The sequence below is a fragment of the Corvus hawaiiensis genome, chromosome 3 (assembly GCF_020740725.1).
Source record: "Corvus hawaiiensis isolate bCorHaw1 chromosome 3, bCorHaw1.pri.cur, whole genome shotgun sequence".
Lineage (NCBI taxonomy): Eukaryota > Metazoa > Chordata > Aves > Passeriformes > Corvidae > Corvus > Corvus hawaiiensis.
This window is the reverse complement of record NC_063215.1, coordinates 57,175,100-57,319,278: the sequence shown is the minus strand read 5'-3', so window position 1 is coordinate 57,319,278 and position 144,179 is coordinate 57,175,100. Positions and strand designations below refer to the sequence as shown.

Here is a 144,179-nt window from a genome sequence, read left to right as displayed (position 1 = left end):
CAAAATAACTTATCCTTAAAAAGATGAATAACCCCATGTGATGGCCCATGTTCTGTAGTGTGAAAGAACTGTGAAATTCTTCATGGGAGAGATGTTCTACACACAGCAGACTGTTTGTTTCCGGGCGGGTCTGCTATTGGTGGCAGTTTGGGAACCACGTGCAACTGAAGGAAAACCCTTTTTTCCTTAAGCATAAGAGAGAGACTTTTCAAGAACTGCAACACTGACTAACATCCCATGTTCTGTTATCCCTTGTGTGAGCTGGATAAAAGGAGAGAAGTGCTGGAAAGAGGGGGGGGGGGGGGGGAATTTACTTTAATTTTGTTTTGTTGTTTTCTCTTTACTTTTAATTCTGTTAGTAATAAAGCTCTTTCATTGTACTGCAACTGTTTAAGGTTTGTGCCTGCTTTGCTTTTCTCCTAATTCTTATCTCACAGAAGGAAAATAAGTAAATAATGAATATTTTGAATCAAAACCACTACATTTAATTAGTGTTTCCGCCCGGTTTCAAACTCAACCCGCTACAAAAACCTTACTATCACTGAGAGTCTTTAGCTACTTGGAAACACTTCAGATGTCTAGGTTAGGAAGACAAACAACTTGAAGGCATTCTGAGGGAAAAAACACAGTTCTCATCTATACTCCTCACATGAAGAAAGTCCTGGAGGAATGAAAAAGGCAGACTCAGTTTCCTAGAACAAGATACATGAGACAGAGTGAAAGTGCTTACAGTGGCACACACTTTAGCCAGAAAGGTGGTTTTTAATAAAATTGGGAAATGGTGTACTGCATTCCCACAGAAATGGTGGAAACACAGATGTTGTCCCAGTTTAGGAAAAAAAAATTGTCCACATTTTTGATGTTTGCACCAAAGGAAAAAATGCTGCTTTGAACATTTGAAGGAAGACTACTAGAGGATACCAATACTATCATGGCTGCCATCAGTGATACAGGAGGCCAGGATCTGTCAACATTTTCTTTATAAATCCATCTTTCAAGAGAGTCTAAATAGGCTTTAAATAACTATAGTTGGGACCAAAACCTGGATTGTGAGATCCCTGGAAACAAATCTGCATCTGGCTGTTTACAAAATTCTAGTCTAGAGAGACCATGAGAGCGGAAGAGGGATAACTTCTAGTGGTTGAAGGTATCTATCTTGTTTGTGCTGCTCATCAGTGATCAGCAACCAAAAAGGATGTTTGGAATCTGTGCTGATGAACACCCAGAAGTATGCATGCACATTTAGCCATCTCCTCCAGCATTTTCTTCTTAAACATAACACAGGCTGTCTTGTGATATATCTGGAGCTCACAGTTCCAGAGATATCCTGGACAAAACTCAGCAAGAACCACAGCAGGAAAAGAAAGATTCACAAACAATCTTGATTTTCAGAAAAGAATTATTTCATGCCCAGGCTTAAAACTAAGCTATGTCTAAACCACAATTATTATAATAGTTCAATGAACCAGCTCATTAGGCTTAAAGAGTAGCACTCAAACAAAATCTTATATGCAGTTTTCCTTGTCTGAGCCAGTCCCCCAAAAGTGCCTACCTACCTTAAAGCTGTACACTTTAATGAGAGACAGAAAGGAAGTAAAACGAAAAATGGAGTCATAGGACAGGTCTGATCTAGCAGATTTTTTATTTAATGGACTGAGTATACCAATTCCCATCCACCTCTCCTGCCTCACTGCACTGTTCAGTGGCCCTGGCCCTCTCACACACTTGTAGCACGTTCCAGCTATTAGCCTCTACAGCTTCCTTCAACTTACATAGCTGTAAAAATAAAAAAAGTCAATGGTGAAGTCCATTAATGTTTTGCTTTACCAGGCTAATTAGGTGTTGGGCAGAACAGCAACTGGTCCTGGTGCAAAACCCACCACGGTCTGCTCTTGCAGTAACTGCTCCACACGTTTTTCTGCTCTACAGTTTGTTGAACTTCCCCCTCAGCACTTTACTTTCTTGTTATTTCTGCTCCAGTTTATGCCACGCACCTCTTCTTCCTCAGTCTTCCTTTCAACAGCAACACCCCTAAAGTAAACCACCTTACCTGCACTCTGAGGAAATATCCATCCCAGGTTATTGGTTCTCCCCTATTTTACCAGATTTTACAAGCTCTTTTGCACAAACCTGCTCTTAATCTGTGTGGCACAATTGGCAAAATCTGGACCCAAGAATGGTCTCTTCACACAGAAGCTGTGTTTTACTGGGCATTCCTGCAACACTGCACACAACTGGTATCCTTTGCACATTAGTTTACTATTAAAAATGTCTTACCCCATCAATTATGCCTCAAACCTACTAGTTCAACAAATTATATAAATCCCTACATTTTAATTAGCTTATTAGCTAGATCTTTTAGGAAGATGCTCTCTTAAACTCTTAGGCTTACCACAGAATTCTTTTGTGAACCAAATCTATATAACAGTATCTGAGAGAAACTTTGAAACAATATATTACAAGAGAGAAACTGCAGTTAGTGAGAGACCAATAAACACACTGTAAATTCTGAGGGTTTTCACAAGAAACACTGAGTCGTGAATGACTATTCCAGAAATGGAAAAATAGAGAGTCTCTTGACATCCAAATAGGGTGAACAGGCAGCGGTCCAACAAACAAATCAGAAGTGGAAAGAGAAAAAAATTACTTTTTGGATCCAAATAGTTTCAAAAATGAAAACAGGGATTAAAAAACAAGAATTAAAACATGGGAAGCTGAAGTCTATTCCCATGTTTTATTGCGCCACTTGAAAGAAAGCTAAATGCTGGCTCTGTCCTGATGAGAAGCAACATCCTCTGTTTTTCTGCCAATTTTAGATAAGACTCACTGTCAAAAATGGGGTTTAAAATAGGATGGGATTTAAATCAGTGCACAGATAGAGAGGTCATGCTGCTTCTTCTTCTTTCATCAAATGCAGGGGTGGCTTTCCTAACCTGTGTACTCTGGAGGTAGCAGACCAGGTAGATAATACTCTCCCCTCAGCTCTTCCCCATGCCACTTTGCAAAGCAGGGAGTCCACAAGGGCAGCTGCTGGTGACACTGACAAGTGCTGAATGCTACTGCCCATGGCTGTGAAAGGCAGGAAAAACCCCTGAAGGAATAACCTGCAGCAGCCCTCTGCCCTGCAGGCACTAGCAACGCAGTCTACACTAGAGCCCTCTGAAAATGTCTCTGGCACATCACCCTTCTGGGCCATGCTTGAGGGCTTATGGCAGAAACCCAAATATTACTAGTTTGGAGAGATGTTCAGTGTTAGAACACTTAGATTAAACTCAAGAAACACAAAATGGTCCGGAAGCAGCTGTGAGGGGAGGTAAGGTCCTTGTGTGCGAGGGCCATCAGAAAACAGTTTGGTACCCTCGGGTCTCCAAAGAAGATCTTACCAGACTCAATCCCTGCAGCTGTGCCTCAGAAACTCCCCCTGCAACTCCAGCAGAGAAAAAGCACGACAAACAACTACTGTTTCTTTACAGGTAGCAAAGCTTCCACCCACACTCCTAACTAAACTGTACACTCAAGTACAGGACTCACGTGAAAGCACAGAAAATGCAGAATGATGGCTGAAGGTCTCCAAGGCAGCCATCAGTGATTGATCCCTACCTGCTGGACTCACTGGCCTGTACCCAACACTGACCCTTTGAACTGCCTAACCTAGGGCTCTGTACTGCAGACACTCACAGTGGGATTTGGTTTAGGAACAGCTACAGTGACAGAAAATGGTAAAACTGCATTACCAAATTTGCTTTTACATAATAGACTTTCATGAGTCTAAACAAATCCTTGAGTATTTTTAAGTGTTCCCTGATGTGGGCCAGAAAATGTTTTTTCTGCTCTTTGAAGAACACTGGCTTTCCAAACATGTCTGCAGCCCTACTTACAGTGATAGACATTAAAAAAATGTCACTCAAAGTGAAAATTTTAAAAGTGTTTTTGAAAAAAATCAAGACCAGTAGGTCATTAACACAAAGAGGATTTGAAATCAATTCCCCTAACATTTTTCCCTTCCAAAATCAAACCAAATCATTGACATGTTTCAAAACAAAAGAATTCCAATTTTTTTCTCAGCTTCATTTTGCTGAAAATCAACACAAGAAATGCACAGGGTCTATTTCATCAGGATTTCTCTTTCTAATGAAAACAAATTTCAACCAAAGCTCCCCAGTTGTCCTAGAAACTTAAGAAGAAAAGACTAGAAATGTTCCTGGTGTCTTTGTCTCTCAGTTGAGAAAATCATAGGCTCTATAAACTGCATAAGACAGATGAACAGATAGGCAAGCAGATGCTCACAATTTTGAAGACACATCAAAAAAATAGTCCTGGAATACTGAAGGGGATTTTCATAGCCTGTGTGTAGTTCTGACTGGTTTTCCAACTGGAAAACAAATATCTAATTGCCTTATACACTCTTAAAAAAAAAAAATGCCGTCATTATTTTAAAGTGTGTTGATCATAGTTTATTTTTAGATCTGACAAACCACAGAAACATCTCCAAAAATATTCTAAAGAAACACAGTGACCTTCCCAGCTTGGAAAGCAGAGTTGTTTTAACAACATCCTCCAAGCTATGGTACAGGCTAAACAAATCTGTAAGACCCTTTGATGGCCTTCCCAAAAGTCTTCCACATTCACCTATACACTGTTTTATGAAAACTTGTCACCTAGGCTAGCAAAGGTAGTCTTAATTATCAGCTCATACTCAGAAGCAGAGCAAGGAGTCACCGACTGAGGAGGAGAGCATTGCTCTGGAGACAGAAAAGGATGCTTGTGGGAACGTGGGCTGCAGTGGTGAAGAGCGACAGCCAGCTTTGCGTCTATGCTCGAGAGGATGCAGTTCACTGAACACACAGGCAAAATGAGGAAAGGTGGTGAAAAGGCACTGGAACTCAATCGGGGAAAATGATGGTCAGGAAAAGGAGAAAGTTTCCAAAATGAACGGGGATTTGATGCACAAATGATGCAAAAGTAAGTGAATACTTTGCAAGGTGCAAAGGGCAGAGGCAGGCAAGGAAGAAAGTTTTACCCCTCATGCTCTGGGGATGACATGTTACAGCTGGTCAGGCAGAGTGTCACTACTGCCCCATGGTCAATCTGCTGAAGCTATCTACAGCTGGGTGCTGTATTTTGTCTAACAATTATCTCCTCCCCTACACCTACTTACAAATTCAAAAGTTCCTTCCAAGCAAGTGCAGTCATCACGCAAGAGGATCACCCTAGGTCTATTTTCACCAGAAGTGTCCCAGTATCAACTCTTCACAAAAATTCTGGGCACTCTACTGTCTTAACCTGGGGAATTTTTTTCTCTCCAGCTTTCCTGTTATTCCCATCTTAATTCTCCCCAAAACTCTAATGCATTGGTTCACTTATTCTAGGATTATCAAATATGTTTTAACTCCTGCAACTATGTTCCTGCTTAGCTTTCTTGATAAATATCTGTAGAAGAGAACATCTTGTTACCTTGGTGCTTTTTTTTTGTTTTCATATTAAGATTATTTTTCTTTAATGATTAAATAATGAGAATGTACTGTTCTGTGTTTGCCTGAAGCAAAAGCAGGAAAAATTAAGGAATTTTGAGTGAAAACATAACTTTGGCAAGATTTGATCTGGTGGCCTTCAAGAAATAAAAATTAGACACCTCATCTATTCACCTAATTTGACTTGAAATACAGCATGTGTGTTTTTCTTGACACAATTATATAATAAAATGTCAAAAGTGCACAAGGAATCAGCTCTGGACACAATGTAAAATCAAGACTCTACAGGAACAAACCTGTCACCTCTAGCAGCAGAAACACACATCTATTCCTTTTCAACGAGAAGAATGATTCAATTACACTACAGCGACTATGCTGTCCATTCATCCTAAACCACAATCAAGAGTCAAAACAGAAGGGCTGACATATCAAGTAGAAGTGTTGGACTCAAAAAAGATTGCTGTAATTTCCCTCAAACTTACTTACTCTCTTTTTCTTTTCTCTCCTGAAAAGAATAAAGTGATGAAAATGGAAAACCCATAGAAACTGGAATTACAAAGCACCTAATGCTGGTTTTGCTCTTGGTTTTGTCTTTGTACATGTATTGATTCTTCAAATGTTACAAAACACATGCCATGTCCAGAATTAATATCTTGACACTGTGTTTTGTAAAAGCACTCTGACAGGGCCTAGGCTTTGTGACACTGTGACACTGACTCAGGTCAGTGTTCTCCAGGGTTTTATTACTGCAAGAGTCAGGGTGAGTGCAGTAAACTGTGGTACAAGCTTCACTGTGCTTCTGACTTTAATCCCTTCTATAACTAAGGGAAAAATTAAAAGTTGCTCTGAATTTATTTAATTTTATCATTTTCTGTTTGCATTTTTATGTTTGGTTAACTTTCCGAATTTGCAACAACCACCCTAATTAAAAACAAGAAACCTGAGGTTTAGGCATAAGTTTGGAAAATGTATATTTTTTTAATCTTGGATGTTTATTGTTGAGCAAAACCAGCCTTGCATTCCTTGAGAATTTCATTATACTTAACAAAGTTCCACTCAAACCTAGGCACATTACCTCCCAAAAGCATAAGCAAATTCCTTATGCCTTATTTGGAAATTGGACCAATAATTCTCTTTTTTGTGTCTGTTAAGAACAAGGTTGTGGAGCAGACACTGAATTTATCAATATGCTAAACACAAAGAACGTAGATTTCATTCAGGCTCCTTTTGATGATAGTTCAAAAGTCCAGGAATCACAGATATACAAAATGCACAAAAAAGTGTTACCCAAATAATGGTTTTTCTTCCCAACCTATTTTTGCCATTAAAACCAAAAGCAAAGACTTGCCTGCCATATTCTCCTCTGTATTCTAAAATAACACATTTAGCACGTGTTACTGTTATTTCTCAGGTTACAGAAGCATAAGTGTGTTTCTCCTTTAATTCTTCCTTCATTCTCACTTACCCTACCTTGTTACAGATCTGTGCACTCAGATCCTGAGGACTTATAAAAGAAAATGTGCCTGATCCACTCCTTTCAGTTGTTCTCCTGATCATTAACAAGTTCCTGAAAATTATTTCGTTCTTTCCCAAAAATTGTTGACTAGGTTGTGCAGTGATAAAACTCCCTAACACAGACCCAAAAAGCAAGAAACTTGTAGTGTCTCCACTGTACCCCTCAATGCGGCTTGGTCCTGAGTGCAGCAGGGCAAGAGAAAACAAGGACTGGCTTCCAAAGGTGTGGAAAACAGGAGCACCCAGACTTCACTGCAGACACCTCTCTCTTCTTCTGGAAAATGAGTTTTCCCGTGGTTGTACTGACCTGAGCACAGTTTCTTGGTGGTGAAATACTGTAAAGGCAGTGGGAAGGAAGCTGCCAAGCCCACCTCATCCTTGGCTGCTTCATCTACACCACTCTCCTCACACACCATTTTCTCCACTTCCTCCGTTCCGCCCCACTCCACCGCAACCCTTCCCACACAAACACGTGTGCACCTCTCTCTTCAGCCCTGTTTAGCCTTTCCCACTCAGCACCTTGGCTGGTTTTCTCTGGGGACATGCTCAAATACAGCACATGGGTGAGAAGCTAACAGGAGCGATAAGTCCCTTTCCACCCTCTTGTATTACTCCAAAATCCAAGCCCACTCCTTCAACTCCCGCTCTTACAACCCCATCTCTGGCCACATCCCTCCCCTGCAGAACTGTACCAAATCCACTGGCGGGGCAGGATGGTGGCTGACAGCTGCGCTAGTGCTTCAGACTGTGCATTGCAAGAGCAGTTGTGGTCACACAAGGGACAAGAGAGCAAGCCTGCAGCCAGGGCCGAGGCACGAGGAACACATCCCCCTTCCCCATCCTGGCTGCACAGGGCCCATAGAGAGTCCAGTTACTCATCATGAAGCAGACAGGGTGGATTTCACCAACACTAACAGTCCCACAAAAACAACCCTTTTCTATCAAGTTGGCAAAACTTTTCCTCACTGTGTCCTCTGCCTTGCCTCTGCCTAGCATTTTTTCTCCATTAGCCAAGAGCCCTAATGTGGGAAAAGCCTTTTGTCAGATGGGCAGGGATTTTGCAAGTACTTTACAACTCCCACATGTCATCTTCCCTCCTGAGGCAGGAAAACAATTCAGTCACATTCTCCTTACACCTGGACAGAAAAGCTGGTCGGAATGAATAAGAAAAACAGCGTGGTTTTGCAAAGCAGTGAACTATTCAGCTTATCCCAGCTCCTTTCTCCAACCAACCCTTTCATTCCTAGAACATCCACTCCTCTTTCGCCCCTGCTTTTCTCGCCGTGAGAGACTGGCCAGGGTACACACAAATACAGCACTTGCCTCGGTGGCTTCTTGGGCAGCACAGTCCTTTCCAAACTTCTACTCCCCCCTGTGGCAGCTTGATGGCAAAAAAGAAATAGCTCACTTCCCAAGTCTCATACTCCACTGTCACTCTTTGTAAGCCCTTGATCAAGAAAAATAAAGATATATGAAGGCCTAGGTGAGGTATCACTGAATTTAAGAAGGTAAAATAGGAAAACTGTTCCCAGGGAATTTGAAAATCAACCCTCTTTATCTTGTGAGTGACATAAGGAGGATGGTTCATATATGGTTTTAAAACTCACCTGAAATTTTTATTACAAAGTTTGTAACTCACAGAGGAACAATATTTAGGACAGATTTAAGATTTTCAAATACCTTGCAAAGCTTAGGCAATAAAGAAAGGCAGTTGATGAACTGTTTCTTCATCCCATGTCATAATTGAATCTTAAATAATCATACAGATCTGCCACGCTATTAAGGTTAGGCTTTTCCACAAGATCCACCCTGGATAGCTTCCTCACAAGAAATGCACCACAAATAACTTCTTAGGCTCAATCTTCACAATGACCCCATTGTCCAAAATGGCCAAAACAAACACCATACAGTAAAAATCTAACCTTGATTTCTATTTAAAACCCTTTAATAAAAGGGTTATAAATGGAGTAATATGCTCAGAAACACTTGCTGTTAGTGAGAGTCCTACCATTTTTACAACATCATGCTTATTACTTAAAAGCCACCCATCAATAAGACATCTGTAGCAACATGGTTGTAAACTCTAGACCTGGGACCATTGATGTTTAAAACAACTAGGTTTCCTCAATTAGTTCCTAAAGGAAATCAAAATATTTTAAACATGTCCCCACTTCCCTAACAATGCACATTTCTTGGAGTATCTGCTTTTCTCGTCTCCATGTGAAAAATGGTCTGACAGAGAATTTCCCACCAACACCAGAGGGATTAGCAGTCGAAGATGTTTTTCAGACCTGGCCCAGTAGTTGCTAAATTTCACACACATCCGTGGGTCAATAAGGAAGCCACCTTGGCTGTTGTAGGTTACATCCTAGTTTCCCTGCCTGCGTCACTTGTACAGATGTATTTACACAGGTCACATACCACACATCACTTGCTGAAAAAACAGACAGCCAAGCTGGCAGCTGAACCATGGGGAACCATTTTCCTGAAAAATCATCCAATCTCCAAAATCAGTGCCAATGCATTGAGGACATTATGTTCCTTTGCAGGTCAGCTGATGCAGTGTGCTTATGAAGTCCTGCGGAGGCATTACAGACCTACACAGTAAGCCAATTCCTCCATTTTCTCTGGAAGGAATGTGCTAACAGAAAAGCCCACTACACCAAAGTCAGTGAACTGAGGTTGCATCAAAAATGGGGGGGACATTTCTCTCTTTTCTTTTCTCCCCAAAGAAACCACTATTTGTCACCCATGCATGTACAAGTATTGACCCTATCCGATGAGACAACATGGAAAATGTATCCCACATGATTCTCCCCAGGCCTCTACTCCACAGCAGCTACAATATAAATTAAGAGATCACATAGTTTATGGCAAATCAAACTGCATTTGTTAAGGGAAGTCCCTAATTTGGTCAAATCTTTAATTAAACATCGATGGCTCAGCTTGGGGCAAAAAACCCACAAACCCTCGAAAGTTACACTGACATCTCCTGAAAAAAGCAGGTTGAAAAACTGAAAACAAGATCACATGCATTGTAGACTAAGCAGATCTGATTCATTCCTGCCCACATAATCCACCACAGAGTGGGAGGAAGTGTTCATCCAGCTGTTTTCCACGTGGTTCCTCTAAAAATCTCAAAAGGATTTCTGGTTCATGTTCTGAGTTAGTCCCTGGCCACATTTCCTCTCCAGCCAGCAACACTAACTTTTTATGAATTGTTAACCATTTATGGGACAATTGTCAAAGGAGTGGTTAGTGACTCACTGCAGTCCTACACCAGCTGACTTACTATAGCAAGAGCTTGCGAACCTCAGTCAAATCAGAGAAATAAACAAGTGAAAGCCTCCTCCCTCCATACTCACCTTCATGAGCTGAGGAAGGGCTCTACACTTCCCCACAAAAATCAGGACACAGCCAGCCTCCTCACAGATGCAGTGAATGCTGCTCCTACAGTGGTTTTAAGACCAGATCTATGGCAAATTTTTCAGAATAAAATCAGATAAACTGAATCTGAGGCTCAGTAGGTAAAGGACATTTGACTTCACACTACTTATAATCTCACCTTCATACAAATAGTAACTGTGCTTTGAATACCCGTTTAGATTATTCTACTTCCAGTAATCACTTTGCTGGTTTAAGACCACATACATTCACAAAACTCCAGTTACTTTTTAAGAATAAAGCCAAGTGCTTAAAGCAGCATTCTCAATGACTCTAGAAGTAACGAAATATTGCACGTTAACACATAAAGAATGACATTACAGAAAAAAACAAAACTCAGATCTGCAAATGGGAATTGCACCTGATGATTTTGCTTTAGCCCAATGGACTTGAACTTTTCAAGTCCCAGCATTTTGATGGCTAACAGTGCATTTAGTGAACTGCCCAACTGATGCTAGCAGAGAATCTGAACCAGTATCTTGAGGGATTTGGACTAGGTCCACCAGTTCAGCAGCAAATATTTCTATAGGCCCTAAGATATCCACTGCCTCTCCCCACCTTCTTATTCTGGTTCACTTTGGAGAAGAGCTAATGGCTGTCATTAGTAAGATTAGCTGACGTGAATTGTCACAGCTACAAGGTGAAAAGCTTTGTATCAGTCTAACCAAGCAGTAGAAATCACACAACATGGATAAGTTTCTTGACAGATCCTGGGAAATGTAGTCTTTGCTTTGCCTTTGTTGATTCATGAGCTCACGCATCTCCCCAGAAAAGGATGAGTAAAAGTCCAGCAAGTGGTCTACTTCAGAGCCCTTCCTATGCCTACAGATATGTAGAATAAGCTACCAGATAACTTCTAAGAAAGAGAAATACCAGGCAACCACATTAACGATGGAATAAATCTCTTTATTTTTATTCTGTGTCTATTTCTGAGCTAGCAGAGTAAGTCTTTCTTGGAATCTGCATTTTAAGCAAAAGCCTACTAACGTAACTTTAACCAGACCTCTCAGAATTTTGAGATATATTTATTACAATTTTAAAGCAATATCCTGGTGAGCGTTTTGGGAAAGGAACTAATTGGCACACTAAACCTGAGGCAAGACAGAAATGTCTGAGGCCAGCTACAAGCCTATCGTGATGATAAACAGCTCAGGGTCCAGATGTCCATATATGGCAAGACTTCCTATAAGACTGACAGTACTGTATGTGCATTGCGTATGGTTGTTGGATCAGATTCACATTCCTCGGGTATGTTTCTCTGGGAGCTTTTGATTTCCGCTTTGAGGCCTGGCTCAGACCTCCAATTGCTCTTATAAAAAAAATCTGTGACTGAAAGTTGAAAATGTGCAAGATTCTTTCTTTAAGTACACAAACACTCCAAGTCTAGCCACTTTCCTGTAGTCTTGCCAGGTTTTCACTATGTCTGATACCTGATCAAGTGACTTTTTGGGGGGAAGCAGGAAAAAAAAAAGAAGGAAAAACACAAGAGAGGAATGTAGTAATCCACACCTGTACATTTTACAAGACTTCACCAACTGAAGCTGATGTAGACACACACATACCATATATAGCTGTGTAAACAAGTCTGCAAGGCCGGTATAGTGAATTCCTAGTTTCAGCAGAAAAAATATACTATCTTAAAAGCATGTGCTATATAAATACCTGCATGGAAGTCAAAATTAGTGCATTTTAATCATTTTATGCATCAATGCCAAGATGTACTTCTCCAACCTGTGGCCTTCTCAAGAGACACCTGGATGTGGTATCCGGGGATATAGTTTAGGGGTGATTATGGTGGTGTCACATTGCCAGTTGGACTAAATGATCTTGAAGGTCTCTTCCAACCTTGAGGATTCTGGGATTGTCATCAGAAAGGATAAGCTGAAGACTGACTGGAGTCTGAAAGAACTGCCTTTGCTTCCAGGTTCCCTTCGCCCCCGTGAGTAAATACACACACATAAATGAGGTACCCATTGTGACACATCTAACAACACAGAAACCAAGATGACCAAAAGGCACTCCCATGGACTCTGATTCTTACCCCCCTGCGTGTGCTGGCACAACTTCTAATTTAGTGGGCTAATGCCTGATCCACAGTGGTGCAAGACCAGAATTAGTTCTGAATTCAAACACCTATTCAAGTAGTTTTTCTCAGGGCAGCAACTGTATGGGGCTTGCTGTACTTGGCCTGCAGTGGGAGGACTTAGGACAGATTTATCCTTTAATTTTGGATTTCCTGGCTTTCTGGTAATTTGTTACTTTTAAACATACTTTTTCTGTCAGTAAGATTCTTAGGTTTTGTTTAATAAAATTGTATCTCTGAAAAAACCTCTTACATGGAAAGTTATAAAACATGTCTAGAGCCTCTCTCTCTCTCTCTGATGTTCTCCTACCTTATTTAGGCATTTAAAAAAGGCATTCTGTTTACCTGGTTACATTTGCATTTTGGTATGCATGTCATACATAGTTTGGTACACATACTATTTACCCAGCACTGAGGCCACTGGAGTCCTTCAAGTAAATACAGATTTTAGGAGACCTCATGATTTTGGGAACATACATTATTCACCATAACTATTCCTCTGGGATTTATTTTTTCTTTCAGAGCCAATCTCATTTCTTTTAATGGAGAATTTCAAGTAGAAGAAATTACATCCAAATGACTTTTCCAGACACAGTACAATGCCGGCAGAATATAAGTAACAGTTTTACAGTACAATAGTTCTACTGGGGCATTACATAGAAGACCTTCTTTTCCCCTCATGAATCCTGTGCATACATATTGCTGCATCATAGCATGGAAGCATGCCTAGATATGGAGGGATGGGAAGAAGTGGGGGGCGAGGGGGAATGGTAGTGGGGGAAAGCCTACATACAAAAGATGAGATCTCTTAAGGTAACTACCAGATTTCAGATTGCTTAATGTGATGCATTAAGCTGGTCTCTCTTACTAAACACTAACATACTTCCACAGGTCAAAAGCCAAAACATTGGCATTCCTTGCGTTAAGCGGAGGTCAAACAACATGACATCACTGAATATTCAAATAATACACAGCAGGCAGGGGAAGAGCCATCCTCCTGGCTAAAAAAAAAACCAACAAGCATCATAGCAGTTATCTGCAATGACTTAATCCAAGCCACAATGCTTAGGTCTTGGGTTCAGTCAAATACAAACCACAGTGTTAAGGTTTTGGCTGAGTGCAGCGGCATGCCATTCTCTTCTTGTTGTAATCCTGGGGCGGACCATCAGCAAGGTTGGGAAGCAGGGATGTGCGAGGAACATGTTGCTCAGAAATGACAGCTGCACACACAGGCGGTGGGAAAATAATAGCCACTTCTTCCATGCTTCACACTCCACTCGCTGTGCCAAGTATTTCAGAGTAAATAGGCACTCTCTCTATTCATAGAGAGCATCTATTAGGGAAGGAACACATTACAAATATTCAGTATGATTCAGTGGTACACAGAGTCAATTTATACCCGGTAGTGTAATTATACCTTTCTTCGGTGGTACCAAAGCGCCGGGACCGTTCGCCGCCGGACACCGAGTACCCCGCGCCACCCCCGATCCACCCGCTCCGCGTCCCCTGTGCCCGAGGGAGGGACCGGGGGCGAGCGGGGAGCACAGGGGAAGGGAAATAGCGGATTCCCCCGAACGCCCCTGGCAACCGCCCCGCCGCCCCCCTCGCCCCTTCCCACCGGACCCGCCGCCCGCCTCGGAATAACGCGCTGCCGGGGGCAGGGAGCGGCCGGGAGCGCTGGCAGCGGCGCGGACTCACATTTAAAACACATCAAGACGAAAAATAAAAAACCGTAAAGGGGGGGGGGGGGGGGGGGGGGGTGGTGAGAGTGGCGCTGGGGGGGCGCAGCCGGAGGAATGCGGGAGTCAGGGGTCAGGGCCGCTCCGGGGCGGCGGCGGCGGCGCGGGGCGGGGCGGGCGGCGCGGCGCGGCGCGCAGGAATGCGCGGAATGTCGCTGTTTGTCCGCGGCCCCATTCAGCCCATTGGCGAGGCCGCGCCGCCGCCGCCTATAAAGGGGCGTCCGTACCGGCAGCACTTGGCAGTCACACAGCCACTCTCCCGCCGCACTCGGACAGAGCGGAGCGGAGGAGAGCGGAGCCGCGCAGCACTCAGCAGCCACCCTCCGGCACAGCGCCCGCCGCAGCCCCGTCCGCGCCGACGAGGAGATCCACCCTGCGGGAAGCTCTCGGCTCACCTCGGCTCACCTCGCTGCCCGGCAGCCCGACGCCGCTGCCTGCCCGACGCCGCCGCCTCGCCGCCCACAAGCCGCTGACCGCTGCAGGATGGTCCCCAGCACCTTCGCCCCGTTCGCCGTAGCCCTGCTGCTCGCTCTCCTCAGCCCGGTAAGTGCTGCCGCCCGCGGCGCCGCCGCGCCTGCCCCGTCCGGGCGGTCCCGGCGGCGGCTCTGACGCCTCCTTCTCTCTCTCTCTCTCTCCCCCCGGCACTTGCAGCAGGCTCAGGGCCAGGAGTGCAGCGGGCAGTGCCAGTGCGGCGCAGGGCCTGGCCCCACCTGCCCCGCCGGCGTCTCCCTGGTGCTCGACGGCTGCGGCTGCTGCCGCGTCTGCGCCAAGCAGCTAGGCGAGCTCTGCACCGAGCGCGACCCCTGCGACCACCACAAGGGGCTCTTCTGCGATTTCGGCTCCCCCGCCAACCGCAGAATCGGCGTCTGCACCGGTGAGTGGGGACCGGGGCTGCCGCCCGCCGCGGGGACAAGGACAGGGTCCCGCGGGGCAGGGAGTGGGGGTAGTGGGAACCTCCGAGACTCCCGCCCGCCCGACTCACGCTCTGCCTCCTGCCCCTCGCAGCTCGGGACGGCGCCCCGTGCGTGTTCAGCGGCATGGTGTACCGGAGCGGAGAGTCCTTCCAGAGCAGCTGCAAGTACCAGTGCACCTGCCTGGACGGCGCGGTGGGTTGCGTGCCTCTCTGCAGCATGGACGTCCGCCTGCCCAGCCCCGACTGCCCCTACCCGCGCCGGGTGAAGCTCCCTGGAAAGTGCTGCGAGGAGTGGGTCTGCGATGAGGCCAAAGAGCAGACTGCCGTGGGACCTGCACTCGCCGGTGAGTGGCTCTGTGCAGATGGCAGCCAGGGGAAAGGGGCACTCTGCTTGGAGGCTGAAGGCAGTGGGCTGGGTGGACACAGGGCAGACTCTGTAGGGCTGCAGTTAGTGGAATCACCCCACAAATTTAGTGTAGCTGCCTGAAATTCTCAGGAAAAAGAAGGAGCATTTAGAGGGCTGAGGTCACGCAGTGGTCTCACTTTGGTTTTCTGTCTCCTGCAGCTTACAGACTGGAAGACACTTATGGTCCAGACCCAACAATGATGCGTGCCAACTGCCTGGTGCAGACCACGGAATGGAGTGCTTGCTCCAAGACCTGTGGCATGGGTATCTCTACCAGGGTCACCAATGATAATGCCTTCTGCAGACTGGAGAAACAGAGTAGACTCTGCATGGTCAGACCTTGTGAAGCAGACCTGGAGGAGAACATCAAGGTAAATACGATTATCTTTATGTATGCTGTACTAGCATGCTTCCATCCACTAGCAAAAGGACAGGGACCAAAAGTGCAGTGCTGACAGGTAGTCAGTTTCAAGTGCTTTGCTTTGAGATTTGAGTTTTACCCTAGTGGTGATCACTATTTACAATTAAATGTCCTTAGTTTTCTCTCATGCTGTATTATGGCACTGTACAAGACAATCTTGCCTAGTGATAGTACAGTAAGGGTTATCATGTCTGCTCACCCTTAACCTGCAAGCTTAGTGTGCTGTGCGAAAGCCTACCTTCTAAACATGTTGTATTCACTTTCATCCTAACAGAAAGGCAAAAAGTGCATTCGCACCCCCAAAATCTCCAAGCCCATCAAGTTTGAGCTGTCTGGCTGCACCAGCGTGAAGACCTACAGAGCTAAGTTCTGTGGTGTCTGCACTGACGGGCGCTGCTGCACACCCCACAGAACAGCCACCCTCCCCGTGGAGTTCAAGTGCCCTGATGGGGAGATCATGAAAAGAAAAATGATGTTCATCAAGACCTGCGCGTGCCACTACAACTGCCCTGGAGACAATGACATCTTTGAGTCTCTGTACTACAGAAAGATGTATGGAGACATGGCATAAAGCCAGAAGGAGACGCTAAGTAGATTCTCAACTTGAACTGATTTGCATCTCATTTTGTAAACATGATTCAATAGCACAAGGTATTTAAATCAATTTTTTTTTTTAATTTCAACAAACTGCTCCATGTGACTTAAGACAATTTTTCTACTGACCCCAAATGGTGGTTTGAAGAAGAACGTAGAATGGACAGTGGGACCACAGCAAGACACAGCTTCAGAACATGTTGTTCCTGAGGCGGTGTGATGGGGTTAAGGGAAATAGACAGGAAAAGCAGATTCAAGCAAATGTTCCCTTAATGTGGTACAGCGTGCTTCATCTAGTAGTGCAATTGAGAAGAGACCATTAGCATGTTTGCTGGCGCTGGCTTAGAGACAGCAACAGCTGGAATGCAAACACCCAGCAAAGTGCTAAGTAGAAGGTGTTCTGTTAGTCAGGACAGTAATGTTTCAGCTCTGACATTCTGATTTGGATGGCTTGGCCAACAAGAGTCAGAATCATGTCAATTAGACTGGACAGCTTGTGGCAGTTAATTTACCTGCAACAAGCTACTTTTTATGAATATTGTAAATAATGTGTGTATATATATTTGTACAGTTATCTAAATTAATTTAAAGTTTTGTGCTTTTGTTTAATGCTTTGAAAGTTCAATGATAGCCTTCTTTTTTGGAACAAGATAGGTAAGATTTAAAGCTTGTTTGACAATGCATTCAAAGCATGAAATAGATACTCTAGTGGAAATTGTTCACATAAGGCCAAATGGTGAGTTGAGGTCAAGATGAAGTTGAGGTGCCTGTAATGTTACAAAGCATTCGTCTGGCAAAATATGCTTACTTACTATAAGACAAGTGGCTTTAAGAAAAATGACTGTTCTGTAGCTCATCAGTCTTTCCACTTGAGCATTTGTTTCTTTCTTTGACTATGGCTCTTTTTGGACAGTTTATTTGTTGAGAAGTGTGACCAAAAGTTACATGTTTGCACCTTTTTAGTTGAAAATAAAGTATTTATATTTTTTATATAAACGGCTTGGTATTTCATTTACCTTTAGTCTCCACTATTTCTTAACGTATTTCTAAAAGGGCTTTGCTTTGCACTAGGTGAAAATCAAGTAATGTGTGGTGAGTTCTTTGTCTAGAAGCACATACACTTAGGAATAAGCTAATGATTTACTTATTCTGTTACTAGTGAACCAACTGTAGTTTGTTACTCTTCTAAGTTTAGAATGAAGGGAAGGGCCAGGCTTGCTTTGCCAAGCCCAGTATGGCATTAGAAAGTACAGCAGGTCTCTCATGCATCACATGTGGTTTGAAGGGAGCTGGCTGGTCACCATGGTATTCAACTGCTACTGTAATACACCGCACAACATGCTTAATTTCATTGAGGTGTTCCACTGGTCAAGATTTGCTTTCAACTAAGGCAATGAAAATATTTTCAGTTACTAAAAGCATTGAAGTGGTTCTTGACTCTAGAGTCAAATCCAGAAGTCCAAAATTTGGTACAATTCTCAGGGAAGAGCTAATGGGTTGTATCATAAAAATCGCAGAATCCTACAGGTTGGAAGAGGCCTCTAATAAGCTTCTGATTTAATCTTCATGCAGAGTAGGGCTAATTTAGATGTAGCTTTACTTGAATTAACACCTAAGTGTGGTATGGTGGAGCACTGAACTCTGGTGGCAATTACCAGGATTATCTTCCTACTTGCTGACCAGGCTAAATAATTTTACGTGACAGTTCTGTGTAAAGTGTCCATAGGTTCATACTCTAGCAGGCCCACAGATGAGAAGTATTGTAAGAGCTACACATTTTGATGATGGTCCAAACATTCTTCTTAGATAAGCAAAAACTAGTGTAAGGACAGTTGTGAGTCACTTGCCTCATCCCCCTGAAGCTAAAAGAAAAGCTTCAGTCCTGTGCTGGGTCCTACATTAATAGCAGAATTTTTTTGTCCCTTTGTTAAGACAAGGAGATTCTTTGAATTCAAAATTAACCTTTGCACTAGAAGTATTAGTTCTTGTTTTCAGAAAAAAACATGCTCTCCAACAAGAATCCTTTTCAGGCAAACAAGTTCAATCTGGAATTTCCTGGTGCTGAAAGAGTGTTAGCTTACAAAAATGTCCATCCTTCCTGAGCACCTTCCAATCCTGTTGATTTCAGCTAGCATTAGCAGCAAATCAGTGTAACACCAGCTTTGACTAATGATGAACAACAGAGCCCTAAACTAATGGGAAGTCAATGGGAGCCTTGCCAATGGCTTCACCAGGCTTTGCTCAAGGCCGTAGAAGCATTTTCCCTTCCTCTGAAAACACAAGGAATTCTCCTGGCATGAGGGAGTGGTTTTCTATGTCCCATACTAAATACCTTTGGGTAGCCTCTGGCTCTTATGCTCCCTGAGACTCTCCAGTGTTTTTTCTCTATTTTTTTTTTCCAGGTTATGAATGTGATGCAGCCATTCAGTTCACCCTGGAAACACGTCAAACCCTCGTAAAAGAGCAAGGACTGGTTGCCCGACCGTGACTGTGGCTCCACCCCCAAATAACAAGAAAACTGTCATTTCTAGTTCCAGCAAGAACAGGATGTAAGTGGACTTCATAACCATCACTATAGAAGCTCTCAGGATCAGCAGAACAGAAAGAAGCACAATGCACCTGACAGGTTGGGATTAATTCCTCTAAGAGGTGGGGTGTTTACAGCATTGCTTAAGCCTGTTGAGGAACAACTCTGCCCTGCAGTCTTTTACAGATTGGTATCAGATATTATAATGAATGACGTTTCCTAGTAACATCATTCCCATGAGCCTTATGACCATGGGCCCATGAGATTCACTCAAGTTCTGCTCCCAGCTCTCTGCAATGTGGGCTGCATCACCAGCACCTAAGCCACAAAATGCTGTGGCCTCCCCTGGTACTGTCCTCGAGCCGTGCCTGGAAAAAAACACTAGAGGGTCAGAGAGCAGCAGCAGGGCTCTAGGTGAGAAAGGGCTGTCTGAAAGACACTCATGAAAGGGCTCCCCCAAAGCAGCCCAGGACCACTACCTATCCTCTCCCTGATTATACGATGATGAAACAGCGTTGCCTGCCATCTGACACATTGTTGCACTGTTTCACAGGCCAGCAGGGTACAGAAGAGGCCCGTCAGACTATTTTAATGGTGTTTTGCTGTTGCCACTGGGAATTAAAATAAGGGAGCATGCTACATATGAAAATCTTTTAAGCAAATTATTGCTCTCCCCTGAGCATATCAGGGACCATAAATCCCAAGCATGCATGATAATGAATTGCACTCCTTTTTCCAGGAATATGTGTAGTCTTCTGACAGAAGCATGCGTTTTACACCATTTCACAGGTGTCAGACCTCTGAAGGTTTTATCTCTGAAGGTAAAGAAATTTAAATATTTTGTTGTAAGCTCTCCTAGAGGTGTAGGTGGGCATCATACTCTTTGTAAGACTTTCTTTCAAAGGTATCCCAGGAAAACGGAGCCCTTGTGTGGAATTTATGGCATCTTAAATGATGGCTACAATGTGGGCCTTTCAGCCGTAAAGAAGTTTCCTGATTTCATTCTTTGTGCCTAAGATGCATAGATGGAAGAATAAAAACTTGAGTTCAAAAGTCCAAAGTCACTTACATGGGAAAGAACAGTGGTTCACATTCCTTTCAAAATACCTTGCTTTGGAAGTTTGCTTTTAGTTGTTTGCATCCTCAAAAAATCCTATTGTTCAGGTTTGCTACTTTAAAAATATTTTATTCATATATGAAAGTCTATTAATTCTGATTACTAGCTCCTTAAAATGGATCTCCAGCCATATTATAATACAGTTGGTAAAGAATCACTGTAAAGTCAATACTGATTTAATAAAAGATACTCAATTAAATATTAAACAGGAATTCAAGGTGGCTGGAGACCAGAGTATCAAATACTTTGAAACAGTTCTAAGCCATCGTATTTCAGATTTTTGTACCATAACACTTTTGCATGGATTTGCAGCTTAGCTTTCTAACACAATACAGATGTGAACAACAGACACGGATTATAGCCCTTTCATATGAAATAGGCTCTACTCTCCAGATGGAAATTTGTCAGATTCCTCAGAGCTAAGACACATCCAAAAGACACTAGTTAAAAAAGTCTTCAAAAATGAGCCACTTTTAATGATCCGCAGCCACACAGGAACAAATAAGTCTTTGAACAGCATCCAGTTGTTTGTCTCACAAAGACAGGGACTCAGCTGAGAAAACTGACATTTGGACACCACTGGAAATAGCATACTCTTTACTAGATCAGTTGTATTTTTTTCATGTAGCATAGCTTTTTCAGACCTCTCACTTGAAGAAAGCCCTCATTTCATTACACTGAAAAGGTCATTAAATGTAAGAAGGAACAGTAATATTCTTACCTGAACATATAATAATTCAACCATTCTGACTTTGTATCCTACCACCAAAAACCTAAGTTCTTTAAAAACAGTGCTTAAATGTGGCTTTAACTGATGTTATACTATGCCTTACATATGGAAGTAGTTAGCAAGGAGAATTTGGGATGAAATACCAGTGTAAGGCTTTGCCCAAAACCCAAGAAGAATCTGAGAGAGGAAGTAGTTCAGTTAACTTATTTTTCCTCTCATTTTCCACTTTTTTTCCTCCCTGCAGTTCCTTTGATTCATGTCCATAAATGGACATACCAAAAGCCATTACATTCTCACAGTGTTTTTCAGCCTGCCTGGAACCAGGAAATACCAGGAATTTCTTCAAGGAACCTGTTCCCAAACTGTACTAAAGCCTTCAACACATTTAGTGTTTGAACAGAGTTTAGAAGCATGACTAAGGTCCCATCTCCACTGCACGATTCAGAGTTGCTGCTGCATCAGAGAACAACTGCTTGCAGTTATTAGTGCCAGCCCTGGCTTTTTCAGCTCTTCTCTGTGCTAGTCCAAGCCCACATCCCCAGAGTAGTGAATTTGGGCCCATTCTGAAATGTCCCACCCTGAAACATCTGGCTGCATATTGTGGCAGCATTCCTCAGCTCCTGTCTGTTATTGGGGCAGTGCCAATTGCAGGACTATTTGCGTTTGCTTAGTGGTAAGTAAATTCAGCCTTGATAGTAGTATAATGGTGTTTATGTTGTGAGGAACAAAGCATTTTACAGCCTCCTGAGCAGGACCAAAAGGTTGCTAACATAGTACTGCAGTGCTAACACAATCCAGTGGTGTCTCCATTCATTAGTCAGCCCCATTAATTGAGCCACTGAAAGAAATGCGCAATCCAAATAAATGTTTGTTGGTTTAAATTAGACCTATTAAAAGCAGGTATTTAACAGCTTTCAGCAGCTAGGAAATACGTGTTCCTGCTCCTGAGCTGAATGCTAAGAACCAGCTTTTCAGCCAGTTTTCAGGACTCAGGTCAGCCTAGCTAACTGACATAACTGCAGTCAGACTGGTTTAGACCACCTGTGATACAAAACCCTAAGTCTGTGCAATTTTAGGGTAACTGCATGGAGCTGTGTGCCTTGGAGGGCTCCTGGGAGGACACAGGCTGGTCCTGTGGCATTTGCTGGGCAATAAGCTCTTTCAGGAGCACAAACTGCACAAGATAGTATTCTGTAAAGAGCTAAAATTAAAACCTAGTACAACCTACTAGAGAAGTGATAAGCCAGTGTATCTGGTAAATGAAAGTGAAGGACAAGGATTCAAAATTGATCTGAACTATTATTCAAACTTTAGACAATGTAACACCTGGGAAGGTATTGGATATAATCTTAATACACTGTGATATGGTGTTAAGTATGCTTTCTTAATTACATATTTTTAAATCGTGCAATTAAAAAACCCCAAAACTTTACTCTTGACCAAAGAAGAAGACATTTAATGTGTTTTGATGAGGTTCATCTCATCATGAGCTTTCTAATTTAGCATATTGTGCTCTGAAGGAACTTACTCTGCCCTAACTCTCAGGCTTTGGTTACATCACATGCACTGAGCCATTCACTGACCCAAGAACAGGTATGGCCCAGCTGACATCTGTAATACTGTGCTGTCACACAGCTTCATTCTCAGGTGGAGAGGCTGGCAAGTGGAGAGGAATGTAAAATGAGAGAAAACAGATGAGCTAAAGAGGTAACTGTACCTCTGGGGTTCAGCTTCACAGACAACAAGAGCAAAACAGAAAGATATTACTGTGCAAAGTTTGCACCTTCTTATCCATGAATCAAGAGCAAGAGAGAAATGTGTATTTGATGAAAAGCATGAGAATAGTTGAGGACCATTACATCCTGTAAAGCCAGAGAATAAAAGTACACTGTCTTGCTGAGACAATATCTGTTCCCACAACGTTTCAAATTCTTCCAACCTAAGGAAGGTCAGTGTTAAAGTTCACTGACCTCAGTAGAAAAAAGTATTTGTTTTGACTTAATTCTCACAAACACCACACATGCAAGAGAACAAGCATGCAGAGCAATGGAAATAAGTAAGAAGTCATATTTGACCTTTTCCATTTATATATACTGTTTTAATTCTAGGCTTGTTGTGAGGTTAAAAAGTCCAAGGTCAGTAAGTTGCTCAAGCTTCTGAAATCTAATGTGTTAGTGAAGAAAGCCAGCTCGTCTTATCTTGGGAACTGCCAGGAATGTCTCTCAGTGGGTTTCCCCATCAACCTTTTATCTGTAGCTGCCCATCTGGGGGAATCTGCTCAGGTTTTTTCTTCACCCGTGACTCAAACGATTTTCATATGATGGCATAGAAATGAAATATTTCTTTCCTTCCCTTGATCCTTCCAGCCACAGCTCCATAGCCAATAAGTAGTCACTTTGGAAAGAACTGCACAGATAAGAATATGCCCCAGCCAGTGATTTTGAATGGATCCCAGTATGGCTAATACCTGTGAGAAGTCACCTGGAATCGGTATATCAAGTAAAAGCAACCTTTGGCTTTTCTTTCTGTGTTAAAGGTACAGCATTGCCGCTTATCCTTATGATCCACAGGATTTCTAAAGAGCACTCTAGAAGTGCCATTTTATTTTACAGTCATTTGATTACTGACACCAGGAAATGCTGCTAGAGAAGAATTGGTAATGTTATCCCACTTCACGAGAGGATGCCTGACTTAGAACTAGTCAGCACGGAATACATCTTGAGTAAGGATGTTCTGTGAGGTCTGAGCTCACACATACACGCAAGCACTTGCGCACGCAGACATCCCCACTGTAGCTTTATTATGTAGCTATTCTCATGAAGATGTAGTTATAATCTAAATGTGTCACCTTAGACAATATTCTATTCTACAAATGTGAGTATGCTCATGTTACCCTTTGGATAACTGTATGCAATGGGGATTTTTAGTTCTGGCTTTTTTGACTGCTGCAAGAATATAATGAGTATGGCAAATCTTGGAAGTACAGCCAGCCTTAAGAGTGCAAGGACTATCTGGGTAAAAACTTGGTTTTTGTATGAAGAAATAGTGGACTTTCTACATGCAGAAATAAAGCAAGACTTCTGTCCTTAAGAGTGCTTTAATTTCATACAATTGAAAAGCAAATTAGAGACTATTTATGTAATGTTTTATTTGGCTTCTGCATGGCATTCTCCACAGACCTTATCATAAAACAATTTAGAAACAACATGTATTTGCTAACAACCACAGACAGACATATACAATGGCCCTTTCAACACAAATCAGAGACAAACAAGCAACTGGATGATAAAATCTCTTTGTGCTCTATGGTGACTGCTGGTTGCGAGAGGCAACAGGTTCTTCTTCCAAATAGTTTACAGTTAAGCCTAAAATCTCTCTAAGATTATTTATTAGACTTCATTAAACCAATCTTTGAATAATTTTTTGCTCTGTACATCCACACCAGGACAAGTTGTGGGCTAGTAGGTTTGCACAAAAACATCCTGTCCTTTAGACAGAAAATAAAGCAGCACTGGCCACCTGTATTTTGTCTGTCTGCTTTTCCAAAACAAGGAGGAGGCAAAAGTTGGTCTGTAATTTTATTTTATGAGTTCATTCAAATAAAAGTGGCTTCATTGATGAGGCAATTTTGGAGCATATAATTTCTGGTAGATTATGCTGGTTATAGATAGTGTAGGGAGTACACTAGTAAATTCTCGTATTTATCCTAGCTAGCACTTAATACCCCACTTGAACCCGTATCAGACTACCAACTCCTGAAACACCAAATTACTACAAAGACCCTGTCGGGCTCCAGTTGGCAAAGGTCCCTGCCAGACTTCACGACGGACCACAGGAATGAGGCCGGGCTCTTTCCCTGCATCACACTGACACCGTGTGGCTGCTCTGCAGCCGCCTTTTGCCTCCGTCCCTATGAAGCCAAACAAGCTCATTGTGCTCTTTTTGGCGGAAGGTGTTTGCTTACTCACTTGAAACAATTCATGCTGTTTTGTTACGAGGCATGATGTGAACTAAGCATAGACCTATTTGGAATATAGGAAATCTTTCTTATTTTCTCGAAGTGTATTAAAGTAACAGCTCTCCCTGATCACCATGCTTTACTTCGATATCATTGCATCATTGCTATCGATATTAAAGATACAGAAAATTAAACCCCCAAAGTGCTTGGCACCCACCCTGGAGGAACAAATCACCATAATAGTCACAATACATCACAACAGTTTTCACCAGAAGGTACCTGGAAAAATACTCTGAAAGAGGGGTTTATTTATTAAAGACAATATTAAAGGAGAGTATATTTTAATTGTCTTACTTTTTATCTTGCATGTTTCTTAAAAACTAATCAACACTCCAAGGTTCAAGTTTTACAACGAGCAGAACTCGCTTCTCCTCCTTAGGCAGATACAGATTCACATGTAGGCTTTGGGGATCTGTCAGAAATCCATAAAATTATCTTATGTAATTACACCTCCTTTTTTTACAGTTGATTAATTATGTTGCAATAAGCTTTCGAGTTAAACTGTTGAAAGGAACAAATTTCCTCCTGACTTCTTCAACATGCATAGACAATGAGTTACATCCATTCTGTGTAGGTTTGGTTCCTAAATAGGTCTTTGGCTCTGATGCTCTCTAGCTCTAACCCAAACCTACTGTAAAAAAACTCTGATCAAGCTCTCTGCTTGAGACCCATTAATGTGAAATGGATTTGGACATACAAATGGGCCAGAGGGCTGCTGTGCCTGGTTCTCTGGATTGTGTCTGCTGCAGCTGTCGACTGCCCAACGAAATTGTGGAGCAGGGTCTAGTACGTGGACTGCTACACTACTGAGACTCAAAAAAAGTGGTAAGAAATGCTGTGTGTTTGTACTTCCTTCATAAGTTTTCTACTACTCATTTGAATAACAACTTTATTCAATAGTAGCGATGATGGACTGACCATTCTTAGTCACTCAGAACCAGAGATTCACCCGAGATTTGCTTTCCTTACTCTGCTCCTTAACAGCACTCTGCATCTCATCTGCAAGAGCAAAGACCCAAGGCTTTTTAGAGACACATTTCGTCAGATCACCTTCCCCAGGTGAACAACTTTTAACATGGGGTCTTCTTCAGACCTTTGTCAATGCTTTGTTTAACTAACCTGGCTGGAAATGTTCAGTGAATCTCAGGCCTGGCACAGGACCCAGAGGCCTTGAGATATCAGTACCACTCAGGCAGATGTCAGAAAGAATATCTTCCATCTTCTAGTGCCACCCCCATCTTGGAAAGGAGGTAGTCTTGTGGATAGCTCAGCTTTGTGCTCACCATCAGCCTGGTCCTAACTGATCCATTTCTTCAGCTTCTAAATCCCTACCAAGAGACACATCCCATAACCTTTGCGTAAATACTGGTCTCACATTCCTGGTTTGAGAATCCAGGTTGAGCAAACATTTGCTTACACAGTTTGCTTTACACAGAAATCCTGCCTCTTATTTTATATAAAAGGTAGTGGCTCAGCCAAACAGGTCTAAGAAGATATTCAGGTTAACTTCTCTTTTGAGCACTATATTCCCCATATATGTATTTTGCATTGTGAGTCAGCCATTTTGCATTGTGAGTAGCTGTTTTCAGGGTGGCTTTGAAATTCTTATCATACACACACTCCAACAAAATCATTATCTACATGAAGTGTCACCTCTTATACCATCAGAATATGCTATATATTATGTTTCTAAAAAAAAAAAAAACTTCCAAGGAGAGGGCTAAAATCAATACAAGTTTTGTTTTTAAAGATGAGGCCTTAGGAAAGTGTTTGCCATTGACCAAGTCCTCAAAATTTCTCTTATTAGCAGTGGAAATTATTTCTTTGTCACATGTTTAGCCAAGTCCTTTGGGCCAAAACAGTCTTTTGGTTGTTGCTTTTTCTCTTTTAGGAAGCTGTGTGCTTGATCTCAACTGATAGACCTATTCCATCCAACACCCAAAGCACCGCCCTTTTTTGATGCCCTTTTAGTAATGCAGCATTTGCACTCTTGCAGAAATAACTACAGCTCTGTAATTTTCGTGGACTCTGATCCTAAATTCCACACGGCTTTTTCTTTCATTTAGGCCTTTTTCTTGTAATACTTCAGGTCCACCATCATGTTTTTCATAACAAAAATATTTCTCTTTCAGAAGCTTCATTTTGGTGTGGATGATTCTTTGGCAAATTATCATTGTGAAGGATTAATTGTGGATGTTGTGGGAATCTCTGCCCTTTCTGTATTTAAGGAAGCTACATGTCAAGGAGCTACATGAAATCTGGTGCTGAATCTGAACATATGTCAACATGTTCTGAGCTTGCAGCATATGGGGGCAGGGAGTCAGGGGTCATGCTTTACTCTTCTTGGGTTTGGTTTTTTTTTGAGACAAAGCTATGCACAACCTGGTTCATACCGTGTAATCTCTAAGATGACATCCATTTCTGCAAGACATCATAAGAATAATTGGGATTAACTAATTAAATGATTGATACAGAATCACACTGCATTTCTACTCTGTTGAAGCCAGCAGTGGGAGTTGGCAACGTGCATTTTAAGTGATTTTAGCTCCCTTGTACAAGAAAGTTCCACTGGCATGTTTCATGAACAGCCTATATAGTAATTTGTATGAAAACAAAAACTTCCTTGGTGATAGGAAATAATAGCATAACCTTCTTCTGCAGAATTTTGATTCTTTGCACCTCAGTAATTCAGGCTTCCCCATGCTCTCATCTCTAAAAATTCTGCTAGGTGTGTTAGGTAATTCCAGAAATGGAAAGTACCTCATAAGAAGCCTGGGAGAGCCCATTATTTTCAGGTGGTTTGCCTGGATTTCTGCCATCCTGGGGCCATGTTTCCTTAGAAAATGTACACTGAGCAAAACAGGTAATTTCCCCGTTATTCCAGATCAGGCCAGAAGAGGGCCAGATAGCACCAGCAAATGCAGCTGTGTTCACTATCCGTTCAAAGTATAATGTATCTATGCGTCTACAGACAATTTATTTTGAACACCAGAATCAAGTGCACATCATTTCCTTCTCCATGTAAAGGGACTAAATACAGCTTTAGACCTAGTTACAGGGCTGTAACAAAGAGCATAATTAATTTTTGTAGTGGACGGTGCCATATTCTGCAGCCAGCAGAAGACTTAGAAGCCAAGACACAAGATTTAAAAATTAATTATCGCCCTCAAGCAGCATACTTTCTGCCACAGAGAAATTCAAAGCTCTGGAACAGATGCAGGATGGCAAAGGTAAGGCCTCCAGAAGAGACATTTGAAAAGACCTAAAGAAATTCTCTGTCAAGTTTCAGACCAAGGCTGGTGCTAAAAGTGTGGCTTTGTCAGAGTGTCACAAATGCAGACTCATAACAACTAGATGAGAAGTTAACACACATCTATAAGAAAGGCTGGAAGGAGATCTGGGGAACTACATGGCTCTCAGCCTGACCTTGGTGCCAGGGAAGGTCATGCGGCTGATCATCTTGAGTGCAATCATACGGCATGTACAGGACAGCCAAGGGATCACCCCAGCCAGCATGGGCTTATGAAAGGCAGATCCTGATTCACCAACCTCCTTTTATGAAAGGTTGTGGACATTGTCTACCTGAACTTTAGTAAAGCCTCTGACATCATTTCCCATGGCATTCTCCTGGAGAAATCGGCTGCTTATGGCTTGGGTGGTTGCACAGTTTTCTGGGTAAAAAAAAGTGTGTGGATGGCTGAGTCCAGAGAAGGGTGGTGAATGGACTTACATCCAGCTGGTGGCTGGTCATGAATAGTGTTCCCCAAGACTCAGTACTGGGATCAGTCCTGTTTAACATCTTCACTGAAAACTTGCCTGAAGGGATCAAGTACACCCTCAGTTGGTTCACAGGTGACACCGAGTTAGGTGGGAATGTCGATGTGCTGTAGGGCAGGAAGGTTCTGCAGAGGGATATGAACAGTCTGGATTGATGGGCCAAGGCCAATTGCATGAGGCTAAATAAAGTGAAGTGCTGAGTCTGGCACCTGGGTCACAACAACCCCATGTAACCCTCCAGGTTTAGGGTAGGGTGTCTGGGAAGATGCCTGGCGGAAAAGGACCAAGGGGTGCTGGTCAACAGCAGCTGAACATGAGACAACTGTGCTCAGGTAGCCAAGAAGGCCAATGGCATCCTGGCCTGTATCAGCAATGGCGTGGCCAGCAGGACCAGGCCCGGGATCATTGCCACTGTGCTCAGAACTGACGAGGCCACAACTTGAATCCTGTGTTCAATTCTGGGCCCCTCACTACATGAAGGACATTAAGATGCAGGAGTGAGTTTACAGAAGGGTGAGGAAGCTGGTAAACTGTCTGGAGCACAAGTCCTGTGAGGAGTGGCTGAGGGAGCTGGGGTTGTTTAACCTGGAGAAAACGAGGCTCAGGGGTGATCTTATCACTCTCTACAACTACCTGAAAGAAGATTGTAGCCAGGTGGGGGTCAGCCTTTCCCCCCCCACTAACAAGTGAAAGATGAGAGGAAACAGTGCGAAGTTTCACCAGGGGATTTCTAGTTTGGGTATTAGAAAAATTTCCTCACCAAAAGGTTTGTGAAGCACCAGAACAGGCTGCCCAGAGAAGTGGTTACAATTCTTGGAGGCACTTAGAAGATGTGTGGATGCGGCACTTAGTGATGTGGTTTCATGGTGGACTTGGCAGTGCTGGGTTAATAGCTGGGGTCGATATCTTAGAGGACTTTTCCAACCAGAATGATTCTGATTCTGTGACTGTCAGCCATGTCTGTGTACCTTATGGACATGACCAAAAGGCAGTTCTGCTGTCTTCTGATCAGGAAATCAGTCCGGAGATTTGGGGTGACTCAAGATTCTTCCATTTCGCTGTATTTTGTTTTATTTCAGTAAATTAAAAATAGAAAGAACTAAACATGCAGTAAATGGCAACACAAATCTGACACGTTGTGGCTGAGGAGGAATACAATAATTTGCAATGGTATCCTCTAAAATCTGTTTCCAGGCTTCCATAATTATTCCAAGTTTGTCCGTGGTCTCCATAGCAGACTTTCCCGAGGCTCGAGGCTGGTGTGGTGACTCACAGTGGTTCAGCAAGGGACTCAACTCCTTTCCAGGGAGTCTGAGTCACAGGATGCCAAACCTGGACTAGTTTCCTGTAATATAGAGGTTCCTGAGCTGTGGTAGATGTACTGCTCATGGTACACAAGCCACCTCAGCGTAGTGCTCTAACACCTCCCAGACACTGCCACAAGGTATGCAAGGGTAAGCAGGAGATGTTGCTGCTGCTGCTAGCAAACGAACACAAATATTTGGAAACTTGTGTTTTAATAAGTTGTTGGACTCATACTGACTCTGCCCTGAACTCCTCAGAAGGGCAAAAACAGTTTACCACAGCCCAGCAGTAAAAGCGCTGAATATAGAGCTCACCATGAGCCCTGGACTGGTTTCCCAAACTCATTAGTGGTGCTGCTGTGGGTACAGAGAGTTACAGCAGCTGCCCTGTGACCCTGCAGCACTAGAAGTTCCTCACAGTGCTCTTATTCCTGAGCATCTACTCTGGAGTGGTAGGTTGGGCAACTCATTCTGGCACAGGTACCTCCTCAGCAACAAGCCTGAGCTTTGTAGTAGATTTTGAAAGAAGGGAGGTCAGAAATGAGATCTTTGCTCCTAGATGAGTATCCTAATCACAGAGTCACAGATTGAGGCTTCCTTTTATATTCCTTTTTGTCTTCTTGTCTCATTTTCCTGGAAAAGTGGATGCCCGCCCATGCAGCAGGAGGGTAGCTCCTCCCAGCTTGCTGAGTATGGTTTATAACCTTGTATTTAAAGGGATAATTTTGTACTTTGAATCTCCTCAGACCAAGGAAAGGCAGGAGCCCAGGCCACCCACTGGCAGGTGCTTTTAGCAGACGGCTGTTGTGCACTGGGCTGGACACAGTGGTTTAGTGTATTCTGGATGTGTTGAGAAGAGATTTGCCAGAACAGGCCTGTCTGAAATACAGACAGATATTTCTTCATTTTCTTTAAACATAGTAGATCCTGAGGTAAATAAGAGCAAGAAACCCCTAACATATCAATCAAGCAAATTACCTCAGTTACTGACAGTAGCAACCAGTGAAATAAGTCTATACCACCCGAATACCTCTGAAGGCACAACTCCACTTGTCTTGTGACACGTGACACTGCCAGACACACCCAGACCAATGACCTGCAGTCTGCTCTTCCTCTGCCTTTTTCACTTGAAAGAAGGCCACACTACACAGCAAAGAAGCAGTTATATTCAGTAGTGCTGACACCCATGTCACCTGTCACCTTTCAGATTCACCTACTGAAAATGCTTAGTGGAACTCTGTTATGGTTTAGGAATGGTATCCCCAATTTAGTGTTCCTACTGAAACACTCCAAACCGCATGCCACTGGTTCACTCCCCCATTCCTTCATCCCTGTGGTAGGATGGAGAGGAGAATTAGAGGCACAAAAGGTAAAAATTGCAGGTTGAGATAAGAACAATTTACTGGAAACAGCAATGAGATAAGAAAACAAACAGTAATAGCAACAATATTAGTAACAGACTGCACAAGACAGGCAAGTGATTCGCACATGAGTGCTCCCCACCACCAGCCAGCAGGAAGGAACCCAACCTCCCTCCCTCTACCTCTGTGTGGAGTGAGGTGCTATGGAATAACCTCATGGTCCTGGCCATGCCTCTCCTGGCTACTGCAAAAATGAACCCTGTCCTGGATGGACGAGGACAAGCTCTGATACCATACACCAGCTTAAACAGAAAACATTTTACCTCCAGATGGACAAAACTGTTGAGTTTTTTCAGAATGGAGTTTGATGGTGGCTGTAGGATGCTCCTTGGGGCCCATCAGGCTTCAAAAAGACAACCTAGTATCTATCATCCTGGGGTATTGGCAGCCACTGGATACCAGGACTAGCATCAGCATTTATTCATATGTTCTGACACCACCATTACAAATGTCTTTAAAAATCAAAGAAGAAATTAAATCAGCAGAAATATTTATGCTAACATTAAATGAGAGTAACTCTCTTCATTGTCAATTTGACTTGTCAATTTCTGGCAAAACCACATCCCAAACCCCATTTAGCTCCTGCCCTCTCTTGATGACCATAATAACTTTCACAACTGCTTTCCATTCCAAAACCAAAGATCAAACCAGAAGTCTTGAAGATTCTCTGGTTCCATTTTTATCCCGGAGCTAGGCTGACCCTGCCTCTTAATGGAAACTGGCATCACCTTAAGATGTCAACATATCTATTTGCATTCAGGAGAGAGTACTAGTTGTAAAAAATAACAAAAATAAAAAATTAACACCTGGACCATCTTTCTCCCTACCTTCCTCTCCTAGCAATAAATGTAACTAATGTTACAGTTGGAGAAATTATCTTCAGTTCATAGAGCAAAGACTGAAGCAATCCCTATCCCTCCCCCCCAAAAATATTGTGCTCTCTAACTGCACCAGTTGGTACAGTTGCTACAGAAAGGGTCACAAACAACATAGTACTTCTGATGGGTTTATTTGTCACAGGCAACTTTACAAAGCAGTTACACTGAATAATGCTGTCACAGTCCTATCGTAATGTGAGGTTGCTACAACACATTTAGACTTCACACAGTGAAACTACTTGAGAAAAAAAAAAATCATGCTCATAACATAAGATCAAGAAAATACACTTGGTTAAAAGAAAAATTGGTCCCAGAATTTCAGCCCACTCAAACTGAAGTTAATGGGAAAAGCTTCCTCTGACTTCAGCAGGCTCTGGATCCAGCCTTCAACATGCCCTAACCAAGCTATAAGGTCAAATGCCTCTCTGCTCAGTTACAGGCTCTTCATTCTTCTAACATACTTGTGCGTGATGTATTTTCTCCTTTTTAAATGAGAAGAGCATAAATGTGAAATTGACTATGCCAAATTTTATACATAACAGAGCCAATTTTGGGTCATCAGCTTTAGAGAGTGGGAGAATTACAAAGGTGATAATATGTGTACTGGAAAAGGAGGGAGTTCCTCCACTCCTGAGTGCCTGTAGCAGCTGTTTGTGTAGCCTGAAAGCTTCCAAGAAAGGTCACTACGTGCTTCTTCAGAATTCGCATCTCTGACAGCATCTGCATTCAAAAATGGGATTTCAAAACCACAGCTGACAAAAACATGTACCAAACAGAGAAACACATCTTTACTTCAATAAAGCAAAGTCTTTTAATCAAATCTAAGTTTAGTTTGAAGATAATTACTCCTGGGAGCTCAGACATATTCCTAAAATAATTTCTTCTCATTTACAGGTGACTTGATGCATCCTATACCCACCCATTCAGAGGATGCATGAACAACATACAAACTGTGCATCTAATTCTCCATCAGTGTTGGAGCCATCAGAGGGCAGCAACACACCAAGGCTGCCCAGCCCACGGATCTCCTGTAGCCAGGCGTCTCTTCCATGTGGGGGAAGTTTTAGTTACCAGTCCTACTAACCTCAGTATAGCTTCTTGCACCATACCACTGCATTGTTTTTTTAATTCACACTTCAAGGAAAACTGGAATGAGAAGAGTGCTGTTGTTTAGATTTCAACGGTCACCAAAAATGTAGTTCTTTCCCAGAACTGTATTTGCTAATTATCTGCATTTTTAAAGTGGAATACTGATCATAAACCATACTTTATAAAATTCTCCCTCTCCAGTGCATATCAAAGATAACATTTGTGTTCGTGTCTCAGACTATGATGACCAAATGCTGTTAGCATAGTAATGGACATGGTTCTACCACATCCAAGTGGGAATGACAGGAGCTGCCATCCTGTGTCACAAGTATAGTCCATCAGGAGTCCCTGAGATACAAATATGGCACCCACTCTCCTCTCTACTGGCATTTTGGTCAAGAGTTCTCAATAAAAGTTCCAGCTTATTTTTTTTAAAAAAAAAGTTTTCGTTAATTAAAAAAGTCTATTTACAAATCAGTTGTGAAATCAATAACAACATTCCATAGGAAAAATCAGATTGTCTCAAAAGTTGGTAAATATGTTTTTAACTGTAAAATGTCAGATATTGGCTGTTTTCTGTCTTGATAGAAGCTGAGTCCAGTAAGTAATTCTATATCTCTGATCCGAGCCGTATGAAACTTCATTCTCTCTTCAACCCACATGGACTCAGACTTGCCATCCTATTGGGGCAGAGGAGGAAAAAAAAACGGGTTGTAAAACTTTTTTTTTTCCCCCTGAGATGTATTTAATCTACTAAAAAAGACATTTGGTGTTTTATAAAAACAAAAACCAGTAACGGAGTGTGCAGGATTATACACAGTTAGAAGCTTGTCTGAATTTAATACTTGCTGTTACCTCCTCAAGTATACAAAACCTGTAGCTGCACCAACTGGTAATAATGGGGAATGGCAAGTTAGGTCCAGCATCTACCAATCATCTGTATGATAAAAATATTTCTGAGAGCTGTGCCTGACTCTAATTCCTTGCTGCAGGATAGGTCTATACACTTTCCTCCCTTTTTTTCTGGTGTGTATGGAGCGTAGCTATGTGCATTCCCACAACAATTCCAAGGTACCTGAACTAAAAGCAACCAGTGCTCTTCAGGAACATCTGTGTCTTTTCCTCCTGGGAATGCATTTGGCCTTAGCACTGACCTTTTGTTGTGGGTGACTCCTCTTAGAAGCTCTTCATCCTCAGCTTTTGAATGGATAGAAGTCTGTGTATGTATCACATTGATGGTCTCTGCATACTCTGATTCCACTCTGCTAGCTCTAAGTTTTGCTCTTTGAACAGATCTTTTTTCCCGTTTGATCATATTCACAGACTCTGACATAATTCCATTTGCAAAAATATTGTCTTCTCTCTCAAGATGATCATGTAGACTGCACCACTTTTACAGGCTTTAACTAGTTAATCACTGATATCTAAAAAAACAAGCTTCAGCCTGACTTCAGATGTTTATGGGAACCAAACAGACTACTTACTGCACAGCTTTCACTGTTGTCTTCTCTGTGAGGTACAACGAAAGACAAGGCATCTAGAGACCCTTCACACTCCAGAGGAGTTTCAGAAGTATTTTTACAGCTAGTCAGCACAATGAAGAAGTGGGTTGGAACTGGAACTTCTGAATTACCAGGGTATCTGAAATACAAAAAATTTACATCCACCAAATCATACTTGCACAAAGATCAAATGACAGCATTCAGTGATATTCGGTTTTAGCAATTCGTCTATTTTGTCCAAAGAAAGCTTAAGTCTGGAAGGAAAATTCCTGATTACTATTTTTGCAAATCAGGTTTGGCTTGAAGGCTGATTTAAGTAACAAGTTTGATGAGGTATAACAATAAACTGATTTATTATCATTATCATAAAAATATGTAAAACTCCAGAGGGGATGAAGAGTTCAGCCTGAGTCCCAAAAACCATCTGTCTGCTAGCTTGAACCAGTTTTGCTAACTAGTGTAACCCACAACTTGTATTGGAACACTGCCAGCTCAGGAATGATCAATCATGCCACCCGGGATAAGCCCTTGCCTTGTCCTCTCCTAGAGGCAATGGCAGTGTCCTAAGTTTTCAGGCTGGTGGGCATCATTCCACATGCAACAGCTTCTCTTATACTCCACCTTCAGGTTTAGGATGGCACATTTTGAAGGTGCATTTTTCTCTTTGTGCTTGTTACTTCTTTCTTAACCTACTTTTCTGCTTAGGGCTATTTGCTTGTCTTTCTGATCGAGGATAGTAATTACTAACAGACCAGTAATGGAGGAAAGAAACAAAGGATTACAATGTGAAAGGTTCTCACCTTTTCAACTTTTCTGGGGTATCATAGAGCCCATCAGAGTCATAATCAAACACAGGACCACTGACTATATTGACACCATTCCTGGCTGCAGCATATTCAGGTAGCAGGTGTTGATGGAAGTAGTTCCATAAGACTGAAACACAGTAATGGAATCAGGAAACAACCTTCACAATAGAAGCTGCTAACACAACTCTGCAGAGTATTCAGTGGAGTATAGACAGACATGACTAGCTAGGAAAATAACAAATTCTACAGGCATTTGCTGTTGTTAAAGGTTGCATCCAGCTGGGCAGCAGCATTCACTGCAGTGTGTCCTAATACTGTGGTCTCACAGTCACCCTAACCACAAACCTGACTGAGGTATAGTGATGCTACTCCCTTGGGACCTTAGGTTTCTTTCCTTGGAAACCAAACCATGGAGAGGTTAGAGGAGGAAAGGCCAGAGAAGACCATGCCTGCCTGTGTCTTGCCCCACTATCAAGCTGGCCTGGCTAGCTTGTACACTCACACCTATGAGCTGGAAAGTATCTAACCTATAAAATATTTTGAATTACAATTAAGAATTGAACAGTATTCCATTACAAAACAGGACATCTCTTTTTTTCCAGAAGAAGTATCACAGTTGTTGCTCGTTTTCACCAGGTACATACTTATTCTCTCTCAGACAAACATCTCATGTTCCCTCTCTCTCAGGAACCAGGGGCCATTTGCATGATTTGGAAGCAAGTAAAAACCAGCAGTCTTTCTTCTATTCAACTGTGGACATAAAATATGCATACAAATAAAATACCTTTAAATGCAGGATACATTGGCACAATGTTGCTGCTAAGCAAGGCATCATAGTGAGGTTTCTTTGCATCTGTCATAAAATCTGAAACCAAAAAGGGCAATTAATTACTTGGACTTGTTACTTTCAACTTGCATTTTCATGCTTTTAGTGATCATTGTAATAACATCAAGATGGAGCTGACCTAACTCTATTTTCCAAAACCTATGTGGGTGTAAGTGCTGACTTACATGCTGGATTCCATCTAAAATAAATAATCTTAGTAGCAGCAGCAGCAATTACACTTGTCAGATATACAGTTGGCAAATTTCATGAGATTTAAAAATATCAGAACAGGCTTCTGAATTGTGGGGAAAGAAATAAAAGTCATGAGTATCAGGCAAACTTTCCATGACTGTAGAATGTAGGCTTAAAGACAGGATTCTGTTGAAACTGTGCAAACTACATTTGACATGGATATTTAAATAACCTTCTACTTGGTATTCTGTGCAGTAGAGTCAATGTAAAATACCTCCATATCAGGTCAGCATCCGTTCACAAACAATTTATCTAGGTACACAAAGTGAATTTGTAATTTACCAGTTTGCTGGACTTAATGTCTACATGTTCCTCCCAGTTTCTTCTGAGAGATGCCACTTCAGAAACCTGGTAAGTTTCAAAACTTCTGGGAAGTACTAAGTGACCTTGGACAATCCACTGGATGCTGAAATACCTGAAGCACCTAAAATGTTTTCCTTTCTCATATGCTGAAGTGAACTGCAACAACTCAGCAGCTACTGCTTCGCATTCTGATTGGTTATCGAGAACACCTAAAAAACTACACCTGCTACATTACAGATCATGTAAATCAGATATGCTATACAATGAAGGCAAAGTACTTACCTGGAGGAGCAAGAAATCCGTAAGTTAGGCGAGGATGATTGTTGTAAAACAAACAGGTCTGGTTATAATTCTGTGAAATACGAGCATCTTTGTGTAAACAGCTGGAGGCAGCTCCTGTAGAAGAAACCCATTTGTCCTATTGAACAAGAAGAAAGTATCATTGTGAATGCTGACTTACAATAATTCTCTCAGTATGAGGGACTGCAGAACTCTAAATATTTAGCTGCATCTTCCTTTAAGATTGTGAAGGGTTTAACTAAGATGCAAGAATTGTTTCTCTTCTGTCAGTGGAAAACAAGCCCTCCCATCTACTTCATATACCTTGGAAATAAAGTGAATGGAACTGAAACATTTTAGCCAATTATAACATCTTCCAAAACCAAATCTAGAGGTGCCCATTAAAGATAATCTGATTTACTGACTGATAGACAGACTCACATAATTGACAGATAGATGTGTGGGCCACTTGTTACAGTAACTGGTTGCTTCATGTCACTAACCTCAAAATATTCAGGATCAAGCAAATCTTGCCAGAGTTTAGGTAAATTTAATTATGACAGTCATTATTTAAAACCTATGATTCCCAGATAATCAGATTAAAAGTATTCTCTACTATCTTAATTCCTTTTAAGCATGATCTGGCTCCTAAATTTTTTCTGAATGGGAAAGGCCAACTTGAAAAAACTTTCCTTCATCAGATCAGTGCTCTGCATGAACAGGTGTATCTTAAGCATAGGATTTAGGACCACAAAGACCTGATTTATTTTCACTGACCTTTTTTTTTTTTCCCAATCAGGATTATATTTGGAGAGAAGGATCATATGAGGGCATGAATAGCTCAAGATGGTCCTGAGACTACTTTTTCAAAAGCATCCTGCCACATTACAAACTGCTTTAAGACTATGAAATCCACACTGAGGCTAGTTTTTAAGGACAATACTGACAGACTGCTGTAGCAGACCTATGCAGTCTCCTAGGGCTTCTATACCAATGGCAATGGAGTCCTCACTTCCTGGTGGATCTGCTCAATCTGGAGGAAAAACTGTTTCACACTCTGAGAAATGGAAGAGTCAAAGCCAATCCTTATTAGCATAGTAAACCTCACACAAAATTCCACTTTATATCTTATGTGGTTCAACTTAGTTCCCCTGGGAGATAACATCACAGACTCATTTCAGCTGGAAAAAGACCCCTAAGATCATTGAGCCCAACCTTTGGCTGATCATCACCTTGTCAACTAGACTATGGCACTAAGTGCCAATTCCAGTCCTTTCCTGAACACCTCCATGGACTCCACCACCATGGTGGCTTTCATATCATGAGCAGATATAAGAAGTCTTCAGGAATAACTGACACTCAAGATTTTTACTTTCCAAGTTTGCTTCTAATATTTCTTCTTATGCTTACGTCTTTGCCCACAGTGTATGCACTCCACAGAGACATCCTGTAGTCCCTGCTGTACCCGCTCACATAGCGGTAATGGTAAAGGAGGCAATAATTGTGTCTTTTCTGCAGAACCCTGGGCCGTCCGTAGGGCAAATTAAGTTCCTCTGTCGTCTTAACTGCAACAGAAATAGTGCTTATTACTTTTCAATTAATACTGGTTGTCAGCTCCTTCCTCTTTACACACCTAAGGTTGCCTTATTTTCAATTGCCAAATAAAACAGAGGTCACATTAATGGGATAAAAAAATTTCATTATTATACCAAAGGTACAGTTTCTATGCTAAGGCAATAAATTAAGTGATGAAGCCAGTATAAAACAAACATTTAAATGTACAGTCTATATTTAAACCAAAACCTCTTGCCATTAAAAACAGGAGATAAATTTAAGTTGAAAAGTTAAAGTCTTTGTTGACTTTGTGTTTCAATTTGAAAATGTGGGATCTGCTTCTATGTAACATTTAGATGGGAGACAAACCAATTCTGGTGATTTGAAATTACTATTTCAGTAGAAACCACACAGTCTAATGTAAAAATACATTTAAAAGACTAAGAAATACAGAGATTTAAATAATACAGTGAAGTACTAGATTAGATTTGGATTTTCAACTGTGCAAGGACTCACTACTTTGCCTTTAAAAATTCAAGTATATTCAATCATTACATGACTAGAATTATAAAGAAGGTGTCAAAGTATATTTTCAATTAAATAGGTCCCTACCATCTGCAAATTATTATAAAATATTAATGCAAATGTACTACAGGGGGAAAGAAATTGAGCAATGAATGTGCAGGGCTTTTTCCACAGTAATACCAAAGCACAAAAAAATGTCAAGATTATGACAGCTATTTCTCCACCCATGAGGGAAGAACAATTCATGTTTTTTTAATAAAACTAAAAACGCAGTTATAATTTTTTGTTCTTACAGACTGTCAAGTTATGACAATCAATGAGAGAACATGCAAACTGAAGTAACTAATGAACTTTAGATAGTCTTAAGGAACTTCTAGGCCGGTTACTAGAATTCTTGCATCTGTGCAATGCTTTTTATATCTAATTAATGCTTAATTAATACAATTCCTAATGAAATTACTGCTATTAAGACCAGTGCTATACCAGGTTTCACTGACAATTCAGGACAAAATCCTACTGCTTCAAAAAAGTAGGTTTAGAGCATTAAGTTCCTTTTTCTACAAAAGAGAACTGAAATATGTTATTGTGCCTGGCCTTGTCATGCTTCGTCAAAGCCAGGTTAAGCAAAGCCCTCAGAGATCCTTAGCAGAGTCTGTTTCAGCAAAACCCCTGGTGCATCTGGGGGAAAGCACATTTGAACTGGATTTGATTTTGTTGCTCTCATGAGCATTACAATACTGAAAGACTTACTTTGAAAGGGTTCTGGGACGCATTTTAAAATGATGACCTGTCATTAGTGGAAACCATTCAAGAACACTCTATCCACTCTGTTTCAGGACAAACTACACAAATCAACAGAAGCCTTGAATTAGCTCTGGATAAGCAGCAAGTACTGGACCCTGCCAGTAACTGGCATTTATGTCCAGTTCTTAATAGTGAGCTATAGTGGGGTGTTGCCAAATACAGTTTATTTGGATAAGAAACCCAAGGCTTCATGAACACACACACACACAAGGCAAGGTCTCTATCAGCCTATTTCTGACAGCCTAATCTTCTTGATATTATCTTTTAAGGCATTAGCACCTAGGACTATGTTCCATTTTGACTTACAGTTTTCCTTATTTACTTGCTGTTTTATCTGTTTCATTCTCAAAATAGTTTATTTTGTTTTACGAGTCTACAGCCTTGCAAACTGCAGCTTAAACATGGCATGTGTATGTCCAATGACTGGAAATAAATCATAAGTAAAAGAAGTAACAGCTCAAGACCACATAAAAATTCAAATGTGTAAAATACTCCTTATGCCTCATTAAAAGTATGCTGCCATTATGGATATCATTATTTGCATTGATTTCTTATCGGGTACTTCCCCATGCATCAATTTTGCTTCCCATTCTGGAATGCTCATTACTTCAGTACTAGAAAGTCAAAAGTGACAGATAACACATATGCCATAAAGACACTTGTATAAGGATACACATTCATTTGAGAACAAATGGTTCAGGAGGACTGTATTCAAAAACATTGGAATCGTAAAACGGTATGGGCTGGAAGAGACCATAAAGACTATTTAGTGCAACCACCCTGTCAAGAGCAGGGACATCTTCCACTAGACCAGGTTGTTCAAAGCCCCATCCAACCTGGTCTTGAACACTTCCAGGGGTGAGGCATCCACAAATTCTCCAGGCTGGACTACAGTTTCAGCAAGTATTTCAAAGAATTTTCATATAATTTACTTGGGAGTTGCTCAGAAGCTTAAAAATATAGAATGATTGATGACTATTTTTTCTTTTTTTGTTAGCTTTTTAATTTTATATTATTATCTGAAGTTCTTACCTTCTGTTTCAGTAAGATTTAAACGCTGATGAAAATCCCTTATTGGCAAGCCCTGTAATTTTATAAAGGAAAAGCAGTGAGACTCTACAAAGCATATTATGAGTCTGTATTATGGTACTACACTTAAATGTAACTTCTGTCTCGCAAGTTATACATACACAGAACTCACTGACACGTACTGGAGGAGAGCTACAGGGAATTTGCAGAAACAAATTGGTTCTGCCATAAGCAAATCTACGGGCTTGAAAACCACAGCCCAAATACAACATTCACAGAAGAGAAATTTCAACATAATTAAATGAAGCAAGTAAGAATGGAATGCTTTCCCCATCAAGCTCCTTTGGGGTTTTTTCAGGCTCTTTAGAGATGAATGTGACTTAACATAAGCAATCTGCAAAAAATTATTACGCAAATACAGCCTAGCACTCACTAACCCCAAGCAAGACTTGATTTTGAAACCAATAGTAAGGGACTGTGAAACCATCTGGAGAATGCAAAGTTTCACTCTTTGAATACGACACAGACTTCTGCCTCCATGACTTTAACCATTTCAGTACTTACCCCTGTCCTGCAGGAGCAGCCAAGGCTCACTGAAAAGGCTCTTTCTCCCACCACAGAGCATTCAGAAGGATGGCTTGTTTCCTTGGGATGGTGAGGGGTGTAAACAGGGTTCTTTAATAGATGGTTTAGGCGTCCATGAGTTCCATTGTTTGGGGCTGGTTTCAAATCAAGCAAATCTATGGAAGAATTCAAGTGATATTAACAGGAGGAGAAAGAAAGACTGTAATACACAACTGGTTATATTGTGCTTACAAGTATGGATGAGCCAAAGCTTCACTGCTTGCTGCTCATAACGCTCAAAAGGAAAAGCAATGTCACCTCTTTAAAGGGACTATGCATGTTCTTAGGTAGGGTTCAGTGTGGTATTAGTCTGCTTGTAAGGCTGAGTAAGTTGCCTCAATTAATTTTATATCAGGACGTTCACATGCTGGCTTTTATACATCCTATTCATCTAATTCTTTCTGTATAGGATGGAGAAAATCTAAACCTCAATGACTGCACTTACAACATCTGATCTGTCACTGAACTCACTTCAGTAATCAGAGATGGCAGTAAGTGCTCTACCCCTCTCATGCAGCATATGCAGAACAGCTCAGGGGGCACAAGAAGGTATTTCAATATCAACCATGGCAGGAGAAGACAGCAAAGCACAGAAGGCTGAGAGAGATGTGCTTCCTGACAATGGCCTGTTTCCTATTCCAGCAAAGAATTTAGACATGTGGTTTAGATATGGTATACCTGAATATCGCCACTGATCTCAAGCATTTGCAGAACTCCTAATAAGTTTATTTTCTGGATCAAACTCTTTGGTAATACTTAATTTCTCACAAAAGCAGTATAAGTTCTAACAAGAGAGGGAAGTAGGCAATAACGGAAAACAGGTGAAGACCTCAAGGGGAATAAATGAACAGAAAGTGGTAGATCTAGTGACAGACTTTTGGAAAAACCATGAAATACAGAATGAAGAAGGGACAAAGGAACAAGGAGTCACAGTAACATTGTGTTTGAAAGAGGTGGGGAAAGGACGCTTCCCTTTGTGATGGTAGAGAGATTGTGAAGTAGCCATTTTTAGTAGTGGTGAGTCAAAGCGCCAGCTCTGGAAAAGCCAGAGGAATACACAATGTGACCAGTGGAAAAGAGATATATAAGGTAGCCTGACCAGTAGATCTTAAACTGCTGTTAGTCATTAAGAGATGGCCCTTTCTCAGAAAAACAAACAGCTGATTTGTAAAAATCAGCAGCAAGTCTTAAGGATGAGTTTCTGAGGACACTTAATCTGCTATTAGAAGATTTGCAATGCCCGAAAGATATTATATTTTTATATTGAACAAAAATTACCTCCATCCATTGTACTTACCACACATTAAATTATATACTTCAATGTTTTCAAATGGATCAACTTGAGTACCAAACTTGAATCCTGGTCCAAAACCAATAAAGATAGCCTAGGATTTACAGAGAAAAGTATGGTGGAATTCTGTTTAAGACAAGTTGAAATGAAAATTATCTTCATACTCAGAAGGCATTTTCTTCCAAGAACTTAATCTTTGCTTTAGCAACATAGTACATATCAAGTCAAAAGCATGTATTTTTCTTTAAAAAAAAAAAAAAGTAGATGTATAAGAATAATTTTTTTAAAAAGCAGTAGAAGAGTATTAGGAAACCCAATTCAGTCTCATTGTTGCCTTTAGCCATTTATCAAGTCCCTTGCTCTTCTCTGCTTTTAAGAAAATACCTTTTAATTTCTTCAAATGCTTTAAAAGATTAAATGGAAATGTTTATCCAAAGTAACCATCACATATCACATCCTGTAAACAATTTAGAAGCTTTTAACTTAGGGCTATAAAAACATCTGTTGGTAACAATGCTCGAAGTGGTTTAAGCAATGGGAGGATTGCAGGCTTCCACGCCTGGTTTGCAGCTGTTCTTTCTTCTTACACCACTTCCCGAGCTGGACTGGACCTGATCCAGGAATACTGCCAGCTCAGAAACCTTTCCTTTTTTTTTTTTTCCTGCTGGCTTCTTTTCCTTCTGGTTCAATTCCCCAAACTACTTGACACAGCAGCCACAAAAAACTTACCAGCATACTGCAAGGTTTGCTGCACAAATGAGAACAAGGAGGCAAGGGCAACAAATGCTTAAACTCAACTGTGCCAAAAACATTGTTTTAAAACTTATCCTCAGTTATTCAGCTCATTTTTAATGAAAAGAAACAGATTGCACACATCTGTGGTATCAAGATACTGAATGAGTGATGGATGTTTTACACTGTATAGCATGTCCCCCGGTGAGATCTCCAAGCTCTTTGTAAACAATGCAATTGCCTCAGATTTCGTAGCTGTGTGGCAAAAACGGAGGCTAAAAACTCAACTCCTAACTCCTTTTTTTGAGATTAAAGGATAACACAGGGCATAATTCGGCAACAGTTGATACTAAAATCTGCAGACTAATAATGTACTCAACAAGCCTAATCTGAACCAGATGAGGCAGGGATGATGAGCAGGCGCTACCTCCTTTCTGATATTTTTGGTAATTACAGAGTATGAAATGCTGTTATGCTGCTATAATGTTAGCCACAAAAGGATAAATTTTATCTCTTAAGACCTGTTAGGGGTGCTATGAACTGGCAATCCCAAGTGTGACAAAGTTTGAATAGAGTCAATCTACTGAAAAAAACTTGCACAGTCAAACTAGAGTAGAGAGAGATGGAATGCATTTGGGATCACGTGGCTTGCTGATTGCAACCCATTACTAGATACACTATCAACAGGTTTTCCATTGTCAAATCAGGGAACAAGAGTAAGCCTGGAAGGGTAAATTGATACAAGATTAGGACTTTTTATAAAAACAGTTTGATGCCAACACTATATAAAAAAAAATAAGACTTCTAAGAGAGAAAATTATTGAAAACAAGTTTTATGAGAAAACCTACAAAGTCCACATAACACACAGATTCCTCTTTATAGATGTGTTTACACATATTCACTGTAATAGCTCCAAGTACCTCACAATTGTTTGTGGATTTGAATCCTGAAAACAGCTGTTTGAAATTATGAATATTGGCTTTCATTTTATTGATAGCAGAAATTAAGGCAAAGGATAGGTTAAGTGACTTCCCCAAATTCGATGAAACTAAGGATCTGATTTCATGTTTCCCTATGATGCCTTCCCATTTCTCATTAAAGAGAAGAATTTCAAGACTGTCTTTATTTGTGTGGGTCATCCAGCACATCACAATATCAATCCTATAAACGTTTGATTTCTTTAATTGCAAATGGAATAATATAACAAATCTTAAAAAAAAAACCAAAACCAAAAAAAAAAAAAAACCACCAAAACCAAAAAAAAAAAAAAAAACCAAAAAACTCAATACCCAGCAAATACAGCATTTGGAAATAGAAGGAGCTAAAAATAAAGCTCATGTAAGTTTAAATCTCACCTGCATATTGGGGAAGCGATTGTCTGAGCCATGGAATCCACCTTTGCAGCTTTTAATCTCAAGTGGTTTTCTATTAAAAATACACAGTTTTTATAACTCACACTTTTCAAACCATATCAGCAAAAAGTACATTCAGTGATGACTTATTTACTTCTCTATTTAAGGATTCTTAGAGGATTGTCCGTAGGGAATGAGAAGTCTTTAAAGCTTGGGAAAAGAATGTCTTTAAAATCAGAATGGTAATTTTCTCTGCAAATGTTATGCCTTTGGAACTTTCATGTGATCATCAGAGTAATTTAAACTCAAAGTACATGATATATGAAAAAAAAATTTGTTTTCAGGATAACAGATTTTCAGTTCACTGTCATTTGGGTTACAACTTTACAGTACTTTACATAAGTACAGTCTCAATATTTTTTTACTAAAAACACTAATCTAATTTAGACCATTCAGACAGGAATCTTACAGTCTAATAAAAATAAACATCCAGCCTGTGCTAGGTCCATACACACGATTTAAACACACAGTTCTATTAACCCAAACCTAATTTGCATAACTTGCACATGTCTACAGTGTTACACAACAAGACTTACTGAAGAGGTGCACTGAAAACTCTTCCATGATGAAAGCCCTGAAGCATCACAGAGGTGCTCAAAATTAATACTATTATAGCAGATACCACTATTCTGGGACTTGTAAATTCTTCTGTAAAAACACCTAAGGTAACTAACAATCATGGACTCAGTAAGCTCAATGACTGACAAGACTGATTTAACCTAGTAATTATTTCCATGCTCTGCTTTCATGGACTCACTCTGGAAATTCCTACAGCATGCAAAATGTGCTCAAGTATCTGACAGTGAGGACCTTAGTTTCTAACCTGCCACTACCTCCATACCCAGCAGGGAGAATAGCTATGGCTGCCAGTTTAGAATTAAGCCTCCCCAGGCCAGCAAAACCTGCAGAAAAAAGCATGCATTGTTCCTTTGCAAAGTCCCTTTGCTATGACAAACAAGAATATCACACTCTAACAGTTATCACTGAACTCTAAGCACTTGGAAGAGAAAAGCTGTGAGAAAACAAGAAATTATTTGTTGCACAGTCAAGTACTGAGAACTGTAACTTACCGAGCAAGCTGCCATTGGGAGTCTAAATAAAAGTGCAGCGGTTCAATCCGGTCATTATGGGAAAAATGGAAACGCTTGGGTAGCAGCTGCTTCATATAAGCTTTGAAAGGCTGGTTTGGTTTTATGCACTGGAATGTTTAAATTAAAACAAAGAAATTTTGGTGAGATGTGTATTTTATGTCATGCACAGCTCTTATAAAGCACATCAATTGCAAATGGCCTGCAATAACTTCCACTAAGAACAATATAACTCCACCAGGTTTGGAGTTACAAGGTCTGGGACATATGAATGAATACTTAAATCACAAATATTGACTGGTTTGGGATTCAATAGTTATTAGAAGATATTTAATATTGGATTATGGACAAAACTTGCTTTTTTTTAATCTTATGGCCTACAACTGTACAGAACCAAATGGTACTTCTTAGAATTAATAAAGAATTACACTAAGACATCACAGTAATTTCACAAGTGATAGGAAACTATCTAGTGCAACAAGCTACAGCTCTGTAATAGAGAAGGTAACAGATATTTAAAGTGTTTTTAGATTGCTCACTCAGGGACAAATAAATTTTTCCACAAACTAAGATCCATTAATAATTTAAAAAAAGAAAAAAAACCCCACAAAACACAAAAACAAAACAAAATCTCTACTGTAGCATTGGAATTTTGGATAGTGAAGTCATCTATACAAACAGCATTGCTCTCACTGACAGCAGTGTCTGCACAAACGAGAGGCAAACAAATTACAGTGCAGGGATAAGAATAGAAGCCAGGGGCAGAGCAAAAAAGCATATCCATTAAACTGTAACTGAACAACAAAAAAAAAATTCAATATTCTCTCTCAAAGCTGTCTATCTAAAAGGTGTGAGCAAGAAAATCCTATGTGTGTCCTGGTAATAGAGCTGAGCTTTACATTGACATGGCTCTCAGCTAGTAAGGTCCAGATACACAAGTTCTCCAGTTGGAAGAGCAACACAATACAGTGAACAGACATGAACACAAAGCCTTAGGCAGACTGATGTCACCTTACTCAGTTTTCACCTCCCCCTGTGTGGAACTACTGTTGTTGTTGTTGTTAACCACAGGTCACACACAGAATCAATTCAGTTGGAAAATATCTCTGAGATCATCAAGTACAAGTATGACTGAACACCACCTTGTTAACTAGAAAAAATTCTTCCAGTTGTCCAACCTAAACCTCCCCTGGTGCAGTTTAAGACTAGGTCCCCTCATCCTGTCACTGAACCAAAGTACAGAAGTAGCCCAGCAAACAGCTAAGTGCTATAAAATACCTGTAAATGTAAGCAGAAATTAAGCTAGAACAACAGATAAGACAACACTTACTGTGAGGTTTCTGGCAATGCCTTCATAATTAACTGGAAGAATCATATGTAAGTATTAGTCACCTAAGTTAAAAAAGATCAGATGTAAAATGAAAGCATTCCTATCATGTGATACAAATGATAAGTTTGAACAAATTTCTGGGCATAAGAAATTATTTTTCCAGATTGAAAACCATATAGACCAAGATAATCCCTAACTGTCAAGCTATTGCTTTTAGGAAATTTTAGTTCAGCCTCTCTTTCCCTTGATTACTTATTAACAGATTTAAATTTAAACTATATTAGTTAAACTTTAGTTAATTCTACTAGCTAAAAGTTAAACTATACTTAAATACCAAACTATATTAACCACAGTCAGAAAAATAATCCAAGAAGTAAGTTTTTACAAAAGAAGCAACTAAATGCTGTGTTAAGATGAATTTTTCCTCACTAATAAATTTATAAAGAAAAAGACAAAAGACACAAATGCAATCACTAGGACAGCAGTTTTGCCTAGGAAATATCCTTAGAAAGAAAGCCAAGCACCAGCTGGCTAAGATTCAGATGCTTAGACTCAAGCCAAAAGGGACCATTACATCATGTAGTTTGACAATTTGTGTAACACAGGCCCACTACATTTCACAGTTACTCTGTCCTGACTCTGATATCCAATACCTGACTCAAGTACATACAGGATTACCCTGGCAAGAGAACCATTCATAATTCCTGCTCAGATAACATGCAGTGCTACAAAGACAGCTATGCTACTTCATTGTAACAGTGCACATGCCCAAAGGAGGAGATACGCTACTTTTCTTCTTCCTGAACTTCCTTCTCCAGGGAGAACCTGGAACTGCATTTGACTCCCACGTTCTCCAAGTAAACATTTAAAACAGTTTAGAATAGCATCAAGCAATGAAGTAAACAGGACTTAGTCACTGGGGCTGAGGCCTACAAGTTTTAAAGGGCAGAGAGAACAACAATCTTGACAGAAAAGAAACACAACCCACCCAAAAAATACTATGAAACATGAAGAAAACTCCTGCAGTCAACATTTAAAAGTACCCAAAAATTGCAGGCATTAAATGTTTAACTAAAATTAGACTGCTTAACCAATCAGAGTTTAAAATTTGTAAGCATTAATTGATTTTTACTTAGTTTTATTATATATGTGTATTTGCAGTTTACTCAGCTACTGTCAGGCCAGTAGGCCAAATTTTTATAACTAGGAAATGTAATACTCAAAATAATATGCAAATGATGCTACCAATCTAACATTCTGCTAAGACAAAAATATTGCGAATTTATACAAATAAATCCGTGGGATTCAAATATACTTTCAGACTTGAAAAGTCAAGTGGTCTCTAAAAACACAAGTGCACACAGTACTCAGTATTTCCTGCTCATCATTATCCAGGTTGTCCCTAGTTGGCACTCACTCAAGTTTACTAACGGAATATGTGGATCCTAAGCTTGTATTTGTGAAGTACAAAAACATATAACCAAATAACAAAAGTTAGTTTAGCAACTACATACAAGAGAAATACTCATCTGGAACATTGTTAGGTCTTAGGCGAGCTGCAGGACCGGGTACAACTATGAAATCTTGAACATTGTCCAGATAGCTGTTCAGATACACTGTTCTTCTGCAGCTCCCTACTTCCATCCCTGTAAAAGGAAACACATTTCCTTTTAAAATGGGAATATCAATGTAGAGTAGCCTTGCTAAGGAGACATGTAACTTTAGTTGCAGAAGTCAGAAATGTAATTTCTTTGGGCTTTTTATCAGGAATCCCAAGGCATCTGACCCAAGGAGAGCACAATACTCATCTGTAGAAGATAAAAAATCACACACAGATAAACACTATCAGCCATTTCCACAGCTGAGAAAGACTCTCCAATTTAATAAACAGACAAACTTTCTTTTATAAAGGGAAAAGAACTCTTATGAGCCTAAGAACAGCAGTAAGGGTCAGACCAAATATTAATTTAGCTCAGTATCCTACCTAATAATGTTCAGTAACATATCTAGAGAAATACCCAATAAGCACAGCATCATTGACTGGTTGTTCTCCCAGTGCTCTTTAGCAGTTTTCAGAAGTCAAAGGGACTTCAAGTTGCATATTGCATTTGAACTCTTAATGATTCTTGACAGGTTTACCCTCCATTCATAATTTTTTTTAAGTCTGTATAGATATTTGGCTTGCATCATTCCCTGTGGCAACGAGTTTTGCAATATTTTGTGCTCATATTTTGTTTGTCAAGCAAAGAAGTAGAAAAAAAATAGTAAAATATATAACTTACAGAAATAATTCCAGATATACAGAAAAGCTAGAAAAATAAATCAAAGTTTCATATTCACAGCCTTCTAATAACGTATAAGGGAAGTGATAGTTGGAAGGAAGATACGGCTTTGTATTTTCAGTTCTCCAGCAGTTTGTAAACTGGTGCTGCGCAGTGTAGTTAAAGGAAAGAAGGAAATGAAATCTATAGTCTACAGTTCACCTTTTTTATTCTATTTCTTTTATCATATGGTAATGGTTGCAAAAGGAATTAGAAACAAAATATGAAAATTATTTAATTCCTCCCTATGTTGTACACTTCTTTACCCCCTCATAAAATAGTCTGACACTGTCTCACACTGACTATCTTTCATATCATCTTGACAATATAAAACATATTTTATAGATATTACTTGTGTGTTAAGCTTGACAGAAACATACAAGTATAAATTCAGAATATTACTTTATAAAGACAGTTCTTCAAAGTTCTGATATATTTTATAAAATCAAATTTACCATGATCTGATACAAAAATTATGTTCAGGCATTTATGCAAGTTCATTTGCTTTAGACCATCCATCAGCATCCCTACTATTTCGTCCACTCTCTGTAATGCCATGATGACCTGCAGGACAAAAATAGGAATGTAAAGTCAGTGTTAAAAATACTGTTAAATATGGCTAAATAAAAATGAGATCCTGCAGACTGCATATCGCCTGCATTGTTCAGAGTTACCTCCACCTACAGAAGACTAGCTATATCTACACTATACAGCCCTTAGCCCAATTTTTTTTTCTGTCCCATATTGTACCATGACACAGCTATACATTTTTATGTGTTATTTCAGTTGCAGATGCTTAAAAAAAAGGAAAAAACCCAAACCAAAAACATCAATAAAGAAATCCCTCACAGCTATTCAGTACTTTTTAAGACAGTAGCAATCCCAAAGACTTCTTATTTATATAACGAATCACAGGCTGTGATGGAGTCAATGTTCCTTTCATCTGTCTCTTTCTGAGAAGGCATAAATTGTAACTGCAGAGAGATAAAGCCAATATCCACCTAACCTTAGCACAGAGGCTGGGGGGAAATGAATGACAACTGTAACTTGAATACTTCACCACCACAACTGGGACATTGTTATGCAAACCTCTGTTCTTGCTAAATGGAACACATACAAATTCTCTGTCCCCATTCCCCTCCCCCACCAAAAATCAATGTGAACCATTAGTAGGAGCAGATAAAAGAACATACAAGACATACCCAAACACGCTTTGGTAATATAAAGTTATAGAAATAAAGAAAATAAAAAGAAGGCTTACTAAATAGGCTGTCTATTACACACTTCATATCAATGTTAACCATGGATGGACTATCTATTCACAAATTTTTTTCCTAATAAGCATACTTCACATGATCTCAGTTAACCTAACATGAATTATGGAAGTTACAGAGTCAGAGCAAATTAAATTAAAATTAAAATTTAAAAAAACATTAAGAAACTACAGAACTACTTACTCCGCTGCTTACTGGTCCAAACTTATGGCCCGAGGAATCTGGTTCTTCTAAATACAGAGTGTAAAAGTGTGGTCTATATCAAACAGTACCAAAAATGTAATATTTTACATACATGTTGAGACAGTTTGAAGAGATTATATTTCAACAATGGAGATCAAATATTGGAAACAACACTGTCATTCAGAGGAAAAATACTTTGAATGGAGAGATGAAACTTAATTAAAAAAGCTTTCAGTCATAAAAACAAGTTCGCATTAAATAATATTTTAACATTGTTAGAATAAAGCATAAGATATTGTTTAAAACAGAAATCATGTTTACAAAGTAATTCATTGCAATACCACTCAAACAGGAACTCACACTTGCAAATGTACACCTACCTTTCATCTTCAGGTAGCTGCAGCCAGCGAAGGACAGTCACCACTCTTTCTTCAAAGGGGATTGAGCTGTATCAGAATAATATAGTATCAACCAGCCATGAATTTCCAAGAGCTAAAAACTCTTAGCCATGTATTACCAAAAAAAAAAAACAAAACAAAAAAACCCCACAAATATATTACAAACTATTTAGCAGGATGCAAATTTATCTATGCTAGTTGCCTGTGACTCTATAGGAGTTTACGGCCTGAGCTAAATTCCCTTGAATATTGTCCCCAATGACTGTAATATGATTAGAACAAAGCTCCCAGTAGTGCTTATGCTTATTATACAAAGCAAATAATTGGCCTCAAGGTGCAAAGTCACAAGCAGGTTTTCATTCCTGTATTATGTTTTGAAAAGGTCTTGGTTTATGGGTGGGGTTGGGTATTTTAAATGTACATGGGTTGAATACAAGTTCTCATACTATGTCACAAAATAGATTTTCTCCATCAGTTACTGAAGTACACCAACAATAAGCACGTTGACCTTTAACAAAATGAGGCACCCACAAAATAAGTATTCAATATTTAACATAAGTTCAAGTAACAGTGTATCATCAGTTCCTAGGGAAAAAAAATATAGGTAGCAAATCAAGAATCAAAAATTCCATCCTACATGAAGGATGTAAGAAGAGAAAATGATCCTAAGATAGAAATGAGAAGCCTGATTCTTGGGCAAGATTTGAGATTATTAAATAAATGGTGATAAATATTTCCATTAAGCAGAAAATGTTTAATTACAGCGAAGAGCAATCACTGACTAAAATATGAGTGCCTTAACGTGAAATATTTTATAATTTGGAACGAAAATCATTTTAAATTGGAACAGATTACCACAGTCAACAGTAAAACTTTAGTTTTCATGGACAATATCACATCAAAGCCTGATCCATTCACTGTATGAGAAGTTTGCATTGAAATACTCTACACCAACTACAAAAGGTTTTTATAAATAGAAAGAGTAAAGCACTAGAGCTTCAAACCTAGTTATGCTTAAAGCTGATTTTTACACATCTTACCATAAAAACATTTATTGATGAATGAAAGGATAATTAAACACTCTACATTATACTGAAACAAAGTTAATTGGATCCTAGCCTTTTTTTCCCCACTGCACAAAATTATTTGGAAAAGTAGGAAAAAAAAATATGCTTTCTCTGGCATCTGTCCTGCTGCAATCTTTAAAGTCAAATATTCCTTTGAGACACAGGCATTTACATACCCATTGTATATTTCATACAGGTTTGGAAAGGTGCCATTCACTGGTACGTCAGACCCAGGCCAGAAGAACGTCCCTGCTTTCAGCCCTTGGTACATGGCTGTGAGCCAAATCTGCCGGAGAACATTCGCCATCATTAGTGCCCATCACAGCTGAGAGACTGCCAGGCCCACTGCCACTCTCACCAACTCTGCACCCTTCAGCAAGACCAAAACCCGACAGTTTAATGGAGCACTCCAGTCAATCTAGCCCGTCATTGCTATCTGCAGCCCAGATATACCTTTTAGCCTGAATCCCCATGGCAAACACTCTCATCCCTGCTGCTGCAATGCCACAGAGAGCCAGGACAGAGGTAGGAACCATTAGTAGAAATGCAATGGTAGAACCATGGTTGGACACCAGGAAGGAGAATTGTCTCAAGAACAGTGACACAAGAAGGGATGGGAATATTCCAAGGACCTACATCCCACACACTCTTGCATATGGAAACAGCATTTTGGTCAGTTCTTTTGATTTTACTGCTGCTCTCATGATTTACAGATTTATGCCTTCTGCATGTTTTCTGCCTACTTCATATATCACTCTCTTCTCAGTGACTGCTGCAAAGTCTACACCCGTGTGTTCTTTCCTCAAGGAAAAAAAAAAAACCAACCTGTCTTCCCCACACTACTAAACAATTGCATCTGGTCCCTTGCTCCCTTGCTATTCTTCAGGCTAGTGCTCACTCCAATTTTTCCCTGCCACTTCATTTTCATGGTAGTCTCATCAGTTTTGCCATAGGTGCGTGACTGAGCTGAGACAATTCCTTCTAAAACCACAAACTTTAGGCTTACGAGTAATTTGGGCAGAGCATAAACCTTTCTTAGTGCTTCTTATTGCTCAAACTAACTGGTCTGTTGATTTCCTCAGAGAAGCTAACTGCAAGCCCACTCATATTAAAAGCAGACCGAAATCTGGTAGCTGTATTAGCTATTTTAAGCCAGCATTCTCCTTAGAGAAAATTCCATTTAAGTTCAAAAAAACCCATTACATTTTGTTTCATTTGTTATTTTGCAGCTCTAGTACAGCAATTCCTGGTGGTGCTGAGTAATGCTTCTTGGCTGACTTAGAAGTACCCTCTGTACTCTTTCGACATCACTATGCATCCAAGCAATACTAAGTAACATAACAGGGTGATGTACATTCTCAGAAGGGTATTAATACTTACAGGCTGGCCTTGGTACCACTGTGGATCAAACTTCTCCTTATTTTTAAGGGTGAAAGATGCATTTCTTTTGGGGTCATACATCTTGTTATCAATTATACCATGAGATTCAGGATACAGCCCCTGTAATTGAGAGTATGCCTTGTTGCAACGCTCTAAAGAAAAAGAACCTTCCAGCTACACAAACATGTCCTTCAGACAAATATTGAATACTCTCTTGGTGACTACTACTCCACTAGTAGTTCAGGACTGAAGTTTAGCAGCATCATCTACCATTGCTCCCAAGCCCTGCCTTCCAACTCTTAGTTGGTTCTCAATGAGATTTCTAAAAAATTAGGGAATCTCCTTTGTGATCAAACTGAAATGAGTTCACACATTTGTTGCATCTTTAGTACCAAAGACAAAGCAATTACCTCCATCACGTGAGCAAAAGCTCTAGCTGGGATAACCATTACATGAGCAGTGAAAAAGGTGCAGGCACTAGTTCTTCGGTAGTTTTAGCAGATTTTGTGCTCTATCTTTAAGCAGACTAGCTCCTTTATGCATTTACAAGTGATAAAACAACACCACTATTAGGACCTTTCTATTTTTCACAAGAATGGGGATTTGAGATAAAGCTCTGTAGTGTACACCTCACATGGCTGCAGGGCATGATTAATGCCTCTTAGTTGCATATTCAGTCATGGAGATCTGTGAGGATTACACAATTACGCATCTCATTCCTGAACCTGTGTTTCTCACCAAATGCCCTGACAAACTGGGAGGCAAGAAAGTGCAGATCCTAGTATTTGATTGAGTTTTAGTTGTGGCATGATGAAACCAAAATAATCTTCTAGATTCCAACCCTGCATTTGTGTTGAAAACCTCCATTTTTCTTTTTCCTCTTATATGCGAGAAGCAGCAAATTTACAAGATCAGCTTTGTGACATTTCTATGCAGGCTTGGGTACAGTCCACCACAGAGTCAACATAAGCATCTTTCCTTGCTCACATCTTCCCCTTCATTTCATAGTCTTCTTTGCATCATGCTAAACTACCTTAAAGAAGTGGAATAAGGTTGGCAACTTAAAGCAGTCAGGCTGCTCCCACTCCAAGAGCAGAAACTGCAATTTAGTGGAAATATTTGCACAAATGAGGAATTGTAAAGTGATGTGTGAACTTTTGCCTATATGGGATTTCTCACAGCTACTCTTGGAAGGACTGGATTTACTTACATTAGATCTGGCCACTTAGCTGTAGTGGTATGTAATAGCTGTTAACCTAAATTACATAAATACAATACATACTTCTTCCTACTCTAAAGGGGAATCAAATTATTTTAATAATTCATCAAAATATACTATTGCCTCAGAGAAAACTTGATAAGTAGTAGTGGAAACATATAATATACAAGAATTCTTACTGTAACAATGGAGTAATGGTTGGGAAAGGTTTTTGAAGGATACACTGGTCTCATACTGGAAGTGTATGTTCCACATTTCTCTAGAGGGAGGAACAAAGAAAGTCAGCAAAATAACTGAAATAAAAATCTTGCAAGCTTCTCTCATGAAGATGTATACCTATTAAAAAAACATAAAGCCAAAATATATTTCCAGAAAGTTTTCACTCTTCAAAATTGTGGACTTAATACTTAATTTATCTTCCCATATTCATTTACAAGCTGACTAAATGCCTATTAACACAAATTTTATATATGCCTAATGGCTGACTGCAATGGTCACACGAGCAAAACCTACAGCCTTGTGAAAAGCATGTACAGGTAAGAATGAAAAATGAAAGCAATCACACCTTCCAAAGCTGCCCTGGTATGCAATAAGTGCAGTCTGCAGCTTGAGACCAACCAGCCACTTAACCCTGGGTGCCCCCAGAGGTAAAGTGGCCACTGACACAGTGATGCCTGGCTCTCTGAGTTATCTGTCAAATCACCACTTACTTTGCAGTCTTCCTTTCTTGCTTGTGGGGCTTTTAAAATACAAAAAGAAACTCTTAGTCTAGGATGAATGTCAAAGTTTTCTTTATCTCTATATAAAAATCATATGGGTTTAAGGAGATTAGTGTACAGTAATTGCTAGTACGAAGAGGCATTAGCAAGGCCAAAACAACTGAGCAAACCTTATTTAAGAGGTCTAAATTTCCACCAGCAAAAGTGTGGGCCCCAATTTTCAGAAAGAAAAAAAAAAAAGAAAACACCTTCATTAACAACTACAAAAATACCAAAACTGTTTCAACAGATGCTAAAGAACCAAAAGTTATGACCCTACAGGAAGAACACCTGGGTCAATCTTCACTATGACTCTGGGTAATTATATAATATAAATAAAATAGAAATTAAAGGCTCCATAAACATAGAAAGTGTTGCATCAAGGCACTTTGAACTCATTGCATTGGGGCTTTGATTAGATTTCAGTTGAAATAATAAATTTGAGCTAATCCAGATAAAAAGAAGCCAGGTGGGAAAAATAAAACCTCTCAAGTCACACAGACATCCCCTCCCACACTTGTGTTCTGTAGTAACAAATAATCACTTGTACCTTTTTTTATTACAGGAAAACACTTAGCACATTTCAACAATTTCCAAATCTGTTGTTGAGTCTGTTTTCCAAAATCTTAGGTTTCTTGTGTGGGTGGCTGGGGAGGTTGTATTTTGTTTTGTGTTGCTTTTTAAAAGTAATAGAAAAACACACTTCTAAGGTTTTGCCAAAAATCCTAGGGACTTTTTGCTAGCACTTTCCATAAGAGTTGTCTTTATTCTCTTTGGCTTGTTGCCTTAGCTAAAGATGATTTAAGACAAAAGGATCATTTATCTAAAACTTAAAATATCACAGCATAATTGTACATGAAAATGTCTTCTCTGAGTACCACATGCACACAGTAAGATTATTCCTGGGTTCACTAAAATCCCTCAGCTCTATGCAGAATTGTCCATCTTTCAAATAGCAGGGAGAGCAAATGTATAACAAAACTTGGTAAAAGTGAAATTATGATAGCCTTACAGGCATCTACTCTGACACATTTCTCCAAGGAGACACCAGAATGTCACTGTAAGCATGGCTGAATTAACTGAACCAAATAATGGAAATATTTTTATCTATCAGAATTCTGAACTTGTCATCAAATGCTTTAAAGATGAAAATCCAGGCATTTAGCACAGTTCTAATTTAATGCAGAACCAGGCAGTCCAGTAAGTTACTGAATATGAGCAGCTGTTCACTGCTTTGTAAATGCTGTCATTCTTACTCTCTTTTCGAAAATTGAATAGTCTTATGAATGGATAGTTATGAACTCCAAAATTGTTTAATACAAATTTTCAGCAATAGTCAAGAAATTTATCCACTATTTTTACCTTTCTACACAGAGGAATAGATTTCATTACTCTTTTCTGAACAGTAGAATCCTGCAGGAGTACTTACTCACTCATATAGAAGTTAATCTTTACAATATGACTGCTTCCAGCATTTTTGGTGCCTAGACACATGGAACGTGAAGCACAGAGATTTGAAGCCACAGGACCTCAGTGTTATGGGATATACACCTCAGTAACACCAATTTTCATTCATGAGATTGTTTTTCTCTTGCTGAAGAAAATTTGCATTATCTGAGCATTTCACCCACTATTTTACTATGAGGGAAAAAAGAAGAAAGCTGAAGATCCCATAGCACATTATATTGCAAAAGCCTTCTAGCAAATTACAAAAAAATGCTCCAGAGTACTTTAGAACTGTAAATATAATGCAGAATTAATACTTGCCCCCAGACTATTCCTCATTTTATTTATGTATTATTAATCTTTTAAAAATGTAAGTTTTGACCATCAAAAACTTTGTTGTTCTGGAGAAGTGAAATTACTTTGACGAAGATTCAAAGATATTTGTATTTCTTAGTGGTCAGAATTTATCATGGGTTCAGTGCAAATAGAAATACAAGCTTATTACAGAAGTCAATGAGAGAAGCCTCACTGCAGTCTATCCAGACCAAAGAATGAGGAAAGTGTACATGGGGAAGTAGATTTGGAAGACTGGAAGCCCTACAGATGCTTTGTGACACTGCTGTCTTGTATCTCAGGCAGAGCTAGAATAATTTGTACTAGCCAGCCTCTCCTAGAAATGTCCCAGAAGCCTTCTCCAGTTTAAATTTTTTATAACTGCATCTAATGAAAACTTTGCAAGTGCCTCATTTTATTCTAGCATGGAACAAAATTAAAAAGAAACCAAAACCTCAAATACATCTGCGAATTGTTATGCTCTGGAACACATCAAGTTGTAACAACCACTGTAAAAAAAAAGCAAGTATTTTTACTGATTTATTTTTAGTCAAACTGAAACCAGGCACCCCAGGTAGTAATTTATGAATGTCAAGAAGATTGGCGTATTTTTCAGACAAGAAATACCATCAGTTCTCTACAGACCACAGCCAAAACAGAAACAGGAAAAGTAACTAAAATTATTTAGACACTACAAAATCAAGTAAGACACTAAAAAAGCTGGGGAATATTTCCTCTGGAAATGTTTGTTAAATTAAGGCTTTCTTGGATGCATCATATTTCTACCAGCCCTTGTATATCATCTCTTCTTAGTCTCTTCCTTCTCTACTTTTTCCAAATATAATCAAATGCTTTTTATCTTGCTTTCCATTTTCCAAAGCCATTCCACCTAAATATGAGATGATATGCATTATAGAGTAAAAAGAATCTACTTCTATTTTGAAGAAATAAAGTAATCTCACAGCAAAACCCATCCACCTCCTAAATATAACAGGGGCTATCATTTATAAGATTTCACTGAAAATCGAAAGGGCCCCTTCCTCATGCCATCTCTCTTTCTTGCCCTTCCACTCTCCCACACCTCACTTCCCTGTGCATGGGTGTTCTTTAGGGCAACAACTTCCACATTCATGGCAGAAGAGTGAGGATTTTAAAGAGTGAGCAAAGCTGCATCCATGTTTTTTCAGGTAAGACGTCATAATATTTCTTAGACAAAGAAACTACTCACGTAATTTGCTAATAACAGGTAGAAGGCCACCCCAAGTCTGCAAATATTCTGCTCTGAAGCCATCCAATGAAAATAGTAATACTGGAGACTTGGTAAATCTGAACAAATAGAAATTGAATATTAAAAGACAGTCTCTGAGAAACAGTTTCCTATCACTAATTTCAAGAAAGTTTCCCCCAAACAGTGGGAATGTTCATTATGGGGCTATAAACCAGGCCGAGGAAGTCCTCCTAAGCAGGAGGGTTTGCAGGCTGGCACAGTGGTGAGCACACAAGCCATCGGGTTGAAGGCTGGCAGAGCAAACCCTGCCCAAAGAGGCTGAGGTTTGCAGTGGGGCATGCACAGAAAAGCCATGTCAAGGTCTGATTTCAAACACACCCATAAAGTGAAGAACAAGCCAAGATGCTCAGATGATCCATCTGGTAGGTTTGGTACTCCTTATCTTGAAATCAGTCCCACTGAAGCAACATTCAGCCCCTCCAACCCCACTCTCCCACCCCAATGTAAGAGCAGGGAAAGAAGGCAATGTAAAGCCAAACTTTCCTTTATTCACTTTGCTCCTGAACAACCTGTAACCTAGCTGAAAAAAAGGATTCCTTTTTATATATATACAGTGCACAGAACTGTAAGCAAGTCTAATGTACAGGGTCTGTTAAATCAGCAAATAAAACACATACTCTTCCTTTCATCTTACAAAGATTATCTAACCAAAAAGAACTTGCTTCCTGCTCCAGACGTACCACCAATCTCCAAACTCAAAATATGGCCCTGCGACTGGAAACACTGTAATAGCATTTCTGCCAGAATTTGACGGATAAATTCAGAAACTGATTTCACTGGAACCAACACAAATAAATTCTCCCCTTACAGTCTCCACAGGACCTACGTTTTCCAGTCTTGACTTGTTCCCAGATTCAGCCCTGTTCAAACAACTTCTCTCCAACTGTAAGTACTTAAAACATTGCATCACAGACAGGAATAGTAACTTCTGTAACATCAGTAACTTCTTCCTTGAAGAAAACATACCCTGTGTTTGACCTATAGACATGAGGGCATGTGAGACTGGAAAAAAAAAAAAATCACTGCTGTGCAGCAATAACTACATGCCAATTTCATAATATAATTGAATATATTTTATGTGTTAACTGCAAGCTCATTTTCCCTTTTTATATTTACAAACTGTAAAATTAAAATGCCTTTTTTTTTTAACTTTGTTATACTTTAGTTTCCAAAAATAAAACAGTGAGGATAGAAGACAAATATTATTTATAAACTGTTGACAATTTCTTTAGTGATGTACCCTACAAAAAAATCCAAACAGTCATTTACAAATGAAACATTTATAAGCTGTGTGTCAGTCAAACAAACTAAAGAATAATCAGGCAACCAAAACATATCTATCCTAAGAAAATTTTAATCAACAATTTGGACAACTGTTCAGCCGAAAGGATTTCATTAGTCAGAACTGTTACATAGCCTACCCTACACCCCAGACAGAATAAGACTTTTAAATGCATTTTTAAATGCATTTCTAAGATGTATTTTTGTAGCCTGCTTTTTAATTCATATGGCACAAGTGGGAACAAGAAATTAATGATTTTCAGGTCAAAACTAAAGCCCTTGGGCAGAACAGAGTAAGGAAACTTTATGCACTACCTTCACCCATATTACAAGTATTTTTTTTGCACCACATATTCTGATCTCTGCAAGTTTTGAAAATACCTTCTCCATGCCCCTTCCTGCTCAATAAATTGATTCACTTCAATGTAGAGGTCTAAAAATCTTCACTGCAAAGTTCTGTGCAATGAAATATGAACCTTGAGGCAAAGGCTGTTCGATATTACTTACCAACAAGTCTAACCTAAAAAAGAAAAAAAACCAAACCAAAACCAGAAAACCCCACCAAACTTAAAACAACCACTTAGAAAGGGACTTTACGCAGCTGTTTCTGGCTTGGCATTTACAAGTAAACCAACTGTTAAATACATGTTTTGGTTGTCTGCAAATCTAGCTACAGACCCCTTCGCACATGTAAAATTAAACTTGGCAAAATAGGCCATTGCCACAATGAGGGCAACTGGCCATTTCACTTTTTTGTATACTCTACACACGCCAAAACTCATTTATTTAGTGGTCTGCCCTGGTGCTCAGGGAAGCAAAGTGTGACAGACCATGTTAAATTGCACTCCCTTTGGAACAGCTCCAGTAAATTCCCCAGGCAAACTGACCCAAGCTCCATTCTGAGGTATATCTGCCACTTCCATGCATTTCTCCTGCCAGTAGCCAAGACTGCACTTGCTACTTCAGAAATGGGCTGTCATGAGCAACCAAGCCTGGGAGGCTCAAGTTTTGGTCCTGCCAGTGATTCATGCTGGCTGTGTCCAAACAGTAAGATGAGCGTGTTTCACAGCTCTTGGATAAATAGGTGTGCCACAGTCACATCCTGACTCCAAACTGAAGGAAATGCAGTAGCAATTATCCCCTCCTATAAACCGGCTTCTATGGAAACATTATGCAGGCAACACAGGCTTGCTGTGGTCTAGTAGGTTCACAGTCTGGATGATCAAGAGCCCAGAACCATGGAACACATTGCCAAGTTGACCTACCTCACTGCAGGCAGGTTAGACCATAATTAAAAGAAAGAAAAAGAAAACAAAATAGAAGGAAAAGAAAGTTCCCTTGCAAAGCTTAACGAAGTACACAGAAAACTTCCTATCCCACACACATTCATACACTACTGCCTATATACAGCCATAAAGCACAGATGAACAGCTTTCTGTCCCACTAAATGTACAGAAAGCCTCAACAGAAGGCATAAGAGCAACCTCCAGGTATACAGAGAGATCAGCAAAGAGGAAAGGAATCAGATGCTCTTCCAGCTCAATGAAGATAGAACAAGTAGTAATAGGCCTGAAGTACAGAAAAAGACATGAGGACAAAAAGACATCAGTAAAGCCATCTATGTAAGTACTAGGATAAACTGCTTGAGTAGGTTTGAATTGTCTGAGTATTATTTCACTCCTAGAGCAGCAGGAAGACTAGATCACTCCTCAGATCTTACAGCCTATTAACTTTATAACCCTATTAAGCAACATAAAACCCAGTTTTGGAAAGACTTAAGTGTGTACTTAATTTTAAGCAGTTGATCAGTCTCATTGAAATCAGTGGGATTTCTCACATTAAGCACCTCATCGAATGCTGAGTAGTCTTTTGTCTATTCTGCACCACAGGAACAGCTAAAACACAGCTAAAATTAAAACAGAATAAAACCAGCAACCTGAACCCACAAAATATCTGTTATCCTGAAGTCTCAAAATGAGTACTGCAACTAAAGTCACCTGCACTCCTGCCTACCACACAGCATAGGAAGAAGTGGATTGTTTACAGAGTTGTGACTTTCGGGAGAGGCTTGTGTGCTAATAGTCGGAGATGAGACTTCAGTCAACACTGCTTGATTCAACTTTGACCACATATCACCCTTTCCTGGGCTGGGTTTTATTGCAACATTTTGGGGTTTACCAGGATTAAAACAATTTTAGAAGAGTAACTATGTATCCCTTTCATGAGCTGAACAGAAAAAACAAACAAAAAACCCTGAAAACAAGTTAACCCACAGGAGTTGCCCTACGGCATTTGTGTCAATAACTTTGACTGTGTATCTGCACAAGACTTGTTTGTTTACCAACCTCTTGGGGGCAACGCTTCCTAACCTTGCATTAGGGAAATCAGCATCCTAAACTCAGTTCCCAGCACAAAGTCCCAAATGGCTCCTGAACTCAGAACAAAAGTTAATGAGAAAAACTTCAAGAATATCCTGGCTATCACCTTCCTCCATAGGGGATTACTGGGGACTTGGACTACAAGCTGGACAGAAGCTTCTGTTTCTGTCCTGAAGAAGGTTCTGACATGTCAGCATCTGTTAGTGCTCTGAACCAGAATGAAGGGTACTCAGTTGGTATGAAATATTCCAAAAAGTTATGTATTTTGTTTGACATTATTATAACTCCAATGAATAAATATAGCATGATTTAAATATCTTAATTCAAAAAAGTAATGACATTAGAACAAAATAAAATGGTTTTACTTTACTAGAAATATCCCATTGCACTATAATTTCGAAACCAAAATAAAATAGGTCTGATTTTTTTGATACTTGTCAGACAAGAACATAATTGAATTCAACTTATCCCATAACATATCTAGCAAGTATTTACTAGTGGAACATATTTCAATCAAGAATTTAAGTCACTTCTATTGATAGCTTAGATATACAATCATAGTTTATAGTCAACTTCAGCTATGAAGTTAATTTGAAGATCCCACAGGAAAAACAGTTCAAGAAATACAGGCTTTTTTTCCTGGCTGGGAGCTTTGCTGTACTATTCAAGCCTGAGTGCTGATGCCATAAACCACATGAGTCATTCCTCACAGTGTATACATAACTTGCAGGAACAGGCCCAATGTGGAGCTGAGCCAGAGAATACAAGGATCCCATGGCACTTTACACCTTTTAAAGAAAGTAATTCAGACACCTTGCAAATAGTGTTGTCCCACTGCTGGTGGAGCTGGAACAGCAATCTGCCCATATTTTGCAGTTTTGAGGCTGGAAAATACATGTTATTGGAAAGGTCTTTTAAAGTGACAAAGGAGGGAAGCAATCTCAGGAGTCTAAGATTGCTGGATGGGTCCCAAAATATTTGGGATGGTGGGTATTGTAGCACATGTAGGTCAATAATACAGCTGGCAACCAGGCAGAGGTGCCCAGGGCACACACGTCTGTGAGACACAGCAGGGTTGAGGAAGAGGCATGTCTTGCAAGTCAAGCAAGTGCTGGGATAGAGCAACCTGATCTGTTAGTAAGCACCACCAAATGCTGGCTGAACAGGTGTTCCTCTCTGTCTGGCAGCTACTTTTACTGTGTAAAGCAGGTCCCAGGAAGGCACAGCAGGGAAAACAATCTCAAAAATGAAATGCAAGCAAAGAGCAGAGCTATGCAAATATACAATTTCCTCACCCTTTTGGACACTGAGGTTCAGTAATGTCCTCACACTCTTCTTCAACCCAGCTTGCCTCTCCTTAAAAAAATAAATTGCACTCATTTGTTTAAGACAGTACATTCTTACTGACACATGCAAGGTTTTTTTCATTTTACCGGATGCTTTTAAAGTCATATTATGTTCTTGCTCCTTTTATCCAACTATGGGTACATATGAAAGATGGTAGTAATTTGTTGATAATATTTACCTTTACAAACAGCTTGATAATTGACACAGCAATCTTTGCTTTCCACACAATCATCTGAACAGGAACAACGATATTCTGGTCGCCTCTTTTCTCCACACCTGAATTTATTGCAGGTCCATATGTGGGCTAAAAAATGGGTGAGAGAGAAGGACAGCACAATGATTAATACTGCTGTAAGTCCAGAACTAATAAACCAAGTGTTAAGTTCAGTCTCAAATCTTTACTCACTGAGGAATAGTCCTCATGTGTAATAGAGATGATGAGTTATCTCATACATGCATAGCATCACAAACTTCGGCACTTCAGGAAATGGAAACACCCATGACTAGGTATCCAAGAGCATAGTCATCTGAATACAACTATGCAGCATATGGGTATAAATATCACAGATCAGAAAGAATCCTTTTTAAAGATCTCCTGAAATATGGTAATTTATGTGGGTTTAATCTAGTAAGATCATACTATATAAAAGTTTCCAAAAAACTCCCCCAGAAAAAAAAAACCAAATTGAGTCTGAATTTGGAATGCCTAGAAAACACTGAGCAGCACTAACTTATTCTGACTTGCATTTGAAGTCACAATATATTTTACCAGTCATCATCAGACACTCCAGCCTTGTTCAGCACCTCTTAGGCACAGGCATCACTACCACTATTTAAGACTCGATACTTAAGCTCACAGGAAGATCTACTGACTTCAGCTCCACCGCTGACTTTATTAGAGAACAACGCTGGTTTCTCTGAATGGCATATTCCATTACATTGTATCATCTGAAGACCTGGATGTCCTGGTTGAACATGAGCCAGCAGTGCCCTGGCAGCCAGGAGGGCCAGCCCTGTCCTAGGGGGGCATCAGGCACAGCATCGACAGCTGGGCAAGGGAGGGGATTGTCCCACTCTGCTCTGCACTGGGGCAGCCTCACCTCGAGTGCTGGGGGCAGTTTTGGGTGCCACAATGTCAGAAAGACATTAAACTATTAGAGAGTGTCCAAAGGAGGGCCATGAGGATGGTGAAAGGTCTGGAGGGGAAAGTGTATGAGGAGCAGCTGAGGTCACTTGGTCTGTTCAGCCTGGAGAAGAGGAGACTGAGGTAAAGCCCCATTACAGTCTTCAACATCCTCACAAGGGGAAGGACAGAGGCAGGTACCAATCTCTTCACTCTCATGAACAGTGACAGGGCTCAAGGAAAGAGCATGAAGCTGAGCCAGGTGAATTTTAGGTTAGGTATCAGGAAAAGATTTTTCACCCAGAAGCTGGCTGGGCACTGGAAAAGGCTCTCCAGGGAAGCAGTGACCAAGTTCAAAAAGCATTTGGACAACACTCTCAGGCACATGGTGTGACTCTTGGGGTGTCCTGTGCAGGGCCAGGAGTTGGACTTTATGATGCTGATGGGTCCCTTCCAACTCAGCATATTCTGTAATTCTGTGATTTTGTTATCAGTCATAAGCACAAATAAATCCTTTACATTCAATGAGGACAAACACAAGTGAATTTACCAGTTGAGTGAACACTTAAGTGAAGATCTTAACATGGAAGCCAAATCTAAATGTTTGAACAGAGAACACTCAATGATTTTCATACATGACCAGCAATTAGAAATCCCTAAAAGCATTGCCAGGAAGTTAAACTCACTTTCAGATTTCTGTATTTCAGTAATTCCATTAATATCAAATAGATCTTTACTTCCATGAGAGAGAGAAGAATCTATTATGGTTCTAGTTACATGATGCTATTTGATTCTCCACTGATGTTAAGGCTGATTTAAAAAAAAAAAAAAACAAACACCATCAATCAATTCATTTGCATTCTTAGTGCTAAGACAGACTCTCCAGTTTGTTTTTAAAAAATCTTTATCCACAAGGGGAGTGATGTAATAAAACAGAGTAAAACCCATGTGACTATGTACCTGGATATATCAACTATGTATGTGTAACCTGACCTTTCAACAGCAGTCAATTGAAGCAGGGATCTGAGCTCAGTTTAATTTTTTTGGTTTTCAAAGTCCACATTGGAATTTTAAATGTATCAATGTGAGCTCATCCAGACATTAATCAAATGCATTTAAAGAGGAGTGAGAAGAAAAAATGTTATCTGAAAGGAATGCTGCATTTGAAGCATTAAGGCAAAACCAAAGTAGATAAAATAGTCGAGTTCTGTCCTTGGTGTTCTACCCGCACTAACACCTTTCCCTGTGAGATTTCCCCAACATATTTTTCACACATTTGCCTATCTGACCTTTGCCTTCTGGCAACTCATGGCAGCTGCTTCTCATTTTGCAATCCTTCACCAGTGCAATCTGTTTTGTTGTCCTGCCTTGATTCGTGCTCATGATCCTTGCTTCACACTCAGGCTGGGGAGTTATAAGGCAGAGGGCCTGAGCAGCTGGGTAAGGAGAGATGGCAGCTCTCACAGAGATGCTCTGTCCTTCCCCCTTTTCACTCAGGCAATGGTAGACAAATGCAATATGCAGAATGCACTTCTATTCCAGGCTTGCCCAAGGACGTAGGAGTTATCCCTGATGCCAGGAACAATGCAGATCACTGTTGTCTCACCACCAGAGAACAAACAGCTGGCTAAGACCTCCATTTGTTGTTGCTCCTCCTCCTTCCAAGGGGGAGGGCAGCAGCACAGTCTGTTGTAGTGTCTCTCCTCAGGGAAAGCCAGCCTACTGGCTATGTCAGCTCCTAAGTAGTCCAGCTGGGTGAAACCCAAGCTTTGTTTGTGTGAAACAGCAGCTGTACCAGAGCCCTGATGTTTCCCCAGGAGTCCCCAGTACCACCATCACCACTGCAACTCCACCCAGGAATGCAACACAGAGAGCACAAAAAGGGGGAGATGAGTGGCATCAGAACCACTCTGCTGTTCAGTAGTCCCACTTTATTCTCACAGCCCATCTGAAGTAAGTCCTGACCACAACAGTACTCACATATGCTGAGCTGTCCCTTGTCAAAGAACAGGAGAGATTGCTCCCTCAGCTTTTTTCCATCCTTACCTGGTTGTATACATGTTTCCTGGTAATCTAAGCAGCAGTTTCCAAGCTTGACACAATCTTTATCACAACGGCAGCTTCCAAAGGTCCTTTCAAAGCAACGACCTTTGCAGGTTTTCACTGTAATATTGGATAGTGTTAGATGTCAGTGGCTGAGCCCAAATCAGTCAACATGCAAAAGAAGCTAGTACAGTCAGCATGTGAAATGACACACTTGGCCATTCCACAACTTACAGCATGGCTGCAAAAACAGTGACAGCCAAAGGAAAGTCTTGTTCCAACCAAATGCTTATTTCTTCTTACTGAACAAAAATATTTTTTCATCATATTGAACAAAGAGTTCTGTTCTGTTTTAGGAGGAACATGGTGTTTCTGTACAGCAGAAACAAATTAAATAAAAGACTACAATTCTAGTTGTGACTGTCCTTGCCTTTCTGTGTCACAGGAAGATGTGAGTACAGTCACTCAGAATATGCAAGATCTCAAGACAAAAAGTGGGGTGTTCCAAAGCAGACACAAGAGATACAAACTTGAGTATACTGCTCACTGGTTTATTTTTTGCTCAATTTTAATATGAAAAAAAGAAAAAAAGACATAGCATTCTTCTATTAGACTGGGGTTGCTGAGGGCAGGGGAATACTCCCCACTCCTACCCCAAAAAAACAACAAAAACAAATCAAAAAACAACCACCAAAAAAAACCCAACCAACCAGAAACTGGTGATGTGAAGGATTAACAAAACTTAAGAATTTCGTCACACTGTCTAATCACCAGAAGGGAGTGAGGTAAATCCTCCATCATTTGGCTCCTCTTCTGAAGAATCTTGAGGTGTGTGATATGAGGAAAATGAGATAATAATGAACCAATACTGCAAAGCTGTAATAAAATGAGAAGAAACCTATATGTATTATAATAGAAGTTTTATAAACTGAACTTCTGTTAAAAGTCATTGTTTGTTCAACTTCAAAATTATTCTTCATAGTTGTTCCCAACGTGAAGCCTAATTTCTTTAAAAAAAAAAATCTTTCGTAACCTTCTACCTGAAGAAACTTCACCATTGAAAAAACCACATATTTTTCAGGACAGAAAATAGACAGAGGAATTCCACAAGGAATGTTTTCAGGCTACAATTCTAACCAGTAAAAAAATAACTTTTTTTTTCATCCATAATTGACTGGAAAAGATGAAAAACAAATGTTCCAGGACAACATGAAATAGAAGTTGTTGCGTTTTGTTGCTTTGTTTTTTTTTAATGGTGAACTGAGAAAAGCCAGCCATGTGACATCACCACAGTGAAAGTTGGGATACACGGAAGCTGCCAGACCAGACACTGAGTACCAGGATCTCTACCTCTCAAATGAGTACACACAAGAATTGAGTACACCTGAGGTTTATTTTCTGGTATTTTTATTCCCCTCTTACTGATATTGCTTCAAGCAGTGCATGCAATCCTCTTCCTGCAGCAAGAAGGGTGGCATTGTGATAATATGAAACTTTATGCACTAAAAGGAAAAAAAAAAAAAGGAATTGCTCAGTAATATTACTAAATAAAAGACATATTATTTACCATCTTTTGAACAGCTAGGCTTCAGGCCAAATATACATCCTAGGATTGTCGTTAACATGCAGACACAGAGTACCTGTGGGACAGGAAGGAAAAGAAAATAATATTAAATTACCACTGAATGGTTTTGAAAGCACTCTTTTTCTCTATAACGCTATACAATTGTACTGAAATTCATAAACATGCTGATTAAGAGGCTGATTTCACTGTTCTCACTTCCACAAGTAGCTATGCTGTTTGCAATTAATTACTAGTGTATGAACATGCTTGTGACAACTGGGCCTATGCATATAATTTCTTCTCAAGTCATTTAGCATAGACATATCATCATGTCTTTCTTGATTTCTTTTATATCATTCTTTCATGATGATATATTTCTATTTCTTACATATTTTATAGAAACATTTTTACTCCACTTTCCTTCCTCTTACATTGTTCTAAGAAGGTGAAACAGACTACAAACAGAAGGCAAAGCCCTTAAGTGATACCTATAATTTTCTCAGGCAGGAAAACCCTTTCCCACTTCCTAGGATCCAGTTCATACTAGATCTGGGTCCACACCATGGTAAGCAACTGTGGGATGTCACATTAAGACTGACCACAGTGTCTTCCACTGACCAGAAACTATGGCTGTGTTCCTTTTGGATTCTGGATGCACTGAAGTTATCGAACAAGTAGTGTATTTTCCTTGCCCAGCATTTTAGGGCAAGATTTAATGCCTACTCAAATACAGGCACAGATTTCTTTTAACCTCATAAAGTATTGGATTTGGTCCATAAACTCTTTAGAAAAAGTATACATAGCATCAGTGCATATACAGTAATTAAAGAGAAGCCAACAATGCAGTTACAACAGCCATTCTATTTAAGTGTAGAATGTAATAATGTACTTTGCCAGAAGTCCTGAAACAGAAGATACGCAGTAATTCAGATTGTCTTATACAAAAGAATTTGGGAAGCTCTGGGTAGGGAAAATATGTACATACTACCTGTCCAGTCACTGTTTTCTGAGGAGAAATTGCATTGAAGCAATAGTTCAATAACTTCACATACATGGCTACACAATTCTCTACCTTTTTTTCTCCTTTCCCCTCAGCAAAATCTGCTGAGTCAGCCTTGAGTAGGACACCTGAATCATATTGTGATGTGGCAAAAAATCCTTCCATTTTAAAATGCACCTAATTATTTCTCAAATATATTCTTTTTAAAGACTGTGAGCACTTCAGTAACTAAAAATTATTTGTGTTGTTTTTAACAACTCTACAGTTTATTATGCAATTTTGTTCACTAAGCAGTTAATAAAGACAGCGAGAAAGCAATTTCTGGAATATGTGGCATTGGAATTCAGATATTACTCTGAATTTAAGTACAGAGCTTTGTAGTCCTATGTTTTGTTTGTTTTTAAATCAGAATATTAACACATGCAGCATCAACATTTTCTGTTACATCAGTATCAACAATCTTATCTTCAATGTAAATTGTTCTGGACCTTTGAAATCCCCCATATAAAATATCATCTAGATAAGAGCAGGTGCACAGGTAGGTAGGTGACACTTCAAATGCAAGATGTCAAAGCCCAGAAAAATCAGTGGAGAGGGCAAAACCTGTTATTGTCCTTTTAACATTATTATTACTGTTATTGTTATTATTATTCTTAAATTACAAATGAATTCATTTATTTTTTAAAAGCCAGGTTGAGAACATTTTATTTCTGGGTGAAGATATACTGCTTCTCTGCTCCCACCAGGCTCTGCTACTAAGATCAAGGAGTAGAATGTCTGCTGGGATGTAAACACAAACATGCTTTAAAACAAGCAAAGCCCATAGCTATTCTATCTGTAACAGCTTTATTCCCACATCTTCTAATAGCTACATGACCTATGGGATTTATGCCACCTAAGGCATCCTTGTACAGAAAACATATTGCAGTGCCACTAAATGGACTATTAATATTCCTGTATGGAGCTTCAGTATAGGTAATGCAAGAATTTAATCATGACACCAAATTAATGCAAAAATAAAATCTACATAAAACCCACTCCAAAGCCACAACATTATAACACTCCTCAACATAAAACTGGTAAAACTTCACTAAAGTTTTCACAAATAATTCCTGTGATTTTGGCACCAAATGTAACAAAAATCACAGTTTTGTATTGTATTCCAGGCTGTCAGTTTTACGCTTCTATGAACGTAATTCCAATAAGCAAAAACAAAAGGATTATGTTCACTGAGGCACATGAGTGCTCTTTTGGGTACAAAACACTACAAAATGCAATAATAAATGAAGATCTTAAAACTCTCGACTCACTACATTAAAGCCTTTGTTTTCTTAACCTTAGTCCCACTAGCTTAAATTTTTGTCCTAAAAATACTTTACTGCAAAACACTGAGGCTTCCCCCTCCTTTTTGTTTTCTTCTTTCTTTCTTTAACACTTAATAAATAAGTTTTACAAAAACAGTAAGTTTACACATAAAGCATTTGACAATGTTCTGGGACAGCCAAATCTAACCCAGTGGAACCCCATGCAATTGCAGCTTAGTGTTTAAGGCTTTGAATTGAAGCTTTATCTTGAGCCTGAATGACTTCAGTCACATGGATATTATCCACACAAATGGCAAAATGTTCTACTGGAACAATAAGGAGCAGCTAATGCTGGCCAGCAGCAGCAGTAGTCCTTACTAGGCACAGCAAGAGGTGCTACACCAGTAGCTGACCTATTGTCAGTAAAAAGGCCCTAAGATTATCAACTCTGAAGATGACAAATATTCAAATTATTTTTAAAGATTCAGATACTCACTGCATCTCACTGCTGCACCCTAAAGATGAACTAGTTTACTTTGCTTCTTTCTATATTGCAATGTATCTATGCTGCCCAGAGAGAGAAGCTGTGGATGCCCATCCTTGGAAGTGTTCCAGGCCAAGCTGGACAGGGCTTTGAGCAGCCTAGTGGAAGGTGTCCCTGTCTATGGCAGGGAGGTTGGAACTAGATGATCTTTAAGGTCCCTTCCAACCCAAACCATTGTGTGATTCTATAAGAAACCTCACTGCAGCAATAGGTTACTAATATTACCTGACCTGTTTTACATACAGGTAGCTCAGGTTTGGGATGCTGCAGTCTGCTGCATAAAGATTATATTTTTTTTAATACCAAGAAAGACAAGTAGCTGCATGCATTCTTGTTTACTAACAAGCACCTTGTTTAGCACCCTGCAGCAAGCACCAAATTCAAATCTCTAACTGCTACTACACTGTCAACATAACACCTGCCTTGAAGGTTTAATCTTCCTTTTTAAATAGGAAGAAATCTTACCTGTTCTCTCTCACCCATATACTTCCACTCAAAAGAGAAAGCAAGAACTGAGAAAAAGGTGCAATTAAGAAATAATATGGGAATCCAACATTCAGTAGGAAGACAAGTAACATTAAAGAACCTGGCCTTGTAATATACAAAAGTAGAAAACTTAATTTTTATCATCTATATCTTATGAGGTTGCTAGCACAAACTGTCAGATTCATGGTATCTGAGAAAAGTTTTTTAAAACAACACAGTAACAACTGCACAGAAGAAAGTGTCCTTTTTCAGTTTAAAAATAATTTTTAGAAAGTTTGTTTTGGAATCACAAAAACATTGTCATCTAGGGATGAATCCCTGTCCCATCACTGCTTCCTTTACGTGGGAGGAAGCAATAAAAGCTTTGCTTTGTAAACAGTTATAATGGTTGGGAATAGGTGGTTGAACGTCTGGAGAACTGCAATCCTGAGAACATTTCAAAAGCCTTTTATTTCAAAAGCCTTTTATTTTGAGCTGGGTAAATGGAAATATGATAGCATGGTTAGAGAAGAGAATCATTTCCGTCACTCATCTCTAGAACTGCAGCTGACGAGAATTTCTCGGCAGTGATTTTGGGGAGCTGGTGGAAGGGCCAGAGTCAGCAAGCATGCAGGTGCACACACCAGATTCCAGAGAGACTCCTCAGCTGTGCAGGTCTCACTGAAACACAAAGAAATCTCTCACTGGCCTTAGCCACTGCCACCTTTCCTATCATATTTTAGTCCTCCTTTACACAGTTAATACTATGGTCCTTTTCTCTTCACTCTTCTCTAGCTCAGTCTGCCTCTCCCACTCCCCTCCTCTATTCTGTATTTGCCTTGGCAAAGAAGGCATTGATACATCTTTTAACGAATCATTTTTCTGAATTATGTTGCTTTCTGTGTTGATCTCCCTCACTCTTTGCCTGCCATGTACCCAGTTGCTTTCCATCTCCCTTCCTTCATCCCTGGTATTCCATGGCCAACAAAACTTGTCACTTGTCCAAGGCTGAAGACATATCCATTGACAACTACACAATCATCAAGGAAACCATGCAAAATAATGGTTTTCCATTCTAATCTCCACGATTGGTTCTCACAGTTGTGTCACATTTATCCATGAAGGGACAATGTCTAGACTGGGTCTGTAATGCCAGTATTAAGAAAACCCATGGAATTTTCCAAAACCACTGGGATCTGTGAAAGGCATGCGATGTTTTTGCTGTTTTGTGCACCTAGAATAGATGACTAATGACCTGGACTTTAACACTGAAATATCTTTGAGAAAGAATTTCACCTGCAAAAGTATAAAGAACACAATAATAAATAATCAATTTCAAGCAAGAACAGTGTCACCTTCTGTCTCTAAAAGGGCACTGTTTAAAATGCAGACAGCATACTGTATAAAGAAAAAAAAAAACCACACACTTATCTACACTTGCCAGGCGCATGCTTGTAAAAATTATTTTAAAACCATCATAATCCCCTTGCCAACAGCTCACTTTCATTCAAAAGCAGGGGCTACTTCAAGTTTAATAAACTGAAAGGCAGTAGATACTTCACTCACACCAGCACAGCTACTTAAGTAACACTTCAGTAAATCACCTAAAAAAAAAATAAAAAAAGAAAGTAAATCAGCACTGATCAAGTGCACCACTTCCTTCTTGCACCAGTCATCTCTTCTTTCCATATTTGTAAATATTTTTACAGTCTTCAAAGACTTGCTTCTGTTGATCTACATTCCACTCAGAGGCCAGCAGGAGGAGACTTGCTGAGGCTCTCAGGTCCTGGCTGTTGTAAAACACTGGAGGTGACTAAATAATTCTGAAGTCAGCAGATGAAAGTGCTGGAGATAACACCCAAAACTTTTCAGAGCTGAAAAGATTTACTATAAAAATGCATAGGCATTATTGTTTTTCTTCTCAAAGCAGCACACAGATGCTCTGCTCTCGTTCTATCTATTGAATGTTCTCAAGACTGTTATGTACTGTTGTAACCTAAGGCCATTCAAAGGACAAGAATGTTTTAAAGGTAGATTGAGCCACTGTCAGGTATTATTAAAAGCCTTCACAGAGCTCACCAAAGAGTGAAAACTCTTCACTCAGCAGAGATTTATCAGCAGAAGATATCATCATACTATAGCTCTCTAAATACCTTCCAAAATTATTCAAACATCTGGTTTTTAACAAAAAGATACCTAAAGTCAGAAGAGTTAGCATCTGTCAGCTAGTCAGCTGGAATCTAAAATATTTTTTCTTGTTTGTTGCTTGCCCAACTATATAGGTACATACCTTCCTGGAAGTCATTAGCACTTGAGCTGTTGTTATCAAAGCTTCACCCCAGCTGTTAAGTTTTTCACTGCACTTTACACCATGGGAGAATTTAGAGAGACATTAAAGTGTGACAACATGCTAGCCAAAATGAAGGGGAAATAAAACTTCTAGTTAAATTCCCAGAAAGCAGATGGCAGCTGACTCTGCTATTTAATTAGCAAGTAGATTTTTGTAAAGACCTAAGGATAAACAGGACTGAAAATTCATATTATGAGAAAAAAAGTAAATACTGTACTTTCAAATACAATTCTTTTATTCAACACAGCAGACTAAGAACACAGAACAAAGACCACTGCTTTAATGGCAAGTGCATATGAATGTACAACTGCATAGAAAGGAAAGAAACTGTCAGTAATTATGCCAACTAAAAATTGTTTTCCAAACAAGTTGCACTTGACTCATAAATAAAAGCAAAACTGAATCTGAAAATATGGCCTTGGGCCATCTTCATGCCCTTCTTACTCCAAAAGTCCCTTTTCAAGACTAAAGCTAAAGCTTTATTCCAATTTAGATTACTGTCATGAGAGTTGTGACAAGAACAGTGTAGAGAGGGGGCTGCTTCTACAGGGCACTGATTATACCACCAAATATGCCAAGTAAACCTATATTCACATCCATTTTTCTTATGGCAGATACTATTACTTGCCATCATAACAGCAATATTAGCTTCCACAGGAAGACAAATTAACCTTAAAGAATAAGTGAAGAAATCCTGTAAAACACTAAGATTATAAGGATTGTCAAAAAATTGCAGAACCACAAGCAGTATGAGAAGAAGATAGGACAAATAAGGTTTCGTAGAATCATTTAGGTTGGAAAAGACATTTAAGATCAAGTCCAACTGTTTCAGTTATTCATTATAGGTCTTTACTAAGTACACTGATATCTATCATAGACACATCTTCAGCCCTGAATCCTTTGGCCATTTTCCCAAAACAAAGACCAGGACTGATAAAGAGGTAATTATTTACCTCTGCATCATTTGATTATAGTCCCTCAAAAAACAAAAGGCAGACTATCAAATTTTGATGCCTCACAACATGGAAACATATTTGAGCCAGAAGATTCAAGAACTGGCTCACTTACCAAAGTTAAACAGCAAAATGAAATATACATGGCCAGGGTGGAATACTGATTTTGTTGAAACAGCTATAACAACACTATACCTTTTGTTATTCTAGCAACAAAAACAACCGACATTTAACACAAACTTGTACCCACATACTACCAAATTAGAAAGCATATATATAGGTTGATTTGCCTATATGCCATTACACAGCAGAATTGGGACAAGCCTATGCTCACTCAGTTTCTTCAGAAATGCAAATACTTCATCTTTTCTTATTACTTCCCTTTTCTCCTTAGCTAACTTATTCAGTGTCAAACAATTAAACAATATTTCATTTGCAGAAAGTCCTCACTTATACTACTTTTCTTTGTCCTCCACCACATCCCATTTACAATAAAATCCACTGCTGCCTTATAAACACACTTAAAGGAAACTTTTTATACAGGTGACTTGTGCAACACCTGTGCAGAAAAGTACTTTTTGCCTTTCAGTGCAGAAAGTGTTTTTTTAAAAAGAAGTCAGGACATATATCAAAACAATGTAAAAATATCATTCCAATATGGAGCATTATAAAATACCTTTTCTTAAAATCACATCCACTACTGTTTCATTCAAATGGGACACTGTCATGATGCAGCACACTGACAAATTCTAGCGTAGCATATGGTCATGGTGATACTTGCCAATATATTCATTTCTACTATCAGCTTCAAGGTGAGAAACTCTTCATACCTTTCATGTATTCAAAGCCTTTATTTACCCTGCTCCTCCTTTCAGCCAGAAGCAACAATAACATAGCTTCCACTGCAAGTCAAATCAGAACAATTCACTCTGTGTAATTCCAGTGATAACAGTAAAAGAATGCACAGGAAAATTTTTGAAGAGCAGGAGTTGGAAGGAAGCCTTGCATAGTTTTTGTATCTTTAGCCTTGCCTGAAATCTAAGTTTTAGCACAGTGCTAAGTTGTTCTGAATTCAAGATAAAATTATTACTACAGAAGGCCTATCAGCTTAAACTGTTAATGTGCTATTTATTATTTTAGTATCCAAGAGTCTTGCAGAACTATATGAAGGTGTTCAGAACAACAGCACCCTCCCTCCTCCCAGGAGTTTAGCTGCCTGTGCTTGGGGCCAGTTCTCCGGTATTGGTTCAGTTACTAATAGCACTATTTGGGATATCTCAACCAGGCTTGAAGACAACTTTTCAATAAAAAGCTAGAGAAAGCCTCTGAAGAGTCACTCTCCCCTTGTTTTAGCCAGCCTTGCCTCTGTGCCCTGTCTGGAATGTGGTACAGCCACACTGCAGTCGAGTCCACCCAGGACAGTGATTCTGTTGACCCTAACTCACAGGCCTGCCTTCCCTTACCTTGGACCTCTCTTACCATTATATACTCACCTGGCAAATTATACTGTTGGCTGAACCTGGTCAGTGTCCCCTAATCCACTGTGCTCACCTTGCTCACACACAGTGAGACTGCCCCTTTCCAATGAGGCCACTGACTGTGCCTGCCTTGTTGCCACGACTGGATACAGTTTTACCTTCTCTTTCAGCATGACCTACCTTCACCTGGTGCCTGACAGGTAGACAAAGATTTACTGCAAATATTACTGCAAAATTAAAGAAATGTAATGGAAACCATAAGGCATGGATCAAGTCAGAACTCTGGAGCACTAAGTCAGAGCACACAACACCAATCATGACCCTAGTCACTCATTTTGCCTGAATGGACCAAAGGGCTGATCTGAGCACACAACACCAGTCACGACCCCAGTCACTCATTTTGCCTGAATGGACCAAAGGGCTGATCCAAGCACAGTGTAGCCTAATCTATCAGCAGACATTCTGCACTCCCACTCCTAGGCCAACATGGCTGTTTTCAGGCAAGCAACCAGCCAGCAGCACTGACAGATGCACAAGTCACAGAGCTGGGTATGCTTGAGCCTGATCCAGGCTTTGCACTCCAGATGGAGTCCAGGCAGCCAAAAGCATACACACACACTGCACTCCAAGGGGTGACTGAAACCTCCTGGATAGCTTAAATCCTCCAATTCAGCTACAGAAGAGAGTATTTGGTAGCCTAAACTCCATGCTGTTTTATTGATGCTAAAAGCCATATCTAAACTACCCAGTGAAAGCAAGCTGAAACGTGCTTAGCCAATTCACAATCACCCCTTTGACTGTGTACCCAAATCCAACCTAGTTGGGCAACAAAATTTAAACGGAGTTCTGAGTACAGTTTTTAACAAAGATGGTCTCTACTCTTCCTTCGTGAAGATTTTTGTAAAAGGGGAATTTGGGGAGCTGTTTTTTTTCTGTTGTTGTTTAGGTTTCATTGTTGTTCAGCTGGTGTTGGGTTTTGTTTGTCTGTGTTTGCTGTTGTTTTGATTTGGGTTGGTTTTTTTTTCTATACTTAAAAATCCCCAACTAAATGGAAAGACTCAATTCTTGCAAATGCTTCTTTGGACAATATTTTTTACTTCATTTCAGCTTCTGACTTTTAAGATAGGATATGCCAGCTAGCTCTATGAAGTGTAAATAAAGCAAGAATACAAATTAACCCTGGAAACTCTTCAGAGTTAAAATATCTAATTTTTTTATTGTATAAGAGCAAGATTATGATGTTTGTCTTCAATATCCAGCATGAAGATCCCCACTTAAAGTACAATAAAGAAATTTTGGGTTTACAGCTCCCTGTGTATAACAAGAATTATTTGCAAAGTCTTCTCTGAAAAATGAGTTGACTGAAGAGAAACATTACGTTATAATGATTTTTAAATTCATCAAACCCCAAACTTTCTTTTGATGGCTTAAATTGGATAACAATGTCATTAATTTTTGTATGTATAGTTACAATTTTATTCTAATTAATGCATTTAAGCAATATCAAGAGCAAGAACAATAAAAAAAATGTTTTGTCAAACACCATGTGTTCAGACTTAAAACCAAGTCATTATGAAAGCTGAAGAGCTGTAACATTGGCAGAAGACAGCTGTAAAACATTGTTGTTTCCCAACACTGGAATAGATTTTCCTACAAATTATTAACATACTGGAGATTGGCCAAGAACTCTTCTAATATTTCTAAACTGAAAGCGCTTCAAAGTCTATTAAAAATATGGCAATCCTGCCACCATCATTCTTCACTTCATATTTTACCAAAGGCTGTTTAATGCCAAAAAAAATTAAATCACCCAACAATCAGTCACTTTAATATTACTGTTAAGCTGTGTGGTGTTTCTTGGACCTCCGAAATCCCATCTAAGCTCAGTCCAGCACTGTCATGGGAGCAAGTAATTTCAGCAAGGATAACTTTTCCCTACTGAATAATAAAGAAAAAATTACAAGGTACATAAAACAAAATAATACAAAAAAGGCTGAAATTGAATGGTTTGCTGGGGGCCAAAAAAAGATTAAAGACTGAACATGGCACCCAGGCCTCCCAAATTCAGACAAGGGCATCCTTCAATCCAGTGCTTAAGAACTGACTGATACCCATAAAACTACCCACACTGAAGCTGGCTGAATTCAATAACAACAGTCCAAATCACAAGGTTTGGGTAATTAAATACATATTTTTAATGGAAAAAAAAAGAATATAGATATGCATAATTAATTTTTTTTAAAGTACTAATCTATACAATGTTTGGGCACCTTCAAACATATTTAGGAGGAAAACCATCAGCATGAAAACAACCATAGGAATACAATCTTCCAGACAACGACATAAGAAAAGGTTGTTTCCACACCTTCATCTCTGTGGAAGAAAAAAAAGAAACCAAACAAAAAAAATGGACAAGCTTACAGCTGTCTCCAAAATCCTGATGTAGGGCACCCATCTTTCCCTGCCTTAGCAGAAAGTCAGTAGCTATGGGTTATTTTAGAATGAAGTGGTGAAAAACTTTCAGGACTCATATAGAACATTTTGACATCCAATAGATGTTCTTTCTATAGTTAGATTCTCTCCTGACTGCAGCAATGGCAGATATTAACTGGCAACAGAAACTCTCCCATAGACAGAGATTGTCTCATTTATATTATGATAAATGGGGGTTTATGATTCATAAAAGCTTAACATAGCAACCAATGGACAACTGAAACCAGATTTATAGAATCATTGAGCAGATGTTCCTGAAAACTATGCTAAGGCACATGGAAAATAAGGAGGTGATAGGTGATAGTGAACATGGCTTCAGTAAGGGCAAATTGTGTCTGACAAATTTGGTGGCCTTCTTAAATGGGATTACAGCAGTGGTGGAGGAGGGAAGAGAAACTGAAATCATCTACATGGACTTGTGCAAAGCATTTTCCCCATGGCATCCTTGTCTCTACACTGGAAAGACATGGATTTGACAGAGGGACCATGCAGTGGACATGGACTTGGCTGGATGGTCACAGTCATGAGCTGTGCTCAGGGGCTCAATGTCCCAGTGGAGACCAGTGAGGGGTGGGCTTACTCAGAGCTGTTTGACATTTTGTCAGTGACATAGGCAGCAGGATCAAGGCACCCTCAGCAAGTCTGCCAACAACACCAAGCTGTGTGGTGCAGTCAACAGGCTGAAGAAAAGGGATGTCAACCAGAAGGACAGGCTTGAGAGGTGGCCAAAGGCCAAGTGTGTGGTCCTGCATGACAATCCCAGCACCAGCACAGGCAGGGCAGAGAATGGTTTGAGAGCAGCCCTGAGGAGAAAGACTTGGGGGTGGATTAGTGGATGAGAAGCTCAGTATGACCTAGCACCCCCAGCTGGTCTGCAGATGACACACAGCAGAGTCAGTGCTGTTGACATAAGAGAAGAAAGAGATGCCATCCAGAGGGACCTGGACAAGCTTGAGAAGTGGGACCATGAGAACCTATCTTGGGGTGATTTTACAACAACACTGTATTCCCCTATCATCTGCTTAGTGCCCAGAAATGGATCCCATAGCTTTAAGCTGGGTCCAGAAGAGGGGGGGAGAGAAGCCAGGAAAATCCTTCAGCGTGGTTTATGTTCAAGGACTCACACACACTCCCCTGCATCTTCACCACAGCAGAGCCGAGGGAGCACCTTCCTGCTTTTAGCCAGCCTGTTAGATGAGGCAAGAAATTTTTCCCAGGAGTGTGGCTTCTTCTTCTTCTGGAACTGTTCAGCTTTGCTCCAGTCCAAAACACCAGAACATCACCAGGAGCCCCACGCTGTGGCACCCCAGCTCCACAGCACCTCAGGAGAAGCCAAGCAGGACTCTAAAAAAAATCCACCATCTTTCTCCACAACAAGAAGGTTTATTATCTAACATTATTCTTTTTTTTTTTTCTCTTTGCCTGCACGCACCCTGCTTGTTAAATAAACAGTCTTTTTTCACTTTCCTCCAAGAAATTCCCTCCAAACTTGTGGGGGAGGGGCTGCCAAAACCTGCCTTCCATTAGAGGACACGTTCATCTCAGAACATTTCCTCATAATTTGTCTCAAACCGAGACAGAACCTCATGAAGTTCAACAAGTGCAAGGTTCTACACCCGGGTAAGGGCAATCCCCGAGGTGAGTGCAGACTGGGAGGACTCCTTAAGAACAGCCCCACAGAGAAGGACCTGGGGGTGCTGGTAGATGAAAAGCTGGACATGGGCCATCAATGTGCACTCACACCCCAGAAGGCCAACTGCATCCTGAGCTGTATCAACACAAGTGTGATCATCAGGTCAAGGGAAGAGATTCCAGCCCTCTGCTCTGTCCTTGTGAAACCCCACCTGGAGAACTACATCCAGCTCCGGGGCCCTCAACATGAGAAGGATTCTTAAGACTTCTTGAAGCAGGTCCAGAGAAGGGCTACAAAGATAACCAGAGAGCTAGATCACCTCCCCAGTGAAGACAGGTGGAGAGAGTTGGGGCTACTCAACCTGAAGAAGAGGAAGCTCTGGGAAGGCCTTACAGCAGCCTTCCAGTACCTAAAGTGACCTACAAGAAAGCTGGAGAGGGACTTGTTACAGGAGCATGTAGTGATAAGACAAGAGGAAATGGCTTCAAACTGAAAGAATGTACGTTTATATTAGATATTAAGAAGAAATACTTTATCATGAGGGTGGCAAGACAGACTGCCCAGAGAATCTGTGGATGCCCCATCCGTGCAAGTGTCCAAGGCCAGATTAGATGGGCTTTGAGCAACCTGGTCTAGTAAAGGTGACCCTGACCACAACAGAGGGGTTGAAACTAGCTGTTCTTTAAGGATCCCTTCAGACCCAAACCATTCTATGATATGATAAGGCTAGAAGAGACCTGAAGAGGTTTTCAGTTCAATCTCTTGCCCAAAGATGGCAGTTCGTTAGCTTTAGGGACATGCCTTTCAAAAAAAAACCAAACAAAAAAGGACTGGACAGACTTAACAAAAAAAGAAAAAAACCCTCCAACTTATAGACTATAAATGTATTAAGTGTACTCCACAGAATTTTTCAAAAGTTCACAGTTTATTATCTTTATGCACTCTGAAATGCTTGAGTTACTCTTATGAGGAGACTAAAACACTTTCAACATCTCAGTCTGGACCTTACCTGGAATTTTTTGGTAATTTTTTTCTACTTAGGAATTCTCAAGCTACAAAAACTCCTTAAGAATTTTTCTAACAAAAGTGTCAGTTCAAATGAGTTTTCCAGTTCTGACAAACAACATCTGAAGCTGTTGGAAAGAAACATTCTCTTATGTTATTACTTTTATTTCTCTCAACATTTCAGGCATGGAAAATTTTATTTTAATGGAATGAATGAATCAGGCCAAAATGCAATGCCTGAGAGTTCCTGGCAAGTGGGGATAGAAAACCTCAAACATAAGCAAAGGTTATGCTGCTCTTGGGCAGCAGCATACTGCTCACTCACACAACAGCCTGGAGAGACTACAGACGGAGAGAGACAGTTCACTGGGCTTTGAGGGACAGAAGTCAGAGCTCAGAAAACTGGCAAGACAGTAAATGAAAAGGTGTGCTTTAGGTCCTTAGGGAAGCATATGGGTTAGTAAATGCCTGTGGGCCTCTCCCACCATTTGTGGGATCCTCCCTGTGCAGCAGCAACAGCTGCTCTGTAATAAGGTAAGATTGACTCGTGGACAAAAGCTGGGAATGTTGAGGTTGTGTTCACAAACTGCACAGACATCTGCAAGTGGCAGGCACATGAGAAGGAAGAAGAGAATGCAGACCAGTCTGTGCTTTCCAGAAAAGTGAGTGATCAAAGTATTCCCTAATCAGCAGAAATGCATTCATGAGTTTTTAAAAAATTTCCACATAAGCTTACTTGAAAGCACTTACTTTTCTGTCCTTACTTTTTAAAATCTACATAAATAAATAAAGCAGCTGTGCTTACAAGTAGGATAAATGCAGGCAGATGAGGTTTACCTACATCTAGACAATTCAATAGTTTCACATTCCTATAAAACTCCAAACACCAAGCAGGTAAGTCTACTCACTTGTTCCTTACATTGGGATATTGTCAGTGCTTTATAAATACATTGGCTTATGAGGAAGAACAAACTTGCGTTTCCAACTCCAGTCTTCCACTTTCTAGCATGTTCAGCTCAAATACATTCTTGTTTTACTCAATCCACTATCACCTGCAGTATTTAGAAAGCTTTCCAAATTCTCACTAAATATCCTATGTTATCTCAGGGTCTGCAGTCACCCAAAAAAAACAGAGCATGGCCATAAATACTTACAGTTTTTAAATTATTTCTGTATAGATGACATATTTCACTCTGACACTTCAATCAACACAGGATAAACCTTTTGCCAGTTCTCAATGAATAGCTATGGTTTGGAAAATAAGAACTTAATTCAGAAAAGTAAGTACCTGCAAACACTAACTTGTGCTTAACTCCAGTCTTCAAGTGGCTATGTATCTCTAATAATTTTGGTTAAAAGCTCAGGGCAATAACATTAGGTTTTGAATAGGATATCACTATTTCCCACTATTCAGTATCTAATATCTTAGCCTGAAAAGAGCTGAGCTGTTTTCACCATCCAACTGCAGTGGCTTTTATGGCACAACCTTAAGCTCCCCAGAAAACAATGAAGTAATGAAACAAGCTGCAAACCACAACCTTTATTTAAAGGGCATTTCCTCAGAAAAAATGCCAAAAAAAGTTTCTGCATGGAAACTACCATGGACCTTTGCATAAGTTTTCACATTTTTCTTATAACATTGTGAAAGCCTTATAAACAATTTACCACCCGCTATGTCAAAGTATGACCAACCTGTAGTCGCTATGATATGAGTGGATGATTCATTTGAAACAGTAACCAGATTACAAAGATATCAGTAAATTTGGAAAGGCACCTTGACCCTTATGCTTCAGTGCATTGAAAGAGGACTACTTATGCATACATAGGTATGCATATGCAAAGTGAAGTCTGCTGCAGTTCCACTAAAGCTTCCTTCCAATAACACCACAATTCCTTCACCTTGATAATGATTTTAGCCTTGTAATGATTACTCCAGGAAGTTTGGAAGGTCTTATTTTCACATCTCTATGGGGAGGATAATTATAATACACTAGCGTGGATAAAACTGGAAAGTGAGCTACCTGCTAACAATGGCTTTGGCTGCTGGGGCTTCTGAACAAGGGCCAGAAGTGCCTCCCAGCAGTACTTAGAGACAAACTTTCAACCCACGGTAGCTCAAATTCAGAGAGAGGCAGGTTTTTACACTTCCTCTGTTCTTTTGGCTCTTGAACTCTTTTTAGCTTTTCCAGCCATATTTTCCTATTTTGACCTGGTTTTGTCTTGCCGGGTATCCCCCCTACAGCAAACAGCTAAAACCACGTGACGGAAGACGAGACAACCATTGACACAACAAAATTTTGAAAGATTCAACGCTGAGCACTGTCAAGAGTGAAACAGACTAAGAGTTACGAATCCCTCTTTGAGGCAGGTCGCTGTCTACACGCAAGGGCCACGCTCCTGCCCGAGGCGGAGCCGTCCCGCAGCACTACTGCCCTGTGCATCCCGAGGAGCCCGTGCTGCCAAAGGCGATCTCCCTCTTCCAACACCGCCGGGAGGCTTTTAAGGTCCTGCCATGGGCTCCTCGCCAGTCTCCTGAAGCCTGGAGACGGGCGAAACACCTGCGCCAGCCGCAGCGCTGCCGAGGTGACACCCGGATCCGCCCCCCCCGCCCCGCGGCGCCCCTGCCCTTACCAGGGACAGCACTTTGTAGGTGTTGGGATCCTTGCCCTTGCCGCCTGGAGGCTTCTCCGGCTCCTCAGCCACCTCCATGGCCGGCAGCATGGGCACAGCCGCGGCCTGCAGCCCGCCATCAGCCGCCCCTACCCCGTCCAGGTGGTCCTCGTGGCCCTTCCCCGTCTGCTGCCCGTTGCCCTGCATGGTCCCCGCGGCTCTGCCCTCTGCTCGCCCGGACACGGCTATTAATAACCCGGCGGCCCGGTCCCGCCCCGCCCCGCCCCGCCCGCAGCGCGGACACCGGCGGCCCCCGCTCCCCCGCCGGCAGCGGCGTGGAGGAGGGAGCGGGATGTTCCTCTCCTTGTCTCCCTCCTTCCCTGTCTGCCCGCCCCGCTCGGTCACCCCGGCCTGGCCGCCCCCCGCTTTCCGACCCCTCCCTACAGGTGAGGGAGGGCTGCGGGCGCCCATCCCTGCGGGCAGGGCAGGGCAGGGCAGGGAGGAGGTGCGGGGCCGGAGGATACCGCGCTGCTCCAAAATAGCGTCTGGGGGAGGGCGCCGGGCCGTGTTTACGAGGGAGCGCGGAGAAAGTTTCCGCTGCCCGATCCCCGGGCGGAGGCGGTGCCGCGGCTTTCCCCGAAGCCGCACGGCGGCGGTGGCACAGGTGCGCGCGGGGGCGCGGGTCCCGGTCCCGGTCCCGATCCCGATCCCGATCCCGATCCTGCTCCCGGTGCTGCCACAGGCACGCAGCCAGCCCCCGGTGCGCGTTTGCACCCAGGGCGCTGCCGGCTGCTGGTCTCCTTCTCAGGGTGCTTCCCTCCGTCCCTGCCTGCAGTTCTTCGCCTCTTCCCAAGGTTTTGCCCTCTCGTCCATAAGTGCCTGCGGGGTGCCTACGGAAACCCCCCACGCGGGGCATCAGGCCAACCGAGTGCCTGCACACCGGGGGCGCAGCTCAGCTGGCGGCTTCATCGTCCGCCCAAGGGACACTGAGTCTCCTTTGGGGTGATTTGGGCTGTTCAACCTGGAGAAGAAGGGACTGAGGGGAGACTTCATCCCAGTTTACAACTTCCTCGTGAGGGAAATAGCAGGGGCAGACACTGATCTCCGCTCTGTGGTGACCAGCGACAGGACTCAAGGAAATGGCCTGAAATTGTGTCAGGGGAGGTTTAGGTTGGATATTAGGAAAAGGTTCTTCAGCCAGAGGGTGGTTGGGCACTGGAACAGGCTCCCCAGGGAAGTGGTCACAGCACTAAGCCTGAGAGAGTTCAAGAAGCACTTGGACAATGCCCTCAGGTGCATGGTGTGATTCTTGGGGACGGTCCTGTGCTGGGTCAGGAGTTGGACTTGATAATCCTTGTGGGTCCCTTCCAACACAGCGTATTCTCTGATTCTGTTACTTTGGGCTCAGTGCCCCCAAGCCAGGTCCTGCTCAGAAGGGCAGCATTGTTGGGGTGAAATCCATGTTTGGAGCCCTTCAGGGCCTTTTATTGGGACTGGCACTGTCTGCCTCCAAGGTGTCACTTCCCACTCATTCATTCCTACTAAATTCAGCCCTGCTTGTTTGGCAAGAGAGAGTTGTTTGTACACACCCTGACTGTCCATGGGGAAGGGCAGTTCACCCCACGTGTGTAGGTACAGTCCTGACTGCAGGGCTGGCTCCAGGCATAGGTCATTCCTCCTTTCTCTAATAGATCTGTGAGTGCTGAGTAGTATCAAGGCTTGCAAAGTATGCCTAAGCTTAAAATTGCTAAAAGTATCTCGTTGTCTAGAATTCATTTTTATACTATATACAGTTTTGTATGTTGACATTAGGCTTAGACTTTCAGTTCTAATGGGATGGTGGGTTTTATTTCCTGGGGCTTCAGGAGTCTATATCAGATTTTTTTTAACTGGCAATGTACTCAGAAAGGAGTGGCACTTACATAGTTTCTGACAAAAATCCATATTTTCTGAAAAATAGCTACAGTGAAATGAAAATTTCCTTTGAAGGTGATCTTGATCCCTGTTGAAATGTTGTTGCTCTGCTTTCTATTTCAGTTGAGTTGCAAGAACAAGCTGTCAGTACAACTTCCCATTAAAAATAATTGCAGAGGTGCTGCGTGTACATTACCGCTGGTCTGTAGCACTGCTGCAGCTCACAGCATGCTGAGGGTCACTGCAGGGCTGCCTCCACGTGCCTCTTGTCATCTAATGAGGTTCCATCGGTGCACTCCTGAGAATTTCTACACTAATGTTTCACTTTGTCGCAGAGGAAAGAGAAAAGCAACAGAAACCGTGAGAACTAAGCCTACATTAAAAATCTCCTTTATTCCATTAATGTGGCATTTCCAACAGCTGTCGACTTACTATGCATTCAAGGATTTTGACATGTGAACTGTTAAAAATTGCAAACTGAATACTGATTGCTCAATCATTTTAAAACTCTCAAAAAAACTGACATAGTCAAATTGTTTTGGTTTCGGGGGTTTTTTTTCAGTGAATGTGACTTTAATATTTAGCACAAGTGGCAGTAAGCCGCTCACTTTTCTTTTTTTTCCATAAAAATGAAAAGATATTGCAATCACATTTCTAAGTTCAAATCTTTTCTTTTTCCATTTCCAGTCACACTAGCAAAAAAGTAAATGCTTTCTCTCTCCAAACAAACAAACAAAAAAAAGATTAATTAAGAGTTTACAAGGTTTATTACAAATAAAATTTCAATTTTCATTTCCTTGGTTTTTTATGTAGAAAGATTTTTTTTCTTTATTTTAAATATAAGTCAAACAAATCTTTCTTGTCCTAAGTGTCACCCACTCAAAAATTTGAATAGCACATATTGTATACTGATGATTCAATGAAAATTATGTATAACTACATTGCAGACAAAAAGGTATCTTTTTTTTCCACAGAAAGAAAGGATATTCTGCAGCTGGAGCTAACTTCTGAGTTGTTCATTCATTAACTATTCATTAACACTTACTCTTCGGTGTACAAATATTCATGAAACAGCCTAAATTTTATCATTTCTTTCTGTGACAATACAAATAGTTAAGGTACTTCAGTTTAGGCATGGAAAATAATTAACCAGCATGGAAAATAATTAACCTAACAGTGAGAAGTAAGCTCATTTGAGCTGACTGACAGGGTCAGTCAAAGTGCTATAGACAAGAGAGTCTGGAAAACCAAAAAGGACCAAGTTTTGATGCTGAATATATCAGATGTATCTAAATAAATCTATTGAATACTGGGGAAAGAGACAAAACACTCCCAATATTAAACCTTCAAAAATCCACATATGCTTGATCGCTTTGGGGTGAGGTTGTTAAATAGCAGTCAATACCATTTTAACAAATCTGTGACAAAAGACATCATTGTGCAACAAATTAATTGCAGAGATTACTGAGGTTGCAAATCCAAATTCCAAAAATTGGCTGCAGCCATTTCAACAGAGACCGAGGAAGTTTTTGAGGAAGCAAGCACAGCTGCCAGCTCAAGCAGTAACTGAATCAAGCTGCCCCACCAAATGTCAAGGGAGAACAGCAGTAACACCAGCTTCATGTTTTCTGGCCTTATCTGTAAAGGGAGTCATTGAGATTATCAATTTTAATTTGCTGTTCAGCTGTTAGTGGCTGCAGCAAAGATAAACAAATATAAATTATGTAGTAGGAGAAAAAGGTAAACACAGGAAGTTTTCCATGCTGCTGCATGTCACAGCCTGTGATGTTTTCTCTTACCATTTTTTTACCTTGACAAAATCTCCACCAAACATCTGTTTTTAGAAAGACCTGAGGAAACACTAAGAACTCTCATCTGGCCCATTGTGTAAGGTGGCTGTGGCCCACTTAGGAGCTGTGGTTAGTGACAGAGGTTGTAAATTGCACCATGTTGCATGATTGGACAATCCACTTGCTCCAGCCGGAGTTGGGAGGCCCTTGCAGCTCTCACAGCAGGGGGACAGACTGAGTTTGCAGGCAGAGGAGCATCATCTTGTGAGGTTGCCAGTGATAAGCAGCTCCAGGCTGGCTGAGGCTTCACCCTTACATTGCAATAGAAACCAGAGGTTGGTGGTTGTGGCAAGTATTTCCTGTTGCATTGCCTCTAACCCACAGCAAAATTCCTGTAGCCGTGGAAAACCAGGAGCCCCAGGAAAGCCTGAAGCTGCTCATTAAAGACCACTGCTGCTCAGTGTAACACTGGACTCTGCCTTACAGGAGCTAATTGATGCTGTTTCTCAGCTCCTGCTATAAGGACTTCTCCAACATTGTTGCATGAGAGTTGCATTGTAAACTAGTCTAGAAATCATTGAAAAATTGGCAGTTGTGGGAGTTTCTGTAATGTCTTTATGGGTAGTTTTATTTAGCATTCAAAATGTGTCTAAAACTTTACAAAAATGCAAGTCTTTAATAAAAGGAACAAATGAAACTGGAGGTGTATCTCAAACCTGTTTTATTATGTCTGGGAGTAATGCCTAAGATGAAGTCAGAAATCCCATGGCATTTATGGGCGTATCAAACCGTGTGGACTGAACTGTGTTTTTCGGGTTTGCATCAAAAGACGATATATAACCCAGCACAGATCCAAGTCACGAGAGCAAGGCAGAGTTTCAAGACACACTTTGCAAGTCTCAGGTTCTGAGCTTAGCATCAAGATGCCTCTGTCAGGAAAAATTAATTAGTCCTTCATAACTACTTGCTTCAAAATCTGTTAATTTTACTCCCCAACATGCTCCTTTCAATAAGTACAGAAAGAATTTTTTTTTTTGCAAATAACTACCCATTTTTGGTTGTTTTGCTGGTCTCCAAAAAAAAAAAAAATCTGGGGATGATAAACTGATAACCTAATATTTCCTGTATAATTGAAAAATGGCATAATTGTTCCTCCTTTCAGTCTTAGTTTGGCATATATTGTTGGAAATTTAATAACTGCTAACACAACAGTTGTTAGATTGCTGGCAACAGTAGAAGAAAAATATGAAAAGTCCTTTAGCAATAGGAAATAATTGCTTGACAGTGATTTCCTGTCTCTCTAAGCTATATAAAATTTTGATTTTAGAAAAAATGCCTATACTCAATTAAACTATAAAATCCTGATGTGATGACAACATATTGGCAGTATTTCTTGGGAAGCAGACTATAGGATGTTTGAATACTTTAATGCTGCCCAAGCAGATGTTCATTATGCTCTTCCCAGCATAATCTCTCTAGCAAACACAATTTCAATATCTAAATTGCCCACCATATCTAAGTGGTCTGCACAATCAAGCAGAAGAACACCTTGCTACCTAGAGTGGAAAAAGTTGTAGGTTGGTCACCAAAAGAAAAAAGGGGGGGGATGGGGAATACAGTATTAGAGTAAATACCCAAGTGGTTTCTTGAAGATCTGAAGGGTTAATTCAGTCCTCCTGGGAGGAGTCCAGAGCAAAGCAATAGTGTAGGTACTGTAACATTCACTGAAGCTAGAGGGTGATTTAAAGAAGATAAATTGCTCTTTCACAAGTTAAATATTGTCTTAAGATTTAAACTAGATATCACCTTACCTCTCATTGATTTTTGACATCTTGACGTGAACAAGATTCAACGCAAACCAGGATGGGAAGAAAAGAAACTTTTAAAATACATGGTCAGTTGGGAGCAGAGATTTGAAAAAAAAGCATAAGGAACTTATCAATGGGCATCCGGCATCTGCATACGAATTTATATTCTAAATCATATAAACAGTTTTGAAATCCACTTTTATTTCACCCCTGGAAGTACAACAACTGCTCTATTAAATTAGGATGAACAGAGGTCAAAGACCTGAAGCTGAGAAGATTTTTGAGCCAGAGGGAAAGTCTCCTGCTAAATACTGTTTAGGATAATTTTTTATCATGTCTAACCACTTTTTGAAGACATACATGTTTTTACAATCTACCCCATGCTGTAGTACAAAATTTTGCATTCTAACTTTTGGTGAAGCAGCACCTCCTTAAATTTTAGAATCCTGTTGTCACCATATAAAATATGTAGGTTGATGTAATTTGAGGAAGTTCCATGTCCTGTATAGTAGCTTTACCATTCAGTTGCTGCATGTGTCCTTTTCAACAGCTTACAAGCATTGGCATTCACTACCTTCTTACTGGAAACAAGTGCATGGAATGCCAAGTTTTTATTTCATTGCTGGAACAAAACCTATTTCCTTTGAAGATACTAAAATATCATCAAAACAAGATTCTGGAAGAAATCTTTACTGCTAAAAAATACCTGGAATTATGCTTTAAGTCAGGCTGCACTGAATTAGCATGGAAAAAAAAGTTTGTGATTTTCACAATGAAAGTTGCTTCTTCCGGTGTTTCAGCAAACCACAAATGATCCAGGAACTTGTTGCACATTTAAGGAAACACCTGGTATTTTAAAATATTCTATTACTCAATACACAAAATTAAAATACTACATGTAGGGGTAATAAGAGAAAAACCATATGTTCTTAAAAAAATAAAAATGAAGGTATAAGATGAGAATTTAACACTGTCAACATTAATATTAACATTATTAACATTAATGTTATACTTGACAAGTATAATGTTAATGCCAGCTGGAAAACTCAAGAGATAAAACCCAAATTTATCTCGAAGGGGAGGGAGGAAGGGAAGGACGGAGGGGAGTACCTGGACGGAAAGAAAGGGAAGTTTTATCTTTGTTTTTTAGTGGTGTAGATGCTAATTCTCATCCATCTGAATTTTAGTGTCCTGTGTGCAAGCATTGCAAGTTTAGCAGATGATCCAATTCAGTAGAACAAAACACCTAATGAAAACATTTTGTTGTTTGGATCAAATTTCCTCTCCATAAAAGGGACATCCATAAAGCTTCCAAGTAACTTGAATAGTTGTGGTATTTACCAGTAAGCACTCCATGTTTCTGAAGATTTGACCATCACAGCCTTCACTGGACAGATGGTTTTGCAATCCTGAGAGTTCTCTGCGCAAACACTTTTGAAAGCTTAAACACTGTTTAAGAGTAACATCTTTACATAAATTTTAAATAAACCATGAATTTTAAAGCTAATAATCTCTAAGAAAGCTGACTAGAATAATGTTTTCTCAGGGAGACCAACTTTTCCAATGGAATTATCTAACATTCGAGTCTTACATGTTGTTAGCTGTCAGAAATAAACACTTCTCCTTGCACTTCCAAGTCAGCCTGTGCCCGAGCTGCTCACTGGCACACATCTCTTGCTCACCCATTCTGCTTCTGTGCTTCTTCTGACTTGATGCACATGCAGAAGAATGCACCAAGCAGCTGAACATGGTCTTGTGATAGGAAATGTTCACGCTCCCAACTCCAAACAATGTGAGTGGGTGTAACCAGCACCTGATCTCACCAGTACTCCCTCAAACATGGAGTCTTCAGCTCTCCTTTGTCACTCAGCTAACCTGTGCTGCTTCCTCTTGGGATCTCATGGCAAAAAAATATCCAGGGAAACTCTGGGAGAATATTTTAGTATTATTCTTTTGGGCTCCATTATCTGCCCCCTCTGCATTTATGAAATCAGATATTTAGAAATATTTATAAACATAATAGAACATGAACAATTGCTTCTGGAAAAGCTGCTCCAGAGTCATAAAATGAAATCATTTTCTGGGACATGTCCCAGGCAAGAAGCCCATCAAGAAAAGGAAACAATGCATGCTTGAATAAATACTTTTGGAGAATCTGCATTATGTCTCTAGCAGGGTGCCTACTGCTGAATCCCTGCTACTTTATGGCCTGGGCTTTTTATGCCTGACCCAGGCATCATTAAAAGACTGTCTAGAGATTCACTGGACCTAGGTGTCGGGAAGTACAGCTATTTCTGACTGTGGAGAATACCAGGTAGTGCATTCTTCCAGCTTTGATACAAGGTCTGTGCAACATACCCCAGACATGATCTTCAGCAGCCCCGAAGATCACAAGGGGTAGGGTAGCCAACTCCTTAAGATGAAGTAACAACGTGCTTTAACTGAGAGTAAGAAGTCATTGCCCATATTCTTCTTGCCATTGAAACTCAACCCATTGCTCTACTTTCAGAGCAGAATTTGAATATGTTTTTAAGAGTCACAATATTGCTGGTGGACAAAGAGAACTGAAAACTACAGGTGAGGCTGACAGTTCCCATCTAGGAAACATGTGCTAAACCAGTCCTAAAGGGACATATGGTCAATACTGACCCCACAATTAGTATAAAGGAATACTAAAAACATAACATTCCAGTCTCTACTATTCTCCTTTCACACCTTCCTGTAGCCCATAAGAGAAGTGGAAGGCATTACTCCTCCATCTATTCAGGAAGCAGGATAACAAAAACCGGGTGTTTAATAAACACAGCAGCCGCTCCTCTGCTGACCTGAAGACAGCACAGGCTATTTCAAGCAGCAGGCTCTTAGCCCATTCACTACTCAATCCACTCTTTGTTTCAGCTTAATTTGCAAATTAGTCTTCTGAGGAGTAGAGTTAAGTATCCTTTATAAAGTTCCCAACTCATTTATGTCAAGTGTGTTAACAAACTTTTTTTTCAAATGTCTACATTAAACTAAATCAATGATTCCCCTACGTGGACATGCCACAGCCAGATTATCTTGAGATGTCCGAGACAGGTTTGCTCTTTCCATATTTGCTTTCCTTGGTGAAACTTGTTTGTCCCCAGTTTCTCAGTAGTCCATCACTTATGAGAGAGCAAATCTTGGCTAAGCATCATTTGCTGTAGGATATGCACTGTAGGTAATGCAGACAGAGTGTTACCTTCTCATATGAGCTCTTCCTGCTAGGACTTTGAAGCTGGAAAAAAGGAAAATATCTCAAAAGGCAGATGTATGAAATTTACCTGACAAACAACTCCTCCAGAGCAAAGCTTAAATGCTAATTTTTTAAATAAGTGCTCTCTTCATGTTGTTTTAAGAAGTATGAAGAAAAAAAGCCCCAATTTTTTCATCAGCTTTTGTAGGATTTCTTTAGACCGTCATCATTTAAAAACTAATACGTTCAACCAAACCAAACTATGTATTTGACTTTAGGGAGATTGAATTGACTCAACTAGGATGTTAGTAGTGTCTAAAAGTCATTTTATCCTCACCCCAGAAAGAAACATGGTGTGGTTTTAGTTTATGTTTATTTTTGTCTGGGGTTCATTTTTCACGGAAAGTTGCAAGAGCTCTACATACTAAATATGTTAAAAAACACAGTTCACAAGTTGTTGGTAAATCAGTTTGTTTCTGAAGAATTGCTTGTCTTCGGAAAGTATCTGTCTGTAACTCTTTCAGGGTGTTAACTAACCATGGGGTTGTTGAGATTAGTTACCCTGAAAGTTACTCTTATCTTCTGAGCTGCCGGGTAAATTGCAGAGGAAGCACACGAACAGCGGTGACTGCTGGCATTTTGAACATGGCACAGCATTTGTGCTAAGGCACTTCTCTGTTAGTTACACTGTTAGAAATGTTTAGTGTTGATAATCACTGTAGCTTTCACTGACAGCAGGTTGGCTCATAGTGAAGGCCTGTGACGCACAGTTAGAACTGCTAAACAAAGAGCTAGATGAGAATTTATATTTTGAAATTCAAAATCTGGTTTTAATCTAGCCTATTTAGAAAGAGGTCAAGAGTATATTTTTCATTGCTTTCCATGGAGAAGAGGGATAGGGCAATCAATTCCTCAAGATGAAGTAATGATGTGCTTTAATTGAGAGTCAGAAGTCATTGCTCATATTCTTCTGATTTAGCAATCCACTATGTCCCATGGGCTTTCAGATCATGTACAAAGAATTATGAAACAAGAAAACTGTGGGCATAGCTCCATGTTCTTCCTGGCATTCTTAGAGAGCAATGGGAGTGTCTAAAAGGAGTCAGTAAATGCAGATTAACTTTTCCACAGAAACAACACAGATTATTTCTCCATGTAGACAAGAAGTCATAGTTTCTTTGCCTGATACCTCAGAGAGACATTTCCTCCAGCTTTTGTAACAGGCCTCTTTACTAGCACAATGTACAGGAGCCCCAAGCCCCTCACTTTCTGTGTCTCTCAGGAGGAAATCCAACTCAACAACCTGAGATCAATCAGGAAGACCAACCTGATAAGGAGGCTGACTCATCCAGGACCAACATCTGGGGCTCCTACTGTGACCCGGTATCTTACCCCAACTACCAGTTCCAAAAAAGAACTAATCAGCTGGCACTGGGTAATAAGGTGGGATGAATCCCAAACACTGATGGGCAGTCCCAGCAGTGCTATTGCCCTTGTACTCCATCCAACCTGTACTTTGTTTACAAAAGCCTACATGTTAGCAAGCATTTTTATTTTTCAGAGTCTCCACTAATTATTGGAAGATAGATATTAATGGAATGAGTTTTGAGGATGCAAGGAAGATATTACAATACTTCTTTCCATATGCCAGCTTAAAACCTCAAAGTATATGCCACACATCAATCTTTTTTCAAGTTTTATATGAAGAATATATAAAGATAAGGAAGCATTGATTGTACCCTATGAACCTACATAAATACTGAATATTTGCACAGTTTACATGAAAAGAATTTAGAGTAACAAGGCAGTAAATTTGCTCATTCTTCCTCTTTATGGTATAAAAATCCAAAGTCCCAGCCTATCAGTTTACCTCATGCATCAGCTCAAGCATATAAAAAAATTTCCCGCTGATCTTTTTTCTGAAGTTATATATCAGCAATTGGTGTTTATCTTATGCATTGTGTACCCCCTAGATAAATAAAAGGTGATCAGAAAGGTAGAATATTTTTTTCTACTACTCTGGAAGTCTGCAAATGATAAAACAGGCAGGCCTTTTCACTGTCCAGCGTTTTAGGGTAAGAGTTAAATAGTTTTCTGTCACTAATAAAATAATGATACTGATGAATAATGATCAACTGCTGCATGCTGCATACAAAATAACAAAAGATGTAGGGACCCAGCTATTATGATGGTCACTTTACAGTCACTCAGTCATCATATCTTGCATCTAGGAAATTTAATACATTTAATTGCCTTTGGGCTCTTGCAGTTCTTCTCTGTCTTCTGACTGCTCTCAGTAGATATAAATAGAAATGACCTGCAAGGCAGCTTCTCTGACATGAAAGTTTCTGAGCAAGCCACATCCTCCATCATGTGCTTGCTCTCCTTTTAGCCAGGCTGCCTTGCCCCAGTCTCTGTATATGTTCCAACAAAAATTCATGTATCTTTTTCTTATGAGGAGTTGGAATAGGATTTTGGCAAAGCAAGCAAGGACAACAGCGTGAGTTTTGGATGTGCTGAAGAGGAGAGTCATGGCAGAAATGCTGTGCTGGAAAAAATTTCCTGCCCTCAGGGAATTTTTAGGACTTCAAAACTTCTCACATTCTGCACCAGGTCAGAGCCATCTTTCAGGTTTGGAGATCCATCAGACAGAAAAACAACAAAACAAATAGCAGATTGGTTACTAAGACACTCACTCAAGTTGTACAAAATCTGGCATCAAGTTCATGCCTGCAAGCTGCTCCAGCTCTGGATTTTGTCACCTCAGCAGGCCATGCAGCAATATGGCTGTCAGCCAGGATTCACTGAGTTCAGGTTGTTTGTCAGCTCAGGAGAAGCCTGAAAGGAAAAGTCATGGTGATGATGCATTGGCATCTAACCTTGTTCTGAAAATTGTTTGGCTGACAAGGCTGTATTGGGACACCACTGAAAGCAAATTCAGACTGTACAAAATTATTATTTAATTTCATGGATCTGACAAATTCATCCAAAAAAAAAAAAAAAATCCAACACCAAAAAACCACCAAAACCCAAATAAGTTTTATTAAGCTTTTTCTGACCAGCTCTATCCATGCCCTTTCCCCCCTAGCTAGTCAAAAGCACTTTGTACAGACATTTTCCAGCTCAGCATGACATCTCTTGTCATTCTTCCCAACCTCACAAACACAGCTGGAAGTAAAGCAAGTAGGAAATATGGTTTTCCTATCCACATGTTCAGGAATATGATTCACAAGCAAGCAAAGCAGAGCATGAGCTAGGACTGATGAAATGGCAGCACCAGCAGGGCTCATACAAATCCTGGCGGCACAGATATCTTTTATTTAAATTGCAAAAACCCAGGCAAGTTTCTCAAGTTACTGGTTGACAAGGACTTGAGATGTTAATCTCTGTTAAACATCTTTAATCGCTGTCTCAATCAAACAGGTCTTGCATTACCTTTCTGAAGTTAAAATGCCCCTTTTTTTCTTTCACTTAATCGTTATTCACGGAAGCAAAGAACACAGACCCAGCTGAGTCATTGAGGCAGTTGCCTGCTCTCATGGGTAACTGTGTAATTCAGGATGATTCAGAGGTTGACCAAGCTCTTTACCTTAAAGTATTTCTGTTCATCCCTTGCAATTGTCATAGAATAGCTGGTCCAGAAGCTTACTGGTGACAATCTGTCTCCTGATTTCCAGTTGGAATCTACTGCTGGCAAATTTATGTGTCGTTATAATTACTTGGTGCTAAGATTTTTCTATACTATAAATGACTCTTTATTTTCTTTCTCTGCTGTTCATTATTGCTCCAAGGAATACAGCTAGAAAGAGTGGTTTATCTCCGCTCAGGTTCTGGGTTTGCTCTGCTAAAGAAGAAAATATTTTAAAATCTCTCATTGTTTGTGAAGTGATTAAAGTAGGTAATCATATAGGGATTTAATTTTCCATATGATATCAGAGCCTTCCTTTGCTTTTGCTTCAAAAAGAAATCATCTCACACCTAACTGGAATTACAATGCTCCCTTATATTTTGGAGCCCCTTTTTTGTACTAAAAACCAACAGAAATTTATCATCAATGTGCATTTGCCAGCCTTACATGAGCTCGACTCTTTTCTACCTCCAAGAACCACCTTTGAAGGCCATGTGAATCACTATTTGTCAAGCTGTTTAGCTTCTGACTACTGGCAATCCAGGATAGGAGGTGTCGCCAGTGGCAGCCACACCCTTTTTCACTTTGAAGCAAGATTACTGTTATATAACAGTCTTCTGAAGCCCTGTGTGCACTCTGTAAAGGCTTCAGGATGACTAAAACCACTTTATTGGAAGTTTCACTGCCACTGATTATCATTCCAGGTACACAAAATCTTTGTGTCCCCTGGTCTGAGCTGGCCAAACCCATAAGTAGATATATGTGAAACCATTCAGAATTAGTATCTGAAGAAGAAATTATGCCATTCTTTATTTCCTCTCCTCTACTTGCCCACTAGGCTATCACCACAGTTCCTCAGTGCAGCCAAGCCCTTGTGGCCATACATACACCTGGAACACCTCATTTGCATTCAAAGCAATGAGAAGTTGACAGTAGTTCACAAAGGACACTGAGCAGTTAAAAAGCAAATGGATTATCAGAGACCAGGAGGAAATCACAGTTTTCTTCAGTTTAACCTCAAACCTCAGTAAACAAACCAAGATGTCACACAGGAAAAACCTTGAGCATAAACAAGACACTGATGTGTCATGTCCCATATGTCATTATCCCATGCTATAGCTGTCCAGAATAGCTGTGCAGCTTGGTTGGACAAGAAGTAGACTGTGGATTCAGTGATTCATAAAGCAGAAGCTTCAGCCAGAACAAACTTTGTTCAGTGCTATTTTGCAGTGCAGTTATTCTGCATTAATCACAGTAGAGAAACATGTAATAGGAAATAGAAAATCAATTCCTATGAAGAAGTATAATCTCTCTTACAGTGGGTTTCATAAAGTTCCTGTTATTCAGATTTTCTTTCGACTTTATGTCATGTATCAATTGTGTTTCAAAAGGTGCCATTTTTTACAGCAATCAGTCAGCAAATTTGTCTAGCAATATTGCAGCACTGTGCTGAAGGTTGTGTTAGGTTATTCATAACTGGGAAAGAGGGAACTTTCCATAACTGCACTAACAGCAGGTAGCAATTTCTCCCTGCATTTTGGAATATAGAGTGCTTATTATGTGAGATACAAAAATATTTTATTGTATTTTTATTTCTATATAAAGCTTTCACATTTCTTTTATGCACTTTTTTTGGTAATACTTGGTAGCTTTTAATAATAGAACAGTTGGCAGTACCACTGATAACCTTTCTGCTGGATTATTTCTCGTAAGCATTTTCCTTGTGAGGAATACATTAAAAGAAAAACTATATAAACTTCTGTAACCCATATGGTTCTGCAGCATTTCACATGCAATGGTGTTTACTTAAAAGTTCTCAAACACAGGTATTCAGACCTACAGAAACTTTCTATCTAAGGGTCTTTACACAAGTACATTAAATTAAATCTGTACCTCAGAGAACAGTTATGATGCCATTCATGTTATCATAAATGTTAAAGTTTTTTGTAATGGAAAAATGCTTTTTTCTGGGCTTCCCATAGCTCATTCCATTCCTTTGTCAGAAGCTATGTGATTTCAATAACTAAATTCATCACCTCTACACTAAACTTTCTGAAAATCCCAAGTTACAGAAGCAATATGATTTCTGGTCTGAGAAAGCATGGGTAGCAGTGATCACAGTCCCAAAGACTGAGCATGAAGCTAGTTCACATACTGACTTTATTCCAAATTAATGGTTTTGGAAGCGTGGTTGGCAAAGGAAGAAGTGGAGCCATAAGCTAAGGGCCAAGCTGGAGAAAGGAGTTGAGACTTCTTTCCTTGCAAGTGGCAACAGCTGGAGAAGGCAAAGATCACACTGAGACACAGATGATGGGGAGAAACATGACTGGGGCTGGGAATAGACAAAAACACACATTGGAGTAAGAGAAATGATGAGCAGGAACCATGGGAAAGATGTTAGACAGCAGACACAGCCAGTAACACGCTACACAGAAAAACAGGAACTTCGGCGGTTTCTTTCTACCCAATATTGTAGGTCAACTACAAGGAGAAGTCACTGACCAGTCCTTGTGTCCTCCACAGCCCACATTTTCCTAAGGAAACATTACCAGTCCTTTTAGAAACATGCCTCCCTGCCATCTCCTTTCCCACCAGACAGCATCCTGTTTGTTGTCACTCTGTCTGACACTACCTTTAGGAATCAAGATTACAGGGAATTATTTCCACCAAAAGCAAAACAACTGCCAAACCACCAAAAGCAAGTTTGATACACCAAACAGCACCTGAAAATTCTTGGAGATGTTCACAAATTAAAATTTGCTGTAACAAAATTAAAATTTACTGAAGCAAATACAAGCTCATATCATATGTGTTTCCTTAGCCTATGCAGCCAAACTGCTTCCAAAACTTTGTACTACTCATAAGACTGAATTGCATACCACATAAAATGCAATCTAACTCATAACTGAGTAAAGGAAGTGAGGCAAGATCTCTCATTCTGTGGAAAGAATTAGAGTAAGCAACAGCTTGAATTCACCTTTCCCATGGGTCTGCAGTTAAGCTTTTAAAAACACCAAGGAACAAAAAATTTCAATACTCTGTTTTTTTCTGCATTCAGACAGTGGTTTGTTTTTTGACCTTCTTCCTCTTTGCAAGTGAAGACTGCTTAACGGTGCTAGGGAGATATCCAGCATCTGTAATCTGAACAAAGTTAAAAAGAATATAAACTAGTTACATGAGAAGATGCAGACGATGCCCCTTGGGGAAGAGTGTAAAGGAGGACTGCAAACTAACCTCTTTGGAATATGCTACTTCATGAAAGTGTGTTCCCAGATGCAGAAAAGGCATCCTTTTCCCTAAAATGAAGGAAAAATTCATCATGAGAAATTAAAACTTAGTATCATTTCTGAATCATGTTTTGCATTCTTGGCAATATATTTCAAATGTTCTAGAGACGATAGAAATGGTATTCACAGATGTAGTTTTGGTAGCTAGACACAATTCCGTCAGCTTTTCCCCTGACAATAAACAAGAATGAGGAAAAAAGTCCAAACCAGCACAGCTGAATCTATGGAAATTACATTCACTAGCTTGCCTGAAAAGCAAACAGAGCTTTCTTTTCCAAAATGCTTTTTCTCAGCAATTCTCCATAAATCCTCCTTCTTCCCTGGGAGAGCTGGTTACTCCTGAGATTCGAGAGAGAATTCTGTGGTATGACCTGTATGTGATAATAAGAGGAGGACAGAAAGATTGTTAGTTTCCATAGATGTTATTAGAAGGTTTTTTTTGGTTGATCAAATTGAGTTTTTTATGTTTACAGTTGACTGACACAGCTTTCATCTGTGCTGATGGGTGTTAATCTGCTCATACAAAAAAGTCTGACATATCTGAACTGCAGGAATACAAGAAAACTTTTATTCTGCCTAAAGAATAACAGGCTGGCATTCTGCCACTAAGAAAAAAATCAGAGCAATATATAAAATCCACTGTCTTCAAAAAGCATTCCTGAAAAAGCACAGATCTTAGCCTTGGACCCTTGAGGCGTTCCCATTGCTGAGTAGTCACTAGAGGCCTATAATGCCTCCAGAAGTGTCCAACATATCAGATGGGTCAGAGTGTGCCCTCAGCAAGTTTGCTGATGACACCAAACTGGGGGGAGTGACTGGTAACACCAGAGGGTCATGCTGCATTCAGAGACACCTCAACAGGCTGGAGAAACGTGCTGACAGGAACCTCATGAAGTTCAGCAAGGGGAAGTGCAGAGCTCTGAGTCTGAGTACCCAGCTCCAGACACCAGCATATGCTGGGGGCCATCCAGATGGGAAAGCAGCCCAGCAGAAAAGGACATGGGGATCCTCAGGCACTAAGTTGAACACAAGCCAGCAATGTACCCTTGGGGCAAGGAAGGCCAGTGATACTCTGGGCTGTATTGGGAGGCATGTTGCAGGTCAAGAGAAATGATCCTTCACCTCTACTCATCACTGGTGGTGCCACACCTGAAGTTCTGGGTTCAGTTCTGTGCTCCTCAGTACAGGAGCTCAGTGCAGACTTACTAGAGAAAGTCCACTGAAGGGCTACCACAGTAATTAAAGTACTGGCTTATCTTTTCTACAAGAAAAGAGACTGGGAGTCCCTGGGGGAGAGAGCTGGAACTGGCCATCCTGGAGAAGAGAAGACCCAGGGTGGGTCTTATCAAGGTGTATGAAGAGTACAAGGGAGAGTGCAAAGAGGATGGAGGCTGGCTATTCTCAGGGGTACCCAGTGACATGACAAGAGGCAATGGACACAAACTGAAATACAGGAGATTCAACTTAAACATAAGAAAGAAGCTTTGGTTTGTTAAGATCCACTATGTTTGCAGTGATCTGTAAAATGCATCTAGACTAACCTTCAAGTTACATACAGGTCTCTTCAGGTTTTGCCCCCAACTTGCCCTATAACTAGACCTTGTAGGCATTCAGAGATCCTCCTGAATTACTGTGGATATCCTTTCTGGAGCTGGTTTAGAAGAACACAGGTAACTGAAAGGACAGAATGAGGGGAAGAAAAACTGGGGGGTTTGATTTAAGGAATTTACAGAACTTAACTTTGGCTCATGCCCCCATCAAAATGTGGACCCAGATGTAGACCTCATTTTTATTTCAGCTATGGCACCACAGACAGTCATGCAACATTTTTAACTCAGTTGCCTTTTCTGTGTGCTTTGTAAGCACAGCTGGATTTATTATGGTTGGAAAATCTGTTTGTGAACTGCTGATCCCACTGAAATCACAAAGTGGTCAAAATTCTCTTGTCCAGCCATGGCCTTCCTGAGAGAGTGGTTTCTAAATCATCTCCTGCTGTCACTGTAACTGTGATTCTGGGATCTGTTGTTGAGGTATGACCAGGCAGAGAAATGGAATCCTTACTGCCAAATGTCAGATTAGCTGAGCCTCTTCTTTGGTAGGAAGGAAAGACTGTGCCCCCCACCTGCCCAGATGAGGCTGCCCTGCCTCTTGGCTTGTAACACCACTCTGTACAGTCCTTCGTCTCGTGCAAAGCCACACATCCCTTTAGGGAGTTGTTCCATCTGTTAGGCAACAATCTGACTCACTGATAAGAGGCAAGCTAGAAAGCTCAGCAATTTTGTCTTTCCTTGGAAAGCCTCTGGAAAGCCGAAGTACACTTCCTCCCAGCCATGTTTCTATCACATAGGATACGACCTGGAGAAATGCACTTCTCTGCAGCCAGTCTTAGGAAGCACTCACTCTTCTCTCAACTCCCAACCATTACAGGCAAAGCAGGCTGTGGCTGAGCTTCCTGGACAGTGAGCAGGTTGGTTTGTGGGACACATCAGCTGCCAAGTCTCCTTAATGTATATTCATAAGCAATTGGTGTCCTTGGCACTTCTCCTGCTTCAAGTCTGGTTGACGTCAAACCCATAGCTGTCCCAAGCCCTGACCCTGGCTAATACTAAGTTGAATTCCACCCAGCACTTTTCATCCTTCAGAGGACACTCCTGTCCTTTGGTTCATGCTTCAGGGTCTGGGAAGGATTTGTATTTCCTGCCACTTTTAGACTATGGTAAGGAAAGTCACTCCAGTAGTCTTCACTTCTCCCTCCCCAGGGAAATTGTGATGGGACAGACAAGTGCTGCTCTAAGAGGACACTCCTGAGCCTCCACTTTTCTCAAGACTTTGGGTCCAGAGGCATGACAGATTTGCCTGCCTCTCTATTGACAGCTTTTCACCCAGAGGTAGTAACTCCCCCACTGCACAGAAATGGCACAGTGAGGATAGAAAAAAATCTGTACTTACAAACACAATTGCACATGTTGTATATGAAAAATCCCACCATCCTATGTACAAACATTGCAGGACCAGTGCAGGAGGTAATTTTAAAAACAACCCTTTCTATATATATCCATTGACACTATTTCCCTTAAGGGACCATGTCCAAGGTAAAGGGTATTCTATGCCACTTCAATGTCTGCACTCAGCTTTGAAGGTACTTCAGGGGGGTACTGACAAAAAGCCAGCGGTCTCTGTAATAAATATTAAGTGAACAAAAAAGGTTTGTTTTATAGACAGTCTCACAGAGCCAGGGTGTGGTGTTTAGGAAATAGTAGCACTTACTAAAAAAACATCAGTTAAGCTTTTCCTTGGTCTGCCTTTTCTGGAGCATGATAGGCTGTTTCCCTTGCCTACTTTCTTTCATTATTACTCTGCCTTGCTACAGAGAAAAGATTAGTTATAGGTAGCACCAAATTTCTATATCTGCTTAGAGATTTGGTTCTAATCCTCCAAAACTTAAAAGGACCCAAGCATAAGAGAGGGAAACAGCAAGGTCCTCCAGAGTTCAGACTTCTGATGTCTACAGGAGCACGCAGTTTCTCAGCTTCAATAATGGTCTATGGAAAATCACATTTTATGGAATTTACATTTTTAATTCTCACATGTAAGGTGGCTCTGAGAGCTGAGACTTGGCAACATCTGCTTTTACAGTCAGCAGATTACTTTGTGCCTATTCCACTTCAGCTTCGGGAGTTTCAAAACTGGCTGAAAAATACGGAAACAAAGGGCTTACCAATTTGGGAAAGCTATACTCACATCCCCTAGAAAACAGAAGATTGAAATATTCAGAAACAACATTCTTAGATCTCAGGACAAAGGAGAGCGGTTAACAAAGGAGGATTATGTTTTTAAATTAAATACAGTGTGTTTATTTTGTGTTATTGTCTATTTGTTATTACTTTAACTTTTGAATTTCTCAGCATTTCAGAGTAAAAGAAACCCAATCCATTTTACACATTCAGTCACTGTTCTTTTGTCCCACTCTTCCAGAGTAAGAGTGTAGATTTTTTTTTACTAGAGCTAGGATATGATTTACCATGCAGTGAAAAACCAGTTGTGTTCTTAACTGGGGCAGTTTAGCAGAAATTTGCTTTAGGTGGGCGGACTTAAATGCCACAACATTGTAAGGTGGTGAACTACAATTCCACGATGGTGTAATGGTTTAACTGAGATAAAAATCTTTACATTCAGCTTGGTCCCACATAGTGATTTTAAGATCAGTATAGCTAAACTCTGTCTGGTGCCTGGGCATACACTGATCATCTAAGACTTGGGGGGAGAAAAAATGTCTTGTGGTGGGTTTGGAATTTTGTGCAGAAAAGCCTGGAAGTTTAAAGCTTCCTTCCTTAAACAGACATACCTCCTTCAGTCCACAGTTAGCTTTATAGATTGAAACACACTTTGACATGTTTCTTTAAAATGCCCACTGAGCCTATAAATCAAATTTTGCTATTGCCAGGCATTAGGAAACCATTGCAAATACAAGTAAATTGTAAAAATTGTAAAAATAAATACAAGATAAAATTCTTTTGTGTAGAGCATTTCTTTTACCTCTTCATGTTCAGATTGTTTTAAGATTTCTGAAGGGTACGGAATATGGCTCATTTACTCTAACGTCACTTCACTTGTTACTGGCAGAATGAATTAACCCAAGTGGAAAACACAAGTGATGATCACTTGCACTACATATAAACCTTTTGTGAGTCTCAATATGTTTTCATGGAATTAATAGGCAAGACAGAGAAATTCAGAACATTTCAGGACATGCTAGTGTTAGAGAACCATATCCTTTCTGATAAACACAAGGGAAAAAACACACACACTCCTCTCAAACTGTTTCATTTTTCAACTCCATTGTAGAAGTATTTTATATAAAATGTATAATTCTGGTGTGTATGCACTATAAAATATGTCCTTTTGCATTTTTATTTAATCACTACTACTACTATATATACTATATCATATGTCATGTATTTTTATAGTAATATCATATATTAGTTTTTGCATAATAAATATATATTCTGTATTTTGAAAGCCTGGCTCAGCAACGACGATTTAATTCACTTTAGATAATTTTATGCATAGTTATTATTCAAATTTTATTGGCAAAAAACACTTGACTGAAAAACACAAATTTGAAAAATACTTTAGCAAGGGAAAAACTGAAATCATTTAAATTTTCTTTCTTCCAAGCAGTGACACTTTTTTCAAAGATAATCAGTTGCTTTCAGTCTCAAATATTGGCAAAAATGTCTTTAGCCGTAAGATCTCGGAGATGGGTTCATTTCTTTCCTGGTAAAAGTCAAGCCCAGTTAGCAACTCCACATCCCGAACACGTGCAGAATGAGCCTGAACTCTTTCTTCAACCCATTCAGAAAGTGTCTTATTTTCCTGTCAAAACAAACAAGAACAATGTTCAAGCACATAAAAGGCTGCCTGTTGCTCTGTGGCAGTGTTAGGCAGTTACCAGTGTTTCACCTGGTTTGACAGACTAAGGGCCTCCAGTTGGTTAAACTTCTTTCAGGCTTTCCTAGGCATCTTTACAGCCTTGCTTTTAGGGATGTCATTTAAACAGAATCAAATAGATGTCTCTTCTACTCACCTCTCCACTTCCAAAGTGACAGAGAAGAAAAATTATGCTGAAATAGCAAGTGTGACTTTTAACTACAGAATACATGAGTCACGTTTCAAACACACACATAAGGACAGTTTTAGTTACAGTACAAATTAACTGCACTGCTCAGGTCAGTCAAGCAACAGGCACCTGACAACCCAAAAAAAGTCCTTACAGGAGCTCAGTCTTCATTGCTGGACAGCAACAATAGTTGCTGGTTAGATGGGGAAAACAATGAAAATGTAACCGCTAATCAAGCAAAAATATTATTTTCTCTTCCTTTACTACAAGGGCTTTTTGCAAACAGATGGTAATTTGCTTTTTCATTAACAGTATCTGCTTCTGATGCAAATGATCTGTTAAATGTATATTACTGCAAGAACATGATGAATATAAAGTGTGAAGATATTTGGGGCTTATTGCTAAATTTTAGAAATGACAGTCAATTTCTAAAGTATAAAGCCTAATTCATTAATTATTAGTCAACCCTCAACTACTAAAAAGATCTCACTGGGAAGTTGGATTGTCCACACTACAAACGGGGAGACACAGAAGTTGTTGCCAAGTAGGGCAAACTTGCACTGTCTGGAGTTATGAGCTCAAAATTATAAATAAAAACCATCTGTGAGGGCCAGTTCAAGTCTGTGCAGCTGTACTTGTACAATATAGACACTGAGTTAAGGAGCCTTCTGCAACCCAGAGTTTGTGGAATAGACACTCAGCTGCCTCAACAATACATATTAGACTCAGATAGTTTATTTTGTTTGCTACAAGGCATAAGATTTATTCTGTTACTGGTAAACAGAGATTTTATTTAACTCAAGTATGAATTTTAACTGCAGGACCATCGATCCAAATGTCTGCTGTGTAATTTCTCATAGAAGTGGAATAAATGATTGAAGGAATTTTCTAGCAACTGAAGGGAATAACACTCAAAGTGCTCTGATACTTCTGGAGTAAATTTATCCTGCAGTCTTCCATAAAGATATCCCATCTCCCTGTTGCCTGTGCTGCTGTTCTCAGCCCTTCTCAGGTGACAGCATTTCCCAGTCCTTTTATCAAACCTTCCTTTCTTCTTCCTTGCTTCCTATCAGCTCATTAGTTTCCAGCTACCTCTCCTGGAGCTCCTTGATCTTCCGGTGATTGCTTTAACTCTCAGCTCATTCTCAGCTCATGGGGAATGAGTTAATTTAACAGACTCACAAAGATTCTCTGGATGACTAGATTCCAATGAGAATCTGTTCACAAAGTTCATTGGTACACAGGAATGCAGAACTATACTTACAGCACAGCTTTCAGTGTTGTCAGGTCGATGAGGAATGATAAAAGACAAAGCATCCAAGGACCCTGAACAGTTCAGTGGAGTATAGGATGTATTCTTGCAGCTTGTCAGAACCACATAGTAATGGGTTGGGACAGGGATTTTTGTATTGTTTATATACCTACAAAACATTAATTCAGCCATTTATTGAGATATCAAGTATTAAAACCACTGATGCAATTAGAAATTTATAGAATTTATCTCAGCATATATCTTTCAATACTATATGACTTAAATTTCTTTTATAATTGAAAAAAATACTTGATGGGATAGACAGCCTCACCATTTATTTCACAAACAGCCAAATATGCATGGATTACTCTGTGTGCTACAAGCAGTCCCACTGAAACAGGACTGCTTAACATGGTCAATACTCCATTTTGCCAAAGCCAGAGATCCCTACATCTGGAAGAGTCAGGATAGAGCATCATATTTGCCCTTCATCATACTAAGAATTTCAGTGATGTGAATTGGAGGAGAGAGATGAGAAAATTACCTTCTGACTCCTTGCCATTGAGAAATGCCAGAATGGTGATGACTTGTGGCTGTGTGCTCTAGAAACCAGTTTAGGATACTCAATTGAAAATGTCCTTGCTGCCCTTTTCTGACTATTCTGCAAACATGGTCACTCTCGTGTATAAACTGATAAGGAGCTGAATGTTTCCCAAGCTTTTTTGTTCAGTATTGAATAAAACACCATCACTGAAATTATTATACTGCTCTGTATGACTGCCTAACCATGCTGACTAAAACATGATTATTCCAAACTAGAGGCAGCATTATGTGGTCAACTGGGTATTTCAGCATTCTGCTTGGAAGGAAGTTGTAGTCTCCCCTCCCTTCCACCCTTCTACTACGTGGCAGGCTGATTCCTGATCCCATTCTCAAACCATTTTTAACAGATGTGGTCAAGTCTAGCCTGAATAAAACATCTCCAGTGGCAGATTCAACTGTGCAGATTTCCCAGCACCTTTCTACTCCATAAATGCTCTTACTCTCCCCCAAGGCATTTTACCTAATCTAAGCTGTTGTTCTAATTCTGGTTTTATTTCCTTCTGTCCTTATTCACTGACATAAATAATTAGTCTTTATCTTTTATGTGTACCTCGAACATGTCAGATGTTGAAGTGAGCTGTGTAAGCCATAGCTATGCAAAGGTACCTCTCAGGAATGTTACATTTGCATTCCCAGTTACACTATTCAGTGAAGGCAAACACACAAATCTGACCTTTGGTAAAATACATCCATTTGAGACAATAGGAAGTGAGTGAGTGAGTGAGTGAGTGAGTGAGCCCAACAAGCAAGTGAGAAAATTATGCTTAAGCATGTCTTCGCAGGTTTAAATGTCATCTATTCTCTCAGCATTTCTGTTGCAGAGGCCCATAATCCAAAATCTAGGCATAATCTTGGGAAACTAATCACTAGTAATCACTAATCACTGTGCATGCATATAGAGATACACATGTTACTGCACAGCTTTTTTACTTGGAATAGACACTCAGCTGCCTCAACAGTACATATTAGACTCAGATAGTTTATTTTGTTTATTTTGTTAGCTTTTTCAACTTCTATGGTACTGTATCTGTTTGCAAGAGCATTTCCTGTTGTATAAGTAATAGTGGATGTAGGATTACAAATAGAATACTCCATTATCCATGATACTTGTTTCTTGGTCTTTTTAAATAATAATTTGTGTGGAAACACAGAGGAAATCACATAGAGTTTGACTTCTGACTTTTCCATGTACTTACTGCTTAATTTCATCAGGGCTGTCAAAATGGCCATCATAATTGTAATCGAACACTGGTCCACTTATAACATTTACCCCATTCCTTTCTCTAGCATACTTCTGAAGAAGCACATTATGGAAATAGTCCCATATGTCTGCCATAAAAAGAAAATAAAAGCAAGATTAATATAAATTTCAAGTAATTTCACCACTGAAGAAAAATAGTGTGTGTTTTCCCTGTAGATTAATAATAAAAAGTTCAGAACTAAACTGCCCATAAAATCAGCTCTTTTTTACACAAAATTTGGATTTCATCAGAAGGGACATACTCTCACCTGCCATTGAAAGAGGCATGGTAAATGCTACTATAGTCCTGCAAAGCAAATTCCACTACTGGATTGTATAATGATTCAATCTAAAGCTGAAGCTACAAACCTACAGCTGAGAGGTCATTAATTTCTGGCTGATCTGCCTGTACCTGCAGTGTGCCAAATAGTAGGAACTGACCTAATGGTTTTGTGAGAGGAATATTCACCACCTGAGAGCTAGTTTCACTGTACAGAACTCATATCAAACATCACTAGACAATATGGCTTATTTCACAGATGTCATTCCAGAAAATACAATTCGTAGGATACAAGCTAGTGAGACTATTCCAATATTTACAACTGGCATGGCAAAAAAACCTGATGGGTTCGGGGCATTGAGGGCATCTCCTATTGATTTACCTGTTGTTTATGGTCTACAGTAACTTCTTGTAGTTTTCCTTGAAAAATTGGATCTTTCACAGTCTTTGATTTACTTGGAAGATTAAAGACACTGAGGTCTTCTGGATATCTATTTTTTTACGTGAGTGAATGAATAAATGAGGTCTGAATATATTAGAAAGATAGTTACATAATTGGGTTTTTTCCACCTTTTTCCTTACATAATTCCTCTTTTTATCCATTTTCTAAGAAAATGAGCCTAGGCCCAACAGTAAAACAGGATCACAAGCAGTTAGAGAAAATTTCTCCTCTGTGATTGCAAACAAATGTGAGTCGGGCTGGATGGGAAGAGTTAATTTAACTTACCACACTTGCATAATAAAAAGATCTATTATAGAAAGAGTATTGCAAAATTAATATCATTGAGGTCTTCTCTTATGATTTTGCAAAAAGAAAAAATACCATTTTCATTCACCTTGAATTTTCCCAAGGGAAATTTTTTTGAGAGTTTCATGGCTAGCATTTCATGTTAGGACAGCACAGAGGAGATGAAGAGCAAATTCAAAAGCAAACAGGTAAGCAGAGAAAAGCAGAAATCAGATGGGACTATATACAGAAAAAAACCCCCATATAAATGTGGTTTTAAATTTTCAAACATCTACTTTTAAGAAGTTTTAAATATATTTTCACAACATCTGGATATACAGCAGGCCATGCATTAATGTTTTAAATTCCTGTGATAGCTTTATCAAATCCAGAACCATAATTACAGAAAATTAATCATAATGAATCAAAATTTTGCAACCTACCTTTGAAAGCTTTATACATGGGAACAATATTGCTGGTGAGTAAGGCATCATACTGTTCAAGATCAGATGAATTGTAGTCTATATAAAGAGACCAAAATATAAATGAATGGAATACTATACAAAGACAAATTGATTCATGTGTCACCATGAATTGTAGGTACATGTAATTCAATTACATTTTACATTTGAGCATGAGCGCATGATCCTACTGCAAACATATCTCCAAATTTGTTTGTACAATCTGTTCAATAACTAATAATTATCAAATTTGAAAATAGGAAATGAATATTTATGCAGAGGAAGAGGGACAGCCTTTCCTTCCAGTCCTTTACATCATTCCAACCAGTCTTCATCACATTCAAGTTGTTCCATCTTTTAAAAAAAACCCTTAAATGTTCTAAACCGAAAATATTTAGATACAAGTAGCAGCTGCCCTGCTTTTGGTCAGTCTGCAAACACTGGAAAGCTTTTTCTGCCCAACATGCTGATCCAAAGAAGTTTGTTTTGGTGCTTGAGTATATGTTTAAACATAAACCCACATCCAGCTGATTAAGACTTTCTAAGGTCTCTCTATAAAAAGAACCATGCTCACTGGGAGGATAGAGGAAACTGTGGGTCAGGGTCAGCCCTTCTGGGTAGTCAGAACAATTTTGGCTCCAAGCAACAGGGATTCTAACATCAGGCCGCAGACAGTCTGAAACGGTGGGAGGAAGAGGAGATGTGTTTTCCTGTGAAAAGGAAAAAAAGTATTACACCCACAGCTGTGGCTAAGCCAATGCTTTGTATGGTTTTAACTTTCTAGAATGGACTTCATTGAATCTTCTCCTATTTTCATAGTGAATCAGGTCAATGCAAGTACTGGACACTAATGTTTTCTGGGTAGTGTTTTTCTTCTACTTGTGTTTTTAGGTAATTCAGGGAAATCCTTATGCGCCATGTAAAACTGTAGCAGCAAAATAAGGCTATACCTTAGGCAAAAACAGATTACACATTTGACTCATTCATCACTTTTACATATTTCTGGAAACACAAACTTGATGTCACATCCTCCTGGAAAGCAGCTAGTATATAAAAATTACACTATCACCTCATCTTGGCATCTGAGGATGCAGTTTCTGTAAGAATCTGTGCTGCTAAGATTTACAGATAAAGAATACACAGTAAATTTAGTACATTTTACTGGCTTCACTAACTTCACCAAAGCATGTTAACATGCTAAGATCTGGCCAAAAGTGATTCTGACGAGTATAATTCTTTCTATAACCTTCACTTTTTTTCCTGTAACCTTTTATACACGCTTTTTCATAATTTTACAATAACATTAAATCATCTGAATATGCTTTTCCGTGTTTAACTTTTTTTTCTCATCCTCATTTACATGGAACTTATTTTCATTTTGGTAAGAATGGAACGTATTTTGCTTTATACATTTATAAAGAGTAGTTAAACATCTAATCTGATTTTCTGTACATTGTTTATTTTGATCAATTAAAACCAAGCAAAAATAAAGAACTGGAATGTTCTTCTCATGCCTTTTTGCACTCCTTGATTTAATTCATTTAGTCACTTTTATTAGAATTCAAGTAGATGCCATATTATGGTCAGGTTGTACATTAATGGAAAACATATATACCATATGAAATGAAACATAAAAGACGACAAAAGTCTTCCTTTGACTCCTGAACAGATCATGTGGCAAAGAAAAAAACAAAACACATTCATCACCAATTTGGCTCCTCCTATTTCAGGTCAAAGAACTGCAACAAAGAACCATAATGTCTCCTGAAGAAAGCAGTTAAAACTAAAAAATGGCTGTGCCTATCCCATCATGAATTGTCTTTTTTAATGCAGATTATTGTTTTTTGATGAGCCCGTAATTAATGTCAAGAAGTATGAGTTATTTGCATTACATGACAGAATTCAAGCATCTGCTGTGGTGTCTTATGTCAAATTCAGTCCCCTTCAGGAGTTCTTGTCTTTTTGCAAGAAAATGTGTCTTCTTCCCTGGCAGATGAGTAAGAAAGAAAACAAATGTCCTTCAATCTTAAATTTTCCTTATTCCTGAGAATACTAAGCAACTAAAACACTATCTGATGCTATTTATTTAAGATCAGCAAGTGTATGTTATTCATCCAGTTTCAAAACTTCCAAATCACACAAAACCAGCAAAACTCCAGCCTGCATTACCTAGTTTACTGTTTAAGCACTTCTTTATATACCCTATCTTACAAATTGTGTAAAGCACTGTACAGGTTGCATCCAAACATAATTAACCCAAGGTGCAATACAAATTCTGTCATTCCCAGGTATTGTTGCCAAATCTTACAGTCAAAGGCATTAGCTCTATCTCTGTCCTCACATAGGTGTTGTAATTTACAAAGCCTATTTCTCTCGATTAGCACATGTAATAAAAAATCATAATCTCAGTTTACTGTGCAAGGTAAGTCAGTGTGTGAGCTCTTACACTCAGAGCCTTTCACTGTTGTGTCTCTGACACTATTACAGATGGGATTTATTCTTTCCTATTCTTTCTATAGAAAACATACATCATTGTATTAGAGTCTGCTGTGACCTATATCCTCCAATACTTCAGTCCCAAGCATTCACTGCTTCCCACAACGTTGCACGAACTGCTCTTAGAAACTCCTGCAAAATATGTATTTCTCTTAATTCAGACATTAAGTTGAGCAGGAACTTTCTTTATACACTTCCCGTGCCTGAAGTTGACCTACAGGAAAGCCAGAGAGGGACTCTTTGCCGAGAACTGTACTGATAAGACAAGGAGTAATGGGCACAAATCAAAAGAGGGGAAATTCAGGTTAGATACTAGGAAGAATTTTTTTCATGTGAGAGTTGTGAGATGCTGGAACAGCTTGCCCAGGGAAGTTGTGGATGCCCCAGCCCTGACAGTGTTCAAAGACAGGTCTGATAAGGCCTTGAGCAATCTGGTCTAGTGGAAGGTGTCCCTGCCCATGGCAGGGCTGGGTTGGGACTAGATGATCTTTAAGGTCTATTCCAACCCCTTACCATTCTATGATTCTATGATTCTTTACTAACTGAGAATTTGTTTTTTAACAAAGGAAAATGTCTGAAAATTTATTTGGGTTTTTGAGCTTTTATAAGCTCAATATTAAGAAGACTGCAGCTCTGATGGGACTTTTTAATCTTTTAAAAGCAAAATCAGACAAAAAATATGCCCACAATTAACTAGCTTTCATTTGTGTAATGCACTTTCATAGAAAGGTTTAAGGGCAGATCTTCAAATATGAAGTATAAAGAGTCCTTTTGAAATGGACATTTGCTTAAATGACTTTTACCCTTCTTAGGATTGAATTCCTGATCCTTCAACCAGACAGTGAAGAATCAGTAGAAAATATGGAGTGAAACTTTCTGAAATACTAACATTTTAGCAGCAATTACAATAATTTCCTCATATTCGTACTGATAAATAAGAAATCACATAGACATCAATAACAGTCCTCTTCAGACTGAAGAATCAACATAGAAACAGTTTCCACAAGGCAACTTAGAAAAAGGGTCAAATTATAAGGGCAAGTAAGCCCATGAATGTCCATTCATTTACTGACCCTGAAAACTCAAACAATTTATTCCAGAGCCACATACCCTTGAACACTCAGACGTTCATTCAACTATAATTACACTTTTCAGAAGTGATATCATGTAACAGAGAGCAGACAACATACAGAAATAAGCATTAGTGCAAACTGTCTTGTAGAGTTGCACAAAGGATATTTAATAGGAAAAATATCATGGTACTCATAGGAAAGCTTGAAATTCTGATTTGGAAAATCACACCCTGCTTTTCCACAGGAACTGACAGGCAAGGGGACCATTGTCTTGACAGCATATCCCTTTTACAGAACAGGCTTAATAGAACCAGCAGCTCTATTCTCCTATCTCTTTTGTGTCTCTAACAAATGGTAATTCCCACTTTCCCAAACTATATTTTAAGATAGCTGAAATTTAAATGATATCAAAGACACTTTTTCAGACACAAAAGCCTTAGTCACATGACATCCACCAGCCCTTAAACAGGGTTCCTGATGAATTCCACATTTTTAATCCATTAGATCCCATATTTAAGAGTAGATATTTGATAGATAGTAGATATTTGATATTTGATAACCTACAGGCTTATCCACAGTGTAGGCAGTCCACAGCGGCATCCAGATATCATAGCTGTATCCACTCACATACTGACGATGGGAAAGGAGGCAGTAGACATTTTCCTTCTGAAGAACTTTGGGTCTCCCATATGGCAAATGAGATGAGCTTGCCTTGTTAACTAAAAGTTAAATAATAATTATCGATTTATTCTTCTATAACATTTGGGATGGCACAAAGGGTTAAGAAAAATTGTTAATTAAACTTCAGAAAATACAAGTAGATCCAACAGTAAACCTGGTCATGTGGTTCTTTAGGCTTATAAGTAGAATAAAAAATGTAGAAAATAGTTTTCATATTATGTTTAATGTACAAAAGTCAATATATCAGCTTAGCAAATTCTTGTTTCTTTGAAATTTCATACCAATGTAAATATTTTGAACTTATCTTACCAAGTGGAGGTGAAATTTACATCTTATTTGACTAGGAGGCATTACAGTGTTTCCCAAAATTTCCAGAAACACCATTAAAAAAAAGCAGAAAGAAGTATCTATGAGAATTTTTGATCAGAGAAAGGCAAAGTAATGCGTGCAGGGTAAGGAACAAGAGTTATGGCACATAGCCTGACAGTGCTCAGATTTTCTCCAAGACCATTGAAATCCGTATGGTGTTTTCCAAAATTTTAATGGGACTCAAATCCTATTCTTATACATACATGAGGCTTTAACAGAGCTCCTTAGCATTTTTTAAAGAAATGCAATGGAAAAATAAAAAAAAAATTGTGCTCCTGACCTGATTTTCCTACTTCACTTTCAATTGTAATTAACGTTGCAAAAATTCCCACTGGAACCAGTGATATAAAGTATAAACCAGGTGCAGATTTAAAAATACTGCTGCCCTCTTCATTTTTTGCTACTTACTTTCTTCTGCGGTGAGATTTAACCTCTTGTTTAGCAGTACTTCTTGTGACGCATTTGAGATCTGTAAAATAAAAGAGAATTGCTCAAAATGAGTCCACTGCTTAGAAAAAAACAAAGCAAGCAGAACACACTTGACAGAGATGATTAAAAGATGCCAGAAACCCCTATTTACTTGTGTGCAATTGCATCCCAGGTCATCTGCAGGAGCCAGATTGGAAACTGGACATGAATAGGGAGATGAGACTTCCCTTGGATGTGAAGGATTGTAAAAAGGTTTCTTTAAGAGGTGATTCAAGCTGCCATGTGTTCCATTGTTTTGTGCTGGTACTATCTGCAACAAATCTGTTGAAACATTTGAAATTTGTAAACATATTTTAAGACTAAAATGGTATTTTAAAAAGTCATTCTCTTTCCAATTCTACTCATTTCCTAGTCATTTTAAATGTAGAAGAAATAGCTTATTCCATTATTCAAAGTATTATGGTAACTACTCCCACCAACTTGCAAATTTCTAGGTCTGAAGGTTCTTTGCTATCTTCCACTGCATCAAGATTTAGTCATTATAGATTTGAGTACTGCTGATACAGTTTTATACACTGTCATAACATTCATAAGATTAGATGGTCTAATGCAGACTATAAATGTTATTGCAAGTGCATCACATTGCGAAACATTGTAGTAGCCTATTGCACTTTTGTGTGATGCTTTAATCCGTATTTTCTGAGGCACATGCTTCCTAATTGCTCACTGCTGGGACTGCAATGGTCCATCCTAAGTTAAGAGCAAGAGCAGTTGCTCTCTACAAGATTCTTATCCACAATTCCACAGGCATCAGTTTGAGAGCAAACCCACGTGGCAGGTGTGGTTCCCCCTGATTCTTTAATGGAATTCTTCTGCAATCAGAAAAAACCTTCAAAGCAGAACAACTTCTGGCAGTTAATCTCTTAGCACTGTAAAGAAGGCCTAAGAGCATGGCTTCAGTGTTTTGTTTTTGAATGAATTCTCTCAATTTTTAGCTATGCTTCTTTTAGCTCTTACAACACTGGTATTTGAAAACACTAGTAGTTTATCATTAAAGTACTGGATTGTTTCTACTCACCACACATAAGGTTGTAAACCTCAATGTTTTCAAAAGCATCCACTTCTGTTTTCTCTTTAAAGCTTGGGCCATATGCTAAGAATATAGCCTAGAATGTAATAGCAATAATAAAAAAATGGGTTATCTTCAGAAATCCAAATCCAAAACCAATTCAGTTGCACTTTATGAAAACTGAGACAATGGCAAAATATAGTATTTTTACAGTCACAACAGTTAAACATACATGATTGTTCTGGTAAGGAAGGCAAATTTCTACCATTGCACATAATTTGAAGAAAATTGCAAAACAAGAATTCATTTAGCATGATATTTTAAACTGTATCATGAATCTTACTTGGTTTTGGGGTGTTTTTTTACTACCTGCTGCACTCTGAAGTCTTTGGGTCACTTAAGAGTCTATGTCCATGGCTAAAGAGAGGAGCAGGGAACTGCAGAGGCCCATTCCAAGCTCAGCAGAGACCTGTATCAGTGCCACCAATGGTACAGTGCTGGACAGCCCTTGCTGGAGCCTGCAAGCCTTGTTGCAGAACACTGATAACTATGTACAGTCTCACAGGAGTTTCTACTGCTTTAGGAGCCTCCTGAGCTGCCTGCCAGGAGATACAGGAAACATGACTAAACAGGACAATGATCTGTTCTAAAATAATATTATGTGTCCATAATGGAAAAGGAATTTTTAATTTATTATAGAAAGATGACATTTTGCTCCTTTACTAAAAAAAAAAAAAAAAAGCCTTGGTTGTGGCACCTCAGTAAGCTTATCCATTATTAAGGTTTCATGGTAACCAGAATTTACCTTTCTTTCCATACAAACATTCACCATATTTCTGATCACTGACATTTGGCTTTAACATTGTTGTAAAGATCTAGAAGAATCTGATTCTTAGGCATGAGACTTAAGAGTGGCATGCTTGATCTTAGTTAAAGGTTCACATCACAGAAAGTACATGAAAAACCAAAAGCTCAAGACCTCAAAATACTTTCACTGTAACCAGAAGTGAAAATGAGATGAAACAGCAACACAGGCTATACTAACATACAGGCTATGCTAATTATTTTTTTGTTCTGGTGATACGATTAACTCTGGTAAGAGAAGCAGAGACAATGAGATTTAACTGATTTGAGCATACAGGCTTTCAGATGCTCAGATGAACTGCCAGAGCCTATGGAGATTTTTTGGTCATTGCCTCAGTGGAAGAATGACAAAACAAAAGAATTAAGTGTCCTGTAGCTAAACATGGTAGACTTGGTTTACAGTAGTCTACCGGTCTCCAAGTAGGTAAGGTAAGCCCAGACTGGTTTTACTACAGGACCCCAAAGAAACAGGCCTTGCACACATTGATGAAAGGCAATACAAATATTTGGACCTAGTATGTGTTAACAGTTTACACATCTTGTTGACAGAAAAGAAAAAGTACACTGCAAAAACTATCATTATTCTGTATTCTGGTGAGTTACCTGGCACATCATGATTTTGTATATAAGAAAGTGCAAGACTTGAATAGAAATCATCCTACCTCCATACTTTTAAATTCGTTGTCATAGCCATGGTTACCTCCATCACAATATGTGTAACTTGCATCCCTAAGGAGAAACCATCACAGAGTATAAATAAAAATGACACAAATAGAAGCACTTAGTAACAGTCATTGTGGCTCAGAGACACAATCATTCCTTAAGAACTGACTCTGCCATCATACTGCAGTACTTATGGTTCATCACTGTTCACTTCTATGAAGATCTCTTTCTCCTTTAACAGAAATTGCTGTGGGCAGTAATAAATTATCCTAGATGGATATGAGTGTACAGTGAAACAATGTTTTCAAAATAAATTGAAAAAATTGCTATTTTTTAACTGAGGCCTTTGCCTAGCTACAAGTTGCAGAACAAGTGTAATCTGTTTAGGAAGAATTCCTAGTTACACCCATTTAACAGAAAACTTACCATGGGAAAACTCTGCTGTTAGCCTCTGTGGAATAATATGAATATGACTGCAAGAGAATTTGCCTTACACGACAGTGCATTTTCATCATGGATTCTGAAGGGTAAAGAGACATGTGGATAATGTGGGCTTGGGTTACAGAATTAATAACATGTCAGAATACTCTGACAGAGTGACTAAACCTTATTTTTATCTACCCATTGCTGAGACACATGGAAGAATAAAGAGACAGTCACTCCATGCCAATTCAATGCACAGTTGTCAAGTGCATGTATCCTGCTTTCAGAGGCTCAAGAACATTTGAGCACAGTTTAAAATAGGGTGATGATAAGACTTTTTCAGGGCACATTTCTTTTTGTATGTCCTGGACAATTATTTGGCTACACCAAAACAAACAATCAAGTTGCATATTCATTTAGATCAGGCATTTTCTAATATTTTAGCAGTCTTGAAATTCCAAGTTGGATCTCACTTCTCCTGCGGCAATACTGTAGCTCAGTAAATACAGTATTGCTGCAAACACTACAGATGTCTGTATTGAGTTTTCAAAGCCTCAGGTCTAAGCCTTGTCTGAACTGCTCTTGACTTACTCAGAGTTATTTTTTTAATGTTTCACTCTTGCAGCAATTTTTTGTAATGACCAGGTAGTTATGTCTAATTTTTTACCTTTTCAGCTTATCTTTGCGTGATAATGCAAGTACACCTAACACATGTAGAGTGCACCATGTCTACTGAACTGAGATGTAATGTTAACTTGCAGGCTAGTGAAGAATGGGCAAGCTGTACTGTTAGCATGCATATAGGAAGAACCCCACTGCAATCACAGAGTGAGGAAGCAGAAACTTCAACCTCCTATTCTTCCTGATGAAAGACTCCTAATGCTGATCATTGGCCATATCCACACGTGCACCAGACTAAAGCAATCAGCCTTAGAGTAGGGCAGTTGAGGGGTGGTGACTGCAATGCCAAGAAAAGGGCTAAATATGGGAATACCTTGTGTAAAAATCTTACATTATTGTTTGCACTATTTTTGAGAATTTTTCTGTTAGGTAGTATCAATTTTTTTTCTTTTAAATGTTTTTTTCTTTTGGTAAAAACTTGATGTGGAGCAATGATGATTCTTGTATTAGACTGTTAAGTTTTGAATCACACTAATTCTTGGGCTTTTTTTCTATGAGGCATGTTTCCTTTTTACACAGTATGATTTTAACTGTAACAAACATGGAAATGTAACAAGTCTAAAGCACAACAGGAAATGAAGCATCTGTGAAGGAAATTAAAGGGATGAGAGTGGGATTAAAAAAAATAGCATAACAATCACACAAATTATGTTACCTCACAGCCAGCCATTGTCGATCCACCAAAAGATGAACTTTATCAATACGAATGTTGTTAGCATAGTGGAACCGTTTGGGCAGGTCAGGAGTCAGATAGGGCTTGAAGTGCTGAGGGGATCTTCTGCACTGTGCCAGAGGAAAGAGTCCAGTCACGAGTTTCGCTCAGCTTCAAAAACCGTCCATCATTCAAAATTATCACAAACATCTCAGTGACAGGAATGCAAGCACAAAGCCCATTATTCACAGACAGCTTCTCGGATGACCTGTAGATGTCATTTTTGGCCCCAGAAGCAATGCAAGGAAAAGCAACACTTTTTTGGAACTCTTCGAAAATACACTACATACAATATGTATAGCAAGTCCACAAATACTGTGGTAAAAGTACACCTAAGGCTGGAAGATACTCAGTAGAAATATTTAGTCTCTGTTTCTGTAATAATGTCATTGGTATCTAGTTGATAAGATCACACTTTACAAGAGAAAGTTCCCTGGAAGTTTATTTCTGCCACCTTCAGTCACTTTACAATAAGTAACAAAGCAAGCCAACTATACACAATGGGGCAGTCTAGGGTTTTAGCTGCAAGCCTGAACACGTAAATGTCCATTGCTCAGCTGTTAGCTAAAGGTCTTCGCTTTTACACCGACATTTAGTGTGTTAATATAACACTTGCATTAGCAGGCGTGCCATGGAAGAGCTTGGAATTGCGAGCCTGATGATAACCATAGGGGATACTGCAAAGACCTAACTATATATGGCCATTAGAAGCCATTCCAGCTGGCTGCAAGCATCATGGCAACATTTCAGAAGTGTTGCTCCTGATCAGGCATCCAGCACTGGGATAACCCAGAATATCTGAAATGCTAAGGGAAGAGCTGCTAGGAAGCTGGGTAGGCCACAGAAGCGGACCTGTTTTACCACATAGGCTGTGCAAACTATACCATGCCTGGGGTCTGATCTGACATCTTCACTTCTAAGTACTAGAATTGTATGCTCTGCACAGGATGCAGACTTTAAGATGTGACATGAGAGTAACCATGCCTCAATAGTCATCAAAGAAGCACAGAGGAATCCAGGAACATGAAAAATAAGGATTCAATGTGTTTGCTAGCCCAGAAGAAGAGGTCTAATTAAAAGGAAAAATAGAGAAAATCAACATACGACTTTTATGTCTATTCATTAGCAATTAATATACAACACACAACTCCCTTCTCTGCAAAAAGCACTCATTCTAGTAACTTGACAGGGACAAAGTACACTAACCATTTATGAAGAGAAAAGGAAGGAGGACACGTCCTTACACCAGGCTATTCCCATAAGGCATGAGATGTCACATCTCTGTAACTATTAGCAGTAGCAGTTTCAGCTGAGCTTGAGAACATGCAAATTGTGATATTCCCATCATACCATGCTCTTTGATATGACAGACTCCATATCATACAGCAAGGTAGGGGATGTAGCACTGAGAAAGCGCCTTCAGCTATTTCCAGCCATTGAGCCTACTCCCGCATGTTCAACAGGTTAAAGGAAGACCTCTAGTGGTGATTTATCGGAAACATACTCATGTGGGAGTCCAGAATTTTTACAAACTGAAAGCATTTTTCCTAAATATACCACAACACCTGTCTACTACTTAGCCCAGGACAAGCCACAGAATAGAAAACAAACTGGCAATGAAGAAAAGAAGGGGGAGTTATGACAACACACTGAGAGCAAGCAGTTTAAATATTTAACTCACTGTAAATTGTAAAAGGAAAGAAATACAAAAAGACAATTGTCCTACAAGATTTTTAGTTTGTCCAGCACATTCATCCCATGTGTATTAATGTATATGTTGGACACAACAACAACAACAAAAAAGGCAGTGAATTATCTGTCTAAAAAAGTGTAAGGAAAAAACATGCACTGTCACATCTTAACACCTTTCAGTAAAAGAAATAGGTTTGGTCTTCCTTTGGTTTGCACTCCGCTCTGCATTTCTTTGTTTGTATCCTTTGGAACTCAGCTGTCAAAGTGTACCCACATGGGAGACACGGGCAAGCTTGGATGTGCCCTCAAATGCTACATCCACTCAGCATGGCTTAGTTCCAAGCAGAACTACCAGTACAGGACCCTGTGGTGGTGCAGCATACATAAAAGCACTGCAAGTATTTCAGTGATATGTCAAAAGATCCTAAGAGAGTCATACTGCCTGATGCCAAAGGCCCATCTTGCCTAGTACTCTGTTTCAAAGCAGATCTCCAAAACTTCCAGAATCAGACACTTAGAGAAAGTGTGTAAGAACAAGCCAAGTATTGAATGAAGCTTCTTTTTTGTACCTGTTTTGTTTCACCTAGGCTTCAGGGACTTTTAAAGTCAGGTGTTCCTTGTGGATCAGGTTTAAAAGCCCTTACAGGGCTGCCCTGCATTAATGTCTCTAAAATTCCCCTTTTCTATTTCTATTTCCAGCCTCTACAACACTTCATGGCACTGTGCTCTACAATGTCATTACCTGTTGTGTGGAAAAGTTACTTTAGCTTAGCCTGAGTGCAGCACTTGTGGTTCAGCGCTAACAGATGCCTGTTGTCTAAAGCATCTCTGTGCTGTATTCTGTTCTACCATGAAGATACACCCTGGTTTCTCCCCCTGAAGTCAGCCACTTCTCTTTCAAAGTGAAGTAAGTACCTTTATGCATCATCTTTGAACAACTTCCAGAACTGCCTCCCATGGCACACTGGAGTCAGTACACTATTCAAACTGGCACCATAGTTCCATTTTTTTACAAACTGTGTTTTTTCATCAGATTCCTATTAAGAGTAGCTATGAGTAAAAGTTAGAAGAATATTTACTCACTGTGAGGTTTTTAACGATTCCTTCTGAGTCAACTGTTAAAAAGAAAAGATGGATTAATATACATTTGAACAGCTGAAGGACAAAGCCTCATGAGAAAAAACTTAAACACACTTTTTGTCTATAAAATTTTCTTTATTAGCTTGTGAAGACTGTGTCAACTATAGCCTTCCACAGGTAGGAATGTTACATTTCTAATGGTCACTGCCTGTAAGTGTGCCTGTGGAAGTAACTAGAACTTTGGGTACATCAAGATAGACTGTAGAAAACTGCCATGGTGATGACTGCCTACACCTAAAGCTGACAGATCACCAGACCCGAGGTTTTTTCTCTCATCTAACCTCTGTTTGAAGTCTAACATTTTTCACATTGAACAGGACCTGGAGCAGTTGTCTTGTATTTCGCTTCCAGCAACAGTCACAGAGAAAATTTCAGTCTATCTTGGTATCTTCACCTTGCACATTTTGAAAGAGTGATTTAACCATTTGACATTAACTTTCTATAAAGCAAATCTGAGCACTTCATGGAAGGAAAATTCCTACAGAAAATCTAAGACTATTAGAGGAAATGAGTCAACAATTTTATTGAGACTGAGACACACAAAAAACATGACCATTCTTTCCGCAGCTCATTACTCTGATTTTATCTGACTTAAACCAAAGAAAGTCTGCTTTATATCATAAAAATATTGTGCCTTCAACTATAAGTACAATTCTAAAATATGAATAAAAAGTACAATGAGATCCCAGCTATTATTTGCAACCTGCAGTAACTATGCCTCTTACAATACCTCTCCATTCTTTTCCCTGATACAGAAAGTTCTGGGATTTTTTTTCCAGTCTGGTAGCATGGTATCTATTTCAAGTCAGAGTTAGCTCACATGGTTTCAATTTTCTGTTCTTTTGAGATATTAGCTGAAGGGCTTAACCAAGGCTTAGATTCCACTGTGCTAAGGTTCAGATTCTGTAACTTTGTACACACAGTTAGAAATACTGCTTCAAAAAGACTGACTCTGTCAATGTTGCACAAGAAATCTGTGAAGAACCATGCACTTATGAAAGCCCTGAACTCCAGTCCCAAACAATAAAACTACCTTTACTTCATCTTTCCATGCCAAAAAAACACAAATCAGAGTCTGCAACGATCTTTTCTAACCTTCATCCAAATTTCATCTAAAGTGGTCATTCTTGGAAAAAAAAAACCCAAACAACTTCCATGGATGTTGAAGCCAAGTTAAGGGAAACAGAAAGCTGTTCACTCTGCTGATCACTACTGATTATCCATTTCCTTATTTATTTATTTATTTCCTGCTATATTGATTGTTCAATCCCAGGATTGGTCTACACTTACAGGTAAAATAGTCCTTTGGAACATTACGTGCTCGAATGCGAGCTGCAGGCCCAGCATACATGTAGAAATCCACCGTTTTGAAGTAATTGGTCATATACTCTAACTGCTTGCAGTAGGTCTTCTCCATCCCTAAAGGGCAACATAGAAACAGCCATCTTTTTTATGGCAATGAAGATAAAGTGAATTATAAAATGGATTAACACTACTGAGCCCACATATTGCACAGAGGAAGAAAACAGTGACTCAGTAAAATTAGATTGAAAAATTAAGTATGTACATTACCATGATCAGCTAAAACAATGAGGTTTACACACTTGTGCAGGTTTCTTTGTTTAAGTCCGTCCATGAGCATCCCCAGTGCTTGATCTGCTGCCTGTAAGGCTTTGATTACCTGTGAGATAAACCAGCTACAACTAAGATCCTTAAAGGTTTAATGTTTTGACTTCACGCAAGTAAAAATGTAATATTTTTGGGTTACATATTAGCAAACATTGAAGTACAATGTTATGAATAAATAAAAGACAGCTCTGAGGATTTGCCAGGCCACATGCCTCTAAATATCACTTTGTAATATAATTAAAGTTCAGTCTAAATATAAATATTAATATTTTTTCTAACAGTATGATCTGAAATGATTTTCTGCCATTCTGTTTGGTTTATGGGTCTTTTGATTCACACACAGTGTTGGAATCATAACAATGGGCTCAAACACAAGCACAAGTTCTTAATAAAAATCATAAAACAGTCATGGCATTTTTTCACCTACTATCCTTCGCAGGTCTATAAACTGGTTAAATTTCTAGTACAACACCATTTTTAGTCCAATTAAGTATAAGAAAAATATAGAAACTACTTACACCAGCACTAACTGGTCCAAATGAATGTCCAGAAGAATCTGGTTCTTCAATATATAAAGTGTATAAATGAGGCCTTGAGTTAGAAATAAGTAAGAATGGAACACTATGAGAATTTAGAGGCAGCATTTGAAAAGCAATATTAAATGACATTTTAAAAGTATTACAAATAACCTCTTTAAACCTTGATAAAAGTCCATACAGCAAATATAAGCATTCAGCTTCCTCTGAGATCTGTAATTAATCAACATGGGCCCTTTGAAGTTACAATTTCAGTAACATAATCCGGTGTCTTTTATGGGTACCCAGAAATCACTTCGGAAAAATTCAAGATCTCAAACACCAGAGCAAACAATCGTTTCTGAGATGTAAATGGAACTACCATGTGAAATAGCTCTTCCTGACTATGCAGTGAGGCTCAAGAGAGCACATCCCAACTGCAAATACATTAGGACTTTATTAGCAAATCATCGTATAAAAGATTTCATTTCTTTATATGTCACAAAGTTAACATCATGATCAGCACTGACATTTACTTTTTATCCTGAATTACTTACTGCAATTACTTTCATGTATTTAACATTTCTTGTGCAATAGCCTTCCTATGAAATCTTTCATTCATATACTTAGACTAGAAACTGAATGTTCAATGTTTCCTACAGGCCATGCACCAAGAAAAAAGACAACCCAATAAGATAAAACTCATACGACAGTATGTCCTGTTCAGATATATGTTCACTTTTTAGTCTTTTGTACCTACAGTCTTATCACAGCTATACTTACAGAACAGGCTTAAGTTCAGCAAATAATCATTTGAAATGGTGAGGAAGATTCCATGTTTCACAAACACCGACAGAAATTTCCATTTCTAAGCATTAAAAGCTAAGCTATAGTCTCACAAAGCAGGTAAGATATTACAAAGTGTTACCTCTCAGGTTGGGCATTATCAAGCCATTTCAGTATTCCTGAAATTCTCTTTTCATATGGAACCGAACTAAAAAGAAGAAAAAGAAATATGATGTTAACAAGACTTTCCATCCACTTCTAATTCCTAGATACAGAGAAAGTGTCCATACTCTAGTCATATATTAAAGTCATAGATCTGGAACTAAGAATGATGCATTTTAACAAGGTACAGTAATTAATTTTATTAGTCCCATTTTTATTTGAATGTAAGTCACTTTAAGTGGCGAATTAGACAGACCCTGATTTTACAAACACAAATCTGTGTTGGTGGGACTACTTGTATATTTATAAATACATGCAAAAAAAGATATTTTAAGTTCAGGAAATAAACTTGAAATACAAGGTAGAATAATTTTTATTCTTTTCAGTATGTATAAGCATTGGATTTTCATATTTTAAAAGTAAGTAATAATCCCATCGAAGTCTTTGTGAGATCATGCTTTGTTTCTGATGAGAGAATTCACCCATTAAATAGCTCTGCTTTCCCTCAAAGTCACGCACAAGCTGTGTGTTAGTTACTTACAGTACTCAGGTGTTTTCTGAGTACCAATCCTACACATCACTGCAAAGTCTGTTATCTATAGAGACTTACAGTTCTATGCTTGCTTTTGATTATCTTTCTAAATGTGAAGAATCATGGGAAATACACTGCAGTCATCACAATCATCAAAAATCTAGAAATAATTTACTAGTATCAATGCCTTCCATAGCAAAACAAACTGCAAGAAACACAAACAGAAAAAAACCCACAAAAAAAACAATGTCACAAAAACTATGAAGGCAATTTCACATGTGTAACCTTTGAACGGACTAGAAAAAGCCATACAAGAACAGCTGTGTGCACATTACCAAACATGCAAGCAAGGCCAGAGGAAATTGATTTAGAGCCCCTCTGCCTTCAGTAGCTTCCCTATCCAGCATTCTCTCTTCAATTAATTTCTGTCTCCCATAGCCTCTTGCCATGGCTTCCTAGTTTGTGTTCACTGTCTTAGGGTATAGGTTATCTGTAAGCTTATTGTCAACTGCAAGTATTTTTAAAGAGCTACATAATATCTGTTGATTTTATTCATGGAAATATGGCAATCATTGGTGCAACTTAGCGGTGGCTACTAATCAGTTCCAGGATGCTCTCCTACTGTTTTGCAGTTGGCTGAAACTTCCAAAATGTCTAGAAGAGCAGAATATACAGTACCATTTGACTTCTTCATTGTGAATCCTCTGACTGGTTTTGAAAATTTCAAGTATTTTTGGTAGTTCCATGACATAGCCAGGATGATGTGGCATGGCACTTATCTGTCAGACTTGTTTAAAAATCTTGTATTTCATTTCCTTCAACTGTCAAATAGCAGTCTGGATTTTTGGAGTAATCTTCAGGAATTTAGTACAAGCCCTATAAAATCTTACCCATTGTATATGGTGTACAAGGTGGGGTATGTTCCCTCAATTGGAACATCAGAGCCTGGCCAGAAGAAGGTGCCTGCTGTCAAATTTTGGTACATTGCTGTCAGCCAGACCTTTGGGTAAAGATACAAACAAATGATTTTTTGTCACCACTGGAGGACCTCAGATCACAAAAGTAGAAACGTGCTGCAAGCATGCATTTTTACTTCTCCTTTCACACATCACATAGTTACCTAATGACCATATCTGATCTGAAGTTTTGTTTCCTACATGCACATTCTGAAGAAAAATTAGTGTGGAAACAATGATGTTGTCATTTCTTGGATATTCTCAGCATAGAAAAAAATCATATAGGTATTTCCATAACTGGTAGTGGGCAGTGATCATTTTTCCTGTGGCAAATCCCAGGATCATGAAGATGGAAGAAGCTGCCTTAGGGATATTCAGACTTGACATTAGGGAACATTTTTTAACACATACAATGTCAAACACTGGAACAGGCTTCCTAAAGAGGTTGTTGCTGCCCTATACCTGTCAGTGTTCACGAGGCATTTGGAGAACACCCTTAAAAATGTGATCTAACATTTGGCCAGCCCTGAGTTGGTCAGGCAGCTGGACTAGATGATCACTGTAAGTCCATTCCAACTGAAATATTCTATTCTACTAGTTTCAATTTTTTGTTTTGTGTCTATTTCTATTTCAGATATAGATTCTAATTATATGATTTTATTATAAGAGGGCATATTTCTATTAATCCTAAAAAGTGTAGCTCTGGTTGTGTTACAAACATGATGGAATCCTTCAGGAAAAAAAGAGCACCAAAACCTGGGTATTTGAGTGTACTATAAACATGACCACACAGACACACATACATAAATGTAGATTAAGCAGGTATACTATATATTGCATATGTTTGGGGTTTTTTCAGCACCATTATTAGAGATTGATATTTCTAGTAAATTAATAATATTAATCATAACCATAGGTAAAATTTGGGGTTGCTATGAAATGTGCCTTATGTTATATATAATTGACTTTTTTTTCAGAAATTAAGTTCTTTGGTACTCCCTTCCTTGCTTTTAAATGCCTGGACATTTGCAAATAGATATAGGTGTATTTGTAAATAGATGTAATTTGGAAACCAATTTCATTTTGTAGCAAGTTGTCAAAAGACAAAGAAAAAAAATACCCCAAAATCAAACTATACCAAAAATTTACTATGGCTCCCTATGGCAAGAAGTCCATTCCAGTGCTAGCCAAAATATTTCAGTCTTTTTTTACTAACTGCCACAAAAATTTTACATCTCAGAATTAACACTTTAAGAGTCCTTTTACTTCCATAACAAGCAAACTATTTTGTAGGCAGCCTATTATATGAAGCCTACAGGTTAGCTAGTACTTGCTGCAAATATATTGCACAGTTTTGATAGTTATTCCCTTTTTGTTTTGTTTTATTATATGACACAAACCACTCTGGACATAAATACCATATGAGAAACAAACCTACTGGTTGCCCTTTCCACCATGCAGGTTTGAATTTTTCCTCCCCTGAAAGTGAGAAATGCGCATTCAAGTGTACATCATACATGTTGTTATCAATGATACCATGAGATTCTGGATACAATCCCTGTAAAATGAAAATAAACAAAATAAAATGCTTAGTCCAAAAGTCAAATGGACCCTAAACTACGTTTCAATGCACACTGATGCAATGTTGCAATTTTGAAAGAACTGTTTTATCATAGAACACTTTCCTAATTCACACAAATCATCAGCTTCCTGCCAATGAATTCAGTGTGCCCATCAAATTCCCCAGCTTCCATATTTCCTTCCCAGCCCAATTAAAATCTGATGTGCTATAGATTAGGTACCCTGTATGTCATGTGGCTGTTTATCAGCTGCCAAACCCACCCTAAGAAATGCTATCATCAAAAGGCTGTGTCCTTACCCATGCTCACCCATATCCAGTTAGACTGACAAGGATCAGGAATAACCAGCTCACAGGCCAGGGTCAGATAGCACACATGTAGCCACACAGATCATGCCTGTGTGTACCATCTCAGCATCTCTCTCTTTTTTATATCTATAGCATGAGTTCTAATGTCCCACTAAAAGACAGGCACCACAAAATCCTTTCTGTGTTATCCAGATTATGAAAAGGAAAAACAAAAATTCTCACTTACTGTGACAATAGTATAGTGGTTTGGAAAGGTTTTTGTGGGGTAAACAGCTCTCATGTATTTTGAATGTGTGCCACATGTTTCTGCAACAGATCAAGGTATTAATATACATTTTTTTTTTTTAATTGAAAACAAAGAGTCTTAAAAACAAACAAACAAAAATCACTACAATCAGTTCCTGCAGTTTTAGATGGAGAAATGTCACTCCAAAACAAGACTCATACAATCCTGGTGCCTCCTTGTGAGCTAAGCTTACTGTCCCAATGCAGTCAGTGGACCTGGATGCCCAATTCAGCTGCCTAAAGCCTCGGGGCCTAAGGTCCATTGAGAAATCTTTGATGATCCTGTTGGGCCTTCAGATGCTGCTTCTACATCCTGTCTGCCAACCCAAGTAAATTTCTCAGATGCTTCTGAGATCCTAAGTGGCCTAGATATGCATGTTTATGCAATGAGAATGAAGCCTGAGGTCAGACCAAACAAGATACTCTGCAGAGCTGATTGGTGACAAGCAGAGAAGGACTCAGTGGCTTAAGCACTAGAGCCAGGTGTCATTTGAGAAACCCTCTGATGTTCAAGACATTTGCATGAAAGTTGACAGTTTTGATGCAAATCTCTTCAAGATCTGTGTTCTCCTGACACAGCTATTGAAGGCCATGGCACTCTGAAGTATACTAAAAACAGAGATTAAGGCAACAATTTGTCCTGTGGCACCCTCCTTCTGTTGATTGAGCTGACTTGTCCTCTAGGCTCTTGCACTGCACTATGCAGACTGTATTAACCATAAAGGCACTGACTTCAGTGAGCAAGTAGACATCTCACATGCAGACATTTCCAAGAATATGTCTAAATGTAGGTGCTCTGTCCTGGAGTGAACCCCTCCCCAGGTTTCCTGCCCTGGAGTAAATCCCATTCCAGGTGTCCTACCTGTATCTCCAAACATTGCATTATTTTTCATCAATCAAAGGTACTCAGCACACAAATATCTGTAGTGTCTAAATCCACTGTAGGATCCAACTTATTTACCCACAAAACAAAAATGTGAAGACTGGAAGATGCCTTAATGCTGTTTTTACATCTAACTCACATGTACAAAGTTCTATATTAAGCTGTAACCAGATGATTATTTCATTCATGCTCAAACACGCATTAATTGATGTAGAGCATTTCAGTCAAAGAAGAGAAGCTGATCTTAACTAAGCAACCTAAACAATGAAAGTGTGAAATTTTTCAACAAAACTATTCCAATGTGATACAGATTTAAAAAAAAGGCTTAGAGAGTGTTTGAAGAAGGGCTGAATAATTTATAAAGACATGAGAAATTCAGCAAAATTTTCTATGGAAAGATCTATAAAGGATCTATATCAATAGTGTACATATTCTATAACAACTAGCTTGATTAGCTCTACTGAATGTTCTAGGTTAAAGGAGTTAATAGAGAGGAAAGATTTTATGCCATGAATCAACACTACATTTGTTCTTTTGCAAATAAAGGTATTTCCCTTTCCTGTAGATTTCTGAGAAATATAAGCACGAGTGTGCATAAACAATTGCTCAAATTGACCACAAATATGAGCAATGTTGAATTAGACCTCTCCTTGTTTCAAAGGATTTCTTGGAAACATAGACATAGCATGGTATTCATCCCTTTTGCCAGTTTGGCATTTCCTTTTCACCTTGTTTCAAAAGACTGGAACTGACTACTGACTTCAAAATTCATGATTCCTCCACTGATTCAATTCCTTCCAGTCAGAATGACTTCAGAGAATAAACCATTTGCCCGAGAAGTCAAGTTTGCACATTGGTTCAACTTCAAGTTTCTGGATACTCTCATTATCCACAAATAAGATTGTTAACTATTCAGTAAAATGTAGTACATCATAATATCCATGGGAAATTTTCAAATAGAACCACAATGTAGTGTACTCAGAACTGATAAAAATACTGTCAATTTAGACTATTGCTGCTGAGAAGAAATTAATAAATATGCAGACATTTTGTCCAGGTACAAAGTATCTGGAGATCTGAGCTCCAAAATACTCAGGGAATTTTAACCACATGTGCACTAATGGATCTCACTTTTTAGAGCCCTTTATAGCACAAACTGAAGATATCCAACTTACTCTTCCTCACAATATTCAGAAATACTGGAAAATGGTTACTTGAGCCTTACTGCAATAATTTCAACATACTAACATCTTAAAATATCTGACTTGAGAAAATGAATCTTTGAGGAAAATTTCCCAATAACACAATGTATTTCCTCTTAGTACTGTACTTTAATGTTCAACTCCTTATCAGCTATTTAGCAACTTTTTAATGCAGTACCAAGAATGCGGAAAATTCTTATCTGGAACTTTTTCTCAGTTTTAAACTGTATTTTAATGTTTATTTCAAACTGTGTATTTAATAAAAAGCTGCTGACAAATATTAGAGGCCTTGTTAAAAAAAAAGTCATGTTTGCTGTGCACTCAGATACAAGAAGCAATGCAGAACATATAATAATGAAAATATACAACTGATGAGAGACTTAATTTGTGATTTTTTTCATTGCTGAGCAACACATATGCATGACAGTAGCAAAGGGGACCAGAGAGGTTGCATGCAGACTTTTAAAGAAAACAGTGAAAACACCCTTGGAAACTTACTGAGTTTTTCAATATTTGGCAGCAAGGAACTCCAAGTTTGCAAATATTCTGCTCTAAACCCATCCATTGAAAAAAGGATAAGTGGTGGGCGAGTAAATCTACAAGAAAATATAAGTTTATCATCATAAAGACGTTTGGAGAGTTGGTGACTTGTTAAGATTCTAACAATATAAATTCAGCTTTTATAAGCAGGATCTAGAATATTCATGTACATCCCAGAATTAATATCATTGTGTGAGATAAAGAAATAGTTCAATATTGAGAGCAAATATACAATCCTCCTGGTAAGAAATACCGTAGGAATAAAATACAAGTAATCCTTTCAGTGATAATATTAACAAAAAGTTACACATTGACATCAGGCAGTGATCACTAACCCAGTTAGTTTCTTACTAAAAGTGGTCTTTCCAAAACACAGAAGCACACTAGCATCAGTAGTCTGTATAAAAACAGACCGCATAAAACAGCTTACTGGTTTGAATCGGAAATTAAATGGATCTTTATATAGCAACGCTGTTTACAGCACTTAAAGAAGCCTCCCTCCACTACTTTCCAAGCTTTAGCCTATGAAACTGTGTTAACTCAGCAAGCTATTTGTTAACCTAAAAAGTGTATTTTTATACCTATGTTGGGAGGTGCATGCAGGAACTCACAAAGAAGCCACAACTTTAATGGTCTTACTATTATAATTAAACTAAACTGGCAGTAAAATAAAAGAAAATAGTGGATAATATCACAAGTACCATAACTGAATCAGAAATTAATTCATTTTTCTTCAAGAACAACTTTTAAATGGTGTTTCTGCCTAGCCTCTACCTATGATTCTGAAAAACTGCACAAATAGCAAAATTGTTTCAGCATTTGTAGATATACAGCTACTTTATAGCTCCCTTTTCAACACACCTTTCTTCCTGTAAATAATTGGAGCAAAAAAAACCCCAAACAACCCTGTTGCCTAAAGAACTGCAATCATGGTTTCTAACAGTTATTACAGACTGCATAAGGTGACTTATCTGAATTGTCAAAGATACAATATGGTAACATGAAATGGACTATGACCAATTTGTGATAAATGAATCTTGAGATAACTCTAACAATTTTTCCAGGTCTTTGCAAACTGAATTTCAATCTGAATTTGAACTCCTGTACTCTGCTCTAAACTGTAAATGATCAATGAATGTAGAACAAGATGACAAAGGTTTTAGAAAGAACAAACATTCCTAGCCACAAACAATTTCTACAGAATATTGCTCAGGGCAGGGACCTTACTCTCCATAAATATGAAAACCTGTTTCAGAACACTGGAGTATTTCTGACCGTCTCAAAGATTTTATTTGCTAAGAAGAGAAATTCCTTTATCCTACCCTACTGGGCACTGAGGAGTTTCAATTGGCACACATGGTTCTTCTACCCAAGATATTTCACCTAAAAGGAAAAAAAAATCCTGAGTTAGCACTGACACGGCCCCCCCCCCCCACCACCAAAAAAAGCAGCTACATGGATGATCTTTTTAAAGCTCTTCTTGTAATATTTTCTGCTTCAACAGAAATGTAGGACTAAAGATACCTTTAGGAACAATTTGGTGCAACCTATTAGGCCCTCAAACCCTGAAAGGACTAGTGCTCACAACTGTAAGTTAAAAACAAAGCACACATACTACGCAGACAAGCAAACAAACAAAACGGAGAAGAAAACACGATGAAAGGTTAGGCTTTTATTGGGTTTTAAATGAAAAAATATTCAAACTGTATCCTGACCACACTGGACTACTTATTCCTTTTTTATTTTCTGTGTACCATTGACACACTTAGAGAGAAGAATGGGGCTGCCTTTAGCACTTCTTTTCTTTCTCTATGTTGTGGTTTAGCCCCTTTTAGCTTTATTTTGCATTTAGGTAACAATAATTTTGCAGGAGTTGCCTTAAATTTATTGCCTTCCACAGCATAAAGGAATTCTGATAACAGATACTATGTCACCAGCATATTCCTCAAGTACCATTCCTGTAACTGAATTATACCAGTGCTATTCTTCATGTGTTTAGCTGGAGCCAGTATGAAACAATTAGCCATGAACAAAGATATTCAAAAATAAGTAAAACATAATAAATCCATTCCAAAAACAGATTTATAACAAAAAGGATGGGAAATTGTAGATTAGGGATGATTACTACAATATGTACTTCAGATTGTCTCCATCTCTTTTGGGGGGAAACAAAGGAAAAAAACAAAAGAAAGAAAGGAAACAACCCAAAGCCTCCACATGTGGTATACTTTTGCAGTATCCAAATCATTCTGTCTTTCTCAAGAACGATACAGTTCACAGTGTTCTGCAGAAACTGTCTTTTTCACAGTCAAAAATACCAAAAGATTCACCTCAAAACATAAATTTTTCAAAATGTCAGTCAGAATCTAGTCTTGAGAAACAAATTCATCTACCTTTATATTTTCAATGTTTGACCATCTATCTATTTCATAAAATAATTTATATTTAAAACGTTTTGACTTTTGATTTACCTCTGCAAACACTGTAGTAATTTACACAGCAGTCTTTTTTCTGCAAGCAGTCATCAGAACAAGAACAGTAACTTCCAGGTATTCTTGTCTCACCACAACGGAAATTAGTGCACTTCCAAGATCGGGCTGAAAATTCCAAGAAAAACATTATGATTCAGTTCACAGAACCTCATGTAAACTTCTTTGCATGGAAACCCCCCAAACAGGTAAAGAAAAAAAAAATTGTTGTTTATATATACCGTTTGAGTTGTTTTATAAGTTTTCTCTGGAAAGAAAACTCAAGATTTCATTTAACAGAAAAAGCCTATTTCTTTGGCCATTGAACCGTAACACAGAGTCATAACATAATTTATTTTACAAAGGTATCCCCCAAGTCATCTCCTTCAATGCCTTCCATCTTTCCAAAAACATCTAGGGAAAAAAAACACCAAAAAACCACTCCATATTTCTTTTACAGAGAAGAAAGAGAAGCAAACTGACGTTTTTCATGCTTTTGCATATGAGTTCCAGCAGAGAGCAAAAAAAAAAAAAAAGAGAAGTAAGGGCTGAAGTGGGCAGAAAAAGAAATAAGGATGAAGAAATATCTGAACAGCTGCTGGGAAAGCAGAGACAGTAACTGGAGAGCAGCCTGCCCTCCATGCAGAACCAGGCTGTTCCCCTTGAGGACGAGTGGACTCCTCTGATCCCAGGCACCCACCAAGGAATGCACGAGGCTGGAGAGCACAGCCGACTGGGAAACGCCCCCTTATTTTCAAAAGTGCAAGAGGTACTGGCACAACAGGGTTGCTTCAAGGGCCCTGCTTAAAGATAACTCATGATTTCTGCTCATGCTCATCTTCAGCTTTATATGTGCCATGAAATACGTGTGGCAAATGCTTTGGTTACCCATAAGGGACAAAAATACAGGGATCTGATTTGAGAAAGATGCAGGAAGATTTTGTGTACTGTCATGTCATCAAGTTACAGCCCTCTAGCCACCTGAGTACCGAGGCAGCTTGAATCTGCCACACCCACCTGAACAGGAATAACTTTACTGGGAGGGTGACCGGAACGCTGGAAAGGTTGCCCAGACAGGTTGTGTAATCTCCTTTCCAGAAGACATTCAAAAGCTGTGTGGACACAAGCCTCAGCAGTGTGCCCTAGGACCTTGCTTGAGCAGGAAGTTGGACTAGATGGCCTCCAGTGGTCCATTCCAACCCTAACCATTCTGTGATTTTGTGATTTTTGTCACATTTCCCTCCCTAGGAAATGTGACATGACTTCTGTGTATCTGCACAAACATGAGAATTACCCATTTGCTATTACAGTCACATGAAAAAACAAATTCAAAATAAAATGGACACCAGTGAGCACTGCCTGTAGGGTGACTTACTCGGCTCCACACAGGTGTCCTCATAGTCCCAGCAGCAATCCTGACGCTCCTTGCAGCCGCTGTCACACTGGCAGCCGGACACGCCGTTCCTGTGTGGCTCATTGCACTTGTGTCTGCAGCTGACTGTAAGGAGAAGGCAGCAAGGCTGAGTGCTCAGATAACCCTGTCCCAGGCAGGTCTGTTAAACGGGTCATGGATATGGGCTGCAGGGAGAAATGTGCTGAATAATTTCCCAAATCCAATTCCCTAGCCATTTTCCAATACGGTCACTAGCACACAGGCCAGCAAGGTGCAAGCAAGGCTGTAGGAATCCCTCTGGGTGCTGAAGGTCCTGACAGCTGTTGGGACTATGCTGGTCCACAGCCTGGGGCAGAGCTCTTTCTGCAACAGGTCTCTCCAAAACCACTGGCACAGGAGGCAATGCCAGGGTGTCCCACACTGCCAGCATGAGGAAGAGGAGACTGCCATTTCCCCTGCTCATTTCTCAGTTTGAAACAAAAGAGGAAGAGTGATTCCCACTTTGGATGTTCTGTAATATGCCTGCGTGGGATGGAAGCTTCCTCAGGGCTGGGTACCAGAGCCATGGGGGCTCCCCAGGGGCATCTGGGCAGGGACCAGCAACCAGGACCCATCCCACCACTCCAGCCTGGAGCAGGGCAGCCCCACACCAGGTACTGGGCCCTTCCCTGGCAAAAGAGACAGGTCAAGGCCAGGCTGTTGGCCTGTGGCTGGGCCTGGCTCAGCAGAACTCATGGATGGGCAGGGCAAGGCTGTGGGGAGATAGAAGCCATCCCTGCTGGGTCAGTGGTGGGACAGGGGAGGTGGCCCCTGGGGCCTGGGCAGGGTGGGGGCAGCCTGGGGGAATCTCCTTTCCTGGAGACATTCAAAAGCCATCTGGACACAAACCATAAAGCTTATTAGTGCACTCAGGACCCTGGAAATATCTCTGCTACTTTATTGTTAAAAGGTCCCTTAAAAATCTGTAGGTTTGGTTGTTTTAATTAAAAGAAAGAAAAGGGTCCAAATGAGGGGCCTGGCGGTGGAAGCTGTATTCCTCAGCACAGCTCTGACACCTTCGTGCAGGGTGAAGGAACAGCTCTGGGTCTCCTGAGGACACCTGAAGACATCCCCCGATCTCCAAAGATCACTTGCAGTTCCACACCAGCCTCCACATGGACAAGCCCTGTGTCCACATTCTCTGTACGCCAGAAATACTATTTGAACCATGCTGAGCTCCTGCATTTCCAGTTTTCTTCTCCCCTCACACTGTTGGACAGGAAAAGGTATAACTATCTACTCAGGTTTGCTAGGGCAATTCCCTTATAATTGCCACAAGGTTCATTTCATGCTTTTGCAGGATGCACTGCCTACAAATTTGGGCTTTAGTATCGACTTTGTAGAGTCCATGCAGAGCTAAAGTGATTTTCAAATGATGAAAAAACAATTACAGTTCCACTTCATCTTATTTGCTAGGCCCATGGTATTGAAAGACTTCAGAAGGATCTAAGACTTGATGAACTACTAGGTAAACAAGTACAAGATGTGTTGATTAGCAATGAGAAAGAGACTCTGCTTTCTTGAACTCCTCCAGTGTGGGATTACTCTTGCTTTGATTCTAAAGGAAGTATTAATTCACAATGTGTTGTGTTTGTTTGTTCTCACCTAGAATGACCCCCTGACATCAAAACACTAACTAGTGTTAGTAACTAAGTAAAAAATACCGTTCCACCCAATCAAGCCACTATCCCCTTTTTACTGTAGCTTTACAGAAACTGAAGTTTTCAAAGAATATTCATAATCAGTGTTAGAATCAGCTACCTGAACTATGCCAAATATATTCAAAGCATGAGTCCTGAAGATGATCCAATGATATTTCTCTCACAAAATACTGTTTAAATAATTGCAAGACATTATATGTAGTAAGATAACACATATCTCAAATTTTCTGAAAGTGTTAATGCAATAAAACTTCCAAACATGCTGTGAACTAGGTTTCACATTTCTGGAAAGATCAGCAAGGCACTTGGTTGTTTAGGACAGGTTTTTCAAGTATAGATTTTCAGTGTTTAGTTTTTATGCAATCCAACTTGAAAAATTCAAGAACTTTATTTTCACAGGTGGTGACTTTTCACAGTTCATTTACATTACACCATAAAAGAGCCTTTGCTGAAAGCCTTTACCAGATCCAGATCATTGGCAATTATGCTGATGAAAGTATCATAAACGTACCTTGCTCCTTCTTGAGTCCTAGTCCTAAACCTAGTCCCAGGGATACAGCCACCAAAGCACACAGTAGAACCTGTCACACAGACACAGGGAAACCAACATTCACAACTGTGATAAACTGTTATGTATATTAAAAATTAACTCTATTATTAATATTTCTATGAATGCATGATTTCTTAAGAACTAATCTCTTCTCTGTACTTCATCAAAAAATTGAGCCTGAAGATAGGAGAGGCACGATAATTATAACCTTAGGATCTGAGGCTCTAATGCTGCACTTATAACCTATGGCCAGTTGTAATGATGTAATTGGGGAAATCTTTGCTGGGGAAAAGATAGTAGGATCAATGTATTTATCTGTTTTGCAAATCCTTTATCTGTACAAATAAAGGTAATTCCTTTTACTTATTTTCTGTATTTACCTGGAATGATCATAAGGATCTCTTAAGAGATTTAGCTGGATTGAGGCTGCAAGTGTAAAATTTTCACCCACATGACAGCTTCTGCTAATAAGTCACCCTGTCAGCAAGGTTAGAGGAAATCGGAAAGAGACTAACAGCCCAAGGAAACTCTGTAACAGAAAGCAGCATAACTTTGGGAGACTGGGGGAGAACTGAGGAAGCTTTTATCAGCTCAATAGGCACCCAAGACAAATGGCAATGCATGCTGGCTGAAAGGTGCAGTGAAAAGTGACAGAGTATTTTGTGGTGTATGCACTTTCATCTTCGCCAAGATAATAGTGGGAAAGAAAATGCATATCACAGAAAAAATCACCATGAACTGGCAGTTTATGTCCCATTTTTGCCTCAGAGCTTTCTTTTGTCTTCTGCCATTTCCAGGAATCAGATGACTGATTAGTGGAAATACTAAGGTTAAAAATAAAGTAAAAATGAGAGAGGGTTACCCTCACGCTCAGTGTTATTGTAATGAAGCCTCTTATCTTAAGACTACAGCAACTATAAGGAACTGAGAACAACTGCATGTGCATCCCCTGATCTTTGCTGCTGCCTGTCCTGCCTTGCAGGTGCTGGGCAGAAGCGTGGCAGCAGGGAGGGCTGCTCAGCTCTCAGGTGTGGGTGTACAACTGGTATTTTTCTCAAGCAATACCAAACACTAGAAATGCCATAATTACTTCCTTTACACTTTCTCCTTCTCACCTTTACTTTCTTCCTGCTACTTACTCACAGGTTTTTGTACAGATGTACCTCAAAAGGAGTGGAAATGGAATTGGTGAGAGAACTGGATGAGAGAGACAGATGGAGTAAGGATGTGTGGAAAGATTGCCCAAATTGACAGAAATGCTGGAGTCCCTTGAAAAGAGACCTCAGGTGTGAAGGCAGCAGTTTAATCCTACATCCAGTCAGCAGGGACTGAAAATCAGGGAGTTCATCTGGGCTAGACCAGCAGCCACTCTTTCTGGACAGGGAGGATAACACTGCCAGGTTAACCTAACAGATCTCGTTTCACTGAGCACAGATAAGTCAAATCACCAGGGCATGTACTTCGCACCTTGAAGTCACTATGGTTTTGCCCTTCTTTTTGATTAAAACTCCCATTTGTAACTGAAATAAATAGGTGATACTAAACTGAAGTACAAATTGAAGTACAGCTATTACAGCAACAAACATTCCCACTTTTTCAAGTAATGAGACAGCTGAAGTAAAACCCAAAAACTCCTATCAGGTATACAGATAAGATGCTGCATTTATTACAACATTTACAAATACCCTTGATTTTGGGACATTAGTTCTTAAGGTGAAATAACGTTGGTAGTACCAACACAGTTTTCAGTATTTCCCTCTTATTTTATGCAATCCTTGCACAATGCAGCATTAAATAGGAAACTGTACTATGTGAAATTGTTCTGATTACATAGAGCTGAAAAGTGTAGTAGTTTGACTCTTTTCTATAGGGCTGTTTTCAAAATTAAGTTGCAAGTATTTCTAAAATCAGTACCTGTAGTTTTCTCTAAGTTTCAATTTACAAATGCAAGAGCTTGTGCAAACATATACACATATTTAATGCTTGTTTCTATTGTGGTCACAAACAGAAGATACAACAAAAGATGTTTAAAGCTTAACAAAAAGCCTACACTTTATTATTTACAAGGCAGCTGCATGGATCTTAAAGCCTCAGGGAAGAGGTAAAGAGTTGTCATGATATTTGAGATGTGAGACTGACAATACTGTACAAAATGTTTCATTAGGTTTTTCCCATGCCTTACTTCCTGATTGTTTTTTGCCAACGACTTTCCTATATGTTCTGTTTCGTTAACAACAAATTTAAAGATACAAAAGTAAGCAAAAAGAAACTGTGGTTGCTTTGGCCACAAACACATCTGTTTTAAGACAATATCTAAAACAAAGTATCGAAGCAATGTCTTCACTGTGCAAAAGAACAGTCAGGTTAATGAATCACAACAAAAATTGCCGTAAAAAAAATTGCTTCTTACGTACCAGAACTTTAGAAATGTGCCAGTGAAATTAGTGCAGTTTCAGCGACACACTCACACAGTAAAATTTTAACTACCAATTACCAAGCTACCCTGAATGATTATACTAATACAATGAAACTTCAAAAAATCCTGCAGATTTGAGAATTGTTAAACTAGCAGCCCCTAAGAGCAGCACCTACTTACAGCACAGACGACTTTGTATTTAAAGACGGTTTTTTTCTTCACATACTCTCCTGGTTGTAAAGACATCTGCTCCGAATATCTTCTGTGATCCTTGGGTATATCACCCTCAAGCTCCATTTTGCCGAGATCTGCCTCTCGTCTGTGTCTTCTGCCTCCTCAGCGTCCCCAGCTGGGTTAGCCGCAAGTGAGATGCTACTCCTTCTTCAAGAGTTCCTAGTACTTTGCTCATAGGTCTTCCTATGAGATCTCAGCTTTTGCATCAGTGTTAGGTTTGAAAGAAGCCAAAGCAAGCAAGAAAACTACTCTGAAAGGTCAAAGGCTGAAAAGCATTATCTGTGTTCAGGGAGCCTGGCTGTTCAAGATAAGAACTGCATTAGGCAAACACTTAAATTGAGATTAGAAGTAATACGTTGCTAAGCAATAAAATGCAAAAATACTCAAGTAGTCAACTATTTGGTTAAAAGCTTGTCATCCAGAGAATTTACCCTCAAAGAAAGTGTTAAATATACGAAACCAATATGAAAGGAGACGTTTTCTTACTCCGTGTTCTGTGTCACGCCTATGTTTTCAGATCGCTTTCCTTATTTAGTGTCAGAGGATTCGTCCCGTTTAGTTTCAATCCACCTTTGTCTCAACTTTTTTCCACTTCTCTATATGGTTGATTTTAAGTTGCTATAACTGTTACTTAAAAACAGATGGTATACAGACGTACAGAATCAAATTCAATTAAAAAAAAAACCAATATTTTTATTTAAGTACAATTTAAAATCTGTTTTTCAACCTGGTGGTTAATGGAAGGCTGTTATGAAAATGTACCTTCATAGCGTACTAGGACTATGAATGTGTAACTATCCAGATGTTGATCTGATTCTAAATTTGAGCACCGCATGAGCTGCAACTTACAATAATTAAATTTAAAATGTTTATAATTATATATAAAAATCCAAACCATGATACTAAACAAGGTGGTGTGAAGAAAATTAACTCCATTGCAGCCCAAACCAGTACGATCTCCTTATTCTATACATTTGTATCATGCTGAAGTCCCACATTATCCAGTACCTCCTCATTAATCACATGCACACACACACACCCCCATCCTTTAATTTATAGACAGATATCACTCCCTCACTCCATGGGCCATCCCTGTACAACACCCATAAAAAGCCCATTGAGTTCCCTTCTTCCGTGACTGGGGTTCCATCTCTTGTGGTGATTGCTCAGGATAGGAGGTGTGTTGTGTAGAGCTACCAGTTGCCAAAACCTATTCAGGTTGGGTCACACCTGCAGGGATTCTTGTGAAGCTTGCCCTTCCTTACGGCGGCTTCTGCTGTTGCACCTCTTACGTAACACCACGCAACTCAAACAATGAGTTACAACAGCTAGACATTGTATCCTTTACAATTCCCACACCTGGGCTCTTCAAACGAGGTTAAAAGGTTCCTTAATTAACTCCTCCTCTTACCATGCTGGGATGGACTTACAGGTTGCAGACTTTCCCTTGGTTGGAAAGGCGCTCTGCAGAAAGGGACCTGGGGATGCTGGTCAACAGCAGCTGAACATGAGCCAGTGTGTGGCCAGGCGGCCAAGAAGGCCAATAGCATCCCGGCCTGTCCCAGCAATAGTGTGGCCAGCAGGACCAGGGCAGGGATTGTCCCCCTGTACTTGGCACTGGTGAGGCCACACCTCCAATCCCGTGTTCAGTTCTGGGCCCCTCACTACAAGAAAGACATGGAGGTGTTGGAGAGTGTGCAGAGAAGGGCAACAGAGCTGGGGAAGGGTCTGGAGCACAAGTCTGATGAGAAATTGGCTGAGGGAGCTGGGGGTGCTTAACCTGGAGAAAAGGAGGCTTAGGAAGGAGCTTTATCACTCTCTGCAACTACTGAAAGGAGGTTGTAGCCAGGTGGGCCTCTTCTTCCAGGTAACAAGTAACAGGACAAGAGGAAAAGGCCTCAAATTGCACCAGGGGAGGTTTAGATTGGCTATTAGGAAAAATTTCTTCCTGAAAGAAATTAGATAGATTTGTCTTTACAAACAAACTATGGGTCTGCTGATAAAAGCTAGATACTGAGAGGTGAAAGAAACAATAGGAGGAATTCCACTGATTGATGAAAGGAGTGAGAGGGATTTGTCTTTACAAACAAACTGTGGGTTTACTGATAGGTAAAGATAGATACTGAGAGACAAAAGAAGCAATGGGAAAAACCATAAATTCCATGGGAAAAGAAAAAGGTGAGTATACATTAGAAGGGGGTCTGTATTAGGTGATTCGGGGAGTCTGTACCTCTCAAGTACCTCAGCCAATGGGGAAAGAGAGAGGGAAATGCGGCTGGGAAATTAGGATAAAAAGGAGGCTGCGTCCTCTAACAATTTGGGAGACCCCAAGGGAAATGCCCCATGACCTCTCACTTTATTCGAATAAAGTAACAGGACTCCTCTGTCTCCTTTTTGGACGTAAAACTCTGGTGTTTGTGGATTAATTTTCCTGACATTCCTCAAAAGTATTGTCAAGAATTTGGGCATGGCTCAGTCACCATCCTTGGAGGTATTTAAAAGACATGTAGATGTGGTGCTTAGGGACATGATTTAGTGTTGGACTTAGCAGTCTTTTCCAACCTAAATGATTCCATGATTCTACTATTCAGGGGTGTAACTGCTCCACTATCCACAGACGCTTTGGGGTATATCTGCTCCAGCCTGGTGTTATTCAGAGTTCACGGCCCCTTCAACCAGAGTTCAGACTATTGTTACAGCATTCCTACAGTAGTACAAAACCAGCAGCAATGACCAGGCCATCTGTCTGCCCAGGCATGTGGCCAGTGCTGTTATCAAACTGCTCCCAGGCACAGGAAAGTAAGATGATAAGCGCTACAGCATACGGCAGCCATAGACAATCACTCCATTCTAATATAGAGCAAAGCAAGCAGGTCCTCTG

The 144,179-nt window shown here is 39.6% G+C and overlaps 3 protein-coding genes and 1 long non-coding RNA gene across 10 annotated transcripts; 1 reads left to right on the top strand and 3 right to left on the bottom strand.

Moving 5' to 3' along the window:
- Window positions 1-11,315: 11,315 nt before the first annotated feature.
- Window positions 11,316-14,359, bottom strand: LOC125322979. 2 transcript variants are annotated; one of them, XR_007202320.1, is made up of 2 exons: window positions 14,212-14,359; window positions 11,316-13,846 (listed from the first exon to the last, which is right to left on the bottom strand). It is a non-coding gene; the product is annotated as an uncharacterized LOC125322979 (long non-coding RNA). The 2 variants fall into 2 exon arrangements; XR_007202319.1 differs by lacking the exon at window positions 14,212-14,359 and adding an exon at window positions 13,931-14,185.
- A 150-nt stretch (window positions 14,360-14,509) lies between these two features.
- On the top strand, window positions 14,510-17,582 carry CCN2 (cellular communication network factor 2). Its single transcript, XM_048297463.1, has 5 exons — window positions 14,510-14,795; window positions 14,904-15,126; window positions 15,258-15,509; window positions 15,731-15,942; window positions 16,267-17,582. The coding sequence occupies exons 1-5, from the start codon at window positions 14,736-14,738 to the stop codon at window positions 16,561-16,563; spliced, it is 1,044 nt and encodes a 347-aa protein (XP_048153420.1). The 5' UTR covers window positions 14,510-14,735; the 3' UTR covers window positions 16,564-17,582.
- Window positions 17,583-32,473: 14,891 nt separating this feature from the next.
- On the bottom strand, window positions 32,474-85,283 carry ENPP1 (ectonucleotide pyrophosphatase/phosphodiesterase 1). 3 transcript variants are annotated; one of them, XM_048297643.1, is made up of 25 exons: window positions 85,065-85,283; window positions 69,212-69,284; window positions 67,648-67,764; window positions 64,657-64,782; window positions 64,427-64,487; window positions 59,413-59,510; window positions 55,827-55,906; window positions 54,429-54,548; window positions 53,225-53,334; window positions 51,964-52,029; window positions 51,584-51,656; window positions 50,582-50,690; window positions 49,320-49,451; window positions 47,806-47,837; window positions 46,458-46,585; window positions 45,331-45,400; window positions 43,249-43,336; window positions 41,892-42,067; window positions 41,331-41,382; window positions 38,826-38,980; window positions 37,419-37,554; window positions 36,540-36,620; window positions 35,750-35,882; window positions 34,932-35,088; window positions 32,474-34,127 (listed from the first exon to the last, which is right to left on the bottom strand). In XM_048297643.1, exons 1-25 carry the CDS (start codon window positions 85,248-85,250, stop codon window positions 33,960-33,962), a joined length of 2,727 nt encoding a protein of 908 aa, XP_048153600.1. In that variant the 5' UTR covers window positions 85,251-85,283; the 3' UTR covers window positions 32,474-33,959. The 3 variants fall into 3 exon arrangements, with proteins under 3 accessions (XP_048153600.1, XP_048153601.1, XP_048153602.1); XM_048297644.1 differs by lacking the exon at window positions 67,648-67,764; XM_048297645.1 differs by lacking the exons at window positions 59,413-59,510; window positions 67,648-67,764; window positions 85,065-85,283.
- Window positions 85,284-105,664: 20,381 nt separating this feature from the next.
- ENPP3 (ectonucleotide pyrophosphatase/phosphodiesterase 3) lies at window positions 105,665-141,696 on the bottom strand. 4 transcript variants are annotated; one of them, XM_048297646.1, is made up of 25 exons: window positions 141,245-141,695; window positions 138,610-138,679; window positions 136,381-136,503; window positions 135,009-135,134; window positions 133,860-133,920; window positions 132,496-132,593; window positions 129,854-129,933; window positions 129,178-129,297; window positions 127,674-127,783; window positions 126,232-126,297; window positions 125,307-125,379; window positions 124,732-124,840; window positions 124,450-124,578; window positions 123,103-123,134; window positions 120,271-120,398; window positions 118,511-118,577; window positions 116,994-117,081; window positions 116,067-116,236; window positions 115,895-115,955; window positions 115,001-115,155; window positions 111,442-111,577; window positions 110,850-110,927; window positions 109,356-109,488; window positions 107,569-107,725; window positions 105,666-106,060 (listed from the first exon to the last, which is right to left on the bottom strand). In XM_048297646.1, the coding sequence occupies exons 1-25, from the start codon at window positions 141,359-141,361 to the stop codon at window positions 105,887-105,889; spliced, it is 2,661 nt and encodes an 886-aa protein (XP_048153603.1). In that variant the 5' UTR covers window positions 141,362-141,695; the 3' UTR covers window positions 105,666-105,886. The 4 variants fall into 4 exon arrangements, with proteins under 4 accessions (XP_048153604.1, XP_048153605.1, XP_048153603.1 ...); XM_048297647.1 differs by lacking the exon at window positions 124,450-124,578 and having other exon boundaries at window positions 105,665-106,060; window positions 141,245-141,696; XM_048297648.1 differs by lacking the exons at window positions 129,854-129,933; window positions 133,860-133,920 and having other exon boundaries at window positions 105,665-106,060; window positions 141,245-141,696.
- Window positions 141,697-144,179: the final 2,483 nt, after the last annotated feature.

Excerpts from the sequence above, each read along its gene's own strand:
- ENPP3 (XM_048297646.1), bottom strand. The coding sequence starts at position 141,361 with ATGGAGCTTGAGGGTGATATACCCAAGGATCACAGAAGATATTCGGAG. Across the intron at positions 118,578-120,270 it reads CGACAATGGCTGGCTGTGAG|GGATGCAAGTTACACATATT; the intron begins GTAACATAATTT and ends GTTTCTCCTTAG. Across the intron at positions 110,928-111,441 it reads CAGTTTCCTCTATCCTCCCA|ACTACAATTCATCTGATCTT; the intron begins GTGAGCATGGTT and ends CTCTTTATATAG.
- CCN2 (XM_048297463.1), top strand. The coding sequence starts at position 14,736 with ATGGTCCCCAGCACCTTCGCCCCGTTCGCCGTAGCCCTGCTGCTCGCT. Across the intron at positions 15,510-15,730 it reads CGTGGGACCTGCACTCGCCG|CTTACAGACTGGAAGACACT; the intron begins GTGAGTGGCTCT and ends TGTCTCCTGCAG. Across the intron at positions 15,943-16,266 it reads ACCTGGAGGAGAACATCAAG|AAAGGCAAAAAGTGCATTCG; the intron begins GTAAATACGATT and ends TCATCCTAACAG.
- ENPP1 (XM_048297643.1), bottom strand. The coding sequence starts at position 85,250 with ATGCAGGGCAACGGGCAGCAGACGGGGAAGGGCCACGAGGACCACCTG. Across the intron at positions 52,030-53,224 it reads CTGTATGAAATATACAATGG|CTCAATCCCCTTTGAAGAAA; the intron begins GTATGTAAATGC and ends ATTCTGATACAG. Across the intron at positions 51,657-51,963 it reads CAGCTACCTGAAGATGAAAG|ACCACACTTTTACACTCTGT; the intron begins GTAGGTGTACAT and ends TGTTTGATATAG.